Source organism: Balaenoptera physalus (assembly GCF_965194825.1).
Source record: "Balaenoptera physalus genome assembly, chromosome: X".
Classification (NCBI taxonomy): domain Eukaryota; kingdom Metazoa; phylum Chordata; class Mammalia; order Artiodactyla; family Balaenopteridae; genus Balaenoptera; species Balaenoptera physalus.
In genome coordinates this window covers 118,458,747-118,602,925 of record NC_138903.1, presented here as the reverse complement: position 1 = coordinate 118,602,925, position 144,179 = coordinate 118,458,747, and the positions used below count along the sequence as shown (strand labels likewise).

Here is a 144,179-nt window from a genome sequence, read left to right as displayed (position 1 = left end):
TATTTATTTCAAGAAAGGTGAAAACGCAACTGAAATGCAAAAAAGATTTGTGCAGTGTAGGGAGAAGGTGCTGTGACTGATCGAACATGTCAAAAGTGGTTTGTGAAGTTTCGTGCCGAAGATTTCTCACTGGACAATGCTCCACAGTTAGGTAGACCAGTTGACGTTGATGGCAATCAAATTGAGACATTTATTGAGAACAATTAATGTTATACCACGCGGGAGATAGCCAATATACTCAAAATATCCAAATCAAGCGTTGAAAATCATTTGCACCAGCTTGGTTACGTTCATCGCTTTGATGTTTGGGTTCCACATAAGTTAAGGGAAAAAAACCTTCTTGACCATATTTCTACATGCGATTCTCTACTTAAACGTAATGAAAACGTTCCGTTTTTAAAACAAATTGTGACAGGCGATGAAAAGCGGATGCTGTACAACAATGTGGAACGGAAGAGATCGTGGGGCAAGTGAAATGAACCACCAACAACCACACCAAAGGCCGGTCTCCATCCAAAGAAGGTGATGGTGTGTATATGGTGGGATTGGAAGGGAGTCCTCTATTATCAGCTCCTTCTGGAAAACCAAACGATTAATTCCAACAAGTACCGCTCCCAATTAGACCAACTGAAAGCAGCATTCGCTGAAAAGGGTCCAGAATTAGTCAAAAGAAAACACATAATCTTCCATCAGGATAACGCAAGACTGCATGTTTCTTTGATGACCAGGCAAAAACTGTTACAGCTTGGCTGGGAAGTTCTGATTCATCCGCCGTATTCACCAGACATTGCACCTTCGGATTTCCATTTATTTCGGTTGTTACAAAATTCTCTTAATGGAAAAATTTTCAATTCCCTGGAAGACTGTAAAAGGCACCTGGAACAGTTCTTTGCTCAAAAAGATAAAAAGTTTTGGGAAGACGGAATTATGAAGTTGCCTGGAAAATGGCAGAAGGTAGTGGAACAAAAGGGTGAATACATTGTTCAATAAAGTCCTTGGTAAAAATGAAAAATGGGTCTTTTATTTTTACTTAAAAACCAAAGGCACTTTTCGGCCAACCCAATAGAATGGATAAACAACAAAGTCCTACTGTATAGCACAGGGAACTATATTCAATATCCTGTGATAAACCATAATGGAAAAAAATATGAAAAAGAATGTATAACTGAATCACTTTGCTGTACAGCAGAAATGAACACAACATTGTAAATCAACTGTACTTTAATAAAATAAATTTTTAAGAAAAGAACATTAGTGATCCAATATGGAGGCCAATAAAAGCTAGCTAGTTCGACACTCAACCTACATTGAGCCCTACCCCTCATCCCTACACACCATTCTCCTCTTCACTCCCCCCCCCAACCCCCATATTTCTAACCAAATCTATCTCCCACACTATATTGCAAGCTCTTTGGAGGAAAGGATCCATTTTTTTCTCCTTGTATCCTACAAGGTGCCTGGCACAGTGTTTTACTCATAATAGACAAGTGATGAGTGTATTTTAAACAACAGAGCTGGATCAAATTTCCATAGCAACTGGGTTTCTGAAGTGTCACCATGCAGAATTCTTTATACCCAATCAATTCCATTCAGTGCCTGAGGTCAGATGTAGAGGTGTTACAGGTAAAATAGTATTTACACTCGATTGCAGGACGATTCAGGAATCACAGTTCTGTTTCAATGTCTGTTGTTTTTACTCTTGGAGTAAAGAAGACCTTCTCAATATGTCAGAAAACCCCCAAACCATAAAAAGATTGATACATTAGACTACAGAGTAATAAAGAATTTATGAATGGCAAAACCACCTAAACAAAATAAAGAGACAAATGAACTGGGGAGAAGAGGGATTAATATCAGATAAAGAGCAAATTTCCCTAAATGAACAGCTTTTACAAGTCAATAGGAAAAAGACCAACAAGCCTTAGAAAAATAGGTGAAGAAGATGAACAAACAGTTCACAGAGGAGCAAATACAAATGGCTATCGACATAAGAAACGATGCTCAGGGAGGTCCTAAGTGCAACCCTCGGTCCCAGCTAGTTCTTGCCCGTGGGAGGCAGTGGAACCCGGGAGAAGTCCAGCACGAATCCCTCCTCCCTCATCTTCATTGCTTAGGGAGCGGTCATTTCATTCAGCAGTCACTTACCACACACCTGCTACAAACCAGATGCTGTGCGAGGTACTTATGTGCTTATCTTTTTTCTAAATTGAGGTAGCGTTCATACCCACCACCTATCTAAATACAGAACATTTTCATCTCCCCAGAAAAATTTCTTATGCTTCTTCCCAGTCTATCTCTGCCCCAGACCTTTATTTTGATTTCTATTATCAGGGATTAGTTTTGCCTCTTGGAGAACTTCATATAAAGGGAATCATACAGAAAAAAAGAAGATGCTCAGCTTCGGTAATAAGAGAAATGCAAATCTAAATTCCACCACGATACCATTTTTCACCTATAACATTGACAAAGGTTAATGACATATTTCACTCATGAAAGTGTGGGGAAACAAGCACTCTCATGCACTGCCGGTAGAAGCATATATTTTCTCTGTATAAAAATACTCACGCCTTAAAAAAAAAAACAGAAAAGAAAACAAAATATGCATGTCTTTTGACCAAACAGTTCCACGTCTAGGAATTTATTCTGCAGATATACTCATATATGTGTTAAATAATTTACACACAAGGTTAATCATTGCAGCATTTTAAAAAATCACAGCAAAATATTAGAAACAAGCAAAATATAAATCAGTAGGTGACTGGTTAAATAAATGATGTTAAATCTATAAATAGAATACTCTGCAGCCATAAAAAGAATAAGGAAGGGTTTTACATGAATGAAAATGATAGAATTTTCAACGTATGTATACCCTCTTGTAAATTTTGAATTTATAGCATGTAATGCATTACTTATACAAAAGTAAATTTAATTTTTTAAAATGTGTTTATTTCTTGTTTCTTGATGGCGGACATTCAGGGTTTGTTTCATTGCCATTCCTTAGCCGTATGCTAGACAATTCTGTCTGTTCAGTAGTTAATAAAACCTATTAATAAATGTTTGTTTGGAAGGGTAAGGATTTGCCGATTTAGGGAAGACTTTAGGCTATTGGTCATGAATATTACCACACAAAATTTGAGTCTGGGGCTTCGCAATGAAAATCAAGGTTTATGGAAATATAAACACATTTTAACTTAGTCACAGGCACTGATGGTGATGAATATAGGCAAAACCTCTCACTTATAGTGAATCATTAATTTTGACAATTGAAGTGTAAATAGGACCATAAATAGAATTTCCAATTATTCTCCTATGCCAAATACATCAGATAGGGTTTAGTCATGACATATTTATAATGAGTGATATGTCTTCCTTATTTTCTGCACCCTGTTCTGTGCAGTCTAGTATTGATCATGAGAGAATGAAGGACTCTGCCTCTTCCCAGGTCTGTTTTGGTTTGTTATCCTTCCGGACAAATGTCAAACAAATTGGGATCTTTAATGGCTCCTTCATAAGCTAACCAAAGGAGAAAAATTCTTTCTTCTCTGAGTGTACTGTTTCTAGGGATGAGATTTGATTGAAAGCACATCCATACACATATAAAATTAACTGTTATAATAGCAATTAATTTTGCTTATACTAACAACTGGGTGTGAACATCGTCAAAGTGCAATGTAAGTCTTCAGTATCCAAATAATATACCATACGATTTTAAAACTCTAGGAGTAGTCAATGCTTTCCAACGACACTAACAATATCATACTCTAGTGCAAGGGTTATTGCCTGTTTGCTGATCTGTCTCCCCCACTGGCTTGGGAGCTCTGTAAAGGCAGGGATCATGCATATTTTCATCTTTTTAGCTTCCTTCTCTAGGTTCTCGTAATCTTTGTCATAGAATAGATGCTCAGTTGATTGTCAAATGAATAAGTCCCCTCTCCCTGTTGTTATCTGCCACATTTAAAAAAGCAAGAGTAGAGACTTTATTGTGTACGTTTCGGGGTCAAAGTAATAGGCAGAGGGCAAGCAGGACTCCCCAGTCATGCTTTACTGTCCCTATGAGCCCCTGACCAACCATGCCCTAAGTCATATGGTCTACAACTACTGGCACTCAAAAAGAATCAAGTGTAAGAACCCAAAGAGTAAAAAAGCACTAACTTGGAAGCACTGTACTCTTGGCCCCCATACTAATTTGTACCTTGTTAATTTTAATTTAATAGTCTTTGCTGCTTGATTCATTTACCAACATGGATAACACAGGTCCAGACAACATCCAACAGAAAAGCTTAGAATTCAAATGAATTTGTTTATGGTTTAAACCTCTGTTTATTCGTTTAATGAAAATTAAATGCTTAAAATTCATTCGAGTACATGTTCCTAACGAGATTTATCACTTTTATCCATTTCTGTCTCTAAACCTCTTGCTACTCTATAAACCAGGAGTTGGCAGCAAACTCTGACCCATGCATAGATCAGTCACTTATTTTTGCAAATAAAATTTTATGAGAACACAGACACACTCATTTGTTTATGTCTGGGGCTGCTTTCACAACAGAGTTGAGTAGCTATGGCAGAGACTGAGCGGCTCCCAAGCCTAAAATATTTACTTTTTGGCCCTTTACAGAAAAAACTTCACTGACTCCTGCTATTTCTGCACGATCATATGACAAAAGATCTAAAGGAGGGTACATTGCCTCAACAAATAACTAATATTTAACTGAACTCGAATGTGTGCCAGACCCTAGGAACTAAAAGACGATGAAGACCCTGAATAGTGTTTGTACAAGATACACTATCAGCACCAAGAAAAGTACATATTCCCATTCCAGGTGACAAGGTAAACAATGGTGCATTGGCGATCTAAATGTTACGGTGAAAAGCCACCAGACACAAGATGAGGATCTGAGGCAGGCTAATCTGCTCTGCCTTTCACAGAAGCAATTATATACTTTCTAGAAACCTGGAGAAATTCATTCCAGTGGAGAAATACCTACCTCAACCAAGCAATGTGCTAGGAAACAACTTGGACTGAAAGTAGGAAGACTCTTAGCTCTATAACTAATAAATAATAATAGTTAATACATAAAGCATTTATTATATGCCAGGCATATATATTAACTTGTCTAATGCTCATAAAAACTCAATGAGTAAGGAGTTTTATTCATTATCCTCACTTCACACATGAGAAAATTGAGGTACAGAGAGGTAAAGTAACTTGCCCAAATCACACAGCTAGTAAGTGGGAGTAGGGATTTGAATCTATGTGGTTTGGCTTTGGAGTCTGAGCTCTTTTTTTTTTTAATTTATTTATTTTTATTTATTTTTGGCTGCGTTGGGTCTTTGTTGCTGCGCGCGGGCTTTCTCTAGTTGCAGCGAGGGGGGCTACTCTTCATTGCGGTGCACAGGCTTCTCATTGCAGTGGCTTCTCTTGTTGTGGAGCACAGGCTCTAGGCACGTGGGCTTCAGTAGTTGTGGCTCGTGAGCTCTAGAGCGCAGGCTCAGTAGTGGTGGCGTACGGGGCTTAGTTGCTCCACAGCATGTGGGATCTTCCCAGACCGGGGTTCGAACCCATGTCCCCTGCATTGGCAGGCGGATTCTTATCCAGTGCGCCACCAGGGAAGTCCCTGGAGTCTGAGCTCTTAACCATCCATACTGCCTTTAACTGATTTGTGACTTTGGACACCTCACTCAATCTCCCTGAACCTCGGTCTCCTCGTCTGTAAAATAAAAATGTTGGTCATAATCCCTCAAGTTTTTATAGCTATGCTATTTCAAGATTTGTGGGATTAATAGACATTTACAAGTACCTAACCCTGTGGGAATTACAAAAGACAATATAAGACACGTACTATTCATTCATTCAACAAATAGTTACTGAGTGTCTACTGTGTACCAAACTGTGTTCCAGGCACTAGAGATATAGCAGTGAATGAAAGAGAAAAAAATCTCTGCTCTCATAGTACTTGCATTCTATGCCATAATAATACGGAAAAACATTTGTAGAGCAATTGCAATGCACCTGACATTGTGCTATGTAATTTATGTGGGTCGTCGTCTCCTTTAGTCTTCGCAGTGGTCATGAGCCCTATGGTACAGATGAGAAAACTGAGACTTGGAGAGGTGAGGTACTTACCAAAGGTCACAGCAGAGCCCGGTTCTGTCTACTTGCAGAGTTCATGTGTTAACTCATGTTGCACTATTTTCCTTATAAGGACTTTATAACCAATGAACTGGCTAACATACAGTTATAGTGAACTCGCTTAAAAAGAATCTCTTGGTATTTTGATAGTTTTTTAAAAGTGAAGCAAGAGTAATGGTAGGAATCTAATCTGCAAAGTCACATGAGAAACTCTGAGCTGACAAGCCAGAACATAAGGATTCCTTATCTGTATGGTGACCGCTGGGCCTCTTGAGAAGAATCACAAAAGGGATTTAGAGATTGAGTCTCCCATACTAGGATTAAAATTCTGGGACAAAGTAGGAAGACAAAGAGTGCCCTAACCTCTGGCTGGGGAATGGGGGAAGGCCCCAGGATCACGGAAAATTCACTCTAAGGAAGAAGATAGAAAAAGAAGGGAAGGGGGACTTCCCTGGTGGCACAGTGGTTAAGAATCCGCCTGCCAATGCAGGGGACACGGGATTGAGCCCTGGTCCGGGAAGATCCCACATGCCGTGGAGCAACTAAGCCCGTGAGCCACAACTACTGAAGCCTGCGCGTCTAGAGCCCGAGCTCCGCAACACGAGAAGCCACCGCAAAGGGAAGCACGCGTACTGCAATGAAGAGTGGCGCCCGCTCACCGCAACCAGAGAAAAGCCCGCATGCAGCAACAAAGACCCAATGCAGCCAATAAATAAATAAATAAATAAATAAATAAATAAATAAATTTTTTAAAAAGGAAGGAAGAAGGGAAGGAAGGATGGAAGGGAGGGAGAGGGAGCGAGAGAGAATATACTTGTGTCTTTGGTCTTGACTTTGAAGTCATCAAAGAATGCATTTGGGACCCAGAGTGGCCTCAATCAAACGCTCTCTAGCCCAGATCCTAGAAGACCTTGTGCCTCCACAAAGTGTACTGCCAAGCAGGGAATTGACTCTCACAGTTTCAGTAGCAAAACTGTGCAAGGACTCAGAGCCAAATTTTGTGAATGTCCTAAAGTTTGGTGTGACCTTAGGGAACAACGTTTGCAAAACCTGAATGGATTCAACCATTCTAAAGTCCACCCTCAGGAGATTTTATAAGGTCTTTGGGTTTTTAGTACTTGTGTTTATATAGCTAAAGTCAAAGGCTGTATAACTATCCAGTGAATTTAGAATATTCCACTGCCTCAACCATTGTACAAATGTCTTAACAATTTATTGCTACACGGTGGATCCAATTGGCTGGGTGGGTGCTAGGATTTGGCTCTGTCAGTGGTGTGGGGAGTGGGGAGACTCATTCAGGTTTGAAGCTAAGCTAGGATTCAGACATGTCTAAATTCTCCAACTTCATTGAGCCCTCCAATCCATCACTCCATCACTTTCTCTCAAGTTCTTCACCTTCTCTCATCCTTCCTTCCTTGTCCAGCTTAGGTTCCATGAGCCATTATTATAATCACTTCTTTGCAACCCCCTGGTTTCTCCCTCGCTCCTCTCTCTCTCCTCCCCCATAGTATTCACCTGGCAAAAGTCCCACATTGATTGAACTCAGCATCGGAGCCACTAGATATTTCTGGAGATAATCACAGAACTGGGATGCCTGCCTTCACTTTCAATTCATGATCACAAGTATCAAATGGCACTTAATACCACCAGGCAATCCTGGCACATTTCCCTGGTAAATTCATTTTATCACTCTCCAAAATAATTGTGTCACATCTCTCCTCTCTCCTCAAACCTGCTATACTCCTCATTCTCAGCAGATGACCTCACCTTATATTTCATTGAGATAATAGAAGCCCCCTTACAGGAATCCCCTCCTTACTTCAGTTATCAATCATACCCTTCCCCCCAGCTATTTCTAGTCTTTCACTGAAGACTTCAGTACCTGAATTACCATCTTCTCAGCCCAAACTCTTGATATTCTTGGTGACTTCAACATCTAAGTATAGGATCCATCCGACACTCTAGCTGCTCAGATCCATGACTCCCTTTCTCTCTTTGTGATCTTTTCCTCCAACCCACTTCAGCCACTTATTCCCATAGTCATTGTCCAAAAATGCACCATCTGCAAAATTTTGACTTCAAGCATCTCTCTGATTGCCACCTCCAACCCTTCCAGCTCACTTCTTCTAGTTCCCCTATGCCAACCATTCTTTGACTCTTATCTAGACCTCCAATCCATTAACCCTACCACTTTTCCACCAACCAATTGAACTCTCATGTCTTCATTTTCTTCCTTACCCTGCTTAGACTCCAATACTATGACCACCCCCTTGCATATATTCTCAAAGGATTGATCCCTTTCTTCCACCATCATTCTTGCCTGACAAAACCTCAGTGGTGGTTAAACCCAGCTTTCCACCTACTCTGGGCTAGCTCCTGAGCAGATAAGCCTGTCTGAAGAAAAGCACGCAACCATACTGACTCGTCTTACTTAATATTTTTGCCAAGACCTCAAGTGGGCTCTCAGTACTGGCTGGCTGGCCTACTGTATACATTTCTCTAGTCAAGCTACTCTCCTACTCTTCCAGACCATTATTTCACAGCTTCTCCTCTTAAATCTCCAAGACTCTCTTTACTTTTTCTCTCAAAAATGACTTTTCTTCTTACTTTATTGAGAAAATAGATATGATACAAAGAAAATTTCATATGTCCCTATTACAAAATCTACCAACTTACCTACCTCTCTAGCCATGTAATTCAGTTGCACACAAACCAGAGGCCAACCACTCTACCTGTACACTGGATCCCATCCTCTCTTGCCTACTGGAGAATACAACTCCAACATATATGCCCCCATCCCCTGCATCATCAAGATTCCTCTTGTACTGGATTATTACTCTCGGCATACAAACACGTGTTCTATCATTCATCAGAGAAAAGCCAAATATCCTTCAAGGTACCACTTCTTTTCTCTTCTCCTCTTTACAGCAGAACTCGTCAAGAGTTATAGAATTTCACTGTCTTCAGTTACTTTCCTCGCATTCTCTCTTGAATTCACTCGAATCAGGATTTCATCTCCACTAGTCCACCAAAATTTCTCTTAATAATCTCTCCAATGACCTCCATGTGTCAAATCAATAGCTCACTTCTCAGCCCTCATCTTACTCAACTTCACAGAAGCATTTGACACAGTGGTTCCCTCCTTCCCTCCCTCTTGATACACTTGACTTTCTGGAAACCACACTCTTCTGGTTTTCGTCCTACCTTGGTAACCACTTCATCTCAGCCTTTCTTTTTTTTTTTAATTGTTTATTTATTTATTTTGACTGTGCCGGGTCTTAGCTGCAGCATGCGGACTTCTTAGTTGCGGCATGCAGACTCTTAGTTGCGGCATGCATGCAGGATCTAGTTCCCCAACCAGGGATCGAACCTGGGGCCCCTGTATTGGGAGTGCAGAGTTTTACCCACTGGACCACCAGGGAAGTCCCCATCTCAGCATTTCTTGCTAGTTCCTCCACATCCTTTCAACTTCTAAACGTTGGAGTGCTCCAGAGCTCATTCCTCAGACTACTTTTCTTCTCTATCTGATGTCATTGTATCAATGTCCATAGCTTCAAGTGCCAGCAATCAGTTGATGACTTCCAAGCTTATGTCTCCAGTTGTGACTTCTCCCTTGGGCTCCAGCCTCATCTCTCCAACTGCTGACTCTTCATCTCCACTTGTTGTCTAACATAGAGCTTGCATTTAACATCTTCAAAAAAAAACTCTAGATTTTTCCACTAAAATCTATTCTTCTCCTAGTCATTCCCATCTCAGTTAATAGTACCACCATTTACCTATTTGTTCAGCCCCAAAGCTTAGGAGTCATCCTGGGTTACTCTCTTGCTTTCACGCCAATCCCTCAGCAAGCCCATTCAACTCTACTATCAAAATCATGACCAATCAACCTACTTCTCACCTTCCACAGCACCATCCCAGTCCAAGGTACAGTCATGTCTCACCTGGCTTACTGTAATAGCCTCCTACCTAGTTTCCCTGCTTCTTCTCTTGCTCTTCTGCAGTCCATTACCTGCAAAGTAGCCAGAGTGATCATTTATAAAAGTAAAGGCTTCTCATTGCTGTTAGAATGTTATCCAAAGTCTTTACCAAGGCCTGTAAGGACGATCATAAACTTCCCATGCCCACATTTCCAGCTCTGACTCTATTCTTCTTTGCTAGGTTCTAGTAATACTTGCCTTCTTTCATCAGTGCTTCTAGCATGTTTCTCCCCCAGGGATTTTTTGCTCATTGTCTTATTTCTCTGAAACATTCTCCCCTCACATTCTTTTAGGTCTCTGCTCCTCAGAGAGGACATTTTTTGATTACCTTTGAAAAAATAACCACTTCAACTCCTCCATACACACAACCACCCAGTGACCCTTTATCTTATTTTATGCTTCCTCCTAACACTTGTATTTCTCTGAAATTCTATTATATATTGTATGTTTTTAATTCTTCATTATATGTCTTCTCCCTTAGAATGAAAACTCCATGACATGAGAGGGGGGAATTGTCTATTTCACATTATCCTCAGATAGAGCCCAGAACAGTGCCTGGTATGCGTTCATTGAATGAATGAATCTTCACATCACCAAATCCACAATTCTACCTTCATCTGTACATGCCCGCTCCTTCCTCTTGGTACAGTGAAGACTATCTCCTTCTTTCAAACTCACTTCTTGCAAGCTGTTGCCCAACTCTTCTCACCCACTCAAGGCTTTGACTCCTTTATTTATTCCCCTCTTTCCTACAGCTTCAATCACTCCATCTCTACTAGAACATTCCATCAGCATTTGAACATAATATATTATAACCTCCCTTCTTAAAAGATTCCATAACTCCACATCCCTTCTCAGATTTTCCTGCTCCCCTTCACAGCAAAACTGTTTTATAGCTGTCTTCACATGTTGTGCTGTCTCCACTTTCTTACCTACCATTCATTCCTCAGTTCTCTCAGATCTTGCTTCTTTACTTATCGTTCTATTGAGACAGCTATGAATATTTTAAAAAGGGATGTTTTCGAGTATGGGAGGGTTCTATAATTTTATCAAATGACCAATTAATTACCTGGGCCAGACAAATTGTCCTCCCCGGGACAGAGCAGCAATCGTGTATGACACAAATCAGTTCCAGTGCACTTAGATGAAAGTACAATAGTTAGGGGACCAATCCTTTGTGCAGGAATCCAAGGATATAGAGACAACTCCCTTGAGACTATGCAGGCCTTAAAAGATTGTTTAAGTAACTCTGGCCAATGAAACAGGTGTTTCCTGTTTAAGTCTAGAATATACATTTTTTCCTGAGCTTTTTATGTATACAGGGGGTGGGGAAAAGTTTGGGGACACATTATTGATATCTTTGGGCATCCATTGCTCCTGGATTATCTGTTGGGGATAATCTCTAAGAAATTAATGGGAGCTTGATGGTCAATGGCTGTTCTCTAACTGATGTCAGTTACAGTACTGAACTTCTAAGTAGAGATGACCAGTGACCCTTATACTTACTTTAATCTGTAAAATCTCAACCATTCTGCCCCCTTAATATTGATCGCCTTGGAGATAACATTTTAAGAACAGAATTGGGAATGAAGATATCAGAAGAGGCATAATGAAAGGATAATGATGACAAGAACAACAGCAAAAATAAATACTTACTGAATACTTACTATGTGTCAGGCACTGTTGCTGAATGCCTTATATGTATTACCTTATTTAATCTTCACAACATCCCTATAAAGTAAGTACTACTTGCTATCTCCATATTACAGGAGAAGAAGTTAAGACTCCAAGAGATTAAATGCCTTGCTTGAGGTCACACCTCTAATATGTGGCATAGCCTGAATTCAAATACAGATCTGCCTTACCCAAACCCACACTACAGGCTCTTCACTCTGCTAACCTGGAAAAAAAGGAAAAGAAAATGAAGAAAAATGACAATGGATAAATATAAACTATTTCATTGAAATGCCTGAAGATATCAATAATGTGTCTCCAAACTTTCTCCCACCCCCAATATCACTGAAAAGCTCAGGAAAAATAACTATATTTAAGGTGAAAATTAGGCCACCTTTACTTCCCCTTCAATCATCCACATTTGCCTTTTTTCTTTTCCAAGAAGCCATTGTGGTGCCACAATGTTGTGATATTTGCCTTATGTTTAGAATCTTGAGTTTTCAAAACTCAATTTCCTAAAATATCAAATTAATTGTAGTCTTATTCTGCCTCTTGGGGGTATTCTTTGGTGCAAGAACACCCCCTCCCCAGCCTCTAGCTAGTTAAGCTGCACAGGAAACTAGTAATCAGCCCACAGCCCTATGCTGCTAGCTGAGTTCCTGTCTGATCATATTGCTCTCTGACCCTCCTTGCGAGTGTAGGGAAGTTGGGCCTGGGGGCAGAGAATTAACCAGGATACAGGCCAAAGGCGGTTGGATTCGGATCCCAAGGACTGGAGGCTAAGATGGAGAATTACCCAAAGCAACCAGCAGTAGAAAGAGGCAGAAGTACCAGCGCAAGTCCTTAATGAGTATTGAGAATCATGCTAGGGAAACCAGTACAGTCACTACACCCCCACCAGCAGAAGTGGGGTGGAAAATGGGAGACAATGGGAGACAGTGACGGGATCAGGATGAAAACAAGGTTGGAAGCATGTTGAGAAGGCCCCCGAGTGCTGAGTGGTCCTTATCTTAGCTTGGTATTCCAAGTGCTCCCACTTCCTTCCCGGCCTCCTCTCTCACCATCTTCTCCCCACCTAACGACATGAACACAGAAAGTTCTTCCATACCTCTGAGGTTTCCCATAGGCTGTTCCCTCAGCCTGGAATACCTTTCTTCTATGCCTTGGCCCAGAGAAGCCAATTCATCTTTCAAGGTTCTACTTAAAAGCCACCTCCTCTGTGAAGCATTCCTCATCCTCCCCAACTTAAAATTAGTCACTGCATCCTCTGCATTATCATCAACTTTACTTGTATCCTTCATAGCACATAAATTCTATGTTATATTGTAGTTATTTGTGAACATGTCTGCATCTCTCACTAATGTGTAAGCTCTATGAGGGCAGTTTTGTTTCTTCCTTATACCTAGTTCCTCGAGGACAGGGATTTTTAATTTTTGTGTATCTTTGTGTCCCCAGGGCCTAGCAAAGGAGCTGGCACAAAGTGAGGCTCTTCCTAAGTGATTATTGAATGAATGAATGAATGAATGATGAATGAGGAGTTAATGAATGAATGCTGGAGACACACCATAGCATGTAAAACACTAAAACAGCAGGCAAGGCAAAAAAAACAAAAAAAAAACCCCAAAAAACCATTTTATCTGCACACCATCTTTTTTCCCAAAAGGACTTGACATGGCTTGAAAGTCATGTATATTTAGATTAGGACAAATATAAAATAAGGACATTGCTGAAGAGGACAGCCAGCGAGTGATTTTTGTTGTAGCAACAAGTCTCTAGGTTTAAAGCAGTAAGAAATAAAACTCCATCTTCAAAAATCCCATTTTCTGCTTTTTCACTCTTGACAGGTGCACACAACTTTTAGCAAAACAGTAATATTCTTGGAAGAGCTTGAATACACGGGATACTAACACACATGTCCTTTCTCATTAATTTTTTGTTATTCTTTTCTCGGCACTAACTGGTAAAGTACATAGGTGAGAAAACAAATGTCAAGGAGAGATGAAGAAGAGAAGTGTCAAAAAAATAAAAAAATAAAGATTCTAGGTAAAAGATGAAGTAAGCTTTGCCCACTGGGATATGCTGTTGAGTCAGCTGTCCTTAAATCTAACAGCCAACGACTTCTAAAGAAGATTTGAAGAGGCTTACTGTAAGAGAGAGAGAGACAAAGACAGAGAGAGACAGAGACAGAGATAGAGAGACTGGGAGAGAACATATTCCCAGGTAAGCTAAAGGAAAGATAAGGAGGAAAAATCAGCAACTCCATCAGGAAAGGAGGGACAGGAATAGACTAGGAACTGAAGATAGAAAGTTACTGCACCTGAATGCTGAAATTGTTCTGGCCTCTCTGGCAATCAAGGAAATAATTCATGAGGCCCCAAGAGTAAGTCATCAACTCTGAGCTGTCTCTCCAGGAGCGAGGATGGCTCTGTTTGAAACCCTCCCCACTCTCTTGGCCAGTGCCCTTGGTGAGTTGTGACCCACACTGGCAGGCTTGGCTGTAACCTTGAGAAGGGGGGAAGCTGAGGGGCCCATAAGGTTCTGAACATGTGGAATTGTTAGCTCTGGGCTCCTACCCACTGAACTGCCCAGCCATGGACTTTGACCAGTGATAGGTAAGAAACTTTCCTCCAAAGAACCATATTTTTAAAGTAAAGATTAACACTTAAAATATGAACATTTAGATTTACTTACCTTGACTTCCTTTCTAAGAGAAAACCGTTGAAGATTACAGTGATGGTTTATTTAACTCCTCAATTTGGAAAAGCTTTTCAGAACATAGGAAAATAATAACTAAAATTTTCTGTCTGTTAATTAACTTTTCCCATTGCCAACAGCTTAAACCCAGTCCCCTCCTCCCCAGAAGACAAGTTACAGCTAAGGCTTAAACATTCATCTCTCCCTCCTAATTGCTGTGTAGGAGTAATTCTGTGATTCTGGAAGGAAACTTCAGTGAATAAATGAACGACTCTCTCATTGCTATTTGGAAGTTATAAAAATTACAAGACATCATTCCATTATATTCTCTCATTTCCTTGTCATTGGAAAAGGTTCCAACCTTTCATCATATTAAAAAGCAATTATCAAAATGTTTTATTCCATAATAAGTTTGACTACTAGGAGGGAAAGTATTCAGAAATCAAAATAAGGGGGTTCTTTTTAGCATATAAACAGGTGAGTCAACCTTCCAAATCTGAAAAAAAATGAAAGATTACCTTTAAAAGCAACTTTTTGGAATTTGGTGTCTTTGGTGTTTCTGTACAGACTAATTCCTGTGAAACCACTGTGATTGCATGAAAGATGTTATCTTCCTGCTGACTCTGCAAGCTGATGGACTTGAGTTTGGCACACACACAGTGCATTCGCCAAAGTCGCTGGGCTTTTCAGAGAGAACCTGTAGAGCACACGCCTGTGGAGTCAGCTGGTCGACTAGTAGTACGCTCTGAAGTCACCACATGCAGGTCACTCTGCTTCCGAGCTGGGGAGAATTACAAAGGGATTTAAAGGTATGCCACCTAACCCGTTCATAATAATCCTTAACATTTGTACAGAACCTTACAATTTACAAAGGGCTTTCCCCCCGGTTATCACTTTTGATCCTCACAATAACCAAGAGAAGCCGGTACAGCAGGTCTCAACAATCCTCATTTGATACATGATGAAACCAAGGCTCATAGGCTTTATGTGCCTTGCCTGACGTCATGAGGGGAGTAAAAAAGGAGCTGGGTCTGGAGCCCAAGTCCTGTGATGAAGAGTACGGTGCTCGGGCTTCCCTGGTGGCGCAGTGGTTGAGAGTCTGCCTGCCAATGCAGGGGACACGGGTTCGAGCCCTGCTCTGGGAAGATCCCACATGCCGCGGAGCAACTAGGCCCGTGAGCCACAACTACTGAGCCTGCGCGTCTGGAGCCTGTGCTCCGCAACAAGAGAGGCCGCGATAGTGAGAGGCCCGCGCACCGCGATGAAGAGTGGCCCCCGCTTGCCGCAACTAGAGAAAACCCTCGCACAGAAACGAAGACCCAACACAGCCAGAAATAAATAAATAAATAAATAAATAATTTTAAAAAAAAAAGAGTACGGTGCTCTTCTACATCCTGTTGTTTCTCACATCTCAACAAATGCAGGGGCACCCATGAAAGTGACAGAACAAAATCAAATTGTATACAGAATCAGCAACCTGAGTGATAAGTCAGAAAGGAGCAAAAGATACAGGAGCGGGGTGGGCTGGGGTGTCACTCATGGCCGAGGCTGCTAGACCATAGGGCAGCTTTGTGTGAATTAGAAAAAAGGTGCTCCCTTCTGATGGACGCAGTCCTGGAGGTGCACGGGGCTTACAGAGCCTTTGTGGTAAGTAGAAAAAAGGTGGGGGGAAGGTGCCCCTTCCTGCCAGCAGGTGTGGCCAGTGCCAGGGTGCAGAACCTGGTAAGCATGGTTTAGCTTTCAACCCCCATTATCCTCCTCCTCTGGGTGCCTTGATGCTGGGCATTTCTACAAAGCCGAAGGGGGTGGGCCTAACTTAAGTAACTTGCAGGCCTAAGAATAGGGAAAGCTGGCTAGAGTCTTCGCTACTCAAAGTCTGGTCCTTGGACCAGCAGCATTGGTTTCACCTGGGAGCTTATTAGACATGTAGAATCTCAGGCACCACTTCCAGATCTCCTGACTGAGCATCTGCATTGTAATAAGATGTCTAACTGATTTGGGTGCACATTTAAGTTGAGAAGCACCGGGCTACAAACAGGTGGGCCAGAAATGGGATTTCTGGGTGTTGGAGACAGGCGTATCATTGCTTATTCATAGACTGGCAAGCAGGTTGTCTGGCTGCAGAAGAGGTCTCGCAGAGTAAAGAAGAGCCCCCGCCCTTCAACAGATGGAGTTCTGCTTGGAACTCAGTGTGGCAGGAAGTTGAACTCTTCTTGTGTTACTTCGTTCAGCGATGTTTGAGCCATCTCTGATGCATTAAGCTGTACACGTCTAAAGCTCATAATCCCTGTTCTCAGGGAGGTCACTGTCTTGAGATAAGAGAGAATATTCAATCCACTGCAACAGGCACCCCAGTGAAGATGTAAACAAAGCGCTGGGGGAGCACCAAGGAGCAGCAAACCCCTCTGCCTGTGATATTTGAGTGCTGAGTTGAAGCACGAAGAATTGCTCGCACAGAGAGGAGAATGGAGTCTCTCCAGGCAGATGTCTATCTCCCGCACTGAACTGTGGACCTTTTGTGGGGGTCTGATTTACTTTTTTTTTTTTAATAAATTTATTTATTTTTTTTGGCTGCGTTGGGTCTTCATTGCTGCACGCGGGCTTTCTCTAGTTGCGGCGAGCGGGGGCTACTCTTTGTTGCGGTGCGCGGGCTTCTCATTGCAGTGGCTTCTCTTGCTGCAGAGCACAGGCTCTAGGCACGCAGGCTTCAGTAGTTGTGGCACGTGGGCTAAGTAGTTGTGGCTCGTGGGCTCTACAGCTCAGGCTCAGCAGTTATGGTGCACGGGCTTAGTTGCTCCGCGGCATGTGGGATCTTCCCGGACCTGGTCTCGAACCCCTGCACTGGCAGGTGGATTCTTAACCACTGCGCCACCAGGGAAGTCCCCTGATTTACTTTATATCTTCCTCCCCTTCCCTTACTTCAGGGCCTAGCACAGTGGCCATTGCACAGCTGTTAATGAATGCTTGTTAAGTGATGAACCAATAGACAGACTGGATAAATAAGCGAATGGCTTTGGAAAGAGGAATCATGTAGACTAACATGGGAGGTGGAGAGACCTTATAATTGCTCAGGAATGACGTGGTTAAGATCTGCATTTAGGCTATGGCTGGAGAAATGAAGGAAAGATCTAAGAAATACTGTACTATGCTAGGATTTCTTGTCTGAAAGAAAAATGTAGCAATAAGACAGAGATATTCTTAAAATACACCTTTGTTAAATGTGAATACTCCTTTACAATGAGCTGAGCGAACTGCGATCAGATCCATTCTCTCCAAATGGGTTGAGTGGGGGGCACTGGGGAAAGGCCGCTACCAGGAATTAGGCCCACATTTTCCAGCTTACTGTGGGGTTCCATTTTGCTTTGGATGAGTGAATGGGCATTTTCCTTTTACAGATCTTCACTGCACAGAATAAGGTAGGAGTCCCCTGAATGATATCTGGTCACTAGTTGATCTTTTCTAATCTGCATAATACTTCCAGAGCGGGGCAAAGGGAGGGGGTCACAGATCAGCCAGGGACCCAAAGGGCCCTGTTAATACAACAAAGCACATTGCAGCCCATCAGCCCCAGAGCTTTCTAACACTGAATACTCAGTAATGCAGCATAATTGGCTTGGAGCCTGCATATACTGTAGGTTGAACACAGATGGCATTTTCTACAATATAAGAAATACATTTGAGAAATATAAGTAAGTTAGGCTCTGCTCCTTAGTGGAAGACATTATTGGACTTTCAGGGAAGGCTATGCAGTTCCATGTCGTTGAAGCCAGTAGAGTTGGTGGGGGAGGAAAGACTTCATATAAAAGATGCAGAGACACTGAATCAAGTTCGTGGTACCTGGAGAAGAAGAGGGAAGTAAGGACTCCAGAGGCATTTCAGAACTGGGGAACAAATTGAACGTGGGTGGCCAGACATTGGAGAGACTTGAGAATGACGCCCAGATTTCTCATTTGGGCAGATGGGATTAAGTTAATGAGTTGGGGCATGAACATGTTGACTTTGAGGTTTCTAGGAGTCATTTAGGTGCAGATGTCCAATAAGAGTTGGAAATATAGGGCTGGAGTTCAGTAGAGAGGGTTAGGCTAGAGATACAGACATGAAATTTACAAGCATATTATTGCTAACAAAAGCCAGAAGAGTGAATTCTCTCTCCCAGGGAGAATACACAAAGCAAGAAGAGGAGAGGACTGAGGAGAGAACCTGGGGAAAAGCCAACAAGAGTCAGGACAGAATGGTGTCAAGGAAGCTGAGGCAGGACAAAGTTTCAGCATGGAGGGGTGTCAATAGTCTGGAATGCTACCAGAGGTTGAAAAGGATAAGGGCTGAGAGGAAATCATCAGATAAGTTAATTAGTAGGTCCTTGGTGATCTTTGCCCAAGCAGTTTCAGTAGTGCAGGGGAGGAAGAAGGTAGGTTGCTGGAGAGGAAGAAGGACTGAAAAATGAGAAACTGGGGATTGTGAGGGGGTTGGTGCTGGAAGAAAGCAGGATAGGGTGCTGGCTTGTGGGGGAGACAGATTCTGGGGAAGGAATTTTAGTATGCCAGAGGTTTGGGCATTGTGAGCAGAGGACAGATTTGGGTCATGGAGGAGAGGGAATTGATGGAGGTAGATCCCTGAGGAGGTGATGGAAGTGTGTTTCTAAGAAAGAAAGAACTTTTCTTGGAAACAGAAAGGAATTAACAAGTAAACAAACATGATAGAATGTGATGTTTTGGAGAACATCTTCACCATTAATAGAAATATTAGTGCCTGGAAAATTAACAAAGAGGAAAGATGCAATCAGCCTTGGCTGTGTAACAGAATAACTAATTCGAATCACTCATGCTAATAGCTCACCACTTATGCCTAATTAACATACGGCACGCTAACTATTGTGTATACCACTATATATTCAATACTTGTCAGCTTAACTTCGTTTTAAGTTTTATTTTATTTCACAGATAAACTCTCTTCAGGTCTGCTCAGGCTTCACAACTTATAGCTTATGTAATATCGTTTGTTCACCATCTTAAAAAGATTTTAGAAGGTGTATTGGCTTGGACAGGAGAAAACTCTCAGATGTCAATTTACTTCTGTGACATTTAACTTGGCAATTAGGGGCTGAGAGAGGAAAAAAAGAGTGTATATACAGGAAAAAAGGAAGCCAACTTTACGGCCTTGTCACACTTAAGAGATATGCTCACTAATGGAGATGCTTGTCCCATTTTGAGAGAAGATTGTGGTTTTGAAAGAAGCTTTTTTTCCTAGGCCTCTGGTAGTTACATATAATTACTACATTCTAGGGAACACAGATGTGATGAAAACTCAGCTGATGTGTTCTTTGGAGGTCATCTTGTGAGATGTGGTTTGATGTGCACTACAGCAAAACTTATTCTGAGATTTTTTTGTTCCCTCATACAATGACTCATCTGTTGGCCTAGGACACTAAAATCTGTATTATTTAAAAAGGAGTATGCTTTTAATTCTATTTTAATGTTATAATGTTTAATGGATAATCACTATTAAAATAAAAACTACCTTTTATTGAGTGCCAATTATGCGATAGACATATTACATGTACTCTCTCAGTACTCAAAAAATTTGCATTGAATCTTCTTTAATTTTGTCATTAATGTTGAGAGATAGACAAAGCTATCAATCTCTTTTTACAGAGGAGGGGGCTAAGGCATCATCTGCCATCTACCACCCATTTATTTGTTCCCACTCACAGCAAACACCATTAAAGAGTTGTCTCCGCTCCCTGTCTCCAATTTTTCCTTAGAGCTACTCCAATCAGGATCTCGCCTCCACCATTTATAACACCTGCTCCAGTGAAGTCGCCAATAACCTTCACATTCCCAATCCATGGGTCAGTTCTCAGTCACGGTCATCCTTGACCCATCAGCAGCACTGAAGACAGTGGATCACTCCCTCCTCCATGCACTTCCTTCCTTAGCTTTCAGGACACCTCACTGTCTTGCTTTTCCTCCAACTTCACAGATCACTCCTTAGTCTCCCTTGCTGGTTGTGTCCTATCTCTGACTTCTTGATGCTGTGGGGCCTCAGGACTCAGTCCTTGGAGCTCTTCTCTAATTGCACTCCTTCCTCAGGTGGTCTCATCTAGTCTCATGGCCATCTCTATACCCACGACTCCCAAATTTGTACCTCTAGCCCAGACTTATCCCTTGAACTTCAGGCTTGTGTTCCTACTCAACATCATCTCCACTAGGATTTCTTTTTTTTTTTTAATTAATTTATTTATTTTTGGCTGCATTGGATCTTCATGGCTGTGCGCGGGCTTTACTCTAGTTGCGGCGAGCGGGGGCTACTCTTTGTTGCGGTGCGCGGGCTTCTCATTGTGGTGACTTCTCTTGCTGCGGAGCACGGGCTCTAGGTGCATGGGCTCAGTAGTTGTGGCGCACGGGCTTAGTTGCTCTGCGGCATGTGGCATCTTCCCGGACCAGGGCTCGAACCCGTGTCCCCTGCATCGGCAGGCGGATTCTTAACCACTGTGCCACCAGGGAAATCCTCCACTACCATTTCTAATAGACATCTCAACGTGTCCAAAACACTGTTTCTGATCTTTCTCCACAATAAACAAGTAAGAAAGAAGGAAAACCTGTTCCAAACTCTGCCTTTCATCAGATGTGGGCAGTAACTATACCTTTCATCAGTTGGAGGCAGGATTTCCATCCTTCTGGTTGTTCAGGCCAAAAACCTTGGAGTCATTCTTGATATCTTATTTTTCTCAATCACCATACCCAATCTGTCATGAAATCATGATGGATCCACCTTCAAAGTATATCCAGAATTCAAGCATTCCTCACCCCCTCCACTGCCACCTCCCTGTTCCTTGGTCTTGCCAGAAATACCTCTGCCCACCACTGGTAGCCATATGGCTAATTTCCTTTCCTCTTTGCCCAATTGTCACCTCTCAATAAGACCTACCCTGACCACCCTATTTAATACTGCAACCTGCACCCTCTCCCCACCAACCCAATACCCAAGTACACTTCTCAACTTTTTATTTAGTCCATGACATTTTCTACCTTCTAACTTATTTATTATGCTAATTGTTTGTTGTCTATCATCTCCCCCTTATTAAAATGTCAGCTCATGAGGGCAGGGATTTTCATCTGTTTTATTTGCTACTGTACCCCCAAGCACCTAGAACAGAACCTTGCCTATAATAGGCCCATGAATTTTTGTTGGATTGTATTAAACAGCTTAAGTATCTTGCCAAGGGTTGGTGCCACAGTGACAGGTCTAGCATTTAAACCCTGGCCTCTCTGATACTAATAATGACTCCATTCTGCTGCCTTCCATTACAGCCTGTGGCAGTGGGGCTCAGCAGGTGTGCCCTGAACCCCTCTGGTGAGTCAAGAGAGTGATGTACTTTTACTATGACCAAACATGCAAAGTGTTATGATGATGACTGTCATAAAGAATACTGTGTTGAGTAGACCATGCAACATAGAATAGACTGGAGTTCAACCTGCAAGGGGGGAAGAGGCATAGGGCAACATCAAACAACATCAGATGGATGTCACAGAACAATATCACTCCAGATGTCCAGAAAGACTGCATGTTCACATGCCTCATGGGTATATAAGTGAGGGTGGTCAGTGTAGGGAACTGTTCTACTCAAACCGTGACACAGGGTTGAAGTGTGCTGATAAACATAGATTAATGTCGCCATGCTATCCCAGGCCCTGTGAGACACTGTAGCAGTGAAGTAGGGACTACATTATTATTATTAGCGCCTTGTTTAGTAAACTTTCAAAAGTCCTTCAAGCTACCTATCATATCTCAATAAAAGTTTTTAAAAAGTGTGTCATAAATATTACTCAGCCATAAAAAGAAATGAAATGGAGGTATTTGTAATGAGGTGGATGGAGTTAGAGTCTGTCATACAGAGTGAAGTAAGTCAGCAAGAGAAAAACAAATACAGTATGCTAACACATATATATGGAATCTAAGGAAAAAAAAAAAAAGGCCATGAAGAACCTAGTGGCAAGACGGGAATAAAGACACAGACCTACTAGAGAATGGACTTGACGATATGGGGAGGGGGAGGGGTGAGATGTGACAGGGTGAGAGAGTGGCATGGACATATATACACTACCAAATGTAAAATAGCTAGCTAGTGGGAAGCAGCCGCATAGCACAGGGAGATCAGCTCGGTGCTTTGTGACCACCTAGAGGGGTGGGATAGGGAGGGTGGGAGGGAGGGAGATGCAAGAGGGAAGAGATATGGGAACATATGTATATGTATAACTGATTCAGTTTGTTATAAAGCAGAAACTAACACACCATTGTAAAGCAATTATACTTCAATAAAGATGTTTAAAAAAAAAGTGTGTCATAGACTTTTTAAAAAATTGTTGAGAACCCTTGCAATTGGGATAAGTTTCACTGGTTTTAACCACTCTTCCCCTGTGTAAGCAAAGCAGGGCAGTACACCTTTTTCCTGCTTTTATTTTTAGATTAAAAAAAATAAACAGAAACCATAGGATGAAGTTGAATTCATTTAAGAGGCCAACAACAACAAAACAAGTGAGAATTCTCTCGAGTGGATATGCAGGGTTCAGGGGAAGGAGTACAGGGCTTGGGAGATCTGAGTCTAGTCTAAGTTTTGCAACTGAGAGTGTGACTTTGGCCAAGTCATTTCCCTTCTCAGAGCCTCAGTTTCTTCCTCGATAAAAATAAGTGGTGAGGTGAGGGGCCGCCCTAGATGACCTGCACGCTCTCCCCCAGCTCTGATCCTGTGTGAGTCCATTATTCTGGGTTGGAGATAAAGGTGTTGCTTGAAACAAAGTCTTCAAGAGATTAGGAAGTGTTTGGATTTATTTGTTTATCTCTGTATTTAGTTAGTGCCTTAGGTGCAGAAGGTTGAGTTAATCAAACACAGAATTTATTTATTCCCGGCCATCCCAGCACGTCATTCACACTCTCCTCCCTCATTGGCCACCATTCTCTTCTGGTTAATTACTATATTTCTGTTTGTATGTATTCTTATAAAATGCGTATTATCATTTTCAATGAATGTCTTTAATTTCTGTAAATGGTATTACAGTAAATATTATTCTGTTTCTTGCTATTTTTCTTTACCCAGCATTGTTTTCAAAATCTATACATGTTGTTCTATCTACATCTATTCCCTTGCTTCTAATTGCTGGAAACGACTCCCAAACGTGTGTCCACCACATTTTGCCGCTCCAACTTCCTGTCACCATAAGTAATGCTGCAGTAAGAAACATTCCAATTTAGAAAAGTATTGCTGGTGAGGGTGCGAATGGTAAAGGCAGCTGCTTCTGGGCTGTGACTAGAGCGATAAGGCGCTACTGTCAGGTCTCCTTTTCTCCAACATGCTATAGAGCCTCGGGTGATGGAATCCAATCCACATGCTTCCACTGGGGATGTAATCACGATCTGGGCTCTTCTAGTGCCAAGTAATTATGTTAGCAGGTTTCCTTCACTGAATCGACTAGTTGTTTGAATCAAGAAACCCAGTTGATCAGAGATCTTGACATTGTGTAGACCCTCCACCTCTACCCTCACCCCCAGGAGATGAACTCACACCATCCCCCCTGATTATGACCTCAAGTGGAGCTTGAAGGAGGCCTACAAATTCTTCTGTTTCCTCACTCAGCGCTTCCTCCTGTTCTCCATAGCAGCTATTTTAAACCTTCTCCATCTTATCACTTCTCCCCTCACTCTCAGCAGGTAACATCACCTCCTACTTCGGAGAGAAAATAGAAGCTATCAGATGAGAACTACCTTAAATTCCTATTACCAAATCTATAAATTTGCCTGCCTCCACTCCCACCGTTTCCTCCTTCCTTCCTGTTACAATGGAGTGCCTCACCTTCTGTCTAGGAGGTATCTTTCCATCTGGGCTATGGATCCCATCCCCTCCTTCCTTGCTCGGTTGGCTAAATTGTACCCTCTCTCCCTCAGTATTTCAATCTCTATACTTCAACTAGCTATTGATACTTCCCATCACCATGTAAATGTGTTCAAGTCTTTCTGATTTTAATACTATATTTTAAAAAAATCTGTCTCAACCTCAGTCCTTTCCAGTGACCCCCATCTCCACCACCACCTCCTGCAACGTAGCAACTAAGTTTATTGAAAGAGCTATATTTTTGAGCAATCAATGTAGGTTTAGAACCCGCCCACTGGCCTCATCCTTCCTATGATTGGGTCTTTCACCAAAATGGCTGCCAGCAACTTACCACACTGATCGCAGACTCAAGTAACTGAAAAAGCACCTCAGAGCAGCTTCCCATGAGACCATTCTCTAAGAATTAGTGAAATGTTTACAAGAAACAATAATAACAGCTAGTGAGGAGGGGGGGGGAGTGGCAATTGTTTCAATAGTTTGACTCCCATGAAAAAATTCTATATTAAAAAAAAAGTTTCCTTAAGCGTGAAAGAGCTACATTTGCCCCCCTACACACTCAACCTCCTGATCTCACTAGAGTTTCCTTGTCACTAAATCCTGAAGAGATATTTCTCCCCTTTTCATATTTCCATTCTCCCCAGCATATTGTCACTACTTTGTCTGTTGTGAACCTCTCCCTTCTTGGCTTGCATGACACCTCATACTTTCGGTTTCCTTCCTACCTCTCTAGCCATTCCTTCAAGATGGCTTTTGCAGCTGATCCACTTCTGTCGGCCCCTTCGTGCTCCTCATGTCTGGGCCTCCTTGCTTCCATTATTCCTCTATATACTATCCCTCAATAATCACATTGATTCCTACAGTGGCTTAGATTGTCATCCATACCCCCCAAATCTCTATCTCCATCCCTAACTGCTCCCCTCTGATCCAGACCTACCTATCCAACTCCTTTCTAAACATCTACACCTGAATGTCCTGCAGGCGTCTCAAAACCAGATGTCCAAGACTGAATTTGTCATCTTTCTCAACAATCTCCCTTTGATTACTTCTACTGTTACTATCTCAGTGAGTAAATGATATCAGCCAAGACAGGGAAACTCAAAGCACTACACATATTTGATCATTACTAAAATTTTATTTTTTTATTACTAACATTTTAAATTACAAAAAGTATATAGGCTTTAATTTTATAAAAATTAAAACAATCCATAAGTATATAAAATAAAAAGTGAAAGTCCCCACCAATCACTCTCCCCAGAGGTAAACCACTGTTAACAAGAGGGTGTGTATCCTTACAAACTTTCTGTGGGCTACATATATACGGATATGCATACACACAAAGTTTTATTTTTACACATATTTTATCATACTATATGTACTATTTTGCAATTTGCTTTTTAGCATAAATTATATTGTGGATATCTTTACATTATTAATCATATTGATGTAACTTATTCTTTTTATTAGCTGTGTATTATCTCATATTATATGTAGCCCACATTTATTTAACCATTATGATATTGTTGGGCTTTAGTTTATTTCCAGTTTTCACTGTTCCAGGGTTGCTGTAAAGAACTTTGCCCATACATCTTTGTATTTCTATGCTAGGATAAAATGCTAGAAATTGGATTTCTGGGGATAATTACATGTACATTTAAGTTTGGGTGGATACTGCTGAAGTACCCTCCAAAAAGTTTTTCCCTTCTACTTTTCAGTTGAGAGACAGCATACATAAAGTGGATAAAATGCTTTATTTTAAGTGTGCAGCTGGATGAACTTTTATATGTGTATATTCCTTTGTAACCAACATCTAGATCAAGATATATACCATTTCCAGCACCCCAGAAATTTCCCTCTTGCACCTTCCCAGTATGTACCCTTCCCTCAGAGATAACCACTATCTTGAGTTCTAAAATCATCAATTATTTTTGCCTGTTCATATAAATGAAATCATACTGTATATAATCTTTTATGTCTGGTTTATTTGACTCAATATATATTTTACATTTACCCATGTTGTTCTGTGTATCCATAGTTCATTCTTTCCTCACTGTCATGTAGTATTAGTATTACTCTGTATGAGCCTCCCACAATTTGTTTGCTGCCACTGCTGATGAGTATTTGGGTTGTTTCCATGTTTTTGGCTGTTATGAATACCAAGCGGCTATGAACATTTGTGTACAAGTCTTTTTGTGGACATATGTTTGTTTGCATTTTTCGAAGGCGTATACCTAGGAGTGGAATTGCTGGGTCATAGAGCTGTTTAATTTTTTATTAGAAACTACCAAACAGTTCTCCAAAGAGGCTGTATCTATTTGTCCTCCCACCAGTTGTATAAATTGAAACCTCCAGTAATAGTGTATGACAGGGGCTTCCCTGGTGGCGCAGTGGTTGAGAGTCTGCCTGCCGATGCAGGGGACACGGGTTCGAGCCCTGGTCTGGGAGGATCCCACATGCCGCGGAGCAACTGGGCCCGTGAGCCACAACTACTGAGTCTGCGCGTCTGGAGCCTGTGCTCCGCAACAAGAGAGGCCGCGATAGTGAGAGGCCCGCGCACCGCGATGAAGAGTGGCCCCTGCTTGCCACAAGTAGAGAAAGCCCTCGCACAGAAACGAAGACCCAACACAGCCATAAATAAATAAATTAAAAAAAAATATGCAAAACTTTAAAAAAAAAAGTGTATGACATATGACAGTATCACACACAGTATTGTTATTGGACATTTGGTTTCCTGTCTCCCCAGTCAACTGTACGAATTGTATCTGTCTTATTCAGCACCTCAACATAGTGGATTCTCAATAAGTATTTGAGGAATTAGATTTATAATTAAGTGACTTCTGTATATTATGCCTGAGGGTCTCTACCACACAGTTTGAAGGGTGAACATATGTTACTGCGGACAATTTGTTCCTGGTGTGGATGTTTTATTACCCCAAGGACAGTCCCAGTTTGTTATGGGTAGCACTGTGGCTTGTATATCACTGCATCCTCTATGGTGTTTGGCATTGGGCTGGGCCCAGAGGAAGCACCTGTAATGACCAGCATTGCTGTACTTGGTCAGATAAACAGCTTAAAAGAATGTCAGACCTCCCTGAAACCTTTACTTGCTCACATTTCTGGACTCAGTCAAAAGGAAGCAGTCACTAGCTGTATGGCCATTGGCCCCAATGCTAGGAAATGGTCTCCCAACCTCAAGTCCACAAACCTATTTCTTTTTGGGGGGACATGTACAAGACTATTTATTGCAGCATTCTTTTGAAATAGCAAACATTTGGAAACCATCATTAGGAAACCTGTTGAAAAAGTTATGGTATAGCCATGCAATGGAATACCATGCAGTCTTAAAAGAAAAAACCCTTTATGTTCTGACATATTGCTAAATGTAAAACAACAACAACAGTATCAAAAAAGTCAAGGTGCAGAGGAGTAGGTCTATTACACAACCATTTTGAGGTTAATAAAGAATGGGAAGAAGGACTGGGAGAATATGTTTTAGGTGGAAAACAGCTAGAGGACAATCCAGCTCACTGTCAGCCTTCACAACCTGATTTTTTAGGTCCACCAACTGGGGAAGTCTGATCCACTATAAAGTATACCCCTCTGTCTCTACCCCTGAAAGGGCCAGTGTCTGAAGATTTGATGGAGGATGTTACACTAGGTCTTTATTCTTCCCCTATAATTGCTCTAAAGTTTTCCGTTCCCCTGGGAATTGGTGGGCTGAGGATTTATTTTTTAATCTTTTTTGCATGAACTAGGCCTTCATCAAAATTCACTGCAACCCAGATTCATTTCCATTTCTAGTCCCATTGCTGCCCAAAACCAGCTAAGCATGATGGATGAGCTGGCTAACATTTTGAAGGTGAAAACTATCTATCTATCTATCTGTCTATCTATCTATCTAACTATCTAACCATCTATCTAGTACATCCCCTGATTTGAGCGCCTTCCCCCTATTAATGTAGCACATACTTCAGGCTTGCCTCCCCTCCCATCTAAGTGATAGGAGGTGTGAGCAAAAACCTTCCACCTGTTTCTATGATGAATACTAGGTTCACATAAGTAAATCTTGAAAACTTGGGAATTTGCCAGTCCCAACTTTTTGTTTAATTTACATAATCATTTGCATAAGACTGCATATGTTAAGGAAACATCTGTAGCTTTCTTATGCATTTAGATGAGATGAATTTTTTTTTCAATATTTGAAGTTACCACTTACTATTGATTTCTTTGGGGTCTTTTCTTAATACTCACACCAGAGTCCTCCAATGCAGGGCCCTGAATGCCATATGCCTCCCCCTTTTCTATGAATCTCACTTTGTATCATGCCAAGAGTATGGTAAGATGGGGAAGGTAAGCAGATTTCCTTCTCCCACAGCTGAGCCCTCCCTATTCAGAGCTGAAGGGTCCTAGAAGTTGGGATCAAAATGTATTTTCAGATATTTGGGGGAACTCTTAGAAAGCTGTATGGTGAAGCACCTTCACAAAAGAATGTAATCAGTTGTGAACTCCTCTGGTGAGAGATGACAACAGCATAGACAAATAACTACACTCATTTTCATATACTGATTTTCTTTAGAGTGAGGTCAACTTATGTATCCAAGATCTCTAAAACTCACCTTTTCTAACAGCAGTCCTCTCTATAATTCTGGGATGCTTATCTTGAACTCTTCAACTCTCTCAACATCCTGATATACCTTAGCCTTTAAAAAATAAGTGAATACATGATGAGGCATGAGACGTGAGGGAGAGACCTTCTCTTCTAAGCACTATTGTACACTTATTGAATAAGTATATTACCGAATTAGCCATTGATTCAACCAAAACACATTCAGTCCTATATTGTATGTAGTGGGCAAATGTGGATTTTTCTCCAACCTACTCATCCATTCCTAACAGCAGCCTAATTTCTTTTTGCAGAATGATTTCTCCCCCATTCTGGGTATTCTTGGTGGGATGGTAAACCCAAGCTCTTGTCCTGCTACTGTGAAAACCAAAGGACTCCCTGAAGGACTCCCTTCTGCCACATCTCTCTTCTCACTACCCAGTACAGCACAAAAGTTAAGCTCAGCCTATCAGGAGCAGTCTCATGAGACTCTGAATCTTAAAGTAGTAACATAAGACTAGAAGAAATTAGTTTATTCTTCCCAGCAGTGGTGCTCTACCAAGAAGATTCCCTGCTAGGAGACTATCCGCTATGGTTCCTGATTTGTAGACCTCTGTCCTTTTTCAAGCCCTGTTCTTTAACCTCCCCATAAATTATTTAAGTTCCCCAAACCCTTTCAACAAAGTCCCTTCTCCTTGGGCAACCAGAACTGACAGTCAAGACTGTCAGTCAAAGACATTTGGCTTCTGTTGCTGGCAACCAAAGAACCTTGACTGAAATATTGTGTTAGGCACCAAGAGTACAGCAGTCAACAAGACAGACAAGGTTCCTACCTTCATGAAGCTTACATATTAGTGGAGAACATAGGTTTACTCAGCATTGAGATAAGAGACCCCAGATTAGGAAAAAGCAGCTGTTGCTTTCATACACTCATGTATTTTAGACCATTCATTCATGCATGCATGCAACAAATATTTATGGAGTGCCTAGGAGTCACCACACATTATAAGTATGAATCTAATTCATTTCATTTGTTTTGTGTAATCAACAGAGGTATAACTAGAACCTTCCTCCATTGCTCCAAATCCTTTGTGTTCCCTAAATGCTTGAAGTTCAGGATGAGAAACACACCAATTAACCATAGGCCTGAATGTTGAGGATACAAACTTTACCTTCTCTTACTTACCCTTCCACCCGCCAAACTTCCCATATCCCTGGGGGTGGGGGAGGGTAAGGGTCATCCCAGATGACCTGCCCTGGAGAGAGTTTAGTGCTCTTCAGTGTTTGCCAGTTTGCCCACAGGGTACCCAGAGCACAGCAGAGAATGAAAAGCCAGAGCCTGTGCCCTGAAGCTCCAAGGAGCTTTGTAATTATTTTTTCTCTTTTAAAAAAATTTCTATTGAAGTATAGTTGATGTAGGACTTTGTTAGTTTCAGATGTACAACAGAGCGATCCAACAAATACATTATGAAATGATCACTGTGACATGTCCAGTAACTATCTGTCCCGATACAATATTATTACAGTATTATTGACTATATTCCTTATACTGTATATTACATTGCTGTGACTTATTTATTCTATAACTGTAAGTTTGTGCCTCTTAATTCCCTTCACCTATTTCACCCCTCCACCCCCACCCCCTGCCAGGTCTGGTGACCATCAGTTTGTTCTCTGTATCTATGTCTGTTTCTATTTTGTTTTCTTTGTTTGCTTGTTTAGATTCCACATATAAGTGATATCATACAGCACTTGTCCTTCTCCGTCTGACTTATTTCACTAAGCATAATACCCTCTAGGTCCATCCACATTGCTGCAAATAGCAAAATTTCATTCTTTTTTATGCCTGAGTAGTAGTCCATTGTATATATATACATCTTCTTTATCCATTCATCCGTTGATGGACACTTAGGTTGCTTCCATAGTGGGTGGGAGTTAGAAAGGAAAAGGGGTTAAGTCGTACTATGCTTCACTGTGCTGGAAAATGTATAGCCCTCATCTCATTTAAGCCTCACTTCAACTCTATGATGAATGTACTGTTATTATTACTTCCCCAAGCCTCACATTTAGGAATCTCTGTCACACCTCTGCTAAGAGCTGGGATTTGAACTCAGCTCTGCTCTCTCCACAGCCCACTGCATCGTACACATTCATGAGAGTAATGGGGGACTAAATCTGTGGTATTGAAACCCAAGAATTTATCTTTCTTTCTCATTGGAAGGCTCCAATTGTCTTTATTTGTTTTCATTTATTTCTCTTTTTAAATGACAGCTGTCCTTTTTTAAAAAATTAATTATTAATTAATTATTTTTGGCTGCATTGGGTCTTCGTTGCTGTGCACTGGCTTTCTCTAGTTGCGGCGAGCAGTGGCTTCTCTTATTGTGGAGCATGGGCTCTAGGCGTGCAGGCTTCAGTGGTTGTGGCTCGTGGGCTTAGTTGCTCCACAGCATGTGCGGTCTTCCTGGACCAGGGATCAAACCCGTGTCCCCTGCATTGGCAGGCGGATTCCCAACCACTGCACCACCAGGGAAGTTCTTGTTTTCATTTATGCCTTGAAGAGATAGTACACTCTCTCAGTACAAGATTCAAAAGTAAGCCTCCCTTCCTCCCTTGTTCCCAGATACCCAATTCCCCTTCCTGAAGACCACCACTGGTACTAGTGGCTTGTGTATCCTTCCAGAATGTTCATCTCTTTACTTGTTTCTACTTAAGGACAAATGTGAGCAGCCTGCCTTGGCTGGGAAGCCTTGGTGACAGCATGTGGGATGGGATTAAGAAGGCCACCCCTCATGCTTAGCCACAGAGTGTAAGGCAGGCAAAGTTCATCCTCAGGGTCACTCCGTTGCCTTGGGATGAGTCTTCTTGCTTCCATCCCCTACTGTTCTGCTCACCCTGACCTTTGCTCCCTAGGAAGAACCACCAGCTTCAGACAGCTCCTGTTGTGTTCCCTTCCTCAGAACCCTGCCTCCTGTGCCCTCAGGGGCTGTCTTGGTTGAGAAGTTCATCCCCACTAAGGAACTGATGGGTGTCTGTGGATTGATGAGCCACTGTTTTCACAAAACATGTTGACATTTTAACAAGGGGCTTCAATCAAAAGAGTAACTTTAGTAAAGGGGATTTCAGGTGCTTTGTCATGACAAGCCAACAGGATAGCATCTTTTTTCCCCAAAAGGTATGACCTTGTGACTTTTCTTATCTACTGCCTGCGTGGGTGTCAGGCCAACTGGGTACCTGGAAACTTCTGCCACCTGAAATTGTTTGACTCTCAGCACTGTAAAGACCCTGATCACGATCTTTTTTTTTCTTTCAGGGTGTAGACACAAGAGTTTTCGAAACAAAATCTCCAATGCTGTAGACAGCTCTCCCCTAACATATCGTAACTATAGGCTCATATCTTCTCTACAAAAAAAGTAAGAAACAACTATTACAATGAATAGAATTATTCTGGCTTTAATATTCACTAAATGCTATCTCATTCTGCCCCTTCCAAAATAATATTTAGAATACAAAGTTGGAGCAGATGCTTTACAAAATCAACATTTTCCCCAATCTGGGGGTAGGGGAAGGTGGGTATCTCTGCTGGGATTTATTGAAGAAATCTTTGTTTGTGAATGGAATTCATTTTGATTTCCACAGGTAATATTCTTCTCACACAATTAGGCACAGCTTCACAACTCAAAGGAGAGAAACAGTTGGGATCTTCGTCAAAGTTGTCTGCATTAAAGAAAAAAAGAGCATTTTCAGCTGTGGCATCAGGGACTTTGCACATAGTAGAATCATAAGACATGTTTATCAAATGAAGGAATAAATAGAAGAATTAGAAAGGAAGTAAAAGCTGTGGTGCTTTCCTGGGATAGTTTAATCTAAATTGGGGGTGAATTAATTCATCCTGACAGCACTGTTAAGCAATTACAAGTGCATCTGTTCTTCCTGCCTTGTGAATAACAGGCTATGTTATTCACAGTAACCTTAACCTAGGGGACGTTAGTCATGGACAAACCTTGGAGGCCTTCAGGAAGAGACAACATAAAATGATAACACACCTATCTGTATCCCCTATGAATTTGATATTCTTGCTCTGAAGGTTCAGCTGTTTCTCAAGTTTGAGAGTGCCTAGTGGTACAGAGGGCGCAAGTTTTCACTCTGTGCTAATGGAATCGAGTTTCTGGCTGCCATATGTCTGATGGCAGCATCCAGATTGCAGTCGTAGAACCTGTGGCCCAAGAGGCTGAACTACCTGCCCCACTGGCTGAGTTACTGTCATAACTGACGAGCATCTCAGTGCTGGCTGCAGGCCCCTGGGCTCTCCAGGTCTATAGCTTGGTCCAACGACATTAAAATCCTGGACATGTTATTTACTACTGCTCTTTCAAAGAAAAGTATATCCATTTGGGCTGTATATTTGCTGATGAAACAATATCCCTCAAGGACAGCAGGGGAGCCAAGCCTAACTCACCCTCTTGCAAATATTCCCCACTCAGACCCAACTATTATCCATTAAAAACCTTCCACAGTTTGTGCCTCTATATGCCATGGCTCCCCAGTGGCTCCACATGGGCACCAATATATCTGCAAGTTAGCTGGCCAGAATTTGATGGACCCTTGTGGCCGCGGAAAGATTTTCTTCATACGCACTGACTTTCCCATGTAGAAATGGAGGCGGAGACTCCAACACTAGTCAATGAGCCTAAACTGGAAAATGGTGTGGCCTCACACAGTCCTGAAGCTGGTAGGCCCTTTGGAGATGATCCATCCTGCCCCCCACACCCCACCATGTTGAAGGTAGAGGGAATGTAGTTCCGAGTAGGGAAGTGATGTGCCCAAGGTCATGGAGTTAGTGACTTGAGCCAAAGTCTTCTGACTCTGAGTTTGGTGCCTTTTTTTTTTAACCCACCATACTGTTTCCAGATTGCCTACAGCCCTTGGAAATAGAACTGCTGATGGAGCCAATAGAATGAAAACTACAGGGGGATGAGGCCATTCTACCACCAGCAGTGAGATGGTGAGAGAATGATTACAGCTAGGCCACCAGTGGTGTTCTGTGTGTGAACTGGAGTCTACTTTGGTCTTTAAGAAAGGCAACCAAAGGCCACTGCACTATCGTCCATCTGGAAGCACAGAACACGGAGTCATCATAACATCACCTTGAAGTTCTTAAGTTTTTGCTCTAGTTTGCCTTTCTGCTTACTTTAGGCCTTTACACCAATCCTTTCCCTACACTTTCCCTCCTAACACCCATCTCCACCTCACATCTGTCTCTGTACCTAGAAGCTTGGCCTCCTGTGAAAGAAGGTGGGCATCTAAGAGCAATGTGCAGCTCAGCCGGTATTCTCGGTGGGGTGTGATGAGCACTAGCTTGGGAGCCAGGAGACCTGAGTTCTGGCCCCAATTCTGCTGCTGACGGAGACTGTCCATAAGGCGTTCTCCTTTTCCTGCTTAAGGTTCCTCATCTGTAAAATGAGGGGATTGCACTAGACAATGTATGAGGTGCCTTCAGATTTTAACAGTTTGTGACGATCGTTTGCAATTACCCATGAATTCTTTTTTCTTTACCTCCAGTCTCTTCTCTCCTCCATGAATCTAATAACCCACTGATTTGTACATACTAAGTTCACTAGGTGCTTCTATGCACACTTTCTCAGTCCAGAGTGAGCCCAGGTGTACACATGCACATGTGCATTTCGTTTTGAGGAGGAATCATTTCCCAAGACCACGTCTGTGGCCTCACACTAATTCAATACCTCTGGAATATAAGTACAGACAGTGTAACCTTTTCTCTCACCATTTGGGGAGCTTGTTTCTGAAGGAGTGCCTTGGGTGGAGCCTAAAGATTTGAAAATGGAACCAGTTGCAGTTGACTTGACGGATGGTGTCAACAAGTTGTGCCCAAAGGTTTTCTTCAGTCTTTCCTGTTTCTGCCCAACATTGAGCCCACACCGGCTGCTGCCATCTGAAATGACACCCCAAACAGTTAAAAACAGAAAACTCATCAAATTCTACACTTCAAATGGGTAAATTATACCTTAAGAATCCTGTTAAAAATATAAAGCCCAATGTACAGACTGTTCGTTCTGGGTACCTCAAGGAGGCAGCTTTTCTCTGAAGTTGTGAGAAGTAAGTTTGAACTATAATGTGTGGTACAGGCAGAGCCAATTCACTTACCAAGGAAGACCGCTTTCCCTAGAGCCCAGCACAGGGACCAGCAGGTTACTGACATGCCCAGCAAAAAGGAACTGGATCTCTGTGCTACTTATAGCATCTTCTAGTTCAAGCATCGCCTTCCCTAAAGGCAATAAACTGAGCTTTGCATTGAGACTGAGCGAAGCTACCTGAATTGGATGGAAGAGCCTTTTGATGCATAGAAAACCAGTTTGCCTGAACTGGAGATATTCTCAGAGGCAACACCAGAGTCCACTACACCTCCCACCGTGCCGGAAGGGCCACTGGTCCATCTGGGCTGCCCGCCAGCCTGGCATCTTAGGGGTGCTGACAAGCTCTCTCCTCCACCATCACTTCTTGCTTCCATATCTGCTCAGTCAACTGTTGGCTACAGGCCAGAAAGCCCCTGTGACCCAGTGCCCGGAACACCGTAGGCACTCAATCAATGTTCTTTTAATTGAATTGAGACTTAAGTGACAGCAAGGACAAGCAGTCCAAGGAATCTGGGCCAAAAGCGAAGCTTCACTAAGTTAAAATATGGCCGAAGTCACATCCTTCACCTGACTTCATTCATCTCCGCACAAAAGTACAAATCTTTTTCCTGACATGGAAACAGCCTCCATTTGATGCTGCTGGTGTACGAACTCAAGTCAGGAGACAAGTAAATCTCATCAGTTTGGAAGACTTGTAAATTCAATACCTTGCCCCAAATGGCGTCTTACCAGTATCCAGTCGCAACCACCCGCAACGGAAAAGCAGCTGCCACTGCTCCGGCGCATGCCCCTTCATCACCCCGTGGAACACAAAAATGAGGAACCCTAGCCAGGAGAAGAAGGTCAGTCTGTTTCAGCTTCTTTCACTCGCTGTCACCAACGCCTAGACTCAAGCCTACTCTTGTCACCATCAATACTCCTTCTAAGGAACCCCAAGGCCATTACCAGCTTTCTGAGGTCACCCTTCTAGCCTCCCTCTCAATGGCAGTGCTAGCAAGAAGGTCTGTATCAAGGTTTCATGTCAACCGCAGTTTTCCTCCGGGGCTGCTGTCTGTCCTAGAGCTTGAGAGATAAGGTCTGCAATGGGAACCAGCCTCTGCGATGGCTCTCAATGATGCCCACATCCTGCCATTCACATCCTTATGTAGTCTCCTCCCATGTTGTACCAATAGAATATGGCAGAGAGGTAAGGGGCGCCGGCTGCCCGGGCTGAGGAAGGGCGCGGTGCGCGTGCCATCCCCGTCCGCTCCGACCCGAGCCCTGCCCGGCTCCGGCCCGGGCGCTGTGGGCGGCGGTTCCCCCACGCGGGGCGCGGACACCGCGGGGCTGCCCTGCGCAGCAGGCCCGGGGAGGGTGGGACGGCGGGACGGCGCCCCGCGCGAGCCCAGGCCGGCGCGAGGTGGCCGCGTGTGCGGGTCCCCGGGGCGCGGGGCGGCGGCGCGCTGGCTCCTTCCGCTCGGCCCGAGTCCTCGTCCACCTCCGCGTGCCCCGGAGCCTGAGGTCAGGAGGGCAGCGGCGCCTGCCCCGCCGTGGGGACAGCGGCTTATTTCGACAAGAGCGGTGACTCCGCGGCGGGGGTCACGAGGCAGTGCCCTCACCTTGGCTTTTCTTCTTTCGTGTTTTTTTGTAAACCTGCGGTTTCTCCTTTTCAAAGTCTAGCTTCATAAGTTAGTTTAGCGAGTGCTTAGCACCTTTGGCGTTGGGGGAGCTTCCCAGAACCAGGTTATCTGGTAGAAGACAGGTTGGGTAGAAGGTGCGCAGAGCAGGAGCTGGGCTTTCCCCGCAGGAGCTGCTTGAGTGATGGGGAGACCGGGCCAGGCAGCGGGGACTATGGTAGTGCGCAGGGATGCAGCTGCGATTCCAGCCTGATACATGGTGTAGAACTGTGTGGGAACAAGCCCACCTGGAAAGCCCGCGTGAAAAGGCCTCTTTGCTCAAGTCCTCTCCTCGGCTGCTGTGCACAGCTACAAAACAGAAGAACAATGGCCAGAACTTGGAAGAGGACGTGGGTCAGAAGGAACAGAAGACAGACCTGCCCTCTGCAGAGAAGACACTGATGGAAGAGAAGGTCAAGCTGGAAGAGCAGCTAAAGGGGACCATGATGAGGAAACTGAGGTCCAGGACGGTTTGGTAAACTTCCCAGGGTCACCTGGCCACTGAGTGGCAGGGCGAGGGCCTGAGCCTGGGAGGCCTTGCTCTTAACCACGGCACTGGAATCGCCTGAAGGCTGAACACAGTAACCTGGTGCACACGAAAAATAGAAATTCCAGGAGATGGATGCGATTACAGGAAAAGTTGGTGCAAAATGAGGAAGATACCAGAATTCAGATGATTAGTACACAATAAATGTTTCAGCTGAATCACATCTGGGCAATGTTAACAATACCAAAGGTTCATTGATGGGGTTTTTCCTCTTCTGTGGCGTAGAGGCCAAAGCTGTCCACTCAGGAAAAATATAAGCGAGCTTTAGCAGATACTGAGAACTTGCGGCAGAGGAGCCAAAAATTGGTGGAGGAGGCGAAACTATATGGCATTCAGGGCTTCTGCAAGGACTTGCTGGAGGTGGCAGACATTCTGGAGAAGGCAACACAGTGTGTCCCAAAGGAGGAGATTAGAGACGATAACCCGCACCTGAAGAACCTCTACGAGGGGCTCGTGATGACTGAGGTCCAGATCCAGAAGGTGTTCAGGAAGCACGGCTTACTCCAGCTGAACTCCACGGGGGCCAAGTTCGACCCCTACGAGCACGAGGCCTTGTTCCACATGCCGGTTGAGGGCAAGGAGCCGGGCATGGTGGCGCTCGTTAACAAAGTGGGGTACACGCTGCACGGGCGCACCCTGAGACCCGCCCTGGTTGGGGCGGTGAAGGAGGCTTAGTGCCCCTCACTGGCTCCGAGGCTTTGTTAGGATCACTCGCTGACTCAGGCCGCTTCATCTTTTCTCATCTGCGGGTGTGCTTGACCTTTTCCTAAACCTTGTTGCCAGGCTTTAGTGACCAGTGGCTGGAGAGGAAGTAAGCCAGTTGCACAGTTGTGTTAATGAACATTCGGGAGTTACTAGTTCCACGTGCTTACAGGACAGGCGGGTGGGACGCTACTGGACCCTAGGGTATCGGGAAAAACACCGTGTCTGCTCAGACTCTGGTGACGTCAGAGTATTTCAAATGAATAAAAGGTCTTCAGGAATCCTGCTGTTTGCTAGCTGGCTGCGCCGGCTGCACTGCGTCTCACTGTAGCACGCGAGTTCCTGGACTGCTTAGCCCGTCACTCAGTGAAGGCAAGGCAAGAGTTTAAACATTTTTCTTGCTAAGAAAAATTGTACGATGCCCTTGGTGAAGAACGTATTTGAGTTCGTTTATGATCAGTTACTGTCTCGCTGCTGAGAGCGATCGTCTTCTGGCTTTGGGAGATGTGAGACCCGCCGGCACACCCTAACGTCCTCACCTCCTTATTTTGCCAGTAACTGAATTTGACACACTCAGTTACTTTTGTCCTGTTTTGTTCATCTCTTTATAAAAAGGTTTAAATCTATACCCAACTTGTTACTAATGACCAGAAGGTACTTTCCCAAGTAAGATGGACTTTCTTAGAAATCTGAGGACTGCGTGCTTGGTATGTTTTAAATGTTAAATTTAAAATTTTATTTCAGAGGATTAAAGCCCTGTTGTTTATTTTCCTACGTTCTGCTAGCTGTGTGCTTTGGTGGAGGAGAGGAAGGAGACCCTTACTAAGCAAAGTGTGACTTAGCTTCCCGCGTCTTTGCTCAAATCCTGCAGCTGTGTGCCTGACACACGCAAACGTGTTGGCTTCTGTCCCGGAAGGGGACCGTGGACACTCAGGAGCAGCAACAAGGACACACGACCGGCAGGCACTGACCCTGTGACTCGCCGTAGGACCCTCCGTTCCTCACATTAGGGGAAAAGTTGAATGATTGAGGTACTCTTATAAACGAGGGAAAAAAATAACCTTCCACTAGCTTTGCTTCTAAGAGGTACTTCTAGGATTAAAGGTCGATACTGTTACTTCGATTTACTGCACAGAAAAGGTGGGCAGTCGATTTGAAAGGTGTAGGTAATATTCCCATAATTAAAATTCCAATTTATACCATTTCAAGAAATTTCCCCCCCTTTCCTTTTTATAAATTTATTTATTTTTGGCAAAAAAAAAAAAAAGAATATGGCAGAAGCGATGGCATGTCCCTTCCAAGATTAGGTTATAAAAGACGTTATTCTCTCTCTCTCTCTCCCTCTCTCTCTCTCTATCTCTCTCTCTCTCTCTCTCTCTCCCTCTCCAACCCACCGGCCGGGAAAGGATGACCCAGATAAGATTCAGAGCTGATTAGAAGCTACAACGGCAATTGTATTACAATATACAATGTGTCAAATCAACACGTTGTACACCTTAAATTTACACAATGTTATATATCAAATATATTTCAAATTTTAAAAAAAGAGACATTAAAACTAGTGGTTACCAGTGGGGAGAGGGATGGGTAGGGGACGAAGAAGTACAAAGCACTATGTGTAAAATAAATAAGCTATAAGTATATATTGTGCAACACAGGGAATAGAGCCAATATTTTATAATAACTCTAAATGGAGTGTAACCTTTAAGAACTGTGAATCACTATACTGTACACCTGTAACATGCAATGTTGTACAGCAACTATAGTTCAATTTAAAAAAAGAAAGAAGAGAAAAGGGACGTTAAACGCTCTGCTTTATGCAGTAGGGAGCTCTCTGTCTCTGGGAAGTTTCGAGTGGTGGCTTGTGACTTCCTGTCACTTGATGGGAAGTTGGATTGGGAAGACCTTGCCCCAGCACTGAGACTCTCTGATTCCAGGTGGGAGGCAGCAATCTGGAGGCTAAACGGTGACAAGTGACAAGTCTCACTACCTCCCCTGAGGGCTTTGTCTCCATTTGTAACCAAACAACAGTGGCGAGGAAGCCAGCAGCCTTCACTCTTTTCCTGAGTAGCAGCTACCTGGAAGGCGGTCCGGCAGCCTGATGAGAGCAAATCCCAGTCTCCGAGCAGGTAAAACTCCTCCAGCTTCAGCAGGGACAAGGGGCCGCAGTGACAACCAGCCCATCTTACTGCTCTGATTTCCTGCATGGAGTTTAGCTAGTTCTCAGACTTAAAGGTTATTCTGTGAATTCCAATGAGCTGCCTGCCAGCTCGCCCTTTCTTCCTGACAGCCTTCCTTTTTCTTTCCAATAACAGATTGATCTGCTTACTCACTGGCACATAGGCAGGAGGGAAGATGTCAGGTTTTTGTCACCTGCATTTTTATTTGTGCATCCCTCCTTCAGAAATGGCTCATCAAGAGCATCATTTTTTCACACTTGACCACAGGGCAACCCCCTTCAGCCAGAATTACAAACTTGCCATCTGTCTTTTAAATGGCTAATTTGTTCACTTGTTTCATTGCATTCTTGTTTTGAATATTTGGGACCTGTGTGTGTGTGTGTGTGTCTATGGAACTCGAGTTTGAAACTCAGAGCTCTGAAAACACCCCCTTCTGCAAGATGGCACATTCTACCTTGTAGGCGGGACTAGGAACTAGCAAGCCTTGGTGCTTGATTGACATAAAGCGCCTCTGACAGACGGAGACAGCTTGGCTCTGTTGATGTTGGATCTGGGCTTTGGTTTTCGTCCTCAGGAGATCTCCCATTGGATTCTGCATCTACCCATCCAGGCTTCCTGCTTAGACACGACTCTCTCCTTCCACCACAGGAATGAAGCACATGCTGTTTTTGCAAAAAACACCCCTCCCCTGCTTTAAGCTCTAAACTTCTTTGCTTTCTGGTTCTTTTGTCAGCTACTCCTTTAACCCCTCTTTCCATAAGGTTGAGTGTGTTTCTCCTCAGAACTCGTGAGCCCAAGAGTAGCCTGGAGCTACTGCTTAGGAAGAAATCCACACAGGCACCTAGTTCACGAATCTACCTCTGTCCACATTCTAGAGCAAGGCAGCTTCATTCTCAAAGCATCATGCTACTGAGACCAAGCTATCTCAGCGGAGGCCAGGTAAAGTCAAGAGGTAAAGTGTAGAACCATCACCGGGGCCTCGGTTGACGATCTAAGATACAACCAAGTGCTGGTAGCCTCAAAGGAAACCACATGAGAGTAGTGTGGAGAGCTCCTAAAAATTCTGTCCCTAGTGTCAGAAGGAATAAAGATGGCACATGGACGAAGAACAACATATTTTGTGTCTCTTTATATTCCAATCAGAATTGACTATGTAAGGTTGGTGGAATCCAGTGGGACAAAAGTTCCAATTGATACACTGCATTGCTCTAAAATGAGATGGTTTCTTGGATCACAGGACTTGCCGTCAAAGAGTATACTTTATTTTGGATTTTTCCCCCATGCCCTGCAGCACCTTGCCAATGCCTGGCCTATAATAACTGCAGAGCAACTCATATTTCCCAAGGTTCCTCAGGGGTTAACAACCACAATAACAAAGGATTCTGAGGTTTTTAAAATGTTAAATTTAAAACAAATTTTTAAAGATTTTTTTCCCCCAGCAGAATTTCTCAGAGCTTGTACCATGCTAATGAACATTGGGTCATTTCAAGAATGGGGAGGGGTAGTTTTCTGCGTTTCCCAAATTTCTTTGACCATAGAACTCTTTCTTGCTGAAGCACCCTATGGGACCACCAGTTCCCTGTACTCTGGTAAAAGGGCTTATTGAATGAGTAAGTAGTTAAGAGCAATAAGGGAGACCTTAACTCAACGGACTGCCCAAGTCGACTCACAGCCTGCCCCAGTACCCCAAATGAGCTGGGCCAAACTTGAGGATAAGAGCATGGGGTGGACTTTGAGACCCCCAGGAAATCATTCTGCATGCCTCTTCCTGCCAAGATGTTTAAATAAGCAACATCAGATTATAATGAACAGCAGCAATTACTCAGAGGTGTATTAACCAGAGCCCTACCTTTTACTTCTCATGCCATCTTTGGCCTACCATTTAATAACTTCATTAATCATTTGTTCCTTTCACCAGAAAACAGACAGGAGACTAAAGAGCTATAGAGTCATTAGTTCAGGATCATCTAATTCAACCAGCTGTGGTGACTTTTTCAAGACTGATTTGTAGCAAAACCAAGACCAGAACCTTGGCTTCTTGCCGTGGCCCACTGCTCTTTGCGCTCCACGTTCAATCCTCTATGGCTCTACAATTTCCTAACCTGGCTCCTTCCCACAATATGAGGATATCTGATGCAGCCAGAGTCTATGGGGTCAACAGTTTAATGTTTCTACTGTCCAGTAATTGCTATGTTCCATGGGATTATGTACTTCAACATGTCAACACAAGTGTGAATCTGTACACTTACGAGCACAATGTGTTAATGTAATGAATACTGTAGGGTGTACTGCCAATCAGTGTTCGATAGAGACATGGCCAACTAGCTGGAGTTGAGTTCGCTATCTGGATTTCTCTCTACATCCCTGAGTAAGAGAGAGTGGGCTCATTTAATGAAGCCCTAACATCTAGCCGGTGTTTCTAGTGGCTGCCTGTCAGTCATTGACAGCAGAGGCCTCTTGGATTATTTTTTCCTCCTTTGAAAAAATACTGAATACTAAAGGTAAGATTTTCCAAAGCAGCAAAAACTTTGATGGAGGTTTAGCTAGCCCGAGAAAGTACAGAGAAGCAGCAGTTACCTTGCAAAGTGTTAAAAATGGCAAAAAGATACAAGAAAAGGCTCCTCACAGCTCCCCAGGCAAAAAAGGCAAACCCCCAGGTGAGGGCAAGTAAGAATGTCAGGCTGGTTGTCATCTTCCGTCAAGTCTTCTGGCTTTGGGATTTCATGGAATTCAGTTGAGCAAGAACAGTGCAGAACGTGGAGAGATTCATGAGAAATATGAGGCAAAAATAAGCCACCACTGAGATGTAAAAGATAGGATCATCTTTAATCCAACAGCTGGACGAGACCAAGGAGAGAAGGCCATTGTGAGGTAGAGAAACATAAACTCCTGTTTTTAATAAGACTCTGAGGATCACTGAGTCAGTTTCATTTCACACGAGAACACCTAGGCCTAGAGTGCAAACCAACTCGACAGAGTTCACTCATGCTCACTGCGGGCAGAGCTGGGACCAGAACCCCAGTCTCCTGAGCCCCAGTCCAGGGTTCTTCCCAGCGTCAAGTTAAAAATCCTAGAGGATATTTCTGCCCTACACGTGCAGAAACCGCTCAGTCCAATTCCCTGGGCGGCTATTCTCTTCCTCAATAGCAGAACAACAAATTATGTAATTCCCCCCAAAGTGGCTTACACCTGAGCTTTTATTTGCAGGATAAATTCTGCTTTGCACGATAAATTTCACAGTGAAAGGACATGGGTAATGACTGGCTTTTTGGACTGCTGTATCAAAGAGCGATGAGATCATCAGAGTTAATGAAAATTCAACAAAAAGAAGACAGCTCTAACTGTATTACTTTCAAATATGATGTTTACTTTCAACCCCGCACCACAGCTAGAGGTTTGAACTCCAAAAGGCAACACTGGCCACTGGATTGATTAATGGCTTTACAGTTTCTATTAAAGAAGAATTATGCAGTGATTTATATGAACAGATACTTCATCTCATAACATTTCCAATTACTACATGCATTACCTCTGATTTTTGAACATAGACAAGCTTCACTAATTTAACTGTGTGTCAACTTAGCTGAGACCTCTTTTCCAGAGCTAGGAATATCCCCTGTGGTCATATTGTTCATGTTGGTGTGGATACTTTCATGTGTACGTGAGTTTGTCTGTGTTTGTGTGGGTCACAAGGGAGTAAGGGGAAAGCATTTAATTTCCCTAATAGAATCTAATACTTAGGGTGCCCCAGATTTGTGGTTGCCAAGGGGGATGGGGGATGGGGGAGGGATGGATTGGGAGTTTGGGATTAGCGAATGCAAGCTATTATATATATGTATAACTGAATCACTTTGCCATACACCAGAAATTAACACAACACTGTAAATCAACTTTACTTCAATAAAATAAATTTTCAGGACTTCCCTGGTGGTCCAGTGGGTAAGACTCCACACTCCCAATGCAGGGGGCCCCACTTTGAGCCCTGGTCAGGGAACTAGATCCCGCATGCGTGCTGCAACTAAGAAGTCCGCATGCTGGAACTAAAGATCCCGCGTGCCGCAACTAAGACCCAGCGCAGCCAAAATAAATAAATAAATAAATAAATATTTTTAAAAAATAAATTTTCAAAAAAATTTTAGATTTAATAAATAAATATTGCTGCTGCATTCCTGCACGTGCTTATTAGCCAATCTGAAGTGCAATGAATTGGGCATTCATTGCAAAATGTCTGTGGCTTATAACAATAAAGACGTTCAACATCGTGGTCAAAACAAAAAACAAAAAAACTTAAGTTTCCCTGAATATCATCTTCAGCCTTAAGAGGCTATAGAAAACTCTTTTAAAAAGGTGGCGCTATATATTTGGTTAGAGAATCATCTCCAAGACATATTGTTAAGTACGAAACAGTGTACATCTACTATTTGGGTGACAAAGTGTACAAGAGAATATCTACACAAATTCAATTGTTGGTAATAAGAGTTGCATCAAGGGACGGAAACTGGGAAGCTTGGTGTTGGGAGTGGACTTTACTTTTCATCCTCTACCCTTTTGTACATTTGAATTTTCTACTGTGTGCATGTATTACTTCTTCAAAATATAATTATTTTTTAAAAGCTCTTAGAGCAGTCTGCCTCTTATTAACCAATTCACATATGAAAGGGCTTTTTTCAGGGGGAGTGGAGTTGGTTTTGTTCTGGTTTTGCTTTTGCTTTTGATCTTTGAAGAAGAATCACCATTAGATAGACACTGGGGACCCTTTAAGTCACAAAACAAGCAAGGAGGGAGGATGGAGGAGGAGATGAAAAGGAAGGGAAGAGAAAAGGGAGAGAGAAAAAAGATAAGGAGCAATTATAATTACAAGGCATCTGCTGGCAGGGGCAATATAACTTTGACCCTCTGGAAACTCATCTCAATATGAAAGACGGAGAAGTTTGGAGGGCAAGACCTTGTGCATTTGATTCCAGTCCAGTGGGAGAGGACCTCTATAGTGAAAAAGAACTTGAGAGGCTACAATACAGAGAATGGATACGGTTAAGTAAAAAACAATCCAAAGTGTAAAGTGAGGTTGTGCAGTCTGAAGGACTGCATGGTAACTACCTACAGGCCTGTAAAAGAAGGTTCTGGAGAGGTAGAGCGACTTGAATAGCTACTCTCTGGCACCTATGGTTGAGAGAACCAAAGAGATGGGCTTATACATCAAAAAGAGCGGAGAAAAAGAAAGAAAGAAAAGGACAACAAAGCTGAGCCAATTGACAAAGGAAAGTGGTGGAGTCTTCTTCAGCAGAGACCTTTGTCGTTGAAATACAGAGATGTTTTCCAACCCGTTTCAGTATTTCGTTATAGTGGCCGCTCCAACTCCTGAGTTCTGCAAGCTTTCTAATCATGATAGCTGCCAGATGTCTATAATGCCGATTTCTTTTATTATGTTTTCTTGCATTGTATTTACATCATTATTATAGTCCCATTTAATAAATTTGAGAGCTCTTTACCAGTCCAAAAATTAAATAAATAAATAGATAAATAAACTATTCATTAATTAATAATCGCCGCCAGATATGTAGCACCGATGGAACAGGCCACATGCTGAGCACTTTATATACATGGTGTCATTTTAATCTGCACCCAACACTGAGAGCAAACATTATTATCCCCGTTTCCCAGAGGAGGAAACGGAAGGAAGAGGTAAAGTAAGTTGACCAAGGTCATCCTGAGCGCAGACACCTAACCATTATATCAGTGTGCCCATGACTTTGTTAGGGTAAAAAGGCTGAGGCCAATTTCCTCCCTGAAGCCAGTGTCAAGACCAAGCCCCAGGCCAGGGAGCACCTCACCGTACCCTGATGGTCAAGAACATCACCACTGGAGAAGCAGAGACGCTGGTACTTACGATGGAGTCGTTGAGCTCGGAGTCCCATGCAGATCTTTCTTCCCACTGAGGATGATCACCACCGCAGCCGCTGGGATTCCGAGAGTGAGAAAGGAAGCCAAAGGCATCCCATGAGGAAGTGGGAGAGCTCCTGATCAATGACTGCTGGCGCTGATACATTAAGACACTTTAAATGAGCCACAGATGTGCGGGCATCAAAATACCATTGTTTGCAAAATGTTTGTGAATTCTTCCAGGTTAAACATTTCTAGGAGTTCTCCAATCTGCTAAACTAGACAGCATGCCAATGGCTTCAGTACAACACCCACTGGTTATTAAAAATAGCACAAGTGCCAAAAATCAACTTGGCACATCTAGTTCATGGGAATGCAAGTTCGCGTAAAGCATTTCTTCTCAGAGGATCGGCTGCCAATTTGTCTCTCTTTCAATACTGCCCCTTAGTTCCCGGTCTCTTTTTGTCTAGGCCACCTTGGAGGAAGGGCACAGGCAATCGGCTGCAGTTTTCAGTGCTTTTCTGACAGGGGAGCTGTTTCCACGCTCGTTACTAGTTTGACATTTTGACTAGATCGACCAGTTAACTATCAGTCAATTCAGCCCGAGTATAATAAAGCAATCAGTTCAGTCAAAGTGGTCAAAAGTGACACGAGTATAGACACAGGGTTTAAAAATCCAATTACGTGTACATTTGCAAAACTTAAAAGACTTCTTTTTCACAATGTATTTCTCCTAAACTAGGAGCATAACACCTGCACACATTTTAGGGGTTTTGTAAGATACTTTCCAAAGCTGTTTCAAACCCCAGAGTGCCAAGCATCTTAAGAAATCCTCCATTGTCCTATCCTGTGATTAACAGGACAATCGCTTCTGCTCTGTGTGTGGCACACCTAGCACAGGGCCCAGCACAATGCAGATGAAAGAAACACCTGTTGGGGGCCGGAAGGGAGGGATGGAGGGAGGTCTCGCATTTAGGAAGAAAGCTGTGAGACAGTCCCCAAGCTGTGTTGACACTTTGCTAATTAAAACAAAAAAGATGCCTACTGGTTATTAAAAAATGTGGACAAATAAATCTACTGCCTTCGACCAGGGATTTAAATAAAGGAATGAAACCTTTTCAACAGGTTGCTTTGGCATTAGGAAGACAGAACTTCAAACACAAACAGAAGCTAATATTTATTTTCCTAACAGTTGATTGCATTTGTCTAATATTTAAATGCTCTGAGATTCCCTGTAGCGGGCCAGCTCTGCAGTGGCTCCCTGGCCAACCTTGCAGGGATCTGGAGACCGAGTAGGCAAAGGCTTGTACCACGACTGATCTGAATTTTGGTGGAATGCCTTGTGATCCTCCACGAATTCGAGAAGACGAGGCAGGCCTGTGAGGAGGGGCTCCCAGGCCATCTCCTACTCTTCTCCCCACGTCCTCCAGAAGGCTGTCATGATGCAGCTTCTCATCGCCTCCCAGGCTCTGAGGCAGGGTGGGGCTTTGCACCCTGCGCCCTCAGAACAGAGCTGCACAATAGAAACCACATAGCTTCACCTGGGAGCTGGCTAGTCACCAGCAGGGAATCCTGCAACTCGTGCGGCAGCCATCTGCTGTCTTTTGTTTGGGTGTCGTTCTTTATAGTGTGGGGAGAAAGGAGCCGGGAGCTGGCAGCTTTAGCTACCTGTCTTTTCACCGTCTATATAAGTCATCAACTGAGTCTGAAAGCGGCTCGTTGTATCTTTACTGGTTGAGCCGGTCAGGCCTTCACCTTGGCTTGGCCTTGGCTTGGGTGTGTACTTGACACTCCTCAAGTTTTTCCTGCCTCCAATTACCAAGACTTAGCCTTGCCTGCCTCCCCCTGCACCCCAGAAATTGTGTGTGGAATGTGCAGATCAAAGAGATGAGAAGCCAGCCCTGGGCAATATCAACATGAAAGAGCGGGTGAAGGAAGAAGGGTCGGACGAGGAAGCCAAGAATGAGTGATGCCGGGGGATTGAGTGCTATTTCCAGCCCCTGCACAGTCAGCCAGATGTGGGCTATCCGCCTTCCGGATTATTCATGAAGCCTCTTCCACAACATTTTTCAATCTTCCAGTTGACTCGAGGTGAGGGTTGCCAGGCACAAAAGGGAGTGTGCTGACTGCTTTGGGCTTTGTATTTCTGATGGGTTCCAAACTATACTCAAACCATTTTTTAGATCATGCTTTGTTTAGCATTTGCCCTTCTCTGCTCCCCACATTACCACGGGTAATAGCACTAACCGTGTATCCAAAGAAAGCATTTATTACGTTAATGAACTCATTAAAAGGATGAGTAGCTAATTGCAAAGCTATTGTCTTCACCAAGGCAGTGGAAGATAAAATCTATCTTCCCAGGTATCCTATGCATCTCACTTAATACACATCTCTTATGGATCCAACACATTTTCTGAACCTCAAAGCCGGGTTGAATAGCCAAGGGGTGGGGAAGAGCTGAGTGGTCCATGTCAGTTAGAAATGCAGGAAAGCCAACCAATGAAATGACATTTAAATTAGGAACTATTCATGCTGAGTTCCTACCTGGCTTCTGTAGGGCAGCAGAATGGTGACAGTCATGAGGCGTGGTGTGAATGGGGGCATGTCTGAGCCAGCACCGTCTCACATCTTGCAAGTCTTTTCCCTGGCCCTTAAACAATATGACTGGATCCTAGAGGTCAAAGTCCAAACTATGGAGACAGACTCCCTGGTTCAAATCTCAGTTCTGCCACTTACTAGCTGTGTAAACTCTGGCAAATTACCTAATCTCTTTGTGCCTCAGCATCCTCATCTCTTAAATGGGAATAATGATGAAACCTTTCCCAGAGAGGTATTGTGAAGATTAAATGAGTATGAGACACTTAGATTAAACGAGACACTTCGAACCGCGTCAGGCACATGGAGCGCTACCTCAGTGTTGGCTGTTCTATCCGTGTGCATTTGCTGGGATTGTAACTTGAGTAAAGGGAAGGATAAAAGCTGACAGGTTCACTACTGTAGATCCGGTATTTAGCACAGCACACAAGCAGGTGCTCAGTAAATATGTGTGGACCGATTCCTCACCATAGAGGTTAAAAGTTGAGTTTATAGAGCAATACAGACAGAAAAAGAAATGCCCACCCAAACACCAGTGAAGCAATCCTTAACTCCTTACCTATGATAATAACAGCATTTGGTCCCAAATAATTTGTCTAATGGAGCTAGAATTAGACAGACACAGGCTTGAAACAAAGACATCAAGGACCATGGCAGATATAGTTACCCCAAGCAAACAGACAAAATTTAAGGATATAATTGGGAATGTATATGTTGAAGACTTTGACTAGAGCCAAATCCATGTGGACTGCCTCCAGACCCATCCAAGTCAAAGAAACGAGCAGGAAGTAATGCAGTGCCACAGCGGCTGTGATACAAAGGCCCGATTTCTGAAATGATGATGACCAGGAATTGACCAGAAATACCAGGTTTAGCATCAGTAGTGCTGTGCACAGGTAGATCAAGATTTTGGAAGGATGATCTTTTCGAAGTTTGCTAAAGGAAAAGGCACAATGTTAGGTAGGGTCTCTGTTTTTGATCAAGCATTGCCATGTTTTATCTGCATAATAAGTGAAAGAATAAAAGAACTGCCTATTAAAATTAAATTATTCATATTACCTCCTATGTACTGAATTTTCGAGTCCCCCACCCTCTTTCCAGGTAGAGTCAAAGTATTCTAAACATGGTGACCTTCACTGACAGGAATAATAATAGCCTCTCTCAGCTAAGCAGTCCCCTTTTTTCTGTTTCTTTTTCTCTTTTGAAGAGAAGGAAGGAAAGAGTTTCCTGGATACTACAATTCTCCCACCACTCCTTCAGCAGACTCAAGGCTGGATCTACCTATGACCAAATAGCAGGATGACTTATGGAAACCACTTCAAGTAGCTACTTGGGTATTTCCAAAGATCCAGGTATTTGGCATCATGGAAATATGACCTTAAGTTTCACTAAGTGATCACAATTGTACTTGTGAAAACTGATCCTGTACTTTCCAAATTAAAAAAAAAAATCTTTCCCTTTGATTCTTTTTCATTTCTATTATATGTCTATTGATTTAAATTTTGCAATTTTCATTTTGTGTGTATGTGGGTTTTTCAAATTGGGGTAAGTAGTAAAGTACACAAGACCTAAGAATGCAACTCAATGAATCTTTACAAATGAATACACCCGCGGAACCTCCACACAGATCAAGAGGTAGAGTATTTTCAGCGTCTCAGAAGGCTCCTTCATTCCTTCTCCCATTCAATACCCTCCACTAGAGGTAACCAACAGTTTAACTTCTACCCGCATAGATTTAGTTTTGCCTGTACTTGGAACTTCAAATAAATGGAACCATACAGCATGTTCTCTTCTTTTTCTTACTTCCTTTGCTCAACTCTGTCTATGAGATTTAGATATTACATTATATCATGTAGAAGTATAGTTGAGCCTTGGGAGTTAGGGGCACTGACCTTCCGAGCAGTCGAAAATCCACTTATAACTTATAGTTGTCCCTCCTCCTTATCCACGGTTCTGTATCCTCGGATTCAACCAGCCCAGAATCATGCAGTCCCTGTAGTATTTACTATTGAAAAAATCTGCATATAAGCGAATCCTCACAGTTTATTTGAACAACAAACCCGTGTTGTTCAAGGGCCAACTGTAGTTTATTCATTTTTACTGCTGTGAAGCATTCTATTTTATGAATATACTACAAGTTATTCAACTAGTCAACTGTTAATGTACATTGGGGTTGTTTCCAATTTTGGGTCACTATAAGTGAAGCTGCTGTGAATTTTTTTTTTTTTAAGTTTATTTTTTTATTTTTTTTATTTTTTATTTTTTTTATTTTTTACTTTTGGCTGCGTTGGGTCTTTGTTGCTGCACGCAGGCTTTCCTCTGGTTGTGGCTAGCGGGGGCTACTCTTCATTGCGGTGCGTGGGCTTCTCATGCGGTGGCTTCTCTTGTTGCGGAGCATGGGCTCTAGGCACCCGGGCTTCAGTAGTTGTGGCGCGTGGGCTCAGTAGTTGTGGCTCGCGGGCTCTAGAGCACAGGCTCAGTAGTTGTGGCACACGGGCTTCATTGCTCTGCGGCATGTGGGATCTTCCTGGCCCAGGGCTCGAACCCGTGTCCCCTGCCTTGGCAGGCGGATTCTTAACCACTGCACCACCAGGGAAGCCCAGAATATTCTTGTATATATCTTTCCGTGGACATATACAATCATCTCTCCCTAACAGTGAAATTTCTGGGTCAACAGCTGATGGATATTTATCTTTAGTAAGTATTGCCAAAGAATTTTCCAAAGTGTCTGTGCCATTTGTAGTTTTCCATATCCTTGTTGACCCTTGATATTTTCAGTATTTTTAATTTTAGCCATTCTGATGGGTGCATAAAAGTATAATTGTGGTTTTGATTAGCATTTTTCTGATGAGTAATGATTTTGAGAACCTTGTCGTATGCTTGTTAGCCATTTGGGTAGAGGTTAGGACTAGGCATGGATATCTTCTTTTGTGAGGTGCTTGTTCAAGTCTTTTGCCCATTATTAAGTGTATTGTCTTTCTTTTGCCTTTTGCTCTGTAGTTTTTATACATTCTGCATACAAATCCTTCATCAGATATATGCATTGTGAATATCTTCTCCCCCAATCTGTGGTTTGCCTTTTCACTATTTTCATGGTATCTTTTGATGAAAAGAAGTTCTTAATTTTAATGAAGTCTGATTTGTCAACTTCTTCTTTTATGGTTAGTGTTTTTGTATCCTGTTAGAGAAATCTTCTCCTATCTCAACCCTCTTGCTTTTTTGTTTATTTATTTATTTGAGTAATTCTGATTCATTAGATTTTTTTAAACATCTTTATTGGAGTGTAATTGCTTTACAATGGTGTGTTAGTTTCTGCTGTATAACAGAGTGAATCAGCTATACGTATACATATAGCCCCATATCTCCTCCCTCTTGCATCTCCCTCCCACCCTCCCTATCCCAGCTCTTGCTTTTTTAAAATTTAATTACAATCTTTTTTCTTTTTCAGAGGAGCCTTGGTTGTTTTGTTTTGTTTTTAACCTGCCCACTTCATAATCTAATGGATCTGTCCTCTCCCTTTTGTGATGAATAAGAACCTTTTTGTGAAATTAACACGAAATGAACAAGGTTACAATGCCAATAGCATCCATCAAACCAAATTAAATTTAGAGTAAGACTCTACCAACTTACTGAAAAGCTACCTATGTCGCTATCGCAACTCCCAGGAAAATGGAGGAGATTCCACATCCGATGTATGTTATAAGCACTAATATCTGTTCATTCACTGCATCCACTGCAGACCTGGATAAATCCTAGGGAATGCAATGTGTTGTATTTTATACATTTGCCAGGGCAAGTTTATGGTAAAACACTTCCAGTGCTCACTAACAGGAGGTTCCCAGGATGTACAGCATCTCTGTTAAAGCTCTTATGAGACCAGAGTATGTACATGGGTATATGATAACACTGTATATTGTTGGTTGAGTATGCCTAGTGCAACTTGCTGTGTATAGGGCATGGAGAGCCATCAACAGTACTAGAAGAACATTTAGTCCTTGGTTTTATTGTCATTAACATGTTCCACACTTCAGATATAACCAAACTAATAGATGTGAATTTGGGATACAAAGTGAATTATTATCTGTACTGAGCGTCCCAAAACACTGCACAGAACATCAAAAAATGTTCCTTTCCCTTAGACCTCAAATAATTTTCATAAAATTAAGAGACAAAATGGATCTTAGAGATCACATAAACCAGTAATTTCTTAACCTGAGGACCATAAAAGACCTGAAATGGTATGCAAAATTATTTGAATGGTATGCATCGTTCTGGGAAGACAGTCCATAGCTTTCATCAGATGGTAATGGAGCTTCGTGACTCATAAAAGGTTAAGAAGCGCTGGTCTACTCTGGTAGTTCTCAACTGGACACAATTTTGCCCCTGCCCGGGGACATGTGGCAACGTCTGGAGACATTTTTGGTTGTCACAACTGGAGAGGGTGCTACTGGCATCTAGTGGGTAGAGGCCAGGAATGCTGCTAAACATCCTAGAATGCACAAAACGGCACCCACAACAAAGAATTATTTGGCCCAGAAGAGCAATAGTGCTGAGGTTAAGAAACCCTGGTCTATTCCAATCTTTCACATTTCAGAAGACAAATGTAAGGTCCAAACAAGTGAAATAACCTGACCAAGATCACACAGATAGTTAGTGACAGAGCTGGACTGGGGGCCCTGGTCTTTTGACTCATGCCGCAATGTTCTAACCAATTTGCAGGGGAGTAAACAAAATTCTTAAAGTTCAATAAGTATCAATGGAGCACCTCTTATTTGTTGAATAGATATGGTAACAAAAGAAAAAGAAAAATATAAAACAGACTCTCAGCCCTCAAGGAGTTTACCATTAGTAGAAGAAACAACTCATACACAACACATTCAGATACTAGTATATAATATATACAATAAAGTCACTTAAGAGAACTAAGAGAGTACTCAAGGGTGGGTAGAGAAGAAGGAAACACATTTGAGAAGCATTTTGAAGGAAAACGCATCAAGTCCTGATGTTAGGGAGGACCATAGGAAACGAAGGAGATAGAAAGGTTTACAATGACTCCGAGGCTCTAAGCCTGGGTATGCGAATTGATCAGATAACTCTTGTTTGGTTAAGTACCACGAGCATTAAAAAAATATGCACTTCCCTACAGTGCAATTAGACAATATGTATTAAAATTTAATATTTTAATTGGAAGCAATTCTACTTCCATCGATTTATTCTACAGAAATGCTTACACCAATGTTAGAAGACAAATAAAAATGTGTATTACAGCACTGTTCATAACGGAGAAAAACCGTAACAACTCAAATGCCTACCTATAGGGGATTGGTTAAATTCATTGTGTTAAATCCACACGATGGAATACTATAAATGCATTTTTAAAAAATTAAGTAGATGGATATGTATTTGCCTGAAATCTGTCCAATATATATTGTTAGGTGAAAAGCAAGTGGTAAAAACAGTATGAATAATTCGACCCCATTTTTATAAGATAAAAACATATATTAATATACACACAGGAAAAGAACCTGAAAGAATATACATAAAGGTGTTAAAGGTGGTGATCTCTTGGGAGGGGGATTATAGGGACCTTTTCTGTAATGTTTGAATTTTGACAAGCAGGCATTAATTTTATAAGGAGAAAAATACATATTTGTTTCAATTTGCTCCACTTTGAATGAACAAGGTAGGGGGCTGTTTTTCCACTTGCATGGAACTTTTCCACAACTTAGTTCACACATATATTTCTGGTCTGTAATCTAATAAAAGTTGTCAAAATTCTATCAAGGAGTGATTAAGAGACAACTCACCATTAAGACTCCAAAATGGGTGAGATGGTCACACTGACAGATTGTGTAATTTAGATTTGTTTCCTTTACTTTACAGCCTGACGAATTCCATCCACCTTGCCCATCTGCAAGCTACAGAAGGGAATTTCAAAGCAATTTTGCTTTTCTCAGAAATGTTTAACTTTTCATTATATGTACCTTTCCAAAGTGTGCTATAATTAGTATCGTTTGTTAAGACAGCAGGATAGCCGTATAATTGAACACTGAAATTAAATTAAGTCTAATAGGCAAAATTGACTTGTGGGGAACTTCGTAAATGGCATAACTTCTTTGGTTCTCACTTTTCCCATTCTTCTACAGATTAGGACAGACTCTAATGATGAACAACAGTTCTACCACCATGCTGGAATGACATAGTAAGGACTGTTTTTTCAAGGAGCACAAAGGGGAAACAGGTAGATCTAGAACTTTTTAAAGGACATGAGCTATGGAATATAGGCTGACACGTGGGCCTCCTTGGCGGGACTGGAATAAACATCTGAAACAACCAGCTCAACCCAGAATTCAAATGGTCTCAAGTGCTTTGCATTTAAGCCAGATGATGGTCTGGAACTCCTTAGGGCCAATTAAAGCCTCTGGTCTATTTGCCACCTGCCTAGTTTCTCACTCCTAAGCATATTCAGGGTTCTAGAACTAACCCACATACCTCGAGAACCTGTAGAGCTTGCGTACTAGACCAGGTTTAGAGTAAAACCTCCAGAGTAGTACTAGACCAGAGGGGTTATCCTAGGACAGGCAGCTAAGTGTGGTCAAAATTTGTCCATCCAGGATAATGACAATAGATTCCAGAAGTTCTGGATCCATGGACAGAGGGGTAGGGGCCAAAGATGACCTGGGAGGAGCCCAGCAAGAGGCATTATGAACACCCAGATCAACCTACTGAGGTTGTGGGGAACAAAGCCTATCATTTTATGGGAATCTTATCCTGGGCGACTTGGAGGGGACCAGAAAAGGACAGCGCTATCTCTGTTGTAGGAAAGCAGTAGTATTCCACATGCCAGGGAGTCGAATGGGAAGAGAATTTCCCCCTTTTTTCCCCAGAACTCCGAGGATACTAAAACAAGGAAAAGTCCCAGGCAGAGCTTCCACAGGTGGAAGGACTGGTCCCAGAGCCACTCCTGGCATTCCAGGGACAATTGCTTCCGTGTGAGAATTCTCTGAGATTTGGCTATATCCCTGGAGATTCCAATGGCAATGACAAGCTTAAGAGGAACCCATTCAGCAATCCCCTTCCACGACCCCTTCTCTTTTTTTTTTTAATTTTTATTGGAGTGTAGTTGATTTACAACATTGTGTTAGTTTCTGCTGTACAGCAAAGCGAATCAGTTATACATATACATATAACCACTTTTTTTTAGATTCTTTTCCCATATAGGTTATTACAGAATATTGAGTAGAGTTCCCTTTGCTATACAGTAGGTCCTTGTTAGTTATCTATTTTATATATAGTGGTGTGTATATGTCAATCCCAGTCTCCCAATTTATCCCTCCTCCCTTTCCCCCTAGGTAACCATGTAAAAAAACCAATTTTTCACATCCGTGACTCTATTTCTGTTTTGTAAATAAGTTCATTTGTACCATTTTTTTTTAGAGTCCACATATAAGCGATATCATATGGTATTTGTCTTTCTCTGTCTGACTTACTTCACTCAGTGTGACAATCTCTAGGTCCATCCATGTTGCTGCAAATGGCATTATTTCCACGACCCCTTCTCTTATGGTCCCCAAAGACTCATACCCAGCCAAGCAGGAAGGGCCCTTCGAGACCAACTAGAAAGTCTTATCCCCTTCATGAAAAGATAAAAAGATTGAAGCCCCTAGAGAGTAAATGGACCACCCAAGGTCACACAGTCAATGTAGAAGAGAAGAAGGAAAAATGTGGCAAGTCTAATGGGAAAGACAGATAAAGAGCTAGATCTTCATCCCTCAACTTTCTTCAAACCGCTCAAGACCGTTCTGCACTGGGTCTTGCAACTTTCTTTCTTCCAGCTTGCTGAGTTATGTGATTTTTTTTCCTGATCTCCAAAATAAGTCTCTTCTCAAAAAGAAAGTTTTACAAAAATTCCCATGCCCTAATTAGATATGAAACTCATATTTGTATCTTGGTCATTCAGAGTTCCCTGTAGGGTCTGATAAGACAGTAACTTCAGTATAACTCACTCCCATGTAACTGTCAGATAGCAACATGGTCAGGGGCAAAGTCTCACTGAGGACCAAAGCCAAAGCTTGCTAAGAAAAATACTTACTGTTATTCCCAGAGTCCCAAAAGGCACAGTGAACTTGATCATAATTCTAGAAAAAAGAAAAATCAGAGGTAAATACCTTTCCTTGTGATCGTTACCATACAATGACAACTACACACAAGTGTTTTCTTCTCAATGTTTTCTCAAACACTAGACACACACACACACACACACACACACACACACACACACGGACCATTTGTGAGTTGGTTTTAAAACGAACCCCAAGAATCTTGGGGTTTACAAGTGAGAAAATAGTATGTTACTGCTGCATGGTGATCTGGTATGTGTCCTTTAAAGCATTTGGTAACATAAGAATTTGCCACGTCCTCCTGGTGCAAAGTCCAGGAGGAGACTGTAGATGGTCAATGCAGGTCTGATGTGCGGTGGGTGTTTCTTGTGGAACTATGGAATTTGGGGCTCACAGCTGAGGTCAAGCCTTACGGATACAAGATTGAGCCGCCTATCATTAGGCCTAGTGAACATTCCTGAAACACTCTTGCAATCTCCAAGGAATTGGAGGGCAATGAGAAATTGGTTATGGGGGGTGCTTGGAGACCTGTGGCCCCAGCCAGAATAAAGAGATCTTACCCATTAAACATGTTTCATTTGGTATCTATTTCTTTTTAAGTTCCCTCTCCTACTCTTCCTTCTTCCCTTCTAGAATTAAGATCTATGAAAAATATGCTGTACCATATGGTCTTTTAGATTGGCAATGAAGGAAGCTATTAAGACTCCACACTGGACATACATTAACATCAAAGAATGGAATAGTAGTTCATTCTTATACCATGGCTAAATTTGATCGCTTAGTAATATATTCTTTATGTTATGCCATATGACTATGGTTTTAATCCTTTGGTGATAATTAATACATATTTTAATACTCTTCATGGAAAATCAAAGGATAAAAATGTTCCATTATTTTGAATTGTTTGCCTCCCTCAAAAATAAACGGAATTAAATATCATTCAGAGTGATGGGACAACCAAAAGATCCACCTGCCCCCCAGTCACTCCCCTGCCAATCTGCCATTGTGCTAGAAACCCACTATTACTTATCCCTTTAGACTAAGGCATTATTTCTAGAAGGCCCCAATTACAATACACCTCTGCTACCTGGAATGGGACAATTTTCATTAAGTCTTGGAATCACATCTGTTAAGTAGCCAATTTTTTTAAAAAATATTTATTTGTCTGCGCAGGGTCTTATTTGTGGCACACGGGCTCTTAGTTACGGCACGCATGTGGGATCTAGTTCCCTGACCAGGGATCGAACCCGGGCCCCCTGCATTGGGAGCGTGGAGTCTTAACCACTTGACCACCAGGGAAGTCCCAAGTAGCCAATTATTTTTAACAGGAGAATCAGGGAGGGGTTCTGAGGCTTTTTTATTCTGAGATGAAAATGGATGTGTTACCCGGTTCCCTTCAACATGCTGCAGAGTAATAACCACTGGGTCGGCCAAGTTTTGAATGGATGTATCTGAAATGCTGGCACTCACAACATATGTGGTTAAGGCTTTAGCGACGTTTTTGGTCTGCAGATGAAACATATAAGGAAGAGGAGCTCAGGTCCTACCTTTCTAATTTCTGGCATGTTAATCACCAGTCTAAAATTTTGAAGTACTACACAGCATTAGGTACACAAATGTGGAAAATAAAGTCACAAGCTAAGAAGGAAGTTTTAGAGGTAATTTAGCTCATCTCCTGTCTTCATATCAGGTCTAAATTATACCCAGCAGACCATTTCATTAATCCAGCCATATATCCAAATAGCTATCCAACGAGCTTTGGTTTTGCACCTGCTACTCAGTACTGCACTAGCAACAAAGTGAAACTATTGCCTACTAGATAACTCTCCGGACCCTGACATTGCACAGCTTATCCCAGTTCTAACCCTCACCCGTCCTTACTTACTTTGAGGGAGTCCCTCCTTACAAGGAACATAAACCCATCATGGGTTAGTTACAAACCTCTTCCTGTTCCATCCTCACTGGCAATGGAAACCGGTTGATTACCATCCAGCTTGGAACAAGTCTCCTCCTTAGGACACCACGAATTCTGAGCATAGGCATTATGTCCTGGTGTCGCACGCACGGCCTAGCACACAGCAGGGATTTTATCTTGTACCCACGGTGAGCCAGTTATTTTGTTGAGTGTTTTCCACATGCACTATCTTCAGTCTTCACTGGAACAACATAGGCATTTTTCAGATTAACTGGGGCTTGGGGAGGCTCAAAAACTTGAATAACGTCACATAGCTGGTGAATGATAGGGCAGGGATGCTTCATAAACATTGGTATAAAGGAAACAAAATAGAATGTAGCCATTGAGATGCAGAGCTTGTTAATTAACAGGGCCAAAGTGGCACAGGCCAAGGCAGCTGGGAGGGTGCTATTTCTGGGGCACACCTGAAGAGACGAGCGATGGGGCAGGTGCAGGACAGAAGGGAGAGGAAGCATAACCTCTGAGCACTTGCCAAGAAAGCCTAGAGGAGTGGAGACCAGATGTCCCTTGAGGAGCCCGCTGGGCCACTTTTAGAAGATGCCAAGCCCTCAAATTTCTGAGTCCTGCAGCCACTGAGAAATGAGGAACTATGAACACAGCCTTGGGCTCCCCTAGGAAGCTACTCACTTCCTGTTCCTGACCAGCTCTGTTCATCCAAAGCCAGCCTGATGGTTCAGTGCTCCCTTCCCAGAGGAATTCCTCTGGGCTGGTCTGATGTAGACGAGGGTCTGCAGCAAGATACGGTGGAAAGTGCCCTGGCCGACAGTCAAAAGACCAAGTCCTAGCCCAGGCCCTCTTGTTTCTCAATAGTCCCTTCCCTTTTCTGGGACATTGGTGACATGAAGGAAGGTGGACCAAACGATATCTAACAACCCTCCCAACTTAGTCTAAGAGATGTAGTTTTCTGTAGTGAAAAGGCCAAAGTTGGAGAAACACACTGTGACCCAGGACTGAATTAACCTGCTCTCTGGCTTTATTTCCTTAACTTACAAAATGGCGGCTGTGCAGGGAAAGGAAGTAAACCATTGCTCACTCTTCCACCTTCCGGCTGTAGGCTCCAGTTGTACCTATTTCACTCCTGAACCTTTACAGAAGCAGTGTCCTCTGCCTGAAACACTCCTCCCTCCTTGTCCTCACCCTTTTTCATCTTCTAGCTGGTACTCAACCTCGGGTCTCAGCTGATGCCTCTCCTACAGTTGGCCTTTCCTGAGCCCCCACACGGGGGTAGGTGCCATCCCCGTGCTTCCAGAGCCCCTGTGCCATATTGTACTTGCCTCGTGCTTTGTCCCTCTCCCCGAGGACTGCCCGCTAGTGGAGGGGTGGAAGAAGAGGTACATGTTTTCCAGGAGTGGTGTCTTATCAACGATCTTTAAGGTAGTATGTTGTAATGACAGTTAAGATTTTGATTAAAAGGTGTTAGAAGAAGCAGTGTGAAAGCAGGGCTGTGAGACTCAGAACTTGGGGGTGGGGATGGGATGTAGTTAAACGGTGGCATCTCTTGTAAGTGCTTACTCCCCCAAAACAGTGGCCCAGGTCCCAGCCTCAGGTCACCCCCTTCCATGTGAGAACCGCCCCCCTATCCAGCACCACACAAGACACATAGTAGGAATTTAATAAGTATTTCCTAACTGAATAAATAACTGGGTGAATAAATGAATAAATTGTGTCACCTCCAGCAGATAACTGGGTGAATAAATGAATAAATTGTGTCACCTCCAGCAGGTCCCTTCCCCTCTCTGGGTCTCAATATCCTCATTGGTAAAATGAGGAGATGGGACACGATGAATTATAAGGACCCTTCCGGTTCTGAAATTGATGGTAGGCTACTTCTAATCCTCCTTCATCTAGCACTATGACGTCTGAAGGCTAATTTTGGCAAAGATCTTTAATCTCTTTCAGTGGAAGGTGTTAGTGAATAAAAATGACTTATTAGGTGTGAAATCTATGCAAAACAGGTTTATCTTTTATTCTACAAAACAAGCACAGCTCTCTGAAGAAAGGAGAGAAACTAAGACTAAAATAATGGCATCTGAGATGATACACAGAAATTACAAGCTTACCAAAAGGGTCTGAGTGCTATGAACCACATTCTTAATTTTTATTAAAATTATTTGTTCATTAACTGGCCTGTCATGGGTCCAACCTATTATTTCCATTAAAAAAAAAAGTCTAATAAATATATAGCTACTGAAAACCTGTTGGGTACCTAGCCTTGTGCTAGGTGCCATGAAAATAAAACATGCCTGAGCCATGACGTATGCCACAACCTCCTTGGGAATACGAATCTAGAAGCTAGGCAGAGGTGTAAGACAAGAATACAAGCAGTGGGGTGAGGAGGAGAGCAGGGACTCATGAACTCCAGGCAAACTTCCTGGGTGGAATTTGAGCTAAGCCCACAGGAACAAATAGAATTTAGATAGAGGGGGAGCAGTTACAGAATTCCAAGAGAACTGAGCATCATACAGACATAGCTAGAGATAATGTGTTATATTTGAGTTGGTATGTGGTATGTTTAAGCTGGCTCAGTACAACCTCCCCCAAAATAAATCTGTGAAAATTTGACCATTAGAAATTCATTTCTTTGGATAGCATCCTTAGAAAATGCAAACACACCCAGGTATTAATGTATGAACCTCTTAAATACTTGAACTTTGGAGTCAGACATCCTGGATTTGATTCCTAGCTATGCCACTTCCTAGCTGTGTGACCTTGGACAAAACTACTTAACTTCTTTGTCTTGGTCTGTTAGGGTTGCTATAACAAAGTCCAGATTAAGTGGCTTATAAACAACAGAAATTTATTTCTCACAGTTCTGGAGGCTGAAAGTCCAAGATCAAGATGCCTACATGGTTGGCATAATCCCCATTCATGAGGGCCCCAGCCTCGTGACCTAATCACCACCCAAACGACCCACTTGCTAATACCATCACCTTGGGGGTTAGGATTTCAACACAAGAATTTTGAGGGGACACAAACATTCAGATCACAGCACTCTTTGAGTCTTGGTTTCTTGTGAGAAGTAGATGAGATATTAAGTGTAAATAACAACAATTAATAGCGATCATCAACAACGTCATGCAAACTCTGCGGTCTTCCCAACAGCAAGATGGGACAGAGCAGGCTGAAGAAATGGGCTTTTTGTTAGGCAGAGACCCAAGATAGGCAGATAATAAAATCAATGCAAACACTTATATGGTGTTAATTATGTGCCAGGCAATATTCTAAGCGTTTTATATGTATTAACTCCTTTAATCCTTCAACAGCCCAGTGAGGTACTACTGTTCCCCTGTTTTACATAGGAGGAAACAAAGGCACTGGGGGTCGAGAAACGCCCACAAGTTCACACGGGTAGACAATGGCATAGCCAGCTTTAAATTCTGCTTCAGGCCCCAGGGTCCATGCCGTTAACCTCCACATCGTACTGCCTCTCTGTTTTAATACGGGTGGGGACTGTAGCCCTTAGAGAAGGTTCTGTGGAGGTGGTAGGAAAGAGCAACAATGTCTGTAGTCAAGTGTCCTGCTGGATACAGCTCAGCTTCAAATAAATTGGCCCAAGAGATGGGCATGTTGGCTTTGAGGAGCCAGGGGAGATTTGGGGGGGAAGCACTGACAAGCCAAAATGGCATTTCAGCAGGAGAACTTGCTGTTCTTTTCTGGTTTTGAAACATCTTGAGGCCTCCGTTTGGTTACCAGATAATCCTTAAGGTCCCTTCCAAAGCTGAGAAGCTGTGAAAATGAAAAACTGGGGAACATCATTAAAGTAGACATTGATTCATGTTGAGAGCCAGGGGTTGTGCTGGGAGTCTTGTGGAATAAATCAGAGAGCATATTCGAAAATAAACAGAACATCATGAAAATAGCAAGAGTTCATAATTACAGTGAGTCACCATATGTCAGTTTATGACAGTTACCAGAGGCAAGAACTTACCTTAAAGAGTGAAGTTTGGCCAAAAAAATTGAACAAGATGGTGTGTAAGTTGCTAAGAGGAATTCTCTCCCTCAGTGATTTAGGTAAGTATATGGAGGTCAAAACCCTCCCCAGAGGGACTTCGTCTAGGGAAATCTGCCAAGAAAAGCCAGGAAATGAAAACTGGAGTCATCACCCATCAGCTTGAAATCTTGCCCACCTCCCACCCTACCCCCAGCCTCAGCCCCGGAGGATCACACGGAGGGGATATGAGGATATATGTATAAGTAGAGCTGATTCACTTTGTTATAAAGCAGAAACTAACACACCATTGTAAAGCAATTAGACTCCAATAAAGATGTTTTAAAAAAAAAAGAAAAAAAAAAAGAACCTAGGGGCAGGACGGGAATAAAGACACAGGCCTACTAGAGAACGGACTTGAGGATATGGGGAGGGGTAAGGGTGAGCTGGGACAAAGTGAGAGAGTGGCATGGACATATATACACTACCAAATGTAAAATAGATAGCTAGTGGGAAGCAGCCGCATAGCACAGGGAGATCAGCTCGGTGCTTTGTGACCACCTAGAGAGTGGGATAGGGAGGGTGGGAGGGAGAAGCAAGAGGGAGGAAATATGGGGATATATGTATATGTGTAGCTGATTCACTTTGTTATAAAGCAGAAACTAACACACCATTGTAAAGCAATTATACTCTAATAAAGATGTTAAAAATTAATTAATTAATTAATTAATTAAATGGAAAAGAAAAGGCCGTAACTGGAAATAAGAAAATTATGAAGGAAAAAATCTCACAGGTAAAAAGCAAACATATATTGAATGTACTGGACCAACCACATATAAGGCTCATAGGACGGTTACAAGACAAAAGTAGTAAAATCATCTATATATAAAATAATAAGTTAAGTATTGCACAAAATAAAAAGGTGTAAAATATGACATCAAAAACATAAAACATAGGGGTGGGATAAAAATGTAGTGCTTTTAGAATGGGCTCAAACTTAAGCAACCATCAACTTAAAATAGACTGCTATCTACATAGGTTGTTATATATAAACCTCATGGTAACAATAAACCAAAAACCTATAACAGATACAGAAAAAATAAAGAGAAAGGAGTACAAACATAACACTAAAGAAAGTCATCAAATCAAAAGGAAAGAGGACAAGAGAAGAAGAACAGAGAACTACAAAAACAACCAGAACAATGAATAAAATGGCAAAAAGTATATACCTATCAATAATTACTTTAAATGGACTGAACGCTCCAATTAAAAGGCATAGGATGACTGAATGGATAAAAATACAAGACCCATATATATGAGACAAGAATCTCACTTCAGATCTAACTACACATACAGATTGAAAGTGAAAGGAAGTAAAAAGGCATTCCATGCAAATGGAAACAAAAAGAGAGCTGGGGTGGCAATACTTATATCAGATAATATAGACTTTAAAACAAAGACAGTAGCAAGAAACAAAGAAGGGCATTACATAATGATAAAAGGATCAATCCAACAAGAGGAAATAACACTTGTAAATATCTATGCACCCAACATAGGAACACCTAAATACATAAAGCAAATATTAACAAACAAAGAGGGAGATATTAGCAGTAATACAATAATAGTAGGGGAACTTAACACCCACTTACATCAATGGATAGATTATGCAGACAGAAAATCAATAAGTAAACATTGGCTTTAAACACACTAGACCAAATAGACTTAAAAGATATATGTAGAACATTCCACCCCAAAATAGCAGAATACACATTCTTTTCAACTGCACATGGAACATTCTCCAGAATAGAACACATGTTGTATCACGTAACAAGTCCCAATAAATTTAGGAAGGTTAAAGTGATATCAAGCATCTTTTCTGACCACAACGGTATGAAACTAGAAATCAGTTACAAAAAAGAAAACTGGAAAAAACAGAAACATGTGGAGGCTAAACAAAATGCTACTAAACAACCAGTGGGTCACTGAAGAAATCAAGGGGAAGATAAAAAAAAAATACATTGAGCCAAATAAAAGTGGAAAAACAGCATTCCCAAATCCATGGGACGTGGCAGAAGCAGTTCTAAGAGGAAAGTTTATAGTGATACAGGCCTACTTCAGGAAACAAGAAAAGTATCAAATAACCTAACCTTACACCTAAAGAAACAAGAAAGAAAGAACAAACAAAGCCCAAGATTAGTAGAAGGAAGGAAATAACAAAGATCAGAGTGGAGATAAATAAAATAGAAACTAAAACAAAATCAATAGACAAGATCAATAAAACTAAGAGCTGATTCTTTGAAAAGATAAGCAAAATTGATAAGCCCTTAGCCAGACTTATCAAGAAAAGAAGAGAGAGGGCCCAAATAAATAAAAGACTTATTGTGGCAAAAAAAAAAAAAAAGGCCAATACAAAAATGAAAAATCACTCCACATCATTAACGACTTTAGAAAATGGTATGGTAGGTTCTTACAAATTTAAACATACATCTTATGAGCCAGCAATTCCATTTCTAGGTATTTACTCAAGATATATGAAAACATATGTCCACACAAAGACTTTTACATGAATCTTCAATGCAGCCCTAAACATAATAGCCCCAAACTAGTAACAATCCAAACAATCTGTGGTATATCCATACAATGCAATATTATTCAGCAATAAAAAGAATAAACTATGGAAACAAAAGAATGAATCTCAAAAAAAAATCCCATTATAGTACGTGGAAGAAGCCTTATACAAGACAGTACATATTATATGATTCATTTATATAAAGTTCTAGAACAGGCAAAACTATGGTTAAAAAAATATCAGAACAGTGGTTGGCAATGGAAGTAGCAGTTGCAGGGACTGACTGGGAATGGGCACAAGGGGACTTTCAGGGATGATAGTAATGTTCTATATCTTGATGGGGTTTGAGTTACACAGATGTACATATATGTCAAAAATCAGAGAATGTATACTTCAAATTCATGCATTTCCCCATATGTAAATTTTATAATTTTTTAACTATAAATTTAAAAATGCTGCTCTCCCAAATTGTTCTGAACATGGGTTGGTGACCAGAGTCTGAGGTAGTGTGGAGTAGGGGAAAGGGCCCAGACTTTAAAGCCAGACAGACAAAATTTGACTCCTGGCTCAGCCATTAGGCTGTGTGTCTTTGGGCAAGTTATTTAACTTCTCTGTTTCCTTATCTGTACAGATAAAATAGGAGCACAATGCCCAACAAATAGTAAGTGCTCCATAAATGGCAGCTAATGATAAATTGACATTTGAGATGATTTGGGGCCACAGGGCCAAAGGTAGTATCACAGTACAGCTCATGGACACCATTCCAACCAAGGTGTTGGCCTACTAAGGGTTATATATGAATCTCCCCTGGGATATTTGTATTTTATAAGATTCCCTGAAGGTTAAAAAACGTACCCCGTCTCCTTCCAAGGAGTAAATGAACGAAGACTTGGAGCAGTGCTTGGCTGATTGGCTCTCAATACCCTGAGCTGCACTCACCTCAGGGTCTGTGCTTTCTTTGTAGGAGTGAATGCTGAAGGTCATGCCTTCAAATGTGTGGTCCACCCGCAGGACAGCCAAAGCCAGCTTGGCCACCGTCAGATTTGCTGTCCTCCCATGAAATTCCATCTTATGACCAGCACGCTCAATTATCATCAGAATTCTGCAAGGACAGACAGATAGAGAAGAGCATTCCTAACTCTTTAATGTAAAACCCATCCTCCTTCCAAGATTTCCTCAATGTAAGACTTTTCTTTGAGTTTTAATCACTATCTTTGTATTGCTTAGAAATTAGTAGATAGTTTCTACTGTACAGCGAAGTGGGGTTCCCTGTGATTCTCATTAGTTATCTATCTATTAGTTATCTATTTTATACATATTAGTGTACATATGTCAATCCCAATCTACCAATTCATCCCACCCCCTCCTTTCCCTCCTTGGTGTCCATACGTTTGTTCTCTACGTCTGTGTCTCATAAAACAACTATACCCCAATTAAAAAATAAAATAAAGGGGTTTGTTAAAGGCAAAAAAAAAAAAGAAATTAGTAGATAAGAGCACACACTTTGGAGTCAGAGCAGCTGAAGTCTAAAGCTTAGCTCCTCTAATTTCTAACTGTGTGGGCAAATCAAATGACCTCATCGAGCTTCAGTCTCCTCACCTGCAAAGTCAATAATATGAGCTCCCATCTCAAAAGACTGTTTTAAAGTTTAAATGAAATTGATATATGTAAAGCCAGATCCTGTAGGGCTTCATAGGCCAAGAAATTTGGATTTTAGTCTATATGTAGCAGAAAGTCACTGAGTGGTTTTAAAAGCAAGAGAATGACATGATCTGATATATACAATAAAATATCATTCTGGCGACTGTGTAGAAGATAGACCATAGACAGGCAAGAGCAGAGGCTGGGAGACCAGCTAAGAGGTTATTGTAGAAGGTCAACTGAGAGAAATGGAGCTAGGAATAGGGTGGTTGTGGTGGCGATGGAGAGAAGTAGATGGATTCCAGGAATATTTAAGGGATTAAAAAAAATCATGTACCGTGCCTCGTACAAGACTTGGTTATTGATTGGCTGTGAGGTACAGGGAGGTAACTAGTGTCCTTCTCAAGTTTTTTGCTTGAGCATTCGGTGGATGCATTTTATAGAAATGGGGAACATTGGGAGAGCACCAGGACTGGGGAAATAGATTGGATGTTTGGTTTGGGGTAACTATTTATTTGGAAAGTTGCTATCATTAAGGTTCAGTTAGAATTTGAATGCATTCTTTCACAATTGGGATTCCAGGAGGATGACCCCATTGTATTGTACCAACTGAGCTTTCAATGCATAGCTACCTAAAATTGGTGATGACTGTATGCAAAGGAATTAATACTATATATTTTAAATATTTTGAAATAACTTATTTTACCGAAGTATTAGTACGTACTCATTGCTTACTTCATGCAGATCAGATGCTGAATTGTTTTGCTTTCCCAAAGCAGAATTAATTATTTGTAATATAGTCTGGGTTAGCGTCATACTTATCACATTGTGAAATATCGGACACTTTCAAAACAATAATCTTTGTTTCTTCTTCATCCAGAAGAGTTGATTCATTGATTAAATTTAAAATGTGTTCTGCAACATTATTCGCATTCTCTGGGGAAAGAAAATTGAAACGTAAGACCTGCATTACCTAGTTTTGGGCCACGCTGTTCTGCTTCTTTCCCTTTAAAAAGTAAAGGCAGTGAAATGGAAATATATACCAAGTTAACAAAATTTACAAAAGGAAACGCTGGACCTTAATTTCTACAATCAATGGAGTCCCAGAAAGTAGCACATAAGTCAAATTTTTATTCATTAAATCCTTTTTTAAATAATCCCCCAGGGAAACCTTTCTTGTCACTAAAGATTATCTTGCAATTAGAGTCTAATTAAGTTAAGACTTTTGAGTATTGGATTGACTTAAGTAGATCCCACCTGTACTCAAATATCACACTCAGTCTGTGTTTTCATAATCAAGGATGGTGATTATGTTTTTCTGTCAAAAACCAGCAACACACAGAACAAAAGCAAATATGGACCACATAACAATAAAAAGCAACTTAGATTTTTCTAGAGAGTGAGAACAATAGATATTAACTCATCCACTTTTTTCTTCACTTTTATTATGGAAATTTTAAAATATGCACAAAAGTAGAAAGAATAGTATAAAGAATCCCCATGTACCTCATGAATCACCTAGCTTCATTGACAAGGGTCAAAGAAGAGCTAATCTTATTTTATCTACAATCCCACCTACCTTCCCTCAACCCCAGATTATTTTAAAGCACCACCCAGACATCATATCATTTCATCCATGAATACTTCAGTATGCATCTCTAAACCAAAGGACCCTTGTTTGTCAAAACCACAATACCAGTATCATTTCTTTTAAAAGTTAACAGTAATATTCAACATCATCAAATATTCAGTGTTCAAATGCCTTTATATCTCATAAATGCCTTTTTAAAATAGTTTTTTGTTTGGATCATCACCCACTGTTAAAGAGCTTCATTAAAGAAATACAAAACTAAGCAAAATTAGATTTTAGTTTGATATAACCTATATAAAGCTGGGCTCCCTTGTGGTGGCCTCCTAGCTTAAAACACTCACATTCAAGTCCAGTAATCAAAATATAATGGAAGGGCTTCCCTGGTGGCACAGTGGTTAAGAATCTGCCTGCCAATGCAGGGGACATGGCTTCGAGCCCTGGTCCGGGAAGATCCCACATGCTGCAGAGCAACTAAGCCCGTGTGCCACAACTACTGAAGTCCACGTGCCTAGAGCCCGTGCTCTACAACAAGAGAAGCCACCGCAATGAGAAGCCCGCGCACCGCAATGAAGAGTAGCTCCCACTCACCACAACTAGAGAAAGCCCACATACAACAACAAAGACCCAACGCAGCCAAAAATAAATAAAATAAAATAATTTAAAAAAATTTTTAATATATAATGGAAACTAATTGAAAAATACATTCTATTGGGAAAAATTTCAGAGAGATTACACTCATAACACACTTAACCCAAGTTACATTACAAATAACCAACTCTTTCTTTCTCTCTCTGTTTCTCCCTCTCTTTCAATGTCCTCCACAGTTGGCAGCATCTCCCCAAATCTCTCTCTCCTACCCCAAGCCTTCCACAACTTTATCCCCAACATAGCCCACACAGGCTATTTTTTTTCTTTCTCCCCTTTTCCTCTCATTTCTTGCTTTATTCCCCCCCCCCATCCTTACAAATAACTCTCTGTCCTTGTCAATGTAAATTAAGCAATCTTAACTGAGATCCTCTCAATTTTCCCACCTTAATCATAACCCCAATCTGCCCAACAGTGGCTTACATAGGAACTGAGGCAGCAGAGTTCTCTCTGAGATGGAAGGAAGGGAGAAGATTGAATAAGTTGAAATTACTTCAGAATTAATAATTTGTCCCTGTTACATCCATCTTCTGGTCAGTTAAAGAAACTGAGAAAACAATAAGACTAGGGATGGAAGAAAAATAGAGCATGCTCATTCACAGATCTTTCTACTGCTCTTATTAAATTGTTCAGGCTTTGTTGTAAATGGGATAACCAGAGCTGCCTACCTGGGTCATTATTCTTTGGGCTTCAGTGATGTGACTTCACTTCATGCAGTCCCTGCTATGGCAGAATGAAAGTAAACAATAGGCCAGTGGAAGACTAACTATATTGTGGAAAGTAATTACAGACTTTTCATCAGGAGTTGTATGGTTTTTAAGTAAAATCCAGGACAAATTACACTCATCGTGTAAAAATTCTAAGTCCCCAAGCAAAAGTAACAAAAGGAATCTTCCCTTATTAGCTGTAGAATAAATAATCTCCATTGCTTGAAACACTTAAAATTAATCTGCCAGTAATTACAACAATCAAAACAATAACATCTGGGACTTTCCTGGCACTCCAGTGGTTAAGACTCCGCACTTCCACTGCAGGAGGCGCGGATTTGATCTCTGGTCCAGGAACTAAGATCCCACATGCTTGTGAAGCCAAAAAAACCAATGACATCTGTTATTTATTGAGCAATTTCCATAAGCCAGTCTTCTAGTTATCTACCGCTGCATACCAAAAAGACACAAAACTTAATGACTTAAGACAACAATTTATTGTTATCTCTCATGGTTCTTTGTGTCGCTAACCTCAGCTGAGCGCTTCTCATTTGGAGTCTCTCATGCAGGTGCAGTCAGATGGCAGCTGGGACTGGAGTCATCTGAAGGCTAGACTGGGCTGGAAGTCCAAGATGGCTCCCTCACATGGCTCACAGTTGATGCTACCATGGACTGGTCTGTTGGGGTTGTTGTCATTTGGGGGTCCCTTGAGTCAGTTGAGGCTCCTCCCTACACATGGCCTCTCTCACTGGCTTAGGCCCAGTGGTACACTGGATCCAGCTTATGGTGCACCGGAGCCAGCTTGTATCAACACTTGAGAAACAACTCTTACACTTTCAGGAATTTTGTGAGCCATTATTAAAAGTTAAATTATATAAACTTACAATTAAATAAATTATATTAAAAATAATGGTGGTACTCAGAACTCATCACTTCCTAATTATTTTACTACATTTTAATAATCTATGCTCTTGTGACTGTTTATATCTACTGTATCCGTGCATCTCTTACCAACTTTATGTTCAGTGCTACATGTTGTAGTTTGTATTCAGCCTTGGGAGGAGTATTACACCAAGGAAATCAGCATATACTACAAATTATTACCTTTTTTCCGTAGAGCTGGCTGTTAAACATTTTCCAGCACACAACTGTTTGGACTACTTATAGCATGGTGTCTGGTTTCTGAGAGGAAGAATCCCAAATGAGAGCGTATGAAGAGAAAGGAAGTGGAAGCTTCCAGTCTTCTTAAAAGTTAGTCCCATAACTGGCATAGTATCACTACCACCCAATTCTAATGGGCTAAGCAGTCACAGGCTAGCCTTGATTCAACTCCCAGTTGACAAGGAGGGAATGAATTGATGGCGGCTGCTTTGGAGACGAGATACCATGGCAGGGCATTACATGTACATTTTTTTAATCTACTCATCACAATAACCCTGTGTGGTGGGTACTAATATTATCCCCTTTATACAGATTAAGAAATTAAGACACAGAGGTTCTAACCCAGAGTTTAATTCAGGCCTGCTTGATTCCAAAGCTAGTGTTCTTCAATATCACTACCTACTACAGTGTCTGTGCCTTTGTCTCTTTTCTCCATGGTGTTGGGGGTTGGAACAGCTATACTTTGTAGTGTTCATTGCAGCTCTATTTACAATAGCCAGGTCATGGAAGCAACCTAAGTGTCCATTAGCGGATGAATGGATAAAGAAGATGTGGCACATATATACAATGGAATATTACTCAGCCATAAAAAGAAACGAAATTGAGTTATTTGTAGTGAGGTGGATGGACCTAGAGTCTGTCATACAGAGTGAAGTAAGTCAGAAAGAGAAAAACAAATACCGTATGCTAACACATATATATGGAATCTAAAAAAGGTCATGAAGAACCTAGTGGCAAGATGGGAATAAAAACACAGACCTACTAGAGAATGGACTTGAGGATACGGGGATGGGGAAGGGTAAGCTGGGACAAAGTGAGAGAGTGGCATGGACATATAAACACTACCAAACGTAAAACAGGTAGCTAGTGGGAAGCAGCCGCAAAGCACAGGAAGATCAGGTCGGTGCTTTGTGACCACCTAGAGGGGTGGGATAGGGAGGGTAGGAGGGAGGGAGATGCAAGAGGGAAGAGATATGGGGATATATGTATATGTATAACTGATTCACTTTGTTATGAAGCAGAAACTAATACACCATTGTAAAGCAATTATACTCCAATAAAGATGTTAAAAAAGAAAAAAAGGCTAAGAACTTGAACAGACATTTCTCAGACGAAGACTTACAAAAGGCCAATAGTATATGAAAAGGTGCTCAACATCACTAATCATCAAGGAAATGCAAATCAAAACCACAAAGAGATATCATTTCATAACTGTCAGGATGGCAATGATCAGAAATCAGTAGATAACAGGCATTGGCAAGGGTGTGGAGAAAATGGTGCCCTTGTACACTGTTGATGTGAATGTAAATTGGTGCAGCCACTGTGGAAAATAATCAAAAATTAAAAATAGAACTACCATACAATCCAGCAATCCCACTTGTGGGTATATATCCAAAGGAAATGAAATCATTTTCTGAAAGACATATCTGTACTCCCATGTTCATTGCAGCATTATTCACAATAGCCAACATATGGAAATAACCTAAGGGTCTGTAGAGAGATAATTGAATAAATAAAATTTTATTATACATGTATATGTATACATACATACATAATGGAATTTTATTCAGCCTTATAAAAGAGGGAAATCCTGCCATTTGCAACAACATGGATGAAACTGGAGGGCATTATGCTAGGTGACATAAGCCAGACTCAGAAAGATAAATACTTCATGATCTCACTTATACGTGGAATCCAGAATAGTTGAACTCACAGAAGCACAGAGTAAAATGGTAGTTACCAGGGGTTAGAGGAGAGGGAAATGGGAAGTTACTAATCAACAGGCATAAAGTTTCAGTTAAGCAAGGTGAACAAGTTCTAGAGATCTGCTGTACAACATTGTACCTACAGTCAATAGAAATGTATTGTACACTTTAAAAATTGTCAAGAAGGTAGATCTCACATAAAGTGTAGTTACTACAATAAAATAAAATTAAAAGAAGGAAGAAAGTGGATTGGAGGTTTCCAGGGGTTGGGGGGAGGAGAGAATGGAGAGTGACTGCTAACATGTATGGGGTTTCTTTTAGGAGTGATTAAAATGTTCTAGAATTAGTGGTGATGGTTGCAAAATCTAGCAAATAGACTAAAAAACACTGAATTGTACACATTACATGGCTGAATTTTATGATGTCAGTACCTCCATAAAAAATTTTAACTACATTGAGATTAACTTATACTTATCAAATCAAGATCCTGAAATCTGATAGCATGCTGTGTTGATGTGAAGATGTTCTGAAACAGGCACTTTCACACTTTGCAAGTGGGAGTATAAGTTGGTGCAATTATTACAGAGAGCATTTTGACACCATCAAAAGTATGATTTATTTGAAAAGACACATGCACCCCAATGTTCATAGCAGCACTATTTACAATAACCAAGACATGGAAGCAACCTAAATGTCCATCGACAGAGGAATGGATAAAGAAGATATGGTATATATATATATATATATATATATATATATATATATATATATACACATATACACACACAATGGAATATTACTCAGCCATAAAAAAGAATGAAATATGCCATTTGCAGAAACATGGATGGACCTAGAGATTGTCATACTAAGTGAAGTAACTCAGACAGAGAAAGACAAATACCATATGATATCACTAATATGTGGAATCTAAAATATGACACAAAAGAACTTACAAAACAGAAACAGACTCAGACATAGAAAACAAACTTATGGTTACTAAAGGGGAAGGGGAAGAGGGATAAGTTAGGAGTCTGGGATTAACAGATACAAACTACTGTATATAAAATATATAAAGAACAAGGTCCCTCTGTATAGCACAGGGAACTCTACTCAATATCTTGTAATAACGTATAATGGAAAAGAATCTGAAAAAGAATATATATATTTACGCATGTATAACTGAATCACTTTGCTGTACATTTGAAACTAACACATTGTAAATTAACTATACTTCAATTTTAAAAATACTAAAAGAAAAAAAAGAAAAACCATTTAAAAACTTTGTAAATAAAATAAAAATTAAAAATACTAAAAGAAATAAGACAAATAAGAAATAAAAAGAAATGCTAATGTAAAGTCTAGCTTTATCAATTCAAAAAATTTTGGCATAGCAAATAAAAGATAATTTATCTTAAAAAAAAAGTATGACTGACCCAGCAATTCTACTTTTAGGAATTTATGCTTCAAGCATACCATACTTGCACAAAATGACACATGCATGATATCCATTACAGCAGTATTTTAAAAGTAAAGTGTAACTATCAAGTTAAATTACCATCCACAGGCAACAGGTTAAAGAAATCAATTGTAGCATATTCATGCAGTTAATACAACTCAGTGCCAAAAAGAATGTATATTATGTTATCATATACTAGTATGATAATTTCTGCAATATAATGTTAAGAGGAAAAAGCAAGGTGCAGAACAGCATGTATAGCACGCTCCACTTTGCATACAAAACGGGAAGAAGAATATACATGCACACACACACACACACACACACACACACACACACACACACACTCATTTCCTTATAGATGCATAGATATCTCCGTGGGTACTAACTGAATGGCCGGGGTTAGCAGTGGGAGGGAGAGGTTTCACTGCATACACTTTTTTATTTTTTCAATATTGAACTATATGAAGTATTATCTATTAAAACTTTTAAAAAATTAAAATAAAACAAAAATAATAACTAGCCAAAAATTATAAAATACAAAACATTATAAAACAAAAAACACTGACAGTTCTGACTTCTCATGCTCCACTCCCACCTCCACCAAAGTAACTACCTCGTTTCTGAAATTGGATTGTTGTCAGGTAGATTTTCCTACGGGAGGTTTGCCTGTACTCTCTCTGGTCTCAGGTCAAGTAGACAAACTAACTGAGTTCCATTATTTCTCTAATGTGTACAGAACAGTCTTACCATCACTTACTGTAACATTAGCAAGATCCACAATCTTATTAGGAAGCGCTTGAAGCAATTTGCATTGTTTAAACTTTGGTTTTTCCCAGTGAGATTTGCCAGTTTGATACTGATTGAGCTGAAAAAGAGAGGAGAGAGGAACAAAAAGCTTCATGGTTGGAAGATGAGGCCAGAATACTTTGAAAGCGAATGGTGAAGGAACACGGTGTGTCCTTGGCATGCCTCCCCTTTGCCCACTCCCAGCCTCCTGGCTGAGATAGCAAAGGTGGTAGCCCAGTGTTTGTACAGTGAAGAAAACTTTGCTCTTGGGGAGCAAGTGAATCTAGGGTCCCCATGCAGGAGGTATAAACAGGCAAGAGAGGCTGAGATGGAGCAGGGCCACATCCATCGGACCGAGAGTCAAGGCAGAGATTTTTATCCCTCTGGACATGACTCCTACCCTCACTTTTGCCTCTTACCCTTATTTTAAGAGGGAATTCCTGTTAGAATTGTGGTCTCTATTTCAGCATATTAACTTACTCAAGGCAGTTAGTATAGCACCCTCTGTGACTCGTTGGCCCTCATCATCCACCCTCCACTATGCCCCATCCAATTCAAGCCAGTTCATTTCAAATTAGCTAACACATTTATTGGGAACCTTCTGTGTTCTAGGACTGGTAGTAGGTACTACAGACAAGTAGGGCAAGGTCTCGTCCCTTGAGGAGCTTGTAACTTGGTGCTTTGAGACTGTAAATGTAACTACATTTATTAGGCAAGATATGAGATGGAAAAAGTGTATAAACAAAACAGAACCTGTTGAACCATCAATCAAGGAGAACTTATTTGCAACTTTTGAGCTGAGCTGGGTGCTAAAAGGACAGAGATGGAGAAAGTGTCCCCCACTCCTCCAACCAAGCAGAGCAAATAGCACAAGCAGAGAAAGAGAGGCAAGTCCAGAATGGCAATGGCCCTTGTTGGCTGGAGTGCATGCTAGGGAAAGGAGCCTGCAGGTCTTGAGTACTTTAGGGGTTTGGACTTAATTCTTGAGGCAATATGGAACTGGAGTGGGAGACTGGAACGATGACAGCCATACTTTAGGAAAATCACGCTGGTGGAGTGTAGCTGGGGGGTAGTGGGCAGTTAGAAGGCAAGGAGACTACTCTAATCGTAGGCACCCAGGGAGTGGCAGTGGGGTAGGGGAAGAAAGGGTAGATGTGAGCTCTGATTATGACCACAAAAGCTGCATGACTTGCTAAGTGATTAGATGCAGGCAGGAAGAGGTAGGACCCAGTCCAAGATGTCACCCTCCAAAAGAGAATTTTTAAGCTTTTGTCAAAACCTGCTGCCCCTCTGGCCTGCCCACTTAAGTTAATGGCATAAACCAGTAGCAGAGAGTAAGAAAAGAGGGGCTGATGATTTTAAAAAGGAAAATGTTAAAGTCAACAATAGAAGAGTGATTTAGTAAATTATTATGGCCCATCAACGAGGTAGCTTCCGAGGCAGGTTTTTGAAAAAGTCATTAAGAAGATGAATGTAAAGCATGGAAAACGTTTGATAAACCATTGAGTGAAAGGGTAAATGACATTAGTGCTATAAGGACGGTGAATACCACTACATAAAATTTAAAGGGCATACGGTGAAAGGCTAAATGGAAAAATACGACAACCTAAAAACAGCTGTGTTCAGGTCGTGGGATTATGGGTGCTTTTTTTTTTCTCTTGTTTTGAATTTTTTTCTGGAATGTTATTATATGGCATGTGTATGCTTAAGTAGGTCCACAAGATAAAAGAAAGAAAGGGAGGGAGACTGCCCAAATGACATGGAAACATGCTTCCAGTTAAGCAGATCTTTATGTATCTGAACTCTCAATTAGAACTTGGCTGGTACATACCAGATTCTAGTAGCGTTTCCATCCTCATTTTTTATGCATCTAGTTTGGGCTGTCTCGGTAGGGTGGGTTAAGAGCCACTTACATGTCCCTTTGTATTTAGAGGCTGTTTCTTCGGCTTTGCACTTTCCGGGCTCTACAGAGAAAATGTATGCACATTTGAAAGGGCAAAAGGCACTTAAAAGTTTCATGAACATCCATTACCACCCAACATTATTACCCTGCACATAAACATCAGCAAATAAAAGGGGAAAGTTTTCTACCAGGCAATTTAAACCAGGCTGAAAATAACATTAAATGGAATCTCTTTTTTTTTTTTTAAATAAGGCTCCCAGTAAGATCTCACGTTTGGTGCTTTGCATTAAAACTACCACTTGATGGGCCAGCTTTTCTGCTTTGGCTTTATTAAAATGGTACATAGGCATTGAAAAAACTCAAGCCACGCAAAGGGATGTAGAGTAAAAAATCAAATCAGTCCCCACCTGTCGATTGCCTTCCTTTTGACTGGCAGTTGTTAATAGTTTGAGGTGCAGTGACAGGAGGCTAAAGGCTGGCTTCTTTTTCTGGTGGCGCCTCCCTTCTTAATGGACTCTGGGGTGGATTTGGTTTTAGTAAACTCAGTGTATTCGTCATCAGTAGTACAGACCAGGGCGCTCTGTTCTCTTGTTGATGCTGAGGGCAAGGTTTTGCTGCAAAGTGTTGTCACATTAAGGGAGACATGTCCTGAGCTAAGTTTATGTGGTAAGGTCCCAGGGGTTTTTTTTTGCTGGGGGAGGTGTTTGTTTTGTTTTGTTTTGGCCACGCCACGCGGCTTGCAGGATCTTCCGACCAGAGATGGAACCTGGGCCCACGGCAGTGAGAGCATGGAGTCCTAACCACTGGACCACCAGGGAATTCCCAAGGTCCCAGTTTTTACTGACCACCCACTAGGTTTATGACCCTGATTCCAGAAATCGGGGTGGCCGGAGAAGGGGGCCAGCCAGCCTTGCCCAACCATCCCAGTCTTCTCTCTGAGTGAGGATGTAAGACGCCTTCCTCTCCCTCTCTGGTGTATTTAAGCAAGAGAAACAGTCCTCCCCACTCCATTGATGAACTGGCCGCTGCTAATATCCAGAGCGGATCGATGGTCTCTGGTAACCCCTCTGGCACTCGTTTTTTATAAGCTCTTCCAGGTAGAAAGGTTGTCAGGGCAAGATGAGCGCTGAGGATGTGGAAAGGAAATTGAAGACAGTTTCTCTCCCCCTCTGAAGGCAGAATCTCTTACTATGTATGCATTTGGAGCTTTATAACAAAGAGTGAATTTATATGGAAATACTCACCCCCAAGTTACCTAGTTTTTCCACTGCAACGTGTTCAGACTTTACTAATAACATCAACTGATCTTGTGTGAAGTTTCCATGAGTGAGGTTGCCATGTATTTTACTTTTGATCCTGCTAATCAATTTTGTGGGCACTAAAGAAGAGTTAGTTGGCCTTTATGATGACCTGACAAGCACAGCTAAAAAGCAGAGCAAAAAGAAAGATGTTGCAGTTATGGCCACAGAGTGCAACTTGGCCTGCGGTGGTGAAATTCTGTGCAGATGACTTAATTAGTAGTCCATAAATATCAAGCATTTTACTGCTATTAAGTAGCAAATCTTAAGAAATGATGGAAGACAGCATATTGAAGTCATCTGATAAATTTTCTCGTATCCAAAACAAACAACTCAAAACCCATTTTCAAAAGAACAGTCAGCAACATTTGCATTATGTTGAAATTGACTAGCCGTGCAATTTCTAGGAGTTTGTGATAATTAATAGGGAAGATGGAGTACTCAGGATTTATTACTTTAGAGAAAACCTTTTACCCTTCTGGTCTCTAATTTACCCATCATTACCGTAATAATAAGGCAAATAGGCACATGCTCAATTAGTCTATAAAGCTGTGTTCTGCAGAAGGCCTATTTCTGTAATAGAATAATAATGATGATAAAGATAATAACGGTAGCCAACATTTGTAGAGCTCTTGTTCTGCACGTTTTAATTCATGTTATCTTCACAAGAACTTTATGAGGTAGTGCTATTATTATCCCCATTCTACAGATGAAGGAACTGAGGCTTAGCCAAGGTCACAAAGACCTAATATTTCATTTCGGAACGTTCTGTCTACTAAAAGATATGTTATGAAAGAATAGGGCTGTCCTTAACCTCGACCTCTGTAGAGAGGTCCTCAAACATTCTAAATTCCTCTACTCCTCCATTACTGAGCACATTTCAGATTCACAAACTTACCTATGCCTTTTCTCCATTTCCATCTGTAGATACATCTTTTGGAAGAACACATTTGCTATATTTCCTATCAGCTCTTGAAAGTCAGATGCGCCTGTGTTTACCTAAAATTTCTCTCTATGTCCGGTCGAAGCCATGACCCCCCCCGAGTGATCCATATTTGGTGAAGTCCCTGTTCATCCTACCCATCCCACTGGTAGACTATCTCTTCTCAGCTTTCATCTTCTCAGTCTGAAGAGGACTCTTCTTTTGTAAACCTCTCCTCTTGCTGCAAGAGTAGAGCAGACCCTCTACCCTTAGCACCCTGAACATTTTAATGACCTTTCCATGAGCCTCCTATGGCTCTATGTCCTTCTTGGGCTGCATCGAGCAGACCAGCAATAGCCAGTGTTCCGGGAGGAGCCGGACCACGAGTCTGAACAGGACCGAGGCTGCTTTCCATGTTGTTTTTCAATTTCCCTGCTCAGTATTTCGTGGACTTTTTTGATAACAATAAATGCTTTATTGCCCTATCCCCAAATTATGGCCACTTTGGACCCCATTTTCTCTTCACTACAAAGAGGCACCAGGCAGGCTGTTAGGCTGTGCCGTGACCAACCAAAACAACTTATTTCGTGAAGGCAAGAGCCCAATTACAGCATCTGTAAAATAACCACCAGGTACTTTGATCTCCTTCTGACAACTCTGACCAACAGGTTATACATACAGAATTAAATGGAAGGAAAATCAGAACTAAATGTACCAGCTATGAATAAACTCAGCTCCTACCTGTATGGTACACGGGAAATTGTAGCCATTCCTTGCCCTTCTCTCTGTTTCAAATAACGCAAAAGAAAAGTACGTAGTCACTGAAATCTTTAAACAAACGTCACAACTGACTAGGGGGCTTATCGTTAACAACCAAGATCATAATTAGACTTTACATTTATGTAACCCATTGCCATCTAAAAATCACCTGCAAAAACATCAATGCATTTAGTCCTGACACCAACACTGTAGGGTAGGTAATGCAGGGATGGTCACCCCATTTTCTAGTCTCACAGAACTTAAATGATCTGCCCAGTATCCCACAGCTGATGACTCAGAACTGGGAGCAACATCATAGCCTTCAGGATTTGGATCCAAACGTGGCGATGATAATATTAAACACTACCAGGATCTCACTGTACTCTATGTCCTGTGCTAAGCACTGTACGTAAGTTCTCCCGTTCCATCTTTCCAACAGCCCTGTGAGGAATGGTAATATTATTATCCTCATTTTACAGATGAGGAAACTGAGGCATAGGGAGTTTAATTAAGTTGCCCAAGGTCTCACAGTTAGGAAGTGGAAAAGCAGGGATTCTAACCCAGGCAGCCTGACTCTGGGCACCATATTATCACCAAAAGGTTTTTACATCTGTTATTTGACAGGAATTTGAGTTATGTGATGTCATCTATACTGTGTTCAATCTTTAAATTCTGACTCAGGTGTTTACAGAAAGTATTTTAAATGATGGCAGATAATTTGGAATGCACTGTAGGCTTGACTGTATTTTGTATAGTCAAAATATTTGTCTCAGATTTAAACACCTTAAACCCTGGGCGCATACTAATTCTTTCAGAATCTAACATTGTAAAGCTTTGAGGCACTGGAACAGATGATGGAAGATAGTTTTGTCACACTCTGGATTTATTACATGAATGCCTGTCTTGCAAACAATTGTGTCACTCTTGGAAAAACCAGGCTTTTTTGCCAGATGTCTACAACCAAGAAATTCCATTTATCATTTACAATCCCCAAATCATTCCATACTACTGTAGCCCCCAAAATGTGCCTCAAAAAACTACCACATAGACAGTTCAGAAAAGCAGAGGATGGTTTTCTTAGTGGCTTCCTGTGCAGATCCCAAAGAAAGTAATGTAATTTGACCCTCAGTTACCACAACTGAACCTTGCCTGATAAAATACACTTGAATGGAAGAGCTATTTAGCTATATCTAATCAGGTATAGGATGGGTTACAAGTAGATTTGTTTTGAAAAATTACTTACAAACGTTCGGTCCATGGTTATTTCTTCCTCAGTAGTGTCTCTGTACCAAAATCATCAAAAATTATAGAAAAATGAAATATAGTACCAAATACATGAGGGAACAAGTTCAGGACGAAGACAACTCAGGCAGAACAGCAACGTCCCCCAGCTTGGAATTCTCATAATACTAGGGCTCCAAGGAGACACTTTAAAAGAGCTGGGTCATTATTTGCACACCAAAATGGTGGTAAGACTTTGCTTCAGCAATCCCACTTCTAGAAATCTATACCAGCCGGGGTGTATAAAATATATATACTAAAGTGAAGTAACTGAAATGTCCATCACTAAGGTAATTGGGTAAATACACCAAGGCATACCCGTACAAAAGAATTCTATGCAGTCATCAAAATGAGTAAGCTAGATCTGTATGTATTGGCCTGAAAGGATGTACATGAGGTATTCTAAAGCAAGAAAAGAAAGTTGTAAAACAGTATGTAGAGTGGGAGCCCATTCTCTTAGGAAACACATGGCAACAAATCTAGAGAAATATATAAAATAAGCTGTTAACCAGAGTAGGTGGGGAAAGGCAGGTTTCTGAAGATTTTTGCTATCCATGCTATATATTCCTGTAAAGCTCTAAGATTTTACAATGACCACATATTACCTTGGTAATAAAGAAAAATCATAGACACGGTTCTTTAAAAGAATGTTGTATACTCCAGACATTTCCAATTTTCTTTTAATAACCTATCGTGGATTTACTTCCATTACATTCTATGAACCCCCTTGAACCCATTTATGTTTGAACATGCAAAAGGAACCAAAATCCCAGGGTATGGAAGACAGGCAGTCACATTCAATGTTTTAAAAAATCAGCTTACCATGGTATACCAGAACCATGCTTATTTTTCAAAGGGATTCTTCTGGATGTTCCTTTGACAGAGAACTAGTATACGTGCAGGGCAGGAGCAGAGAAAATATTTCTCAGTTGACCAGTTGCCTTTGTCGTGGTCTTCTGGATACTACTCAGTGCCTGTCAATTTCACTGCAATCACCTCTCCAAATCTGTGCCCCAGGCATTTCTTGGACTAATCAGCATTCCTCACTTTAAACATTTCAAGTTCCCTTGGAATTTCTAATTCCTGAAAGTGCATTATCCAAAAGTAAAAGGCCTTATAAATCCTCATGCAATGGCCATCCCTAGCCTTTCATCCCTTTAAGACATGATGTTTTTTTCCCTAAGTCACACAATCATAGCATATTAAAGCTAAAAGTGGTATTAGGGGCAACTGAGTCCAATTCTACTGTTTCCCCTATTTACTTTCTTCTGTTTTGTTCTCCCATTGGCTTTATACCCTACAGTAATAATACAAACTTTTTTCTCATTCCAAAGAGAACTTACACTCAGAAGGGAAGATGAAACTCAAAATGCAGCAGTCTCTAAATCTCAGACAAAAACAAAGGAAATCCCCTCGGGATAGAAACAGACCCACAGTAGATGACACTCACATACCTGCTTTTAATTTAAACAGCCAGATTAGCAAGAACAAATTCACTGTCCTGAAATATAGAAGTCAACTGTAAAAGATAAAACATATCAGTTTGAGTATTCCTGCTCCTCTTTCTTAACCCAGCAAAGTTACCTGAGATGATGTGATCATTAAGCTGCATTCATGATTTCAGTTGGTTCAACATCTCCATCTCTCCACTCAGCTTTTCAATTTACATTTTACCTATTGTTATGGGATGAACTGTGTCCCCCCAAAATTCATGTTGAAGCTCTAACCCCCTAATGTGACTGTATTTGGAAATAGGGCCTTTAAGGAGGTAATTAAGGCTAAATGAGGTCATAAGGGTGGAGCCCTAATCTGATAGGATTGGTGTCCTTATAAGAAGAGGAAGAGACACCAGAGAGCTCTCTTTCTCTGCGTGCACACACACAGAAAATGCCATGTGGGAGGACACAGTGAGAAGGTGGCCATCTACAAGCCAAGGAGACACGCCTCACCAGAAACCAACCCTGCCGGCACCATGATCTTGGACTTCCAACCTCCAGAACTGTAAGAAAATAAATGTCTGTAAAATAATATATACGTAACTGAACCACTTTGCTATACACCAGAAGCTGACCCAGTGTCGTAAGTCAACTATACCTCAATTAAAAAGGAAAAGAAAAAAAAGTCTGTCATTTAAACCACCTGGTGCATCATATTTTGTTACGGCAGCCCTGGTGGATGAATACACCCACCCATTTTCAAGCACTTATAATCATGTCATATATACTTGAAAATAAATGCTGATGGGGAGAGAGGGGAAACAGACATCATCGTTTACTGTTGGTGGGAGGTCACTTAGTGATAGCTATTAAAATGGGAAATATTCATGTCCTTTGATCCAGCAATTCCAGTTCTAGGAATTTAACCTATAGAAATACTCAACCTAAATGTCCACCAAAAGATGCCTGGATTAAAAAGAAATCCTACAATACAACCATCCAGTGAAATCCTGTTAAAGTATATGAGGTAGATCTATATTTACCAGCATGAATGTGCTCAAAGATAAAGGGTTAAGTGAAAAGAAAGCAAGTTGCAGAATAGCGTAATTACTGATTCTAATTACTTTTGTAAAAGAACATACATGTATCACTGTTATTATATGTATAGAAAAAATCTGAAAGAATATACTTTAAACTGGTAAGAGGAGTTAATACAAGAAGTGGTATTAGGGAGGATATTAACTTTCTGGGTTTCAGATTTTAGTCTCTGAATTTTTTATGTATTGCTCTTATTATCAGAAAAATGTAAGGATAACTGAAACATCTCTTATGTAAAAGAGAGAAGAAATGAAAATGCAGAAAACAAAAATATTTCAGTATAATGGCATACGCTATGTTATCACGGCTCTCCTAGGTTCCCCAAATAGGGAAATTTGGCAAAGACCCAGAATTCATGTCAGTGGAGGGAAATGTACAGTTCTAAACCAATTAAAATAATAACATCCCATAAAAGCTTTCAGCATTTGCACTATGAAAAAGAGACCTCATACATCCTCATGGTGTTGATTACAGAGTGGATAAATTTGCAGCAAAAAAAAATCAAAACCAATTTGCTGTGAAATGTATTATGGGTAGAAAAAAGTGTAGGCTAGTTTTAATCTACTCAGTCATATATTTTTTTTCACGTATTTTTTATGTAGCATAAATATTCAAAAGATTATTTACCCAATTTTTTGCAAATTCTTTTACAACCCTGGTAATAGGGATCCTTAGCTCTTCATCAAAGACAGAGAAGCTCATTTCAATATTGTAGAAGGAAACTGTAACTAAAAATAAGGAGATTAATTTCCTTCATTTAGTTCAAGATATTTAACTTCTGTAAATCTGGTCAAAACTGCTCTTTACTTTAAAGAAACCAAACAATGAAGTCTCATTCTTAAACTCTGCTTAATTTAACTCCAAGGTCAAGAATCAGTACTTCCGGCTCCATATACAAAAGAAAACCAGGATGTACCATTGCATTTTTGCTTTAATTATTTGGGCTGTTCCTTGATTTCTACACAATTGATGGACAATCTTACAAATCCCACAAATCGTAGTTTTCATTGGCCAACAGATTTCCAGTCTTTTTAATGGCCAGGCTGAACATTATCGCACAAGTTCATTTGTACTGAGAAAATATTTATTTCTTCCTGTGCCTTGCTTTATGCTTCAGGCTTTTCTCTTTATTTCCTTGTTTCTCTTGTCTGTACTATCAAATTTCAATTTTAGAATATTAAAAGTTGAGAAAGTGGATTTCCCTGGTGGTCCAGTGGTTAAGACTCCACACATCCACTGCAGGGGGCACGGGTTCGATCCCTGGTTGGGGAAGTTCTACATGCTGCATGGTGTAGCCCAAAAATTATCTATCTATCTATCTATCTATCTATCTATCTATCATCTATCTATTTATCAAAGTTGAAGGAACATCCAATATTTGAATGATTTGAAAGCCAAATACTCCCTGGTTACAAATAAGCATTGGAGGCCAACTGGAGGTGGGGACTTGAGACGACTGAAACCTGCATAAAAGGAATTCAAAAAGAGCAAGCTAGGGGTCTTCCCTGGTAGTCCAGTGGCTAAGACTCAGCACTCCCAATGCAGGGGGCCCAGGTTCGATCCCTGGTCAGGGAACTAGATCCCACATGCCACAACTAAATGATCCCTCATGCTGCAACTAAAAAAAGAGATCCTGCATGCTGCAACTAAGACCCAGTGCAGCCAAATAAATAAATATTTTTAAAAAAACAAAAAGGGCAAGCTAGAGTATCTTCTGGTGTTTTCTGGCATGTGGTCAACATGTTGGACCTAAGGCCATATAATCCTCTCATAGGGAAGGGGGTGGGGTTCCTGATCCATGTTCACACTGGTAGAGTCGGAGTCAGAGCATCAGGAACAAAATGGATGGAAAGGAGGCTTAGAAATGTCATACTGAGAGGAAATATACATTTGCATTATATTTCAAAAAAACAAAGGTAGGCAAGATGGCTAGAGAATTCTGTGATTGGGTAAGGTACCCACTGTAGCCACTGTCTGTAGGAGATAAGAAATACCTGTACCCTTCTTTTTACCTTTCTGCCTTCAGAGAACTGGCTCCTTTGGAGAACACACAGCCCATTGTGCATGCATTCTGTTATGCCACATATATTGCGGAACATACCTTTGGACTTAACGGCAATAGGTGAAGTCAAAGTTTCCATAGATAAAAAGGAAGGTGTGGAGTCCGGCCAGGTTGTCTCAAAAGAGGAAGACGGTAGTGAAGACACAGTTGCTGTAGAAGGATGTGTTACTCCAGTGGGTATGAGTGGAAATGGGGCTCCAGTAGCAGTGGATGTAGTGGTGGCTATATTTAGAACGGAGTCCTGTGTGGGCTTAGGAAGAACTAATGTCGGGGATGCTGATGCAGCTGGGATTCTGCTCCATGCAGATGTTGTTGTAGGGCTAGGTAGAAGCATGGCACCAATAGACCGGGTGTGGTCAATTGTAGGAGGTGACTTACTCATTCTGCTAAAGGATGGAGCTTGAGACACAGTCCTGGACTTGGCAGTCAAGGTGATTCTGGAAAATGCTTCAGGGGATTTGGAAATATAGGTACTGTCATCTGATTTTTACAGACATAGGGAAAGAACTTGGGAAGCCAGTAGTGATACTACCCACTGTAGGTGAAGGGGTGGTTTTGGTGAGTAAGGCACTTATACCAGCAAAGGGTTGTGTCCTAAAGTTAGTGAGTGGGTGTGTTGGTGTTATGTCAGAAGTCAGAAATGTGGATTTTGACACCTCTACTGGAGAGGAAGATATAACGTGAGGAGTATTGGATATAGTTGCCAGAGGGGAACCCGAAGGGAGACTAGATAAGATCCAAGTCAGCATGGGTGAAGTAGTAGCCTTTGAAATTATAGATCCTGAAGCAGCACCAGAAGGATTTGATGGGAGTGTGGTCCCAGGAGTTACAGATGTGGTTGTCTTCTCAAATGTGTGCTTAATGTCAGCCAAAGTAGTAGGGACAGATCTTGAAGATATTGATAATGAAGGACTCTCAGACATCCCCAAGGTAGGAAGAATTCCTGTTGTGGAAATTGATGACATTGCCATTACACCTCCAGATACAAGACCAGTCTGAGAGGCTGTGAATTTTGACAAAGACTCTGGAACAAGGCAAGGACTCTCTGTTTCCATCTTGTTGGGTGTAGAAACATGAGCAGTGGTAGAAGTTGGAAACTGAGAATCTTCAGCTGTGGGTGTGCTCCAGGAAGTCATTAGCAGAGACTGGGTGTTACTAGATGTGGTTCTTGTTCGCAGAACTGGAAATTCAACCATTTGGGATGTAGGAGGAAAAGAAGTCTTTGGAGTAGAGAACTCGGCTTCAGTACTTTGAGGTGAAAAAAGAAATGATGTCAAAGAGGGTGGAGCTGTACTGGATGGAATCCAGGGAGGGTATGAAACAGGTGCATTCACAGACGTGGCACCTTTTGTCACGGCTGTTGAAGTATTTTCTGACAAGGAAGTCGTCTTTTCTGTATTTGAAGAATGGTTAAGTGCTGGCTTTTACACTTTTTGTGGGTCCAGGAGTGCTCTTAAAGCCAGTCAAAGAGGGGGAAACCTGAATATTCAAGGAAGTGTGGGGATTTTCTGAGGGAGTAGATGAAAGCACACTTTCAGGGGCGGCAATTCTGGAACAAGTATTTGTGAGAACTGTTACTTTACCACTGCTTACAGTAGATAGCTATTAGTAATCCCAGAGAATATGCCCAGAGTGGTGGCCTCATATCCTTGTGATGGTTGTTGGGTTGTTGATAGAAATGGTGAAAATGTGGTCTTTGGAATGGAAGAAATAGCTTCAGTGTTCTTAGAACTGAGTAGAGGAGAGGCAGGGGTGCTTACAAATGTAGTCACTATCCCAGCCATTATAGTGGTTGGAATAGTTTTCACAGAAGGAAAAGTTGTCTCTGTTGGGGAGGAAGAGGATGTAGGTGTGATCCTGGAGGACACCTCGGTTATTTCTGAAGTAGTGAAAGCACAGGAAGCCACGGTGCTTTTTGAAGTAGACCCAGCATATATATGTCACAGGGGTGACATCCAATGTTGATATTTGCATGGTCATAGAAGACCTGGGGGTCATTGAAGACAATAAAGTATAGAATGACCCACCTGTTGTGGAAGCATCAGAAGAAACAACAGAAGGTAGAAGAGCAGAGTCATTAACTGGCATTGAGGACATCTCAGACACAGGCCCAGAAGTGGCTACAGAAGGACTTTTCAAACAATCTGTGAGTGCTGTTTTAGAAGATTCAGTCATTAGTACCGTGGGAGTGTCAGAAACACTTTTGGAGGTGAAGGCAGTGACACTAACTGGCCGTGGGGACCTCTGGTAGATGGGAATGGACGTTGCCATAGAGGTTTTCCCAAGAAGTGCTGTAGGTACATTTGGAGCAGAAAGGGCTGTAGTGATCCTGTCAGGAGACATAGTTGTAAAACTGGCATTAGATAGTCGAGCTGTGGAAAGAGATGGAGTCTCAGGGGAGGTCTGTGTGCTTTCAGAAATAGGAGAGGCAACTGAAGACACCTTAGGTTGAGTCTTAGACGAAAGCAAGTGTGAAAGAGTTGTGTTATTGTTTACAGGATTTGATATCCTGGTTGTCCCAGAAGTTATGGTATCTGCAAATGAAGTATCCTGGCGGTGTGAGAACGGGTGAGTCACAGAGGTGGTGCTTACTATCTTTTTCTCAGTCCTGGGAGTATATACTGAGAGGGCACTCATGCTCTCTTTTACAGGAGACAAAAGCATGGTAATTGTCAGAGCTTGTGAAGGGAGAGCTGTTTTCCCAAGACTAGTAGGCATTTCGGAAATGCGGACATCTGCTGTTGAGGTAGGTGGAGGGTGTGTGCTCCCAGAAGTGGGAGATGAAGTTGGATTCTCATTAGGTGGAGTCACAAACGGAGTGTCTGAAAGTGAATGTGTTTGGTGACTGGAAATTTTTGTGGCCTCAGCAAATCCTGTGTCTGTCATTTCCGAGGATGAAGTACTGTGGGAGTCTGAAATAAGAGGATTCTTTGATGAGGACATTTCTGTCACCTTCAGAGTTCTGGGGGTCTTTCCCAGGGAGGTGGTCACCTGCTCCTTGCCAGAAGATAAGGTAGAAATGTCAGTCACTAATAAGGTGGGGACCAGTGTGTTTACAAGATGTGTGGAAGACTGAGAAATGTGACCATATAGTGAAGTAATAAGCTTGTTGGCAGAGGTGTGTGAGGGCATGGTGTCATCAACAACGGAAGTGTCTGTGGTGCCCGTAGCCAAGCTAACAACATCTCCACTACCACTGAAAGTGTATGGAAAGCTGAGAGCAGGGGTAGAAGTCTCCTCCACTTGAGCTATGGGTTGGGTTGCTAATGGTGTAGACATAGTTGAGGTTACGTGAGTGGAGCACACAACAGGAGTGTTGTCAGGTAGAGGTTTAGAGCAGCCAAGAGTGGGTGTGGAAGGGGTTACTGTGTCAGCCGAGGTGGACAGAAGGGCGGTCTCAGCCTTAGTTGCCACAGGAGTGGGAGGCCTCAGCGAGGGGACTAGAGTTTCTGTCAGAGAGGGAACTGCCGTGGGTGTCATCCTGACAGAGATCCCTGTTGCCTCTGAAGTGGTGTGGATGGAGTCTCTGCAGGAAGGCACGGTACCGCTGGTTGTGGAAGTGCTCTGATCCAATGGCGGCATCGATGCTGTGTGTGGGAAGCATGCAGTCTTAGCCGGAGGTAACTCCTGGAGGAGACAGTATGTCTCTCACAAAAAGCAAAGCCCTTACCTTGGCATGCACTCTTTTTCCCAGGCCTGAGGAATGTGAGAGAGATTAGCAAAGCTATCTCAAGCCAGGAGACCTCAGGGAACTGAGAGTCCTGGTTGTTCCTTATGGCTGGGGGCTGTGCGTGAGCCTGGTTAAGGGAAGATAATGTTCAAGGATAGTTGTTGTAAACTTGTTGACGTCCATGGTAGTGACTGAACCGAGACGATAAGCAATTCTATGGGTTCATTGTCTAATAATGAGTTCCTCTTCTGTCTATGTAAGATTCAGTAGATTCTAAATAAAGTACCTTGCAACCATCCGTTGTCTTGGTCCTTCTGACCCCATACTCACGGTGCTATTCAGTCCCTTACCCCTCTCCATGGGGACCTGGAAGACCCCCTGCAGTGGCTGGACTGTCGCAGCTGTGGTCACTGCAGCTGATGACAGAGCTGAGATATCTGAGGGCAGAGATGTGGAGGAAGCCCTGGCCAGTGTAGAAGGCCCAGGCATGGTAACCTTAGTCTCCTCAGACAGCACCATAGAGGTGACAGCAGAGACATTAACCGGCAGTGAGAACACAAGGGTAACAGGCACAGGGGTTGCTGAGGAATGAGTGGCTATAGGCTGTGGAAACAAGGCACCAGCGGTCAAGGACATAGCTGTCCTGTCTGTAGGGATAGTGGCAAAACTCGTCCTCAATGTCCTTGTGGTGGAAGCACCCAGGGGTTCAGAAAACGTCTGTGTGCTCCCAGAAGTGGGAGATGGAGCTGGATTCCCCTCAGGTAGAGTCTCTGAAGTCCAATGTGCTGTGTAGATGTGGGTGGAATTAAAGATTTCTGTAGTTCCATTAGGTGAATTCTTAGGTGTGGTTTTCACCGATTTTGAGAAAGCCAACTTTCTCTCGCTTCAGTAGTTGCAGTTGTATTATCCAATCGGGTAGTCAGCTTCTCTATATCAGGAAGGGGGGAAACAGATTCATCTGTTGCTTCCAGTATCGTTGCAAATGGAGGAACCTCGGTTGTCGCTGCTACAGTCGATTTTCCCTTAAGAAAATGGGAAATGGTTCCTTTCCTTGTCACAGCAGTTCTGAATCTTTGTGCTGTTGCAGACTCTGCGACAGGGGCTGTTGTCTCTCCAGATGCAATTGTACCATTTGTCTCTGTTTGCGTGTTCTCAGACGCACTCTCCTCAGTAGAAAAATTCGGTTCAACATAAGCAAGGGTAGATATTCTATCTACTGGTGGAACAACTGTCTCCCTTGGTGTTAAAAGAAGTTCATTTCCAGTTACTGTGGACATAGAGGTGGGTTTTAGTAGTAAACTGGTAAGTTTACACTCAGGCAGTTTGGTTACAGATGTGGCTCCAGAAATTGTGGAGAAATTAGCAAGCCACGGAGATGTCAATTTGGATAGAACTGCTGTATATCTGTCGGTAGTAACATCAGCGGTGGTAGTGGCCTCACTCTCTGTGGATGCTTCTGGTTGGACGATAATATTAGCAGTTGTGGATGAATGTTCTGTGTTAGAAGTACTCCCATGGAATGCTGATGTCAACAGGGTCTGTTCTGGCCTGGAAGTCCAAATGATCTCATTGGTGGAGGATAGATGGTTACCTTCATCAGTTACTGATGTGGGACCAGACTCAGACACCTTGGATGTGGAAGCTGATCTAGTGGGAATCAGAGGAAGCATGTTTTCACCACCTGAGGGTGTATTCTGGGTATATACTGGCCCAGTGATTGTGGGGTAAAGCATAGTTTCAGCCACTGTAGGTGCAAGTGTAATCCCAGTAATCAAGGCTTCATGTGTAATCTCAGCATCAATAACTGTCTGTACGCTCTGAGCTCTGGTGAATGGAGAGGATGTCCTAAAAGAAAGGGCCACGGAAGAGGCCTCTTTTGGCATGGAGGTAGATATTGTGCCCTCCACTCTGGGTGAAGAGACATCCTGGAAATTTGTAAATGCCGGCTCTGTTTCAACTGTTCTTAGCGCAGGTGTCATTTCAATAGACCTAGTTGAATAAACTGTAAAGGGTATTTCCATATCAGTTGTTGCCAATGTGGATGCCGTCTGATTTCTAGGAAATACAGAATCCATTGGAACAGCTGTGGAGAGGAGCACAGACTCAGGCGGCAGTGCTGATGCAGTCCCAATGTGAGTAGTTGTAGCTGAAGTCTGGTCCACCGTGGACTGAGGTACGCTTCCAGCAGCTGTAGATGCAAGAAACTCCTGGCTAGCTGTGGAGATAGGGAGTGCCCCCATACCTGTGGATTTGTGTTTGGGCCAAGATGTTGTAGACATCGATGTCGACTCAATAGATGAGAATAAATATGTTGTCCTCATAACAGCCGACTGAGATCCAGTCACTGAAGTTTTGGATGCAATTGAACTCTTGGTAAATCCAGATGTGTACAGAAAATTAGTGGCTACCATTGGATGAAAGGTCTCAGTAGCAATGGATTCAGCTGTTTTTGTTGTCCTTGTGCTCTCTGAAGATGGGGATTTACTTATTTTCATGGAATTGGTAGTAGGGCCTATGGAGGTACTCTTGGTAGAGAGAGCAATGGCTGCTGAAGTAGACAAGATGTCTGCTGCGAATGTAGCTGTCTCTGCTATGGATGTCTTTTTAAAAATTGGTGCAGTCATTGTTTCCAGAGTTGGAGATGTTGTATTGGAATACTATCTTGTTGTATAATCACTTGCAAATACAGGCATGCTTTTAGACACCATGGTAGAAGAATATACCGTCCTTTGCGGTTTTAGTCCAGTAACTTGGAATGGTGTTGTCAAATCTATTTGTTGTGAAAGAGTTGTAGTTGTTTCCTGAATTGCTATATTTTCAGAAACAACTGAAAAATTACAAAGCATGTGTTACTTTGGATTCAACTTTAGAAGTCAGAGACAATTCTTTAAGAAACAGCTCTATAATGGTTTTTCATATTTTTAAGAGGAGATAAGTATCAGATATAAATCAAATCATGTGATTACAGCTGACCCTTGAATTATAGGGTTTGAACTGTGTGAGTCCACCTATACGCAATTTTTTTTTCAATAGTAAATACTACAGTACTACACAATCCACGGTTGGCTGAATCCTCGGATGTGGAAGAGCGGATATGGAGAAACCACAGATACAGAGGGCCAACTATAAGTTGTAATGGGGGGACTTCGCTGGTGGTCCAGTGGTTAAGACTCTGCGCTTCCACTGCAGGGGGTGCGGGGTTCAAATTAAGATCCCACATGCCACGTGGCACAGTCAAAAAAAAAAAATTGTAACGTGATTTTCCCTGCTCTGGAGGGTTGACATTCCTAATCTCCACATTGTTCAAGGGCCAGCTGTACTTGATTTTTCTTTCTTCCTTCCTTCCTTTCTTTCTTTCTTTCTTTCTTTCTTTCTTTCTTTCTTTTTTTTATTTCTTTCTTTCTTTTTTCTTTCCTTCCTTCCTTCTGTCTTTTTTTTAACTTGGTTTTTCTTAAGATGATTTTCTACTTTCCAAAATCTATATATGGTTCTCATAATGCCCTGGTTAAGTAACAGGTAGAAGGATATCCATTCCATTGTGTCGCCATAAAAAAATATAGGCACTCCTAAAAGAGGGGTGCATACTAGAGTAGCACACTGAGTAAGAGAATTAACTTTGGGAAATGAACCAATTTCTTGAAAGGCAAGTGGTCAAACTCACTTAAGAAGAAATAGATGACTTGAATGGTCCTATATCTATTACAGAAATTGGATTGTGTGGTTAAAGTCTTCCAAAAAAGGGAGGACCAGCTTTGGATTCAAATAGATGTATTTTTAAATCCTGGCTCCCTCATTTATTCATTATGTAATCTTGGACTAGTTAGTTAACCTCTCTGTGCTTCAATTTCCTCCTCTGTAATGTGAGATAATAACACCGACCTTAAAAAATTGTTTTGAGAATTGAGTTAATGCATGTAAAATACTTAGCACAGCACCTGGCATATAGGAAGTGCTCAAAAAATGATTAACTGTTGTCAAATGCCTATTATTCATCTCAGTACTATAAACTGAAAATATTTTGATCTGGGACCCCAAGATTAAAATTTCTTTAACATATGCCATTTATGTATATATATTTACTAATAATGTATACATATGTATAATAAATTTACATTATGTACATTATAAACATACTCAAAATATGCCAAAAGAATATGATAAAAATAAATATAAACAGAAGTTTCACAATATTTTCTTCCTGCATTCTAATGTAATGATGGGCACAGTCACACAGGAGGATGAATTAGTATTTCTATAAATTCATGACCACCAACCTCAAATAAGCTTTTCACACTGCCCATCCAGCCTACCACTTTTCTCTGGTCAATTTATGCTCCTACTCTCTGCAATAACTACTGAAAACCTTCCCCATTCTCAAACTTTACCCTCACATGTTTATCAAGTAACCTTTTCCTCTTATTTCATAGGAAAAAACAGTGGAAGTCATCAGGTAGAAACTTAGCCGTGCTACCGTCTCGGAAAGCTGACACCAACAGTCATCCCTCCTTTCCCTAAGGAGCCTTCCCCTCCTGATTTAAAACAAGTTCCAGTCTGTTGCAATAGAACATAAAAAACCCCGGGCTTCCCTGGTGGCGCAGTGGTTAAGAATCCGCCTGCCAATGCAGGGGACACGGGTTCGAGCCCTGGCCAGGGAAGATCCCACATGCCGTGGAGCAACTAAGCCCGTGTGCCACAACTACTGAGCCCACATGCCACAACTACTGAAGCCCACGTGCCTAGAGCCCGTGCTCTGCAACAAGAGAAGCCACCACAGTGAGAAGCCCGCGTGCCGCAACGAAGAGTAGCTCCCGCTCACCGCAAATAGAGAAAGCCATGCACAGCAACAAAGAACCAAAGCAGCCAAAAATAAATAAATAAATAAATTTATTTTAAAAAATAAATAAATAAGATAAAATAAAATAAAAACCCCATATCCTTCTGCAGGTACTGCCCTGTCACTCTCCTCCCCATCACACCCAAACTTCTTTAAAGAAAATTGATCTCTACTGGCTGTCTTCATGCTCCCCTGACCCATTCTTTAGCCCACAGTAATCTGGCTTCTGCCATCATCATTCAACTAAACAGCACTCACTAAGGCCACCAATGGCCTCCATGTAGACAAATACAATGGATACTTTTTCAGTCTTCATCTCACTTGACCTTTCAACAGCTTTTGATAATGTTGACCACTCCCTCCTTAAGATATTCTTTGAGTTGACTTCTATGACATAATGCACTCTTGGTTTTTCTCCTACTTCTCTGGCCACTCCTTCTGGCTATCACCTTTGCAGACACATCCTATTTCACCTGGCCATTAAATATCAGGGTTCCCCAAGGCTTGGTCTCAGCACCTCTTTTCTTCTCACTCTATAGTTTCTTTTTCTTAATTAATTAATTAATTAATTAATTATTTTGGCTGCACCAGGTCTTAGTTGACACTTGCAGGCTCCTTAGTTGTGGCATGCGAACTCTTAGTTGCAGCATACATGTGGGATCTAGTTCCCCAACCAGGGATCGAACCTGGGCCCCCTGCATTGGGAGCGCAGAGTCTTACCCACTGCGCCACCAGGGAAGTCCCTCTATAGTTTCTTCACATCTAGGATTCCAACTTACACATATACACAGATGAATCTCAAAGTTATATCTCTAGATCAGATCTCTATTCTGAGCTTCACATTTACATAATTAATTGCTCACTTGACATCATCTCTTGGATATCTCATTAACACCTCAACTCAATATGCCCCAACTTGAACTCTCTCCAAACTGGGTTCTGTTTCAGTATTCCCGCAGTGAAGCATACACTTAATTGTGTAAGCCAAAACCCTCTCCCTCTGTCTCCTTCATTTCCTCTCACCTGCTATAGCCAGTCCATAATCTTGTCCTGTGGATCTTACCTGCTAAATAGCTCTTTACTTCACCTGTTTATCCCCACCTTTATCACTTACCACTCTGACCAAGCCACCATCAATCTCTCACTTGGACTACTACAGTAGCTTCCCAACTAGATTCTGCCTCTACTCTTGGGGACCCTCCAATCTGTTCCATAATGCAATCAGAATGATCTTTTTGACATGCAAATTTGATCACGTGTCTCGTACACATACACACACACCTTCACATACTCAGCTCCCATTAGTGGCCTTGTATTGCTCATAGGATTAAAAAAATTTTTCTTAATAGAGCCTAAAACAACTATGCATGGTTTGGTCTCTACCTGCCTCTTCAGCCTCAGTTTGACCTAAGTTTCTCCCTTGTTTTCTGGGTTTCAGCCCGGCAGCCTCATTTTAGTCCTGCAATACTTGGCATTATTTTCCCACCACAAGACTACTGCATGTCCTGTTGCCTCTACTTCGAATGATCTTCCCACCCTTCTTCATCTGATTAACTTCTATTCTTCCTCCAGATCTCACTCATGCATCACTTTTTCAGGGAAGACTGCCTTCCTTTGCCTCCATAACTAGGTCAAACCAATCTATTCTAGGCTCTTATGACATACCTCTTATGACAACCCTCATACCTCCTCTTCACAGTACTTGTCACAGATGCAGTTTTTCATGTATGTGTGCTTATTAATATCTGTCTTCCTCACTACACTTTATGGGTAGGGCCTTCATCTTTCTTTGCTCACTCACCATTATATCCCCAGTGCCTAGTACAGGGCCTGGCATGTGGTAGATGTCCAATAAGTATTTGCAGGCTAACTGAACGAGTGGAAATGATGAAGGCTTGGAATGAGATGAGAACTTGACTTTTGCTTTTGGGCTACTTGGAGAACAGTGGTGATATTCATAGAAATAGGAAAATTGGGAGGGCAGCCTCACTCGGAAGAAAAACACCCACTTCAGGCTCGGATAAGTGGAATTTGGAATGATGGTGGAACATCCAAGTGAAAATGGTGCATAGTAAAATTCAACACTGAGTCATAATTTTTCACCAGTTCAAATCACCCAAAATGAAATCATGCATATTTACCATTGGGAAATTAGCATTTTGAATGTATCTACCTGGGAAGCATAATACCTATGATGTAGGAATAATTATGGTGGTAGACAATCTACTAACTTATTTCACTGTCTCGAGCATTGAAATAACTTTTAATTTGCATATATAGAAATTCTGAGATGTGTGTGGGATATTCTTTGGGATTTTGTGGTCATTAGCAAGTAGAATGAGTGACAATCAGAAACCTGCAACTAACTGTATAGATGAGTAGACAAAAGTACACACATTTATAAAAAGAAAACTCAAAGTGATATAAGAAGTACTTTTTTACTTAATTTTACAGCATTGTTTCAATTATCAGAGATTCACATCCTATTAGGCAGTATCAAGAAACTGGTACATTTCAGCAGCACAACATTTATTTCAAGCTTCTGCCTTCAAATTTTTCCATAACTGCAAGTAAAAGGAGAATTGTCAGGATCTTGGCTCCCATTTTTGCAGATGGCTTTACCACAGCCAACTGGCTTAGCAAACCTGTTACAGTGTCACTTATATCACATTTGAGGAGTGTGGCATCCCAGGGCCTGAATCACTCCCTATGAATGCACTAATTGTTGAGAGAAGATTTCACAATTCCCATTCCTTTACAAATGATTAATGATTGAGCTGTGTTAACTTTTTAGGAAGACAATAAAACACTACATACCACAAAAGCCTAAGTTATCTTCTTTGATGCAGCATTCAAATAGCACTGTTAGAGAAATCCATAACAAGTAAACTCTTTTAGAACACAGAGGTTGGGAGTTAGGCATGATATTTTTATCTGGAGAGGGCTGAGCTATAGATGTTAATTGTTATTGACACTTCCTGTAAGCATCTCAAAAAGAAGCATACGACTGAGAAAAAGAAAAACAAATGAGTTGAACAAAATTGCCAAACAGGTGGCATTTTAAGTACTAGATATCTCCTAGGAATTAATGCAACTTTCATTTTAACTTAAAACCTGGATTTGTATATTTCAGCAAACCTCCCATTGAATCTTTCAGATGAAAGTGTTTTTTTTCCAGAGACATTACTGTCTCAAGTTTTTTCCTCCAAAGTCTTTATAACTCAAATCTTCCTTAATTAAATCACAGGATTTTAGCACTGTGTTGGAGATTGTATTCAATCCCCTCATTTAGAGATTAGGCCCAGAGATGTTCAGTGTTGAGAAGATGAGATTTCCACCGGTGAAATATGTAGAGAAGAAATAAGACAGTGTGTGCTAGTGCTTCAATTATCCAGTACCCATAAGTGCATGCCCTCAATTTACACAGAATCATCACAAACCCCGGAGAAAGAAGAGACTCTACCTAAAAGAATCAAGAATTAGCAAATTTAGATAATAAAAGCCAAGTTCTGCAAATGCTGAACTGCTCAAGAGAAAGCAATCACCCAAAATAGTCAGACACAAACTTTAGAAGAGAGAATCACAGTGCTAAACCAAAACATGAAGGCACCCTTGCAAGCCTAGGCATTGAAACCCAATGGGGATCCCAATTACAGCCATGCCCTGAAACAATATTCCTTAAATAATCACTTATATCCCTGAAACAATATTCCTTAAATAATCACTTATATCCCAAATAGAAGTAATCCAATCAAGCGTCAGTAGCTTTTTAACCAGGATCCATAGGGATTAAAGATCCTTTCAAACCCTAAGTCTAGCAATTAATTACAATGGGTTAGCAAACGTGTTTAATTGATACAGAAAAATCATTTGACAAAATCCCACATCCATTCACGAAAAAAATTTCTTGGCAAGTTAGGAATGGAGGTTATTTATATTAACTTGATAAAGAACATCACCAAGAAAGCTACAGCTAACATCAACCATAATGGTGAAAGGCTGAATGTCTTCCCACTAAGACTGGGAACTAGGCAAGGATGTCAGCTCTCATCACTCTTATTCAACATAGTACGAGAAGTTAGAGGCACGCCAATAAGAAAAGAAAAAGAAATAAAAGGCATTGCAGATTATGTGATTGTCCATGTAGAAAATCTCAAGGAACCTAAAAATAAACAAAAAACAAAAAACCTCCTGGGACTTAAAAGTGAGTTCAGTAAGGTTGGAGGATACAAATTAACACCAAGCAAAGAGTTCTTAGACTTGACACCAAAAGCATGATCCACAAAAAGAAAAAAAATCAATAAATTGTACTTCACCAAAACTAAAAGCTTTTGCTTGGTGAAAGCCCATGTGAAAAGGATAAAAGAGTAATCTACAGATGAGGAGAAAATATTTGCAAAGCATATATCCAACAAAGGACTAGAATATATAAAGAACTCTCAAGACTCCACATTAAAAATAAAAAATCCAATGAAAAAATGTGCAATGAATTAGGAGTTTGGGATTAACATACACACACTACTATATATAAAACAGGTAAACAACAAAGACCTACTGTATAGCACAGGGAACTATACTCAATATCTTGTAATAACCTATAATAGAAAAGAATCTGAAAAAGAATATATACATGTATAACTGAATCACTTTGCTGTACACTTGAAACTAACACAACATAGTAAATTAACTATACTTCAATAAAAAAGAGAGAAAAATCGGTAAAAGACATGAATAGTTCACTGAAGAGGTTATACAGATGGCAAATAATCACAGGAAAAGATATTCAACATCATTAGGCATCAGGGAAATGCAAATTAAAACCACAATGAAACATCACTACACACTTACCAGGACGGGTGAAATTGAAAAATAGTGACAACACCCAATGCTGGCAAGGATGCAGAGAAACTGGACCACTCATACTTTGCTGGTGGAACAGAATATGACACAGCCACTTTGGAAAACAATCTGATAGTTTTATATAAAACTAAATGTGCAGCTACCATAATGCCCAGCCATTACACTTTTGGGCATTTATCCCAGAGAAATAAAAACTTATTCTCACACAGAAACCTGTACACAAATGTTCATAGCAGGCTTTTTTTTTTGTAATAGTCAAAAACTGGAATCAGCCCAGATGCCTTTTAAGAGGTGAATGGCTAGACAAACAGTGATATATCCGTGCCATAGAATCCTATTCTGCAGTGGAAAGAAACAAACTATGGATACATACAAGAACCTGGATGAGTCTCTGGAGAATGATGCTAAGTGAAAAAAAAAGCCAATCCTTAAAGGTTACATATTTCATGACTCCATTTATTAATGTTTTTGAAATGACGAAATTTTACAAACAGAGGACAGATTAGTTGTAGTTGTCAAGGGTTAGGGATGCGGGAAGCAGAAGTGGGCGGAAAGGGAAGGAGGGAGGTGGGCGTGTTTATAAAAGGGCAACACGATGGATGGTTGCAGTGTTGAAACCATTCAGTATCTTGACTGTGGTGGTGGACACGTAAACCTACACAGGTGATAAAACTGTATAGAACTCAATACACACACACACACACACACACACACACACACACGCAAATGAGTACAAGTAAAACTAGAGAAATCTGAATAAGATCAGTGGATTGTATCCAAGTCAATATTCTGGTTGCTATACCATAGCTTTGCAAAATGTTACAGTTGGGGAAAACTGGGCAAAGTGTACAAGAGATCTTCAGCTGCATGTGAATCTACAGTTATCTCAATAAAAATTCAACTTAAAAGAAGCAAATGCAAAAGCCCACACCGTGCAGGTAGTTGAACGATAACTGAATGTCCATTTGTACTGCAGGGACCACAGAAGCCATGGAGTCTGGCCTCCATCTTTGAAGGGCTTACAAACATGTTTTGCCGCATTCATCCTGTTCCCATTTGTGAACAAGTGATCACTTGCACAGATGATCTGCACGAGCTTTGCTGTCTCTGTATTTTAAAGTGGTGATAATCCATGCTAATTCACAGGGGCCTGTGGGCTTAATTGCCATTTGCTCCTTCACTTTAGACCAAAGTGTATTATTGTAATCATTGGGAGCTGGAGAACAGAGGTATAGAGTAGCTGCATATTTATGAGGCATTTTGTTGCGGATGTACCTGCCAACAGAATATTAAGTAGAACATTTGCTAAGGTACCAAATTCTGCTTGTGATTTGGGTATATCACCTCATATTAAATCTTTGCGTTTTTCTAGCCCACATTTTGCATCTGATTTTTCTTTCAATCATGACCTCTGGAAATATAATTCAGAGCGTGTTTATTAGATTTGTGAGAGATAATGGTGACCAGAAACTGTCACAGACACATCTGCCTGTGGGGTAGAAAAAATATGAAATGAGCATCTTTAAGATGATGAGAAAAAAAAATTGTTTTCAAAATGGTGTCTGTATTCAGTTTCCAGGCAAGGACATGAAAAATGAATCCTGCAATAGAGAGAGAGACAGGCTAGAAGCTTCCATCTCTGAATCCATAGGTGAATGTCACCCTGTGCAGGAGACTACAAATAAGGAGGTTTGAATGAACTACAAACAGCTCTTGCTTATCTTTCGTGATGAAAAATGAGGATAGCACAGAGAATTGAGGTACAGGGGCAAAACCAAATTGCCTTTTAGCTAGAAGAGCCCATCACAATGAAACCTTTCCTATCAGAGCTGATAACTGGATAGAAGGCTTAATAGTGGGCCAGACAAGGCCTTAGAAAGTACATAAACTATATAGTCAATCTCTGCATATTTTAAGAATGGTTAGTTCATAAAGTAATTCAAAGCAGCTGGAGCATTAGATTAATTAATAAATCTTAGCAAATCAATAGCTACACACACACAGGGACCGTATGTTTTGATACAGGGTAGATTTCGCAGAATGGACTCAATTCATGTTACTTCATTCTTTTCCAAGAAGGGATTTCTCAAATGCATTAACTAAGAGTGATTTAATCTACATACCTTTAGGAAGGCTCTTCGTCTTCACACATGCACAAGTCAGAACAAATCCTTTGTTGGATCATGTGTCTGAGCTGAGATTAGGAAATTACTCTCAGCTTACCTAGAGAGGAATTTTAGCTTCTCATCAGTCCCTAATGATCACTTCAAGAAATTCCAGGGCTTCCCAGGTGGCGCAGTGGTTGAGAATCCGCCTGCCAATGCAGGGGACACGGGTTCGATCCCTGGTCCGGGAAGATCCCACATGCCGCGGAGCAACTAAGCTCGTGTGCCACAACTACTGAGCCTGTGCTCTAGAGCCCGGGAGCCACAACTACTGAGCCCACGTGCTGCAACTACTGAAGCCCACGTGCCTAGAGCCCGTGCTCCACAATGAGAGAAGCCACTGCAATGAGAAGCCCGCGCACCGCAACGAAGAGTAGCCCCCGCTCGTCGCAAATCGAGAAAGCCCGCATGCAGCAACGAAGACCCAACACAGCCAAAAATTAATAAATAAATAAAATAAATTTTAAAAAAACCAGAAATTCCAGTCACCATCCATTCCTTTTAAAAATACATTAGATTTTTGTCACAGCTAAAACCTGGATACAACTTAAAAGTCCTTCAAAGGAAGATCACTGAATAAATTATAGCATAGCTCTATCGTACCCCCTACACCAAAAATAGTCAGGTAAGTCTATACTTTCTGATATGGAAATATCTGCAAAATATACTATTGAATGTAAAAAAAAAGATACAGAGGACTATGCTTATGATGATGATCCCAACTGTGAAAAAGAAAAACAAAGAATATTTACACGCAAACCCAAGTTTTAAATTGTTTCTGCAAGGATATATAAAAAAATTTTTAATCATTACTTTTAGAGAGAAGCACTTGGGGTAAGGGATTGAAGAGAAAGGAGACTTTTAATTTATATCTTTATGCAGTGTTTGAATTTTAACCATGCATGTCTATTACTTTTACTTTAAAAACTAAATCAATTTTAATGAATAGTTAACTTAATAAAATAACTAGCAAAAAAGGTATATCAACTTAAATTGTAAAAGCTTATATCCTTTTCTCTTAAAATTGTACTTTTAATAATGTGTCCTATGAAATTACAAGCCCATGTGTACTGAGATGTGTGTACAAGAAAATTCATTGTAGCATTACTTGTAACTGCAAAAATTTGGAAGCAATTTAAATGCTCATCCGTGGTGAGTTAGTTCAATAAATTATAGTACATCTATAAATGGATATATGAAGCCCCAAAATGGATGAGGTGGATATAAACCTACTGATGTGTCCGTGATAATATTAAGTTAAAATAAACCAAATTGTCAACCTATATGTACATATGCATATATTATTTTTATTTTTTTAACTATACACATCCATACACACCCATGCATACACACACACATTATAAATCCATAGGAAAAAAAATTCTAAAAAAAAAATAGACACCTCTGTGGAGAGGACGCAGGGTAGGTTTTACTTTATGCTTCATGTATTTTTGCATTGTTTGAGTTTGTTTTACTCACAATCATATTTATTGCATTTGTAATTTTTTAGTAAAGAAAAGATGCTTAAAAACTACTCCAAAACTAAATTACTAATGACTAGCACCTTTGCCGTGATTATTATTTATCACTGCACTGTTTAAATATTCCTGAGACATCTCCAACTACAGTGAATACTTGTTTATTAAACCCAGGTAGCATTCATGGTTTTCAGCAAATGTTCCCCCAAAGCCTTGTTCTCATGAATATATAAATATACACATATATAATTTATGTGTAAATAGATTTATTGAGAATTGTAACCTAGCAATGTGTTCATTAAAATTTATTTTGGAAAGGTCATAATCCTTCTATGGACCATAAATAGCAATTTATTAGGCAAAAGCTGAAGCTAGGCATGTAGTAACCACTCCTATTTATTCAGATAACTGCCCTCTTTTTCCCAGATGTCAGATGGCAAGATGGAGGTAGAAGAAATTCTATGGTGTTACAGCTCCTTCAGTGGTGACCAGGCAGTGACCATAGCTGGTAGCTGAATTTCCCCAGGTGGATTATCAGCACCAGCAATTCTCTTCGAAGGAAGCTTCTAAGAGAGTGGCTCATAACCATTTTGGGGCCACAGATTCCCTCGAGGCAGTCCTGCAAGGTGTGTGGGGTGAAAGGAATGGGCTTTGCAACAGGACAGATCTTTGTGCAAATCCCAGCTCCACTACTGATTTGATGGGTGACCTTAAGCAATTTATTTAAACTCTCAGGGCCTCTCTTTCTTCATCCATAACATGCCTGACACATGGCAAGGGCTTAGTAAAAGGCAGCGATTATATTATTTTAGAATATGATGAAGACTATAGACTGTCCTCAGGAGGAAAAAAATTCATCTTGCATTTTTAGAATGGTGCGTACCATCTCAAGGGCTTTGCTCACCCGTCAAGGCCATTCTGGACCTCAGGTTAGGAAACCCTGGTCTAAGGTTTGGAAAGAACATTTGAAGGAACTTGAATAGTAGAAATAACATTTTCTACTCCTTTTACTGATTGTCATTTTAGGTTATGTTTTCTTTGGCTTGTTTGTTGTATTGGATTATTTGTACATTATGCCCACCAAGACTTAATCAGACCAAGAGGATAGATTGTACATTAAAAAGTGTACAAAAGAGCAAAATAAATGAGGGTCATCTAACACTTTATCACTTCAGTTAGATTTAGTCATTTACCAGCAAAGTGGTATGAAAGGCCATGGCAATTCACTGGCCAGACTAGGTTTTCAAAGACCAGTGCTAAGCATATGGATTTAATAGAGCCATACTTCTGGTTCCTTCCGTCAAAGATAAAGTTACTTTAAACTGCTTTGAGTAAGCTGTTCAGGCTTAACCTACTCGCTCGCTTTTGTAATCAGAGACAGCTAGGACTTTTCTCTTTCATTTTCAAGGCTTCAGAAAGGAGAAAAACCAAATGCCTTCAGGTAGTAGCTCAAAGGAATGGCTTTCCTGTTCCTTTGCATTAGTCTGAGCTCAAAGAAACACAGAAACCCTCTGCCATTAACTCAAACAGCATCCAGACCGTTGGTGAAAACCTATCTCCATAGTCTGCAGAAGCCCTATTAGGCATGGATCTAGCCCCCATTCCCTCGCTACCCCCTCCCAAATCCATAAGAACAGTAAATACTATTCCTCTAAGAATAAGTGAACATTTCAGGAAATGAGAAAAAATTCTATCTGGATGCTGTTATCAATGACTTTACCCACGCTTCAGGACTGCAGCTGTTGATGATGGAGAAGATTGGATTTGACGGGAGAGTGGGGTCGTACAGAGAAAAACAATCTTATATTTCCTCCTAAAAACTGGAAAGAAGGGAGGAAATACACGTGTAATTCCAAAAACCCAGTTTTCTTACAAGAATTCCATCTAACAGTTCTCCCACAACGTCACTGCTCTCAAAAGAAAAATGAATTGGTTTGTCAATACCATTCCCCACTAAAAGGCTGATTCTTGGGCTGAGTGGGAAAACTACAAGATAAGCCTGTAACATCTTGTTGTGCTAGAAAGTACGGAAGTGCTCGAAAAATAATGGGAATGTGTCAAAAGGACACAAGAGCCAGACTGAAGGACTCCCACTGGCCAAATCTGGGCCAATTTGAGCAATAAAATAAATGACAGCAACAGATTGTAACCCATTGAATAAACTAAGAGTCCATGAGTTCATGCTGATATAAACATATAAACAACTGAAGGAATAAATAAGTAAATGTAGAAGAAGAGAACACTCTCCCTCACAATAGAATACTAACTACTAAATGTACAAAAATGATGGAGTTCTAAAAATCATCATTTGGCAATCATCATAGTAATAAGTGATTGAGGCAAGAATCATCGATAGATATAAAACTACTGGGTGAAAGTTTGATAAGAACAGGATATTGATATAGCCTCCTAATATCTCTCAGGAAATTACTCACTTATAAAGGAAAAAGAGTAACTTTGCAGTGGAGAAATCTAACAATCATCAGCAGCATCAAGTGATCAAAGTTACCATCACCAGTAATGAGACAAATTGGCATCATGAAAGACAGGGAAAAACTAAGGGTCTGTTCCAGATTAGAATCTAAAGAGACACCATAACCAAATGCAATGCATGATCCTGAATTGGATCCTGGACCAAGTAAAATATAACTATATTTTATTGGACCAAGTAAAATATAACTATAAGGGAAACTATTAGTACAATTGGCTAAATTTGAATATGGACTATGAATTAGATATTAGTATCATATCAATGTTAAATCTCCTGATTTTGACAACTGTACTGTGGTTATGTAAGAGAATGTCCTTATTCTCAGGAAATCACACACTGAGATACTTAGGGGAAATGAGGCCCTATGTCTGCAACTTAATCTCAAATTATTAAGAAACAATTTGTGAGTGTGTGTGTGTGTGTGTGAGAGAGAGAGAGAGAGAGAGAGAGAGAGTGTATGGAGGGGGGGAAGAAAAGGGGACAGAGAGAGAGGGAGAATGGTAAAACATATGGGGAAAATGTAACAGTGAAGGGGCTTCCCTGGTGGCGCAGTGGTTGAGAATCTGCCTGCCAATGCAGGGGGACACGGGTTCGAGCCCTGGTCTGGGAAGATCCCACATGCCGCGGAGCAACTGGGCCCGTGAGCCACAACTACTGAGCCTGAGCGTCTGGAGCCTGTGCTCCGCAACAAGAGAGGCCGCGATAGTGAGAGGCCCGCGCACCGCGATGAAGAGTGGCTCCCACTCGCCGCAACTGGAGAAAGCCCTCACACAGAAACGAAGACCCAACACAGCCAAAAATAAACATAATAAATAAATAATAAATAAAAATTAAAAAAAAAATGTAACAGTGAAGCTGGGCAGAGAATATATAGAAATTTTTTGTCCTATTCTTGCAATTTTTCTGTAAGTTTGAAATCATATCAAAATACAAGACAAAAAGTACTATTTGCTCTACGTTAAAAAGTAGATGACAAAACTGTGGCAACCTTGGGCCCCTCTGAGGAAGACAGAGCCTGGGCCTAGGAGTGGGTTATTTATAGTAGCGAGCAGAAGAGTTCTGCACCACCACTACCCTTGCTAAGGAAGACAATTCATCAGTTACTCAACGCAGCGCAGTCTCATGTCAACGGTTGGAATAATCTTGTTGACGAGCCAAGCATCTTCTTCCCAACTAACCACGTTTCCGCTCGAACACTTCATAAATTCATTTCCCAGGATGTGGTCCCAGAGTTGAAAGTAGTACAAGCTGCTGGTGAACCTAGGAACCATGCCTTTAACATGGTCATCCCCTTTCTTGCGAAAATGTCCTAGAACCAGAGTCCCATTAGGCGCCAGGTTTTGTGGCTGATCGATCATTACCAGTATCCTTCCTTTACTCAGGAAGAGCTCTAATCTGCCTTTCACACCATCCCATATCAAGCATACTGTGTGCCACTGAAATGGAGTCAGGTGGTAACGGATGGAAAAGGTCTTGCCCAAGTTGTACACGATTAGCTGCTGATGGTCTCCTGCAAGTCCAAGGTCTATGTCTTCTCTACCCAGGAAAGTAGTTTTAGTAATATAGGAGAAGGCCATCCAGTCACTTGATCTGGCACCCACAAATCGCAGGTCAATGCATACTGTGAATCGACTGAGTTCAGGAATGGTGTTGGTCAGGCTTACATATGTGTCAGCTCTGCCATAAAAATCCAGCCTTTTTCCTTTTAGTGAAAGTGCATCTGTCCACATTTGGGGAAGGGAGAAGAGAAAACAAATGAAATTTTTGTAACAAAAAAATCAATTTTATCATCTTTTTTAGCCATAGAGTCAAATCCAGATTATACAATACTATTATGAGTCAATACTGGTGCAAGTAAGCCAAAATAGTTGATATACAAAAATCATCTCTATTTGACATTAGCATGTGACTTTACTTCGGCAGAAGAGCTTCTTCCTAATTATATTTTGCCTGGGCTAATATGAAAAGTTAGATTAGTGTTCCCAGAGCACACACCAACTGAACACTTTGAGGGGGCGGTTAGAAGTGGGGTTGGGGGGAGACCAAGGAAAAGGCAGCTTGGACGTAAAATTTGCTGCACATAATCCTCACTCATATAATCAAAAGATGACTATGTCCATCTCCCTAACTGCCTTATTATATTCACGGTGCAACAGCAATTTATTTCTCCAATGCCTTTTCCTGAGCCAAGTTACCTGATTTATTCTGTCTCTGGAGACGGCTTCTCACTGAGGCACTGACAGGGGCCTGAAGGATGGACAACACTGAAGCTGCAGGGCTTCCGTTTGCGTTCAGGAAAGGGAGAAAGGGCGCTGCCCGGAGTGTATCCTGATTCCTCCCTTCCATTTCCTCACTAAGGGGGCTGCAGCTTTAAGAGGCTCAAGATGGCCACGTACCTGGTTACCACTGGCTCTGCAGTCAGGCAACCTGGGCTGGAATCCCAGCTCTGACACTCATCAGGTGGGTCGCTTTGAGCAAGTAACTTAACCTCCAGATGCCTCAACGTTTGCTTCAGTAAAATGGGAATTCAGGGCCACAGTGTTGCATGAATGCACAACCCAGGGCCACCACTATAGTCTACACCAAATAACACCCCTACCTGCCGGCCTTACAAGATTGTTTGAAGATTAAGTGACATGATGTGTGCTCGCAAACATTGCTGAAGGACACGTGCATTGGTACAGTCTTTTGGCGGGCAATTTGGCAATATCTATGAAAGTATAAACTGAGTATGCCCTTTGTTTCATAGGTAGCTATTAATGAATCATGATACTATCACCATCGCATACCTCACAACCCAGGGCACTAGGCAAATATCTGAGGCTTGCCGAACATCAACCTAATTCCACACCCAGCACAGCCCAAGACAAACCAAAAAGAGCTTTATGGCAGAATGGAACGTTAACCTTTCTCTGAATTAGGGGTGTAATGTTGGGACTGCCACTCTAGAACTGACAGCCGTAACAGCACACTACGCAGGCTGGCAGGAAGTGGCAACTTCCCTGCTTTGGGAAGATGTCCCCATATGAAAGCTTCTAGATACTCCCTGGCCTTACAGAATTCTCTCCCTCCATTCCTCCACTGAGTATCTTCCAAAAGCAAATAAATACATGTCTGCCCACACACACTCGCCTGCACACACACACACACACAGAACCATACGCCAGAACTCACAGCATCTACCTGCCAGGGAGCTATTTCTGAACCATTCATGGTGGATGAGCAAGTGCTCTTTTCTGTCCTTGGCTTATGTGATTATAGTATCATTATCTTTCATGTGGCTAATAAATCAAGAGTTAATCCCACATGGCAATAATTGCTATGAAACCCAAGTCTCAATTTTGGTTGGTTAACATTGCTTTTCTGCCCAGCCCTCCAAAATGACATCAAATACAACACTTAAGAATGGTTATTACGGTGAGCATAAATCTCCAGGGCTTACTTGTCCCTTAAAAAAGAATGTATCATAATTTCACATGGTCTACAAGGGCCTCTGCTCTCTGCAGTATGATAGTATAAAACCAGTTGCCAAAGGACATGAACAAGCAAGTAACTAAATCAGAAATATAAAAAGATGGGCTCTCACTATTTTTAAAACACAAGTTAGAACAACAATAAGATACCATTTTGTGCCTTTTAGAATGATAACACTTTAGACTGAGAATATCTAGTACTGACTAGCCTGTGGGGAAACAAGTCACTTTAAAACACTGCTGGTAGTGGGAGTACAATTAGTACAGTCTGTCTTTTTTTTTTTTTGAAGGGCAATTTGCCAATATCGATGAAAATTTTAATTGTACATAATTGTGCATATGCTTTTGACCCAGCAATTCCATTTCTATCAATTTATTCTAGACAAACATACATGTGTACAAAGCTGCAAGTACAAGGATATTTATTGCAGCATTGTTTGTAATTGAGAAAAAAATAGGAAAATGTCTATGTCTCAAGAAGTTAATTGTCACCTCTATACACTGGAAAAGTAAAACAAAGTAGATGTATAGAGTCATGGAGAGATTTCCAAGGTTTACTATTATGTGAAATGGGAGTCACATAAGTATAGATATAGTATTATCCTATTTCAAAAATAAGAGAAAAATGTGTGTGCTGGCATACACTAGAAAAAAATCTGAAAGAATACACTCCAGATAAGAATGAGTATCTTCAGGTTTGAGATTTAGGGGGATTTTTACTTTCTTTGTTATTTCAGTAATATTTGCATTTTTTAATAAATAATGTGTTACATTTATAATCAGAAAAATAAGGATGGATGGATGGATAGATGATAGGTAGATAGATAGATAGATAGATAGATAGATAGATAGATAGATAGATAGATAGATAGATAGATAGGACAGATGGATAGAAGCCACTTGTGGCCATACTTGAGGTTCTGCAGACAGAGGTAAGTTTTGCTTAGATCTGAGCAGAAGTGTGGTGTAGTGGAATCCAAAAAAGCCAGATTCAAGTCCCAGTTCTGCCCCTTCCTAGCTGCGTGAACATGGGAAATGAATGCAGGTAAAAGTATTTAAAACTTTTTTAAAAATTTTTAATGAAGTATAGCTAATTTACAATGTTGTGTTAGTTTCGGGTGCACAGCAAAGTGATTTGGATATACATATATATGTATTATGTATACATATATAATATATATACATATATAATATGTATATTCTTTTACAGATTCTTTTCCGTTATAGGTTCTTACATGATATTGAATATAGTTCCCTGTGCTATGCAGTAGGTCCTTGTTGGTTATCTATTTTACATATAGTAATGTGTATATAGTAGTGTGTACATGTTAATCCCAAACTCTTAATTTATCCCTCCCCCATGTGAAAGCTTTTAAGACAGCGTCTGGCATACAGTGAGCACTATATGAATGTTAAACAAATAAACTCACGTCACTTCTCTGAGCCTCATTCCTCCATGGTAAGATGGGAGTAATAATTACCTACCTCGTAGGGACGTTATGAAAGCTGATGCAATAACTAACAAACTGATGCAATAACTAACGTTTAGGTCACGTTTGTGAGAAAGTTGATAAACTGCGAAGCCCCGTGTAAATGTCGGCTGCCATGTTTGCCATTGTCATTATTAGAGGCCTCTTCTTCCACAACCTCTGCTGCGCCCTCACACATGCAAGCACGTCTGCGCTGAGCCCTTGCTGCAGCCTCTAGGCCCTGAGCAGGGCTTGGAGGAGGCTGGGCTGTGATGAGTTGGGACAGAAGCTTTGCCCTTCTGTTTGGCCAGGCAACCAGCGTTCTCTGCCGGGCCTCTCCAGGGCCTGCTTCAAAAGCCACTTGTGTCTTTGCATATGATTTAACTATCCATTGCAGATGTCTGCTTGAACGCTGCCATCTGTTCCCTGGCAATTTTCAAGTTCAAATTGCATGATTGCTCCCCTGAAGCGTGTTCTCTCTTGATTTGGCTCCTCTGTGTCTCTTCGCCTCTATCCTCTGTTTCCTTTTATTTTAAATTACATGTATTGTCTCCCCCACTTTAAAAAAAAAAAGAGGTGTTTTTTCCATTATAAAAGCGATACTGTACATGCTTTTTTAAAAGAAAAAAATGGAAAGTATTAGAAAGTAAAAAAATGAGAACAAACTCAGCCAGAGTCCCACCACCCAGAGACAACCACCATTAACATTTTACAATATTTCTTTTGCTGTTTTGGTTCTGTGCGTGGGTTTTGCTTGTTTCTATGTGGCTGAGATCATATTGTATGAAAAATGTGGTACCCTGCTTTCCTCACTTAACATTATGACATAAGTGTTTTCCATGTTGGGAAAACCTTATCATAAACCCCATTTAAATGACAATGTTACAGCCCCCAGGAGTGCCAGGCATCATTGTATTTGTATTGAGAAGATACACATAACATAAAGTTCACAGTTTTAATCATTTTAAAGTGTACAATTCAGTGGCATTTAGTACATTTACGATGGTGTACAATCATCACCATTATCTAGTTCCAGAACTTTTCATCACCCCCAAAGGAAACCCTGTACCAATTAAGCAGTCACTCCCCATCTGCCCCTCCCTTCAGCCCCTGGAAACCACTAATCTGCTTTTTGTCTCTGTGGATTTGCCTATTCTAGACAGTTCATATAAATGAAATCATACAATGTGGCTTTTTGTGTCTGGCATATTTCACTTAGTGTAGTGTCTTAAACATTCATCCATGTTGTAGCATGTGCCAGTACTTCATTCCTTTATATGGCTGAATAATATTCCATTGTATGGGTATACCACATTTTAAAAATTAATTCATCTATTAATGGATATTTGGGTTGTGTCTACCTTTTGGCTATTATGAACAGTGCTGCTATGAACATTCATGCTATTCATTTTGTTTGAACACACGTTTTCATTTCTTTTGTGTATATACCTAGGAGTGGGTCATATAGTAATTCTATGTTTAACTTATTGAGTAACTGCTGACCTGTTTTCCACAGTGGCTGCTCCATTTTACATTCCCACTAGCAACATATGAGGGTTCCAACTTCTCTACCTCCTTGCCAACTCTTGTTGTTTTCTGTTTTTTTTTAATTAGTATTATAACCATCCTCGAGGGTGTGAGTGACATCTCATTGTGGGTTTGATTTGCATTTCCCTAATGACTAACGACACTGAGCATCTTTTCATGTGCTTGTTGACCATTTGCATATCTTCTATTCAAGTCCTTTGCCCATTTTTAACTGGGTTGTCTTTTTATTGTTGAGTTGTAAGCACTCTTTATGTATTCTGGATAGTAGGACCTTATGAGATATATGACCTGCATATAGCTCCCTTTCTGTAGGCTGTCTTTTAACTTTCTTGATAGTGTCTTTTGATGCACAAAAGTTTTTAATTTTGATGAAGTCCAATTTATCTGTTTTTTCCTTTGTTGCTTGTTCTTTTGGTGTCATTTCTAAGAATCTATCTATTGTCAAATCCAAGGTCATGAAGATTTACCTCTATGCTTCCTTCTAAAAGTTTTATAGTTGTAGTTCTTACATTTAGATTGTTCATACATGTTGAGTTAATTTTTATATATGGTGTGAAGTAGGGGTCCAACTTCATTCTTGTACATGTGTTTACATGTATTTGTATGTATACATGCATATATGTTTACATACCCAGTTTTCCCATCACCATTTGTTAAGTAGATTATTTTTCCCCATTGAATGGTCTTGGCACCCTTGTGGAAAATTAATTGACCATACATGTATGGGTTTCTTTCTGAACTCTCAATTCTGTTCCATTAATCTATGTCTATCCTTATGCCAATAACACACTGTTTTGATTATTGTAGCTTTGTAGTAGGTTTTGAAATCAGGATGTGTGAGTCCTCCAACTTTGTTCTTTTTCAAGGTTGTGTTGGCTATTCAGTGTTCCTTGCAATTCCATGTGAATTGTGGGATTGGCTTTTCCGTGTTTGTAAAAAAGACCATTGGAATTTTTTTAGTTTATTGAAATGTTTTATTTTTTTGGCCATGCTGCACGGCTTGTGGGATCTTAGTTCCCCCACCAGGGATTGAACCCAGGCGCACGGCAGTGAAAGCACTGAGTCCTAACCACTGGACCATCAGGGAACTCCCTAAAAAAGACCATTGGGATTTTGATAGAGTTTGCCTTGAATCTGTGGATCTCTTTGAGGTATATTGCCATCTTAATATTAAATCTGTAAACATGGGGTCTTTTCCATTTACTTAGGTCTTCTTTAATTTCTTTCAGCAATGTTTGTGGTTTGAGTGTAGAAGTCTTTCACCTACTTGGTTAAATTTATTCCTTGGTATTTTATTCTTTTAGAAAGTATTGTAAATGAAATTGTTTTCTTAACTTCATTTCAGATTGTTCATTGTTAGTGCATAGAAGTACTACTAATTTTTATGTGTTGATCTTGTATCCTGCAATTTGCTGAATTTGTTTGTTAGCTTAAACATCTGTTTTTCAGATTCTTTAGGATGTTCTTTATGTAAGATCGTATTATCTGCAAAAAGAGATAGTTTTACTTTTTCTTTACAGTTTGGATGTCTTATTTCTTCTTCTTGTCCAATTGCTCTGGCTAGAACTTCCAGCACAATACTGAATAGAAGTGGCAGAAGTGGGCATTCTGGTCTTGTTCCGGATCTTAGGGGAAGAGTTTAGCTTTTCACAATTAAGTATGATGTTCACTATTAGATTTTCATAGATGCCCTTTACAGCTTGAGGAAGTTTCCTTCTATTTCTAGAGTGTTGAGTGCTTTTATCATGAAAGGGTGTTGGATTTTGTCAAATGTTTTTTCTGCATCAATTAAGATGATCATATGTTTTTTTCCCCTTCAGTCTATTAATGTAGTGCATTACATTGGTAGATGAATTTTTATATGTTGAAACACCTTTGCATTCCTGATATAAATTCCACTTGGTCAGGGTAGATAATCCTCAATATGCTGCTGGATTTAGTCTGCCAGTATATTGTTAAGAATTTTTGCATCTAGATTCATATGGGATATTGGTGTGTAGTTTTCTTTTCTCATGATATCTTTATCTGCCAGCTACCATTTTTTAACTCTCTAGCAGATTGATACAGCAAGAGAATGTGCCCCAGGTCTTCCTCTGGCGGAGCTGGAGGGAAAATAATACTCTTGCCATATTGCCACAATACTCACTCAAGATGTCATTCTATTTTGCTTTTTGCTAAATTCCAAAGCTGCTTTGCCTGAGGATGGCAAGTTTAAGCAATTTTAAAGCAGAATTGAATTCATTGAGCATAAAACAATGCCAGTTTTTCCCAGAATGCTCCTATTTTTGTATCTTCTGATTTTCTGGGCAGTCATATAACTGGAGTCTTGGCCCCTATTGCCAGTTTCCAGTGCTCAGCATAATGGTTGGCACATAGTAGGTACTTTATTACTATTTACTGAATATAATCATTGTGCCCTGTATTAGGGCACTGAGTTAGAAGCTGAGAGGTGAGCATATGGAGGGCTGTCCCTTGTGCAAAAGTATCAGTGCTGTGGGTGAAGCATCTGGCATAGGATGACAAATTCTGAACTACAGACTGAACTTGTGCCCTGCCCTCTGTTTTAGAGAGCCTTTGGCAAAAGATCAGGAGATAGTTCCCTCTCCCTATCAGACCCCAAAAGTAACAAATACATCCATTTTAAAAGTCAGTGAGGCAAATCTGCAAAATTATTAGTGATTAGTAGTCCAAGGTCTGGCCAAAAGAAGACTTGTAAATAGTGTCAAGTGATGTCTCCTCAGTGAACAGTGGAACGTACAGATAGAGAAGCTCTTTGAAGTTGCCAGATCAGCTCGGCTCATAAGCCTGAGTTTAAAAAGGCATCATTCTCCCCTCCCACTTTAATACTGTACAGTCCAAACCCCTAGGACTCATGGACAGTGCTTTGAGCCACTTTTTGACAAAAATGGCTCCATTTTTCCACTCTGCAGTTTTCTTAAAATAGCTCAGTGTTTTCTAGTCTCCGTAAAGTAGTGTTGATTTCTAAGCTATCACATTTGACTTTATTCTTCTACTCTGAAAAACTTTGACTTGTTTGAGTGTATATAATATATATAAAGGGAGCCTTAATGGATTTGTTTTCATAATTTAATATTTTTTGTATTTACCCTTGTATAATTGTTTTTAAAGGAAAGTATTACAGAATTGAGGGTGGAATTCTTAGAACCAAAGTTGTTCTTAATAAAAATCACCACATGCTTGGACCATGAAAAAAAAAATAAAGGTCAGTGAGGGAATTCCCTGGGGGTCCAGTGGTTAGGACGCTTTCACTGCCATGGCCCGGGTTCAATCCCTGGTCAGGGAACTAAGATCCTGCAAGCTGTGAGGCATGGCCAATAAATAAATAAATAAATAAATAAATAAATAAATAAAATTAAAGGCAGTGAATAAAAAGTGTAGAACTCTAAGAGATAGATAATTTGCATGATTTTTTTCCCAGTAAAGTCCCTTTATTTTCTGAAGACAGCATTAGTAATCATCAGATATATTCTATACTTGTTTTCCTGTCCTCTCCTCGCAAAGATTCTCCTTGAAATGTGAAAGTATTTCAAAGGTTAGGGGACTGAGATTCTAGGTGCACTGCCCTGCACCATCTTAGGAGGAGTGGACAAATGAGGTTTACCCCTGCTCAGGCACTGTGGGCATGATCTGGTCACTGTTTCTGCCCCATGAGGTGACCTGCTTTCGTCTACTTTACCCAAGAGTTCTGATCCAGAGAACCTGACTGAGCATCAGAGTCTGAGTGTAATAGTTGCTAGGGTGCTGTAACAAAGTACCACAAACAACAGAAATGTATTGTCTCACAGCTCTGGAGGCTAGAAGTCTGAGGTCAAAGTGTCAGCAGGGTTGTTTCCTTCTGAGGACTCTGAGGGAAAAATCTGTTCCACGCCTCTCTCCTAGTTGCCGGTGGTTTACTGGCAATAGGGCGTGCTCCGTGGCTTCTGCTGCATCACCCCAATCTCTGCCTTTATCCTCACACGGCCTTCTCCTTGTGTGCTTGTCTGTGTCCAAATGTCCCCTTTGTATAAGGACCACCATCATATTGGATTAGGGGTCCGCACTACTACAATGCGACTTCATCTTTCCTTGACTAATTACATTTGTAATGACCCTATTTCCAAACACGGTCACCTTCTCAGGTGCTGAGGGTTAGGACTTCAACATATGAATTGTGGGAGGGAAACAATTCAACTCATAATACTGCATAAGGCTCAAGGTCCAGCTAACCACCTGGCAATACCTTCTATTCAAGGAGGGAGAGGGGGCAGAGCAGATTTGGGGGACGGGTCCCACCGGAGTCATTGGCTGTATCAATCCTGTAGAGAATCTGCCCACTGTGAAGGTAAGCAATCTGCCAAGGGCTCACCATGCCTGCCTCAACTAGGAAATGTCATTACTCACTCATAAAAAGGCTCTTCTGGCTCTTAGTATCACAAATCCTTGCAAATGAATAGCCAGGAGCATTGAAAAACTTGGTAGACCAGGTGCTGGCAGACCCATGGCTGTCTGAGTAGATACAGTAGATTCATGCTTGATACTGGGGAGCTTCATTACCCACATCACCATGGCCATCCTGTGGACAACCACAGAGGCCCAGAGCTACTGCCATCCTTGCCTATACTTCCCACTGGTCTTGTGAGTAACCAACTAATCTTTAGATAAACCCTTGTACATTGTTGGTGGGAATGTAAATTGGTACAGTCACTATGGAAAACAGTATGGAGGTTCCTCAAAAAACTAAAAATAGAGTTACCATATGACCCAGAAATTCCATTCCCGAGTATATATCTGGAAAAAATGAGAACTCTAATTTAAAAAGATATATGCACCCAACGATCAAAGCAGCACTATTTACAATAGCCAAGATGTGGAAGCAAACTGAGTGTCCATCAACAGATGAATGGATAAAGAAGGTGTGATATCTATATCTATATCTAATGGATAGATATAGATAATGCAATATAGATAGATAATGGAATATAGATAATGGAATATTACGCAGCCATAAAAAAGAATGAAATTCTGCCATTTGCAGCAACGTGGATGGACCTAGAGAATATTATGCTTAGTGATATAAGTCAGATATCATTTATATGTGGACTCTAAAATGTAACACGAATGTATATGCAAAACAGAAACAGACTCACAGATGTAGAAAATAAACTAGTGGTTACCAATGGGGGAAAGAAGGGGGAGGGACAATAAGGGAGTAGGGGATTTAAAAGTATACACTATTATGTATGAAATAAGCTACAAAGATATATTGTATAGCACAGGGAATTCTAGCCATTATCTTGTAATAACTTTTAATGGAGTATAATCTGTAAAAATACTGAATCACTATGTTGTACACCTGAAACTAATATAATATTGTAAATCAATATACTTCAATAAAAATTAATTCATTAGTTAATAAAAACAGATGATATATTAAGCCTGGAACATTGTATATGGAAAAAATTTCCTACCATCAATGAATAACTTTGCCCTCTACAAATGCAAAAAAAAACAAAACCAAAAAACCAGATCTGCCATATATAGAAGCATCCAACTTTGAGCCTTATTTCTCTCACCAGTCACCAGTTACAGAGTTATCCAACACGTCCTCTCCTCCAGTACCCAGGTTGCTGACCATGCATGTGGCCTGCCAAGAGTTCTTGTTGGAATGGGAGGCAAAGGAATTACCCTCACAAAGGTAATGAGATTGTTCCTTCAAAACTTGGGTCCAAGGCCCATGTCTCACCCAACAAAATGGATGCCCTTACTCATAAAGCCAGAAGTACCCTGGACCATTCATTTACTTGACACTGATGATCACTGAGGCCCAACTATGTGGCAGTGTTGGAGTGCAGTGATAGAGCGAACACATGTCCACACCAGGTCCCTGGCCTTCGTCAGTTTAACATTCCAGAGAGAGAGAGGCAGTCACTCAACAAGGAAAGAGAATTACAAATTGTGAACAGTACTCGGAAGGAAATTAAGAGGCTGATGAGCTAGATAATGGGAGGGGCAGGGATGAGGGGAACGGGAATGTCTACATTCAATCAGATAGTTAAGGAAGGCCTCTCTGAAGAAGAGTCATTTGGGACTTCCCTGGCGGTCCAGTGGTTAGAGCTCCACACTTCCACTGCAGGGGGCACAGGTTTGATCCCTGGTTGGGGAACTAAGATCCTGCAAGTCAAGTGGCCAAAAAATAAATAAATAAATACAAATTTTTAAAAATGTATGAAGAAGAGTCATTTTAGTTTAGTCCTAGGAGATGAAAAAGAGCCAGGGTTACAAAGATGTGAAGTAAGAGTGACCCAAACTTGGGTAATAGTATGCACAAAGGCCTTGAGGTGGGACTGTGCTTGCCATGCTCGAGGACTAGGAAGGAAGCTGGTGTGTCTGGAGTGAGAGAGAGGGAGAGGAAGCATAGTAGGAAATGAAGCCCAAGAGGCACTGAGACCAGATAGTGCAGTGCTTTTTAGGGCTATTTGAAGAGTTGGGATTGTATTCTAATTGTGATGGAGACATATTAGCAAGTTTTGAGTAAAAGAGTGACGTGATCTGACTTAATACGTCAAAGGATTGCTCTGACTGCTGTGTTGAGAATAGGCTATCGCAGAGCAAGAATAAAAGCAGGGAGCCCAGAGGCTATTTCTGTTTTATTCCTTACCTCCACCCTCTCTTCCTCCCTCCCCCGCTCCACTCTGCAACTATTCAGTTCCTGACCTCAGTCTTCCTCCCTTCTTTCTGGCACTGCTCTCGCCTTTAGACCTTACAACAGATTTGGTTTCTTCTTCTTGACCCTTGGTATTTCCTCCATGGACATGGTTTTGCTCCACACTCTGGCCTCATCCAGCGACAGCATCTGAATCACCCTCTGCCCGATCTAGGCTTGGCCCTCGCCCTGTCTCCCACGATGACCCTCACAGTTGGGAGGCTGGTGACTCTTCTGGAGCCTGAAGGGGACTGAACCTTAGTCATACCATTCTTTTCAAGAACCAATTTTTGTTCCAGGAAGAAAATGATGACTTTCTCACCAACTGAAGGACAATGAGAACTGTTTAATAACCTAAAAGAAACACTGCCTTGCCTCACGGATTTGAAGGTTTAAAATCTGCACATCTATCATAATTTTCATTGACCAATGACATTCCTCACAAAACCCATTCTAACCTTCCAGTATCACACAGTCTTCCACTTTTTCTTCCATGACTACATTCAAGACTTCTAGATCGCTCTATTCCTAGATCCCTCTTATCCATGCCCCATTCCCTGCCCACACACACACAAATCCACTTAGAGTTTGTGTCACATACACCACCACCATACAGGTGTTCAAGGTTTTATCATTTCAAACTGCATTAATTTATTAAATCAGCAAATATGTACTGACAAGCTGTGTGTCAAGACCTGTGCTGGGTGTTTTGGATAAAGAAATGGAGCAAGCACAGTTTCTTGCCTTTGAGGAAATAGGGAAAAGAGAAATCAACATCCTAGCAGGTAGTCAAGGCCAGGCGACAGAGTTGCCACTGTGCCCCCTAGATCCTATTTCAAGCTTTATGATAAGAAACATGGTTTCCCATCAGGCTCTGCACACAGTCAGTGCTTGTTGTTGATGGCGATGATGATTTGGTATTCTTGCAGAAGATCAGCTCTCAAATCTGAGGGCCACTCAAATTAAACCCCACTTCTGTTTCATCAAGGAATTGTCCCTCATTGGCATGTATGGCCTTTTAGCTAAAGACTGATGTGCTAAATGAACAATGTTACCAACTGAATTCACTTAACATGGACGAGATTGCAGTCTTCCAAGACAACCTCGTTCTTACGTCTCCAAATTACCAGCTACTTCAGTTCAACTGTCTCCATCATCTATTTGCTGCAGAATAGAAACAAAGACAGAATCTATCTCCGTTCTGATCACAGAGTCTAGGCAAGGGCTGGGCCTCCCAGAACAGATGCCTGTTCATCACACTTCAGCTTCCCTGTCTATACTCTATGATTGTTGCCATATATATATATATCTCATGGAGACAGAAAGATGATATCATAATGCTCCAGGGAGCTTTAAATAAAGCATTATGCGTAAGAGAAAACAGCCTAAAAGAAAACACAAAGCTTATGTTAGGTGTGTATTAGTCACCAAATGGCATGTCAGAGTTTCATTAAGAAATGTCAAAGACAGCAGTAGTCCAAGCTACTGTCTACTTGAGGCCAGTTCTCCATCAGTCACAGGGAATCCTGAGTGAGTGGGTTCACTTGCTGAAGCTCCAGCTTGTCCTATAGCCATATGGACCGACAGGAAGCCATTGAGAGGCAGCCCAGTAATTTTTCAAATGGTTTATTTCGGTAACCTACTGTCCATGAGATATTGAAAGAGATAATAAGAATACATTTTCTTACCTGAGAGAAAGATGAAACTCAACATGAGAATGGTTCCATAAAGCCTCTGATATATGACGTGTTCTTTCATTGTCTAAACCTGCGTTCAAAAAGTCAGAACTATGCCCAGTTCAGATTCAGAACAAACGATCTCCAAGTGCGTGTGACTATACTTTTCCTTCGCATCCCACACAAGACTTTTCCCTCATGTTCAAAGCCATGTCAGCAGCCACAGTACAGACCCTTGCCTGAGTTATGCAGCCTGGCTTGCAACCTCACCGACTGATTTTTCTGCATATCCGTTTAACACATTTTATTGAGTGCCTACTATGTGTCAGACACCGTGTTATACGCTGGGAATACAGCGCTGGGAAGACAAGACAGAGATTCCTGCCCTCACGAGGCACTTAGCCCAGAGGGGAAGGCAGCCATTAAATGCATAATTACAAAATGTGATGTGTTCAACATTAATGCACGCAACTTCAACCCAACAACTTGCTGTTTTAATGATCCTAAACTTTTTGGAGGAAGCATTATGCAAGATCTTATTGACAAAAGTAACTCATCAAAGCATTGTTATTTTTTTATCTTTTTATGTTGTTGGGCTTTTTTTGGGTTTTTTTTTTTGGCCATGCTGCCTGTCATGTGGAACCAACCAGGGATCAAATCCATGCCCTCTGCAGTGGAAGCACAGTGTCCCAACCACTGGATCACCAGGGAATTCCCAAATCATTGCTATTTTTAAAAAGCAGATCTGTTTAGAGAAACCTGATGACCTCATTACGTTTATCCACCTTCTCTCCTTAAATAATCGTAACTAAAGCTACTTATTTGGGAAACACACTGGAAGTCCCCCTTTCTCCAACCAAAACGGTACTAAAACTACAAATCCTATGGAAACATATTACAGAAGCTTGGCAGTAAGATGCTGATGGGCATTTTCTGATTTTAAATAAAATACACTTCTGAATGATTTACTACTGATTTAAACATTTTTTTATAGGATAATGCAACATATTGTATTTCTTTCCACTTCTAAGCAGGGTTTGGAGTGAAGAGACTCACTTTACATTTAAAGTAACAGAAGCCAATTAGGAAACCAAATGAGTCTTGGGCTTGCTATGAGCGCCAGCCATTAATAAAGCTCTTCATATTTACCAAGTGTCCTACTGCCATTCTCATTAGAATAATAAGGGAATTTGTATGACTTGGATGGATTTTCTAAACTACGAGCTTAGAAGTAAGGGGATGTCTAAATCTTTTATAACTTGCAAGATGAAAGGCAGCTTAAACTTCCAGTGCTGGAAGAGGACCAGACTGAGAATCCTTAACTAGCTTTGAGACCATATTGCTGTTCCTTCATTTTCCTGGGCCTCAGTTTCCTTATCTGTAAAAATAGAGATAATAATCTGCCTATTTCCCAGAACTGCTATAAAAGAGGATCAAATGAGGTGATATTTCAAAGGCAATTTTCAAAGTATAAAGTGCTATAGAAATGGATATGATTGCTATCTATAAAATGGAATTTTCAGCAGCAAACAATCCAATTTATACCTTCCTTGAATTCCCTCTAAACTTTTATAACAATTTCACGGTATGTTTCAGAAACTTACCTCGCACCCCATAAATAAATCATGGGACAGTCTCACTACAGAATACTATGCAGTCATTAAAAGGAATAAGGTAAGTCTCTGTGTCTATCAGGCATGAAAAAGTGGGTTGGGAAAGGGGGCAGGGACTGAGGACTTTTCCTTTATATACCATACAATTCTGTACTGCTTGATTCTTTTATAATTATGTGATTTTAAAAATTGAAGGAAAGGAGAAAGAAAGGGAGGGAGAGAGGAAGGGAGGGAAAACAGGAAGGCAGGGGACGAGAGAGATAGGAAGGAAGAATGGGAATGAAATCAGTTTCCTGTATGTCTCATACCATTCTGTACTGCTTGATTACTTTACAGTGAACCTGTATTACTCCCATAATTTTTTTAAAAATGAAGGAAAGAAGGAAAGAAAGAAAAGGGAAAGAGAGAAAGGGAGGGTAGAGATGAAGGACTTTTATGCCTCATACAATTACATGCAATTTGGTTTATGTATGATGAATATCTGTTACTTTTATAATTTAAAGAAAATTAAAGGAAAGAAAAAAAGAAAGAAAGAAGGAAGGAAGGAAGAGAGGAAGACACTTACCTGAGAACTAGACTCCCTTAGCCTCCCACCCCCGTGTCACCGTGGGGTCCAGAAGAAGAGTTTGCTTTTCCAATGACCAGATCTGGTCTCTGAATCCCTATGTTTGATGTGAAATGAAACAAGCAAAAAAAAAGCAGGAGGCTCATTATCTGCTGGCCATGCCTCAGTCACCTTCCTCTGTGGATCAGACCAGCCTCTCTGCTCTTAGCTTTATGGGGCTTGTTGGTCGGGCACATCCTCTTTTCGTGACTGGTAGCACGTCATGGGGCTGCTCTCCCGAGCATGAAATCAGCATGAGCAAAGTTCTCAGGTTATTACACACCTGCAATAACCCATTAATTTGAGGGCTCTTTCCCAGTTTTCACTAACGATTATCTTCAGTCGCTCGTTGATTTTGGCTTTAATTAAATTAGATCTATTAAACAGGTACTTGCTCACTTCACTCAAGCTCATTTCACTTCATTGAGAAAGTGGGGAGGGGGCGTGGTGGTGTTCAGAACTAGAAGCAGAAAGCAGAGGCCAAGAAAGTATTAACTTGTTCACATCTCACGCTGTCAGTATGGGGGAGCCAGCAGTTTACCGTCACTGCAGATCCATCCCTCAAATTGCCTTGAAAAGAAGTAGAATTACTGAGGGACTTCCCTGGTGGTTCAGTGGTTAGGACTTGGCGCTTTTACTGCCCAGGCCTGGGTTCAATCTCTGGTCGAGGAACTAAGATCCTGCAAGCCGCTAGGTGTGGCCAAAAGAATAAAAAAGAAGTAGACTTACTGAACCGGTTTGTTGGTCTCATTCTCAAGATGGGGGATGTAGTTTTTGTCCCAGAATGTGTCATTACAGCCCTTTTGGGGTGATGGAAATATCAAATCCCATCAACCATCCAGAGATGATTCCTGCCACCCTCTGCATTTCCAAGATCAGGACCCTGAGGTCCACAGGGTAGAATGATTTGCTCAAGGTCATGGACCTTATGAGAGGCAGAGCAGGAACTAGAACCGAGGCTCCTGACTCCCAGACCAATGTATATTCCTTTCCACCTCACACCTTAAATGGAAAAAGTCAGTCTAAAAAGAGGCTGAGTCCAAAAAATAAAATAAAATAAAATAAGAGGTTGAGTCAACCTATTATCTGTAGGTACTCCATGGGGGGAGGGGAGGAGAAGGGGTGTATCAGAATCACCCATTACTCACCCCCAAGCCCAGAAACTGTGATCAACATGGTGGATGAGAGCCCAGGCTTTGCAGAAGATAGACTTGAGTTTGAATCTCCATTGTGTGATTTAGGGCCAGGTCCCTAACATCTCTGGAGCCCCCAGTGTCCTCGCTTGTAAAACGTGAATAATGGCACTCACCTCATATCACTGTGAAGATTACGTGAGACGGTGTGTGTAAAGGGCTTAGGCCAGGGCCTGGCACGGGTGTCAGTGCCCCCTGCTCCTACGTAGAACTCCACCGCTTCCCCTTTTCACTAGGAACAAGGCTTAGCTTTTGAGGTCTGCTCCCCACATGGGGCCATGCAGCTTACAAGAGGATGTGGGGCAATTGCTAAGCATCTTGGCGCCCCCTGGCGGTAGTTTATATTTCACACCATGCTTGCTCATTGGTCTGTCTCTCCCCGTCCCCCAGGAGCTCTGGAAGGGCTGGGGCTCCATGTTATTCAGTGGTTCACACATTGCCTGGCACACAGAGAGCACTCAATCAAGATTTGATGAATGAATGACTACATCTTTCTCCCCTCCTAAGGACAGGAAAACACATCTCTCTTCTCATGCCCCAAGAGTTAGCACAGTGCCTGGCACATAGTAGGTGCTTAACGAATATTTGCTGAATTGAAAAAGAATTTAGAGGAGAATATATTCATACATACTTGGATATGTTTTAAAAATTCTCTGAAAGGAGACCCTGGTGAGAATAACTGATTCTAGGAAAGGAGACTGAGAGGTCTTGGATGGGAAGGAAACTCACTATTCTCTGCATATACCTTTGTACTATTAGAATTGTAATCATCTGTATGTGTTGCTTTTTCAAAGAAAAACACTGGGTTTTTGTTAATCCAATGTAGTGCAAATGAAATAATTGACGGGAAAACGAAATGTGCAAAAAAATGAAGAGGTCGGAACACTTTGGTCAAGAAAAAAATACCACCTGAGGAGGAAGGACTTCAATGGCTATCTTCCATTCTCAGGAAGGTTATAAGGAGAATGTTGACCATCTGTTCTCTGTATCTATAGAGTAATAGGAAATGGATTGAAATTGCAGTGGGAGATATGAGTTAAACATAAATAAGTCATTATTGACGATAGGGGTTGAAAAACACCAGGAAAGGCTATCATGGGATGTTACAAGTCATCCATCCCTGGAAACTCGAAGGTCTAGATAGCCATATGGCTCTGCTGATTGAAGTATCCTCCCACACAGAGTGCTGAGCTTGGTGAGACTTTGTCCCCGTTTCTGACAATACAACAGACCCTTAATCTGGTGAAGGTCCAGGCTGTCATTTTTCCCTCTTCCCTTCCCTGCTATGAGCATTCCACAAGACCAATTAGGAGTCTGATGATTTCCATACAACATGGCCCCCCAACCACAAGCACGCTATTGAATTCAGGGCTCAACCACAGTGGAAGGTTTGGTGGCTACCTAAGAGATTTTCAAGGACAATCTTGATTATATTTGATTGCTACCTCAAACACTACCATCCAACAAATTCCCGGCTGGTAGTGGTTTCTGTGCGTACCTTCATACTTTTGCTACATATGTAGGCATTCCTTGACAACATGTAATATTATTTTTAGGAAAATGCCAGCTTAGGTATTTGGGATAAAGTGTTCTTACATAAGCACAGTACAATTATCAAAATTAGGAAACTTACCTTGATGTACTATTACCTCCTATACAGTTCATATTCACATTTAGCCAACTGTCTCACTAATGTCCTTTATTGGTTTTCCCCTTTGATCCAGGGACCAATCTAGGATGACACACTGCTTTTAGCTGTCGTTATTTTTTAGTCTTCTTCTTTTTTTTTTAAAGATTTATTTTATTGATTAATTGATTGATTGGTTGATTGATTGCTATGTTGGGTCTTCGTTTCTGTGCGAGGGCTTTCTCTAGTTGCGGCAAGCAGGGGCCACTCTTCATCGTGGTGCACTGGCCTCTCACTATCGCGGCCTCTCTTGTTGCGGAGCACAGGCTCCAGACGCGCAGGCTCAGTAGTTGTGGCTCACGGGCCCAGTTGCTCCGCGGCATGTGGGATCCTCCCAGACCAGGGCTCGAACCCGTGTCCCCCGCATTAGCAGGCAGATTCTCAACCACTGCGCCACCAGGGAAGCCCTAGTCTTCTTTAATGTGGAAATATTCCTCAACCTGTCTTTGACTTTCATGACATTGACATTTTTGAAGTGTACCAGCAGCTATTGTATAGAATGTCCCTCAATTTGGGTTTGTCTAATCTTTCCTCATAGTTCAGGTTATATATTTTGTCAGGAATAGCACAGAAATGATGTTGTGTCCTTTGCAGTGCATGACACAGGACACACATGATGTCATTTTGTCCCATTATTGAGGATGTTAACTGTGATAACTTGGTTAAGGTGATGTCTGACAGATTTCTCCATGGTAAAGTTATAATTTTTCCATTTGTAATTTGTAAGTGATCTGTGGGAAAATACTTAGAGTCTGTGTAAATATCCTATTCGTCCTTGTCTTAGTTCATTCAGGATGCTAGAACAAATTACCATAGACTGGGTGACTTATAAGCAAGAGACATTTATCTCTCACAGTTCTGGAGGCTGGCAAGTCCAAGACCAAGGTACCAGCAGATTTGGTGTCTGGTGATGGCCCACCTCCAGGTTCACAGACAGATTTCTTCTTGCTGTGTCCTCACAGGGCAGAAGGAATGAGGGAGCTCTCTGGGGCTTCTTCTATAAGGACACTAATCCCATTCATGAGGGCTCCACCCTCATGACCCAGTCATCTCCCAAAAGCCTCACTGCCTAATACCATCACATTGGAGACTAGGTTTCAGCATATGAATTTGGGACATAAACATTCAGTGTCTAGCACTCCTCAAACCTTCAACCAATAGTTTTAGCAGTCATTGTTAATTTTTGCCTGATGGTTGCCAAATGGCAATTTTCTATTTCCATGCTTTGTCCTGCATTTATTAGCCAGCTTTCTACGAAAGGGTTTTCCCTTCTCCCATATTCATTCATTCATTTTTATCAGTACGAACTCATGGATTCTTATTTTATTCAGTGGTTTGCAATCTATTATTATTTTGATGTTCAAATTGTCCTAGATGGGACAAGTTTCCCAACAGGAGCCCTTTCAAGCTGGCTTCTGTGTCCTTTTTGACACATCCCTATGATTCTTTGAGCACTTTCTTACCTTCTTGCACAAGATACTCCAGGTTTATCTTGCATTTTCCATGCCTCAGACCTAGAATCCACCATTTCTCTTAGGACTCCTGGTTCCATTTAGTGCATAATAGTGTCTAGAAACCAAGATCTGGGTCATGACAGAGTTTTGAGTAGAAGAATAACATGATCTGACATGTTTTAAAAGGATCACTCAGAGTGCTGTGCTAAAAATTGACTCTAAGGAGACGAGGGAGAAAGCAGGAAGATGCATCGGTGTTGACAGAGTAGACTGCTTTCTCTACAATGCAAATCTGAGCATGTGACTCAGGCCATGGCCTGATCCCTGTGGATTTCTCCTTCTTCATCCCCAATAGCTCCCATTCCTCAAATTCTAAACTTTTCCTATAGTGAAGCATTTAGAATTCCCAAAAGGCACCATTCTGTTTCATTCTTCTGTGCTTTTGCAAACTCTGTTCCCTTTGCCTAGAATATTCTTTCCACAGCCTGTCCTGCTACCCCTTGACCATCTGATGATTTTTCTGCTCATCCTTCAAGACTCAACACAGCTATTTTCTCCCTCTGTGAAGCCTTCCCTGAGCTATTCCCTCCACTTGCATCCCGTCCCAGGTATAAACGATCATTCAGACCATCATGGGAACATAATGCCTCTCCTTCAGTCACATTTCTAGACTCCCAGGAGAGATAAAAATCACCTTTTCAGGTTTTTTGTCCTAATGTATCAAGGATAATGATTGACGCTCTTGGTATGAGGCCTTAGGAAGCTCAGGTTCACTAGGGCCTGGCCCCATAATACAAGTGAAGCCCCAAGGCTGGGATGCTGGAATCCTTGAGATTAACTAGGGATAATAGGACTTCCAGGAGAGCACAGGCCTGCGCAGACAACCCTGGGAATATGGGTAGGCCAGAATTTAAAGAAGCCTGGGGCGCAGGGAAGAGGGAGGTAATTGACTAATTAGAAGAAATAACTCAGTTGAGTTTTGAGCCTTCCTCCCTCAGTGCCCTCCAAATCTTATTGAAGCCCAGCAATAACTTTCTTCCTCTTGTTATCTGACAATGAGCAAAGGTCACCCAAGTAGGTCACAGCCTTTAAGCCAGCTGGAAAACCGTAAGATGCCTCAAGTTAGTCCTCCTGCAAGGGTCTAGCTTTCTGAAACATTTCCTTCAGGGTCTTGGAGATGAGTCTCACCAGCAACTCTTGGGTCCCCATCAAAGTGCTCTAATGTCAATGCCCTCCAGCCAAAGGCCACCAGGAACACAGCCGCAGTTGAGCAAGTTGAGTTTATTAGTTGTTGCAGCAAAGGACAACACACACCATCAGGAGCCATAAGGTGTCTCAGAGAGAGTTAGAAAAGACCTTTTACAGGATTTGGGCTTTGGCTCGGTAATTTGGGGAGAGTTTAAGAAAGCAAGGGTTTGCTTTAGGTGAGCTGCTGTCAGAAAGCGGGGACAAGTATATAACATTGGGTATCTCAGTAAATCTGACTAGAGCAAGGCGAAAGCTACAATTGGTAGAGAAGCAGCAGTCACTGAGATTAGCCAGGAGAGGGCGATGTTTGGCATTTTGTGGGTTGCGCAGTGACCTTGTTTTTGTCTGCGCTTAGACAAAATTATGAAGTGGCCTTGTTTTGTCTGACTTGATCGTGGTCTTGGAGTAACCTTGTCTGACACTGGTGTTCTATAAGGTTGTTTATGTCTCACGGGAGAAGAACATGGTCTAGCTGTGAGCACCAGACCAGCTTGTACCAACACTGAGGCCCAGCTGTGAGCATCAGACCACTGCCTGGTTGTCAGGTGCTGCTTCTTTCCTTTCTCTTTTGGCCCAGGGCAGGTGAAGTCAGGCTACAGGACATGACTCCATGATACCCAGATTTCCCCACTGCTGATGGGGTGGTTGTTTAGAACACGTAGTGTGTTCTTGGACTAGGGTTTGACTCTCCTGCTTGCTGCAGGATGAATTGCTGCATTCTCTGAGATGAAAATGGCTGCACAGTAAGAAGTCAATATAAAAAAACACTGGGCATTTTGCATCAGCCAACTGCAAAACAAGCAATTATCAGAATCATTGATCAGTAATAGGTCCTGAAGTCAGGAGCCTAGAATATAAAACCCAGGTAATGAAAACATGTTCCAGAAACCAATCAGGTTTGTTTTAGACAAGCAGGTGGCTTTTTCTTTTAACCTAGTCACAAACTCTTCTGCTTGCCCTGTAGTATTCACCTAAGTGTGACAGGTAATGTTTGCTACAGCACAAACTTCCTCTTGGCTGGCTAAGAGGAAATCAAAGGCTATGTGGTTGTCCAGGACAACTCTGGCTAATAAATTTAGATGAGTTTGTTGAGCTTCCAGAGCAGAAGGGTATCATTTATAACTTCCATTAGTGGCAGAGACAAGTTTCAGACCCCCTTTCTGGTTGAATTATCCCCATTATGGGAATTGCAGCCCACAGTGTAGGTGTAACGAGGAAATCAATTATCCCTCTTGGAAGTTCTCCTGAATAACTTGTGTTTGCCTCATTTTAGAGGCTTCTGGGTGTCCTCCTCAAGGTATAAGGCTGATGTCCACGTAAGAAGTCGTACTGTAGTGAAGCACAGATTGTATTAGGAATGCAACTATCATTTACTACAACAGAAGTGAGCCAATTTGTGTCTCTCAAGATAGACATATCTCTTTAGTGGAATTAAATAGTTCGTGCAAAGCAGGTTGAAGAGAACAAACAGATCGCTGCAGTCACAATATCCCCCATATTAGCGTCTACTCCTGATTGACTCGGCCTTGCTGATAGGGTGATAATGACTTCAGCAGAAACATTTTGTTGATGTGAGGTCAAGGTCCAGTTTTTTCAAGACTAAAGGTTGAAGTTAACGCTGTGAGGAAAACAAGTACCAGAAGGCACCTGTAAAAGGGAATCTACCTCCTGAAGTGTTTCAAGGAACAGCTATTAAATTGTTGTCAGCAGAGTCAGCAGTCAGTTAAATTAAGAGCATTGGTTACGGGAAAAACACGTAAGAGAGTTTTGTTTTTTCTTAAGTAGTAGAAGGAGGCATAGGGTAACGAAAATAATCAGATGGAGATAAGGGATATCCCATTAGTGTTCTAGGGGGCATCGAAGTAGAATAATAGGCAAGTTTAGTGGAAGAGTAAAGGAATAGAAAAGATTGTCGGAGAATCAGAAAATTCATCTTGTTCTGTCATTTGGGGCAGAAGCTGTTCACTTTTGAGGTCAGCAATTTGTCCTGTCATCTTGGGTAGAAGCTGTCCACCTCTGAAGTCAACAGACTTTGTAGGATTCCTAAGAATCCAAAGTTTCAGTTCTCCAAGTAGAACGGATGTCCGGTAATCAGGATGAACTGACATAAATCTTTTGAGTTGGGAACCATGAATCCAAGGATCAATACCTTGGAGCCATACAGCTGTGACAGTTGTCAACAGTACCTGATAAGGTCTTTTTTTTTTTTTTTTTTTTTTTTGGCTGTGTTGGTTCTTCGTTTCTGTGCGAGGGCTTTCTCCAGTTGCGGCGAGCGGGGGCCACTCTTCATCGCGGTGCGCGGGCCTCTCACTATCGCGGCCTCTCCAGTCGCGGAGCACAGGCTCCAGATGCGCAGGCTCAGTAGTTGTGGCTCACGGGCATAGTTGCTCCACGGCATGTGGGATCTTCCCAGACCAGGGCTCGAACCCGTGTCCCCTGCATTGGCAGGCAGACTCTCAACCACTGCGCCACCAGGGAAGCCCCAGGTCTTTTTAATTGAGGCTCAAGAGCACTTTTTCTCCAGTGTCTTTTCCAGAAGACAAAATCGCCAGAGCGCGTTGAGGCTGCTCAGGTAGGTATTTTGGAAATATGACTGGTACATGTTGGTGATAAAGTCAGAGGTATTGTATGTGTCCCTTGCATTAACTAATCATATCTGCTTGTAATAGGGTAGAATCGAAGGCTGAGGGTGAGATTCCCAAACACATAGGGTTTATTACTTCATTAACCCTTATTAATTCATAAGCTAACTTGCGGGTCCCTGAGGGGGTTGATCTTATGGACATTAAAGCTAACGGTAATACTTTAGGCCATAGAAGTTTTAGGGTTTCTGACAGCATTGCTAGCTTTACTTAAAAGTAAAATACTAAAGTATTGCATTAATTCTCTCTACTTTTTACGAGGACTCTGGGTGATAAGGACAGTGGAAGTTTCTGGGTAAAAGGGAGAAGTTTAGAGCTCTTTAATAACGGTTCTGGTAAAATGAGTTCCCCTGTGACTACAGACATAATTTGGAATGCCCCGGGTTGGCAAAAAATAAGATCAAGTTTTTATTTTTCCAGGACTTCCCTGGTGGTCCAGTGGTTAAGACTCCACGTTTCCACTGCAGGGGGTGTTGGTTTGATCCCTGGTTAGGGAACTAAGATCCCACATGCCACGTGGCATAACCAAAAAAAAAAAAAGCAACAAAAAGATTTTATTTTTCCACAGTTAGAGCCTATTATGTGTTGAATTGTGTACCCCCCAAATTCATATGTTGAAGTCCTAATACCCAGTACTTCAGAATGTGATCTTGTTTGGAAATAGCCTTTGCAGATGTAATTAATTAAGTTGAAATGAGGTCATCAGCGTGGGCCCTAATCCAGTATGACTAGTGTCCTTATAAAAAGGAGAAATTTGGACGCAGACACAGGCACACAAACAGGGAAATTGATGTGAAGAAACACAGAGAAAACAGCCAACCATGAGCCAAGGAGAGAGGCCTGGAACAGATCCTTCCCTCACAGCCTCAGAAGAAACCAACTCTGCCCACACGTTTATCTCAGACTTCCAGCCTCCAGAACTGTGAGACCATCAATTCCTGTAGTTCAAGCCACCCAGTTTGGGGTACGTTATTACAGCAGCCTGAGCAAACTAATCCAGGGCTGTAGCTCTCTGACAGGAAAAGCTTTAACCCACCCTGAAAATAAACAATAATCAGACCTATTTATAGCCTAGTGAGGAGACATTTGCAGAAGTTCACTTGGAGGTATTCAAAGGGCCCTCCAAGCTTCCGTTCCTCTCCATGACTCACCTTTAGAGTTTAACCAGGATTGTTGTTAGCAGGTAGGGCATGTTGTGCAAACATCTTTGACAACGCCTCTAAAATTACCCCATCCCACCAATGTTAAATGTAACATCATGGCCAAATTATCTCTGCTGTTGTGGTTAATATCATGAAGAAATCTGGCTAAAATCCATTTTAAAGGATTTGGTGCTACCAGTTAGCCATACTGAGAGTGCCAAATACTATCTTTATGCAATGAGCCTTCAAATTTTCCCAGTTATCTTTTTTCCAAATTAAAGGCTTCTCTCTGACAGTTAACAACAGTTAACAACAATCTTAGAGGAATCTATTAATTCCTCTAAGGCCTCTCCTTTCTGAGCGATTACAGGAACAATTATCTTGGTGAAAGCTGCTTGTTTAGTAGTGAAACAGTCCGCTAAGGTTTTATCGTGAGATGCTGGGTCCTTGCACTTTGAAAGATGCTCCACCTTTATTATAGCTATTCCCTTAAGTTAACAGCATCTAAAGGTTCTTTAGTTAGTCCATTTTTATAAGTGTTTCTGTCAAGGTCAGAAAACCTCTCTGTTTCAAAGCATTCTGAGGTCAGATTAACCTAAAGCCATATACTTACAACAAATATAAATATTTTCTTTTCTCCTTTGTCAGTAGGTAAGTCTAGGTGAGGGCAAGCAATTAAGCTATCCGAACTGATTTAATTTCTATGAGAGCTTTATATTTTAAAAGTAAATGTAAGGGGGGTAGGATAAACTGGGAGATTGGGATTGATGTATACACACTACTATATATAAAATAAATAACTAATAAGGACTTACTGTAGAGCACAGAGAACTCTACACAATACTCTGTAATGGCCTATATGGGAAAAGAATCTAAAAAAGAGTGGATATATGTATATGTAAAACTGATTCACTTTGCTGTACACCTGAAACTAATGCAACGTTGTGAATCAACTATACTCCAATAAAATTTTTTTTAAAAAAGTAAATGTAACTCTGTGATAGCGTATCCTGTTTGTCAATTTTGATTTTACTTTTTATGCATGAACAATTAACAGACACAATTAAATTAGTGTTACTCAAGGAAGCCTCTAGAAGTTCTGTGCAGTGTATGGTGTTGGGAAGGGGGAAATTTCCCCCTCTCTCCCTCTAGAGTTCTTGTGGCTGGACTAATAACAAAATGACGCAAGACAGAATAACAGGAGAAAAAGAAACAAATTTTAATTTGTGCACACGAAGGTCTCTTAGAAATAGGACCCAAGAAGTAGCCAAAGCTAGGCAGCTTCTATACTTTTTAGACAAAGAAACAATAAACGTGTCAGGAATTGACAGGACAAAGAAAGGTAGATTTGAGGTGCTCAATTAGAGAAGAATCTAAACAGAGTATGAGCTTGGGGTAGTCAATGAAAGAAGTGAATTCCCCGTCTCTGGTGATAAGGGGGTCCTTCTACCTCCAGATGTAGGGAGTTGCACTTTTCACATGAGAGATTTATTTCCCGCTTTCAGGGAGAGAGAAAGGAGGGTCAAAGTGCCCCTCCTGCATCAGCCATTTCCTAAAGAACTTTAATTCAAAATGATCAACATGCTAATAAAGCATATTTTGGGGCAGCCTGCCCTGGGCCCCAACAATGAATACTTTTTTGTTGTTGCTATTTTGACAGAGGTTATGAGGTTTCCTTTTTTTTTTCTTTTTTTTTTTTTTTGAGGTTTCCTTTTTTAAGCAAAGAAAAGAGGCTGGATTTACAGTGTTGCAGGAATGGACGGTGATGCTTGAAGGAGAAAGCAGCAACACTTTACAGGAAGTAGGTAACAAGTTAAAAAGTGGTGAGCAGAAAAAGCTTTTGACAAAATTCAACACCCATTTATGATAAAAACCCTCCAGAAAGCAGGCATAGAGAGAACTTACCTCAACATAATAAAGGCCATATATGACAAACCCACAGCCAACATTGTTCTCAATGGTGAAAAACTGAAACCATTTCATCTAAGATCAGGAACAAGACAAGGTTGCCCACTCTCACCACTATTATTCAACATAGTTTTGGAAGTTTTAGCCCCAGCAATCAGAGAAGAAAAAGAAGTAAAAGGAATCCAAACTGGAAAAGAAGAAGTAAAACTGTCACTGTTTGCAGATGACATGATACTACATATAGAAAATCCTAAAGATGCTACCAGAAAACTACTAGAGCTAATCAATGAATTTGGTAAAGTAGCAGGATACAAAATTAATGCACAGAAATCTCTTGCATTCCTATAAACTAATGTGAAAAATCTGAAAGAGAAATTAAGGAAACACTCCCATTTACCATTGCAGCAAAAACAATAAAATACCTAGGAATAAACCTACCTAGGGAGACAAAAGACCTGTATGCAGAAAACTACAAGACACGGATGAAAGAAATTAAAGATGATGCAAACAGATGGAGAGATATACCATGTTCTTGGATTGGAAGAATCAACATTGTGAAAAAGACTATACTACCCAAAGCAATCTACAGATTCAATGCAATCCCTATCAAACTACAAATGGCATTCTTCACAGAACTAAAACAAAAAATTTCACAATTTGTGTGGAAACACAAAAGACCCCGAATAGCCAAAGCAATCTTGAGAAAGAAAAACGGAGCTGGAGGAATCAGGCTCCTGGACTTCAGACTATACTACAAAGCTACAGTCATCAAGACAGTATGGTACTGGCACAAAAACAGAAATATAGATCAATGGAACAGGATAGAAAGCCCAGAGATAAACCCAGGCACATATGGTCACCTTATCTTTGATAAAGTGGAGAAAAGACAGCTTCTTCAATAAGTGGTGCTGGGAAGACTGGACAGCTACATGGAAAAGAATGAAATTAGAACACTTCCTAACACCATACACAAAAATAAACTCAAAATGGATTAAAGACCTAAATGTAAGGCCAGACACTGTAAAACTCTTAGAGGAAAACATAGGCAGAACACTCTATGACATAAATCAGGGCAAGATCCTTTTTGACCCACCTCCTAGAGAAATGGAAATAAAAACAAAAATAAACAAATGGGACCTAATGAAACTTAAAAGCTTTTGCACAGCAAAGGAAACCATAAACAAGACCAAAAGACAACCCTCAGAATGGGAGAAAATATTTGCAAATGAAGCAACTGACAAAGGATTAATGTCCAAACTATACAAGCAGCTCATGCAGCTCAATATCAAAAAAACAAACAACCCAATCCAAAACTGGACAGAAGACCTAACTAGACATTTCTCCAAAGAAGATATACAGATTGCCAACAAACACATGAAAGGATGCTCAACATCACTAACCATTGGAGAAATGCAAATCAAAACTACAATGAGGTATCACCTCACACCAGTCAGAATGCCCATCATCAAAAAGTCTACAAGCAATAAATGCTGGAGAGGGTGTGGAGAAAAGGGAGCCCTCTTGCACTGTTGGTGGGAATGTAAATTGATACAGCCACTATGGAGATCAGTATGCAGGTTCCTTAAAAAACTAAAAATAGAACTACCATACGACCCAGCAATCCCACTACTGGGCATATACCCTGAGAAAACCATAATTCAAAAAGAGTCATGTACCTCAATGTTCATTGCAGCTCTATTTACAATAGCCAGGACATGGAAGCAACCTAAGTGTCCATCGACAGATGAATGGATAAAGAAGATGTGGCGCATATATACAATGGAATATTACTCAGCCATAAAAAGAAACGAAATTGAGTTATTTGTAGAGAGGTGGATGGGCCTAGAGTCTGTCATACAGAGTAAAGTAAGTCAGAAAGAGAAAAACAAATACCATATGCTAACACATATATATGGAATCTAAAAAAGGTCATGAAGAATCTAGTGGCAAGACAGGAATAAAGACACAGACCTACTAGAGAATGGACTTGAGGACACGGGGAGGGGGAAGGGTAAGCTGGGACGAAGTGAGAGAGTGGCATGGACATATATACATGACCAAATGTAAAATAGATAGCTAGTGGGAAGCAGCCGCATAGCACAGGGAGATCAGCTCGGTGCTTTGTGACCACCTAGAGGTGTGGGATAGGGAGAGTGGGAGGGAGACAGAAGAGGGAGGAGATATGGAGATATATGTATATGTATAGCTGATTTGCTTTGTTATACAGCAGAAACTAACACACCATTGTAAAGCAATTATACTCCAATAAAGATGTTAAATATATATATGTAAAAATAAAAAGTGGTGAGCATTTTTTTTTTAATGCAAGAGGTTTTACAGCATGGAGATCCATGAAGTTTAGTTAGAACTAAACTCCCTGAAAATGTCCCATCTTTTGCTACTGCTGTTTTAGTTTTTAAAGAAGTGGGATATGTCTTGGCTACAGGGTCTAATCAAAGGCTGAAGTAAGCAATAGGCCTCTGATGAGTGCCATGGAGATAAGGCAGTATTCCTAGTGCCTGTTCACACTCTTTATGAACAAGAGGGGAAGTGGGTTTGTGAGTCTAGAATTCTGGAAAAAAATTTTGTGGTTAACAGTTATTGTATTAGTCTTTGTGCTTATATATAAATATGTGTCTTCTACCTTGAAAAGTATTCAATCATTGAAATATATTCATATATAACCTAGTCCTGGTCCACTTACGTCACAGATCAAGCCAGGTCATAGTAGGTTGATTAGCACAGAGTAGTGCAATCTGGGCAGGGCAGGGTATAAATACAGACTCACTCCCTGAGACAGCTCAGACTCTGGAGAAGAGCCTAGGTGAAGACATCAGAAACCCACCTTCGTGGCGAGGCTCACATCCAGAGAATTACCAACATCCAACACTTGCACTTGACATCTATCAATTCCCATCAGAAGCAGCAGGCTTGCCCGAAAAAGAACAAGGTAGTGGGAGGGATGGTGGATGGGGTATATAGAACAAGCAGCAGAGTGGTCATCAAGCTACGGTTTCAAGGTGAAACTCTCCGAGAGACTGTATATTTACTGTTTATTCTATTTGCTGCAAAAAGATTTGGAGACAGCTTATAAGGATTCATTCAATAGAGGCATCTAAAAAAATTTTAAATAAAGTAAGATAGAGGGCAAAGGACTAAAGGTACTAAGCAGGTAAGCTAGTCCAGGAGCAAAAGAAAGATGCAGTTCTGACACTGGGTCTCAATTCAAACTAGCAGCAAAAGGAGCATTTAAACTAGAGGGTAGAAGGCTTCAAAGGAGATAATGGACCTGGACTTTGAAAGATAAGTGGCCTTTGTAGGGGTGAAGATGAAGTAACAGGCATTTCAGGCCGAGGGCGAGCTCTAATACTGACACTAGTTCTAGGTAAAATACCTAGAGCAGAGATGATGGGGAGAAGCCTTGGGAGATGGATGGGGCTGGAGGGGGAACAGCTACAAGTCGTACAGGGTCCTGAATGCCTGGTAAGGAGCAGGGCTGGGCTCCTTTTCAAGCACTCAACAGTTTTCAAAAGTTCTGAGGTGTGGAAAACTTAGATATGACTCAGAAAATACATTGGATAATTAGGTAAATGGAGTGATTCGATGTGAGTGCACCTAGGTATGGGAACCAGCAGGGACAAGTGTTTTTACCAAGGGTTACCTGTGAGGAAGGCAGACTATGACATTACAGAATAACAGCAGGGCAACTGGGTGAGGATACAAGGGGATGAGGGGAAAGAAAAGGGATGAAGGGAGAATTCAGGGACCTCCTAGTAAATAACTGCCTTCTATATTTGCATTTCTGCCCCAAGGGAAGTTGTTCAGAGGGAGAGATACATTCCCTGACATCAATATTCATGTGTGAGTGCAAGGTGTTCTCTGAGTGGCTGAGGGACCCACAGGCCGGCAGGGGATGGGTGGGGGGAGCCATGATGTCTCCATTGTGAGGCATTGATAAGCCCTCAAACTAGGTCTCCCATTGGTGGAAGCTGGCCAATGGCTGCCTCCTACTTAATCATATATCCTGTATCAGCAGCCGAGGTGCTGTTTAGCACCCCAGTGCCCCAAATCATAAGGTCTGGCCATTAAGACAAATAGGGGTGGTCTTGGAAGGTAATGCTCCTCCTATCACACCTCCACCTCTACACAGCGCAATCCACCCTGGGAAAGGAGTTCAGAGGGTTCCCAGAAGTCATCCCTGACATTACTGTGCATATGTCTTACCAAGCTTCTCTCTAATTGGCTGAAGTGTCCCACGGGGGAGAAACCATGATGCCTCCACTGTAAGGTGTCAACTGGCCTCTGAAGCTACATATTCCCATTGGTGGGAGCTGGACCAATAGCTGTCCTCCTACTTAATATAGTTACACTCTGCCAACCACGTGGTGGTTTCCGTTAGACCTAAAGGTGAAAAGGTCTCTCTCCCATTACCACTCTCCTGAGTATACAAAAAGCATAAGCGAGTTTTAATGAAGGGATTATTATATCTTGAAACGTTAAGAGATAAATGTCGATGAGAGTTTGCGAAATAGGATATACAGTATTACACAAAATGGGAAAGGAATTTTTAAATCTTTCTGCGTAGTTATATGTAAATGTACATAATATATGGTCTATATAATTTATATACTCTATAACCATATAATGTAAAAACATTTCCAGTCAGAAAAGGTATAGGCCTTTTCCTGACCCCATTTGAATCTTTTGAAATTGATTTTAATTTGCTTTGGGGGTATATATGAATTGGGCCATGGTTGCTATGGAGATCTCAAAGCTCATCCTGTCTTGTCTGTGGTTCTGTCTAAAATGATGTCTTTGGGGAGATTCAAATTATGAGAATGAGGACTGTGGGTGTCTGCCTCTGAAGATGCCACTTGTTATCAGCTACCATCATCTACTAAACTAGAAAGACTCATAGGTTCCCAATCTTAATAGATGATTACATTTCATAGTAGATCTTTTATCCTGTCAACCATCCTGAATAACACACCAAATTAACTTGGGGGCATAAATGGATGTGCTTTTTAGGAGAGTTTGGCTCTATTTTCAGCTGTGAATTATGCATTAGTAAGAATTATTTGGACAGCATTCATCATCATTTCCGAAGTTAATGAAATTCCATTACACTTCAGTACATTTTCATTTCACCCAGTGGTAAATTAATTCTCCTTCCCTCTTTCTGTCTCAAGTCTCTCTCTCCTCTTTTGCATCATTTACAGTAGTTACAGAGTGGGAACATGGAGAGGTTTCATAACTCGAATAAGTTAAATAAAGGCCAGGAAAGACAGATGTTACTGATTCCCTCTATAATGATGATGTGCCCTATAACTCAATGCCAAGATGAGCAAGGCTGCGTGTTTTCACAGCTGTCACTGCTGTTTCCATTGCTCAAGAATTCAGGGCAGGGGCCGGGTTCACGGGCTTAGCTGGGCTACAGCTTAGAAGTCTGGCGCACGTCTCATCTTAACACAGCAGCAGCCCAAGCCACCCAGCCACCACACCGAACAGATTGCTTGATCTGGGGAAGCTCTTTGAGCAAATGAGAAGGCCAGGAGCATTGCCAGGTCCAGCCCCTCTGAGAAACAAACCTGGAGCTCTCCTAGGTGCTGGATATTTCCCTTTAATTGTATTGGCCTTGTCCTTCCCTGGTCCTACCCTGCCTCCGGCCCTAGCCACTGCTCAAACCAAATCCTGCTCCCACGGGTCCCCTGACCAATGGGCAAGAAACCTGTTTGTCTGGTTCTCTAGCAGCTGACCCAGGTGTACCCTGGAAGCTACTTTGACCCTCACTTGGGGGAGGCTCTGTGCTATTCTAGACTCTTCTTCCAGCTAATAGTGGTTAAAAGGGAGTTCTGGCTCTGAACTCAGAAAGACCAGGGTTAGAGTGCCTTGGACTTGTGTGGGAATGCTGCCGAATTCTGGACCAACCTGAGGCCTAGTTTCCACAGCATGAAATGGAGGTGAGATCTCTCTTAGAGACTGATTATGAGGAAGACATGAGATAATCTATGGGAAAATATTGAGCATGGAGCCTGAAACTTGGCCAATGGCAGTTATGATAATTAGTGCTAGGCCATTCTAGTGATGCTCATTGACTGCTTTCTGATTCCCTGTTCCTTTCCCCTTCTGTTGGCTGTGGGGAACAGCCTCCTGGGGAACAGCTCGTCCCCAGTGAGGCTCAGAAGGATACTGGTAGGTAGCCCCACTCACATAATACCCCTGGCTTCCTAGTCTAGGGCAATGTGAGCATGTGATTTGCTTCCTTCCTCATTCCCCCATTCATAAATCTGCCCAGATCCTATCGTTTACACAGGCTATTTAGGGGTTGGCATTGTGCCTACAGAAAGTTTGAGAAGTATAGGGCTTTACTCTGTTTCATTCAGCCCAGCCCCGGGTCCCATCAGGCACTGTGCTGGACAAAGAAATATTTAGCGAGCGCCTGTTCTATTCCAGACACCACACTAAATACTAAAGACTTAATGATCAGCAAAATTAGACATGGTCCCTGTTCTAACAGAACTTAGTCTACTAAGCTAAAAAAGCTAATGAAGCTTCGGGTGAATGTCAGGGCCCCTCACTTGAACGGGCCCCTGTAAGATGCTGCGAGTCATAGAGTGTTCTAGATGGAGAAGAGATATAGATATTAAAGTCACCCCCAAGATGATGAAAGACTGGAGGTAAAGAGGAAGATCATTTTCAGAGTGTTTAGTGATTTCATTATACAAATAATAGGTAACATATTATAAACTTTCAGCCTTCAGGCAGATGTGTGTTTTATTTTAAGAAAAAGAATGGAAGTTTTGAAGCCTTTATAGAGGGAAGGGACTCCAAATTCCTAAATATAAAGCCATACAAAAATAAGTCTGTTTCCATGGCTGAAAAAGTCCTCGGTTCTATCAGAAAGATTAGAAATGACCACAGTCAGATGAATTGTTTTCTGGTCGATGGTATTCAGCCAAACTAACTGGAATAAAATCAACCAGATGGCAATCTCTAGTCCAAAAAATGACCTCCACATGAGCAATCCAGGGATGTAATAACAACACACACTCTTGCTTATATACAGTAGTTGTCACTTTAGATTACTCTTCAGCTTGATTTAGTTGCCCTGTATAACACAATGTATATTTATTCAGATTATCTGATGCTCTCTACTTCAATTAACTCCAGACAGGTTCCTTCCAGAGGTAAAAGGCAGAGAGCGTATTTATTTGCCTACTTTCACCAAATTGGCAGGTAGTCAGGCAAACACAACCGTGACAACATCTGTCTAGTAAGCTGCCCCTAGCTCCCAGGCCAGGAGGGTGATTTGAGTCCGGTGTAGATAAGCAGGTAACCTTGACAACCTTCATAGTTGTCAGGGAAATGACAGAACGGGGGAAGTGCCCTACTCTTGCTCAATGAAAGCCGAAGCCATCAATGAGGGGAAGTAATCAGTACTGATAGTGAAAGGTACAGCAAATCCTGTGACCACACGCATCCCCTTATCAGGAGATGTTCTCCAACACTCACCGGTCCTGGGAAGCTCAGGGTGCTGCAACTAATTCAGGACACAGCAAATTTGTACATAAACCTGAGGACTAAAAAAGGCAGCATGACGCAGTCATTAGAGGGAGCACTGAATTAGTCTGGCCCCCGGAGACCCTGTAATTTTAATAGAAAGAATGTCAAATAAACTCCCCACTTTGGACCAGGCTTCAGGCTGATATAATGAACTTAAGTCTTTCTCTAGGGTTCTTCATGTCACTCTGGAATGACTTAGTCGCCACATAACACTTGGCCACTACTGTTTTTAGCTACTGCCCCTGCTCATAACAATACTTCATTGTAGCCCCCAATAAAAAAAAGCTCCATTCTAGACAAGAGACCAAATATTACACATTTTCATCCTGCTTCCTTGAAGATTTCTCATCTCATCAGCAATATACAAGAGGTCCAGATACTCTGCATCCTCGTCAGCAATTGATAGTATCAGTTTTGGGTTTGCTTTTTGTTTTAGCCATCCTGATTGGTATGCAGTGTTATCTCACTGTGGCTTTAATTTGCATGTCCTTAATGACTAATGAGGTTTGAGCATCTTTTCATGTGCATATTTGACAACATTATGCCTGGCACATAATCATTGCTCCCTTCCAAGATTTCAGGTGGTTTCTACCCCGTTCTTCCCAAATACATGATTTTAACAGAGGTCATCAAGAGATAAGACCTTACCTACCCCCTCAGGATTTTGAGGAGAAAAGCATGGGAGAGCTAGGGAGAGAAAGGGTTGTCTTTGGGAATTTCTCACACACCACACCATGTAAGTGACTGCAGAGTTCTGGTAGTAAGAATTGCCCTAATCCTAAAAATGCTTTTCAATATTATCTTCTTTGGATTAAACAACACACACACACACACACACACACACACACACGCACACCACGGAGGGAGTTTTTTGGAGGGAGTTTTTTTTAATCAAAAAATTATTTCACTGAATCGTTCAGTAAAGGTAACAGCTAAATTGGAAGGCGGCTGTAACAAGTCACTGAAAAACTTCCCATACGCACTGCTGGCTGCATTATTACAGTTATGATTCATATACAATGAGATGAGAACACTTACTACCTTTACAGTCTCCCCTTCCACTCTGAAATGAAATCTGTAGTTTCTCATTTCTTTTGCTGTTTCGCCAAAAAAAGCACCTTGATTCTTGAAGCCTGGAATCTGATTACAAAGTCCACTTTGACTCACTAAGTATTTATTGAGGATCTAAAACATACTAAAACTAGAGTAGGCAATCTGGGGGATTTTAACAGTATAGAAGACATAATCTCAACCCCTGGAGGCAACTTGTGGTCAGTCTACAGGCAGCTTGGGTTTATTTCAGGAAACAGCGGAAAATTCTGCTGATAGTCTAGACTTGGTGTGTGGAGTCTAGGCACGAGGTGAGGCCTCTCTTTTCTTTTTTGATGACCCTCCCGACACAAGGCTGTCTTTAGTCCCCGACTCACTTCCTCTTTTTTTAACAGCATTCTCAGTTTGTGTTCAACTATTTCCTGTTGACCTTTTCTAAATGCTCTTGTTTATTATTCTCTGCCTTAAAAACAAAAATCCATAGAGAGATAGCATAAAATGCTATATAAGCCTTCGCATGTATTCTTAGCCTAAGGAACCAAAAAAAAAAAAGAAGATCAAAAGCGAGGAGGGGTGGTGCAAGAGTAAAATTACTATTGTGCATATTCTGTTCATATTACATAGATTTATATATAATAGATGATAGATTCTTGTTCATGGAAACTCTTCACCTAATTGATAATGTAATGGGAGGAAGACAGGCTCATATTTCACAACAAACACTGGAAGGAAGTCCATCCCTTTTAGTGAATAATTCTGGGCATGCTTGTTGATTACTGAAGGGACTTTTGTGTGAGAGAGGAAGGAAGGTTTGAATCACTTAACCATACAGCCAATTCTTAAGAATCCATGTTAAGAGCGAGCAGCAATTGTTCTGATGAGCTGAACAACAGATTATCAAAAATTCTTCCCCTTAATCACCTGTCTTCCTACATCTAAATCCCCCTCCACCTCCGCCCAGCAAACAATTTGTTGCAAATTAGGAAAATGTTTTTCCGAGGTAATCTCTCCCCCTACAGGCAACTAGCCTACCAAACTGCTGGATCAGTTCCCTGAGGAGAGGCTGGATTACTAGAATGCATCTGTGCACATTTACAATGGGGTCCGCGTGGCGAGAAGGGATTCCTGTCCTAGAGATGGAAAGGTACAAGTCCCCTAGCCAGAGTGTACACTTGCTGCTTCTCGGCATTAGCGCATTTTACTCTGCTGTAAAATGAGGATCGTAATTATTACCTCGTTGGGCTTTTGTCAGATGTAAATGAGATAATAAAGGCAAAGGCCCTGCCTCAGTGGATGCCCTTGGTGATGTCAGCCATCATCATCATCATCATTAAAGGTGGTTGACTGTGCAGAGGATCATTACAAGAGTACGTGGGCCACTTCAACTAGGGCCTATGAGTTTGTTGCAAGTGATTTCTTATAATAGTAGCAAAAGCTTTTGACTTGTTAAATACATTCTAGCAGAGGCAAGTTATCCAGCAATAACCATTGCTTTCACTCTCACTTCTGATATTCTTTCTTACAGGCAGAGGAAAAGGTAAGATAAAGCCTGGTCTCCTGGGAGCTATGGTCACTCCCCCAAGGGTGGGACTGCCTCTCAGGAAGATTGAGATCGCTGGCTGGGGCCTTCCAGGAGTCCCAGGGACCGAGCCCTTCCCTCCTCCCTGCACAGAGAGTGCCTTCTAGTGTTTAAAGCTCCCTTCAGGGTCTGCGCCTCCTGGTTTCCAGCCTGACCACCCCTGCCTTCCCACCAGCACCCTCAGGCTTTCTTTAAATATGTAAATATCGTTGATTACATCTCCTAATCTTGTTCCAGGCCCGGGAGCTATATTCACCTCAAAAGGTGATTTTACAAATATCTAATCTTGTCCATTTGGGGTGGATTTTATCAGATCAGTTTTCAGAGTTCTGGGACCAGTCTCTTGTCACCTCTGCCTATGTTAACTACCTGTGTGACCTTGGCCAAAACATTTTTCCTCTGTACTA

At 41.3% G+C, this 144,179-nt stretch overlaps 1 protein-coding gene and 1 pseudogene across 2 annotated transcripts; one reads left to right on the top strand and one right to left on the bottom strand.

The window, feature by feature from the left end:
- Positions 1-31,935: 31,935 nt before the first annotated feature.
- Positions 31,936-125,278, bottom strand: ADGRG4 (adhesion G protein-coupled receptor G4). Its single transcript, XM_082445712.1, is given in 33 exon segments — positions 31,936-32,678; positions 34,747-34,960; positions 35,823-35,941; positions 42,778-42,898; positions 42,902-43,132; positions 46,037-46,237; positions 49,320-49,611; positions 52,306-52,316; positions 52,320-52,427; positions 54,483-54,586; positions 56,768-56,813; positions 58,182-58,301; positions 62,699-62,833; positions 66,207-66,369; positions 67,633-67,728; positions 67,730-67,844; positions 74,925-75,029; positions 75,032-75,042; positions 76,795-76,927; positions 78,122-78,260; positions 78,262-78,429; positions 84,264-84,411; positions 84,644-84,703; positions 85,557-86,204; positions 86,206-87,135; positions 87,137-87,326; positions 87,329-87,662; positions 87,664-89,367; positions 89,684-90,258; positions 90,261-92,049; positions 92,053-92,219; positions 106,329-106,940; positions 120,102-125,278. Coding segments are annotated over 33 exon segments (9,987 nt in total). The 5' UTR covers positions 120,172-125,278; the 3' UTR covers positions 31,936-32,550.
- On the top strand, positions 36,963-39,374 carry LOC309652745 (grpE protein homolog 1, mitochondrial pseudogene; annotated as a pseudogene). Its single transcript has 2 exons — positions 36,963-37,241; positions 37,544-39,374. The product of its transcript is annotated as a grpE protein homolog 1, mitochondrial pseudogene (transcript).
- Positions 125,279-144,179: the final 18,901 nt, after the last annotated feature.